This window comes from Culicoides brevitarsis, chromosome 2 (genome assembly GCF_036172545.1).
Source record: "Culicoides brevitarsis isolate CSIRO-B50_1 chromosome 2, AGI_CSIRO_Cbre_v1, whole genome shotgun sequence".
Classification (NCBI taxonomy): Eukaryota; Metazoa; Arthropoda; class Insecta; order Diptera; family Ceratopogonidae; genus Culicoides; species Culicoides brevitarsis.
The window spans coordinates 16,416,388-16,560,566 of record NC_087086.1 but is presented as its reverse complement, the minus strand read 5'-3'; the positions used below and the strand labels follow the sequence as shown (position 1 = coordinate 16,560,566).

Below are 144,179 nucleotides of genomic sequence, written 5' to 3'. Positions count from 1 at the left end.
AAAGAACGCAAGGACGATCGCAATATCCCGATCCGAACAATTGCATTCATGGCAAAACAACTTTGCAAATTCCTCGAATGGCCTCAGGAGAACTGCAAAAAACGCGAACACGCATTGACGCAGTTGTTGGTGTTCCTTCAGAGCAAGAAAACGGAGACCGAGTCGCCGACGAAGCAAGAAATCGAAGAAAATCTCAATGAATCTGCCAAATTCGATGATGGCTTGGAAGAGTGCGTGCAGAATTTGATTAAATTTTTGAATGAAAATGTCGATTTGGTCGATCCGACAATTTCTGAGAACTCGTTGAGTCAATTTGACGCATCGTTTGACTTTACATTTCCGCAAGCGGAGGGAATTGTAACGCAATTTAGTTCGCGCCAAGTGTTTTTCGTCACAGACGAAGCAGATGACAGCTTAACAGCCAATCATTGGTTGAATTTGCCCGTTTTGGAAGATGACCCATTGACGGAAAAGGTTCCCTGCGACATGATGGAAATTGTGAGCAACTGTTTGCCTGCTGACACGAACATCACAGCGGAATGTAAGCGATTATTGCATCTTTCGGCATCACCTCAATCGAATCGTGATCGTCAAACGGCAGCACATTGCTATCGCACACGTAGAGTTGACATCGATTTGGCAACAGGGCGTCCCGAAACATCCAGACGCATCTATGGAAAATGTAAGAAATTATTTTTTTAAACGAAATTTTAAATTTATTCAGAAATTTTACTTTCTAGTCACCTCAATTCGTGGTCGAGGATATCCCCGTGGCACTCAAAGTCGTTCAGATTTGTTCCGTTCACGTCCGCCAAACACTTCTCGGCCTCCATCGCTACATGTTGATGACTTTACGGCGTTGGAAAGTCATGGAGCACAACCCACAGGCCCCACGGGATACAATAAATTGCCAATTATTCAACGTGGAAGGGGACGTTCTCGGATTCTTACACGAGGACGTTTCATCAGGGGACGGTAAGTTATTAAATTTTAAAATTTTTGCAATTTTCTTTAAAATAATTTGTTTTTTTTTAGTGGAAAATACATTTCAAGCTCTTCATGGAACTCGTCACCATCATCTGGGGCACCGTCATCCCATACAACGTCAAGCAGGAGACCATCTCGGTCATACACATCGACTCGTTATAACACAAGTCGTTATATAACTGGATCTTCGACTCGTGGGCGATACACCCGTTATATTAGACCTTATCCACGTTAAAGGATGACATCAAAAATTTTCAATTTTTCTGCTATTTTTAATATTTTGATTCAATAAAACCTAATTTGAAGCTAAAAAATTATTTTTTAAATTATTCTTTGACATTTTAAAATCAAAAGTCGTTCAAACTTGAAGAAAATGGAAAATCTGAAATTTTTCCGTAATTCAAAAATATTTAAAAATTCAAAAATTTGACGAAAATATAATAATTTTGCGAAAAAAATTGATAATTTTTTTAAATTTTTCTTAAAAAATTTTTTTTTCTTACTTTCATTCGAAAATCTCCCGAAAACTCATTTATCGAGTTCCTTCACTTTTTCTTCTAAATATTCATCACGTGCTTTGTCCGTTAAAATTTCACTCAAAGTAGTCTGAAAATAATTTCATGTCAAATTTGCATCAAAATTCACTGTAAATCTAAATTTCCCTTCATTATGGGAATTGTTCATACCACAGAACTTGCTGAAAAATGTCTTTCTGAGTCAAATGACGAACCCGAATCCTCTACAACTGAAGAACAATTCAAAAAATTACAAATTTCCTACGAAATTCTCAAATGCGAGAACGAATTTTTACGAATTGATAACAAAAAAATGATGAAAAAATTGAGTGCCATCCAAGTTCAAGAGGAAAAAAGTTCTTCTTTCATCATGAATGACTTTATTGAAGCTGAAAACGGCTCTGAAGAAGATTTCGAAGCACTAAAAAGTCGTTGCAAATATCTCACAGAGTTCATAAAAAATTCCCAATCCGACATGAATTTATTCAAAAGTAAATTACATGAAGTGGTTCGCGTCAAATATGTCGAATGCGAACTTTTGCGACGCTCATTGCATGAAATCAAAATAAAAAACGAACTACTTTCGCGAGAAATGCTGAAAATTCGTCAAGTTGACAGTGGCGCGAAAAATAATAACACGCAACGACTCATTCCCGTGCTCAGCGATTGTAACTCCAGCAAGATCAGCACGTCGTCCAATGGATGTTTCTGTCTGGCACGTTCTCCGAGCAATACCACACTTAAAGAAATTGAAATAAAATGAGAAAAATCTACTTTGTTCCGAACATCCGAAGATCGACACTCTACGACGACGACGACGACAAAGTGGCGAGATGCACAAAACTGATAACGGCCCTATATAAGGGAGATACAAGGAAATGTCAGGCGCATTCATAAATTAAACACCTAGCAATATAGTTCAAGTAAATAAAAAAGAAAAAAAAAACTATTAGAAGTGTGTGTGATTTTTTCTCGACATCTAATTACAAAGAAATTGAAGTGATAACCGACTTTGATTTTTTTTATTATTCGAGATTTAAAAAAAAAATTACGTTGTAGAAATTTTGATATTTTTACAAAAATTTGAAAAAAAAATACAAGAACTTTAAAACTTTTTAAGATATTTTGTTAACCAATCGAGTCATCGTAAACTACCTCATTTACAACAATTAATTTTAAAAGGTGAGTCAAAAAAAAAATTTTTTTTTCTGGTTAAAAATGATTTGATAAATTTTTGTTTAACAAACATTGGAATTGCAACTGCATCATTCTTATCTCGTGCCGTAAGATTTTTGGAACAAAAAATTTCGTTTTTTTGACCTAAGGGTGATAAAGACAAAAAAAAATCCATAGACAAATGTTTGAAATAAGTAATAAAAACGCATTTAAATCTAAAACAAATAAAATCTGTTTGGACAGATAGACAAAGACAAGTGTGCTTGATAAATAAAAATTATTTCAATATTTTTTTAATTTAATTCAAACGGAGATTTCAGCCTACTGAACTTAACCTTTTCTTTAGAAAAAAATTTTTTTTTTGTGAACTACCGGTTAGATTTTTTTTAAATGCGCAATATAAATATTATTTTAATAATAAAAAAAATAAAAAGCGAATTTAATGTTATAAAACATTTATAAGGGTTTTGAATTAATTAATTTAATTTATTTTAATTAATTTAATTAATTTTAATTAATTTAATTAATTTTAAATAATTTTTATTAATTTTTAAATTTATAAAAAATAATTCAATGAAAAAATTATTAATTAAATTGTTTTAAAACATTTTACAACAAAAAAAGATAAAGCTTTCCCGCCAAATTTAAATTCAAAATAAATGTGATTTAAATATTTATTAAAATAATATTTAATTTATTTTCTTTAATTTTATTTTTATGAAAAATTTAGTATTAGAAAAACTTTTTAAAAAAATAATAAATTTTTAGTAAACTTGAAAACATTAATTTAATTGTTTTTAATGAATTTTCAATCAATATTATGCTTGAAAAATAAATTAAGAAATTAATTATTTAAAAATTAATATGTGAAAAATTTATTATTTTTTATCTGATCCTTATCAATTGACGAATTTAATATTAAAACTAAAAATTCTTTGAAAATTAAAAAAATAAAATAAAATTTCAAAAAAAAAAATACTTGGGTCACGCCATTGAACAAGTGCATTGAGTGCAAGAAAAAAGTAAAAGTGTCTATTTTTATTTTCAATAAAAGGGGAACTTTAAGCGAAATAGGATGATATTCCATAAATAAAATAAAATTAAATTAAATAATTATCGCGAATATGTCTAGCAATGCATGAGGAGAGTAGAACTTCTTATCATCATCAAACGAACGTCGCAAAAATACTATCACTTAAAGTCCAGATGAACAATTTTTATTAAAAATGATGTAATTGAGAGAAGATAATTCCAGTCTGATAGGTAAATCTAGTTTAAACTAATCATGTCAACACACTTTGCGCCCTTCCGAGGCGCTCGTTGCTCTGAAGTTGTTTCAGATCACACCACAAAAAAAATTTTTTTTTTGTGAATCATGGAATTTTTTTCAATAACAAGAAAACACCGAAACGCATAACGTCACAAAGGTGAAGGCTCGACAAGATCTATCAAGTCACGTATTATTATTTGTTTACTCCAAAAATTTTATTGATGACAAAAAATACATAATTTTTTGATAAGTTATCATTTGTTCTATTTTTGTTTACTTTTTAGAAACAAAAAAATATTCCACAATAAAAACAACATAAACACAATGTTTAAGCAAAAGGAAAAGGCTCATGACCCCACCGACACAAATTATGTAGGAAACAGCAGTATTAGCCAGGAATACATCATCAGTGATCACAATTACGGGAAAAATAACGTCAAAATATTGGAAGTAGTCAGAAATGGTCCGATTCACTCCATCAAAGAACTCACAGTTTGCACAAAATTATCCCTCAATAGTCAAAAAGATTACACACATGGTACGTTTTTTTTTGAAAAATATTTTTTTAATCAAAAAAATTTCTTTTTTTTTAGGTGACAACTCAGATATCATCGCTACCGACTCCCAAAAGAACACTGTCTACGTATTGGCAAAGGAGCATGGCATCAAAACGGCCGAAGAATTTGGATTATTGCTCGCAAAGCACTTTTTAACGACTTACGGTCACGTTAAACGAGCAAAAATTTGGATTGAAGAGTCGCCATGGGAGCGTCTCGGTTACGGGTCTGGTCCGTACGCTCAGCTGCATAATCATGCTTTTGTCTATACGCCCACATGCACCAAAAATTGCGAAATTACGTTGAGTCGCGATGCCGAACCCATCATAAAAAGCGGCATCACCGGCTTACGAGTCCTCAAAACGACCAAATCATCCTTTGTTAACTTTATAAACGACGAATTTCGCAGCTTGCCGGATCAGAGAGATCGCATTTTCAGCACTGTGGTGCGTGCCGAATGGCAATTTAATGTGACAGGAGGTGTGGATTTCGATAAAATCTCGAAAATTATTCAGCAAATTATTTTGACGTGCTTTGCGGGAGAACCGATTCATGGTGTTGACTCGCCAAGTGTGCAACATACGATTTTTTTGGCCAATAAGGAGGTGCTTGATAACATTCCTCAAGTGAGTTTTATAGAATTTTGTAAATTTTGATAGTTTTTTGAAATAATTTTTCTTTTGAAGATTCAATGGATCGAAATGGAGATGCCAAATAAGCATTATTTTAATGTTGACTTCTCAAAATTATCGAAAGCAGTTGAGAAATGCGAAAATGAGGAGATTTTCTTGCCAGCAACAGATCCGGCGGGAAACATCTATTGTCGCGTGGATCGAAAAGATACAAAGTCAAAGCTATAAATGTCTGACAGATAAGGTTTTTCAAAATAAAAATATGATATTCTGAGTTTTTTACAATGTATTCTATATGCATATATGAATTAATCAATGATAATCATAATAAATAAAAAATTAATAAGAATTTTAATTTTTTTATTAATTATTTTCGAGTTGATAAGAGGCTTGTGTAAAGGATTTTAAAAAAAAATATTTTAAATAAAAAAAATCGACAAAAATGAGGAGCTTTAAAGAAATTACTCAATTTTGTCCAGTTTTGACATTGAAACGACCAATTATGAGTCATCAAAATACCTTCAAGTCGATTCATATTGTACTTTTTTAGTATAAAATCTTAAAATATCTTGAAATATCAATTAGTTATATATCGTACTTTGTTGAGGTAAAACGAAACAAAACATAAAAATGGAAGAAAAATCGAAAGTTTGTAAAAATCTTCAATCGTTATGCAATGTTTGTGCATTATTTACACCAAAAGGAGCTTTTAGGGCTTTCACCATCACAGCTCAAGAGGAATATTTCAATTTATATCAAATACATCCAGTATTGGACAAAGATTATGCCCCCGACAAAATCTGTAGATCATGTTATCACATGTTAATTGATAACAAAGCAAAAAGACGTCGTACTTACAAAAGTCCCATGATTTGGAGAGAACCCGATGAAGCTCATGAAAATTGCTACGCTTGCCTTATGCCGTCATTGGTAGGATTTAGATTGGCGAATCGAATGAATATAGCGTATCCGTTACAAGAAGAAATTGTTTCTCAATTGCCAAAGATGCCAGATCTTAGGAGAGAAAAGTTGTCTAAAGTTGATAAAAATTTAAATAAAAATGAGTTATAATACTGAAATAAAAAAAAATAATTTTCTATTCTTTTTTAATCGATTTCAAAGCTAATACCTAGTTTTTCTTAATAAGGCTAAAAATTTTTTCATTTGTTCTAAAATCTATTTTTCTGAAAGAGCATAAAAAATGCAAGAAAAAAACATGTTTTCTTATAAAGGTCGAAAACCGTTCTATATTTTATGATTTTAGGCCGCTCCAAATGAAAATCAAAAATAGTGTCCAAAATTTATAAAATAAAAATAAAAGTTTTAATAATTTTTGAGCGTCAAATAATTTTTTCTATTTATTTTTTATATTTTTTACTTTGAGATTTGCTTATTATTATTTTTTTTTTGAAGAATAAAATTTAATAAAAAATAACTGTTAAATAATTTTGAAAAATAAATTCAGAAAATTTATGAAAAACATTTTTAGAGAAGAAAATTTAAGTTAAAATTTATTTTCAAAACAAAAAATAAAAAAATTGATTTTTTTTAATTTTTGAAAAATTATAAAAATTGTAATTTTTGAATAAATTTTTAACTTTTCATTTAAATAAATTGCCCTAATGGATTTTCTACTTTTAAATAAAATAGGGCATCGTAATTTATTTTTGACAGTTATTTTTTATGAAATTTTTTTTTTATTTTTAATATGAAATCTATTTTAAATAAGCAAAAAAAAAGATAATTAAAAATATTTAGCACTCAAAAATAGTTAAAAATTTGAATATGAAAAAAGTATTTCAAATTTTTTTTTTATTTTGCCCCAAAAATTTTGGACTTTATTTTTGATTTTCATTTGGAGCGGCCTAAATAACATTTAACATACAGAAATTAAGTTAATAAATAACACTTGTCTCTATCATCAATGCATCCGCGATCCAACATAAAAACAGCATACATAACTCCTACAAAAAAAAAATTAAATAAAATTCAATTATTTGATAAAAAAAAAATTATAAAACTCACCTGTGTTATGCCAATAATTAAAAGTAATTAGCACTAAAATATGCCACAAATTATGCGAATGTCCTAAAAAGTCCATTTTCCCTGCAAACCATCGTTCTGGAATACGTGCCATATAAATAACAAAAGCTAAACCAGAAATAATGTAAATTCCAATTATCCGAGGAATAAAAAGCTCAACCATCTTATTTTCAAATCCACCCATTTTGAGGTACCAATGAAACGCAGGAACAATCCCAAAAACTGCCCATGAAATTAAAGACAACATTTTAATATTATTATGAATGTCTAAGCGAGGAATTTGAACAATCATCGCAATCGTGAATAATATTGCAACAGTGCACATGTAAAAGTTGCGTGTTTCCTACAAAGAAAAAAAAATAAAATAAAATTAATTCAAAATAATTTCTTAATTTAAAAAGAAATTACGTTTTCAGTCCAAAATGCATAATAAATTCCACTCGTAAAAATAGCAAATAATGACAAAGCAATTCCGAAGAGATCGAATGTTAGTAAACATTCGTACACATTCGACGATCGACAGGAAAATGTGTGATAAATTGTCGATGAAATCAAGCAAATCTCAAAACAGAAAAGACATCCAATTATTATCAAATAATCCATTAAATCGGCATGAACGCTGAGAAATTTCATGTCTGCGTAACTGAGAACCGCAAAATAAATGCATCCAAAAAGGTGAGTCCAAATATTTATCTAAATTTGAAAAAAAAATCTTAAAAATTTGAATTTAATTTTTAAAAAAATATTTTTTTACCGTTTCATTTGTCCACCAAAAGATACTTTCCAAACATAATTTTATTGTGAGTTTTGAACGATACCCGTTCAGAATGTATGGATTGAATTTCAGATGGATCGGTGCATTTTCATACGAACAAAGGTGTGTTTTGTAAGTTATTTCCTTTTCTTCTTGAGGCTTCTTAATAAATTTTTCATATTAAAAAAAATTGAATTAAAATATTTTGATAAGTTTACCACAGGCTTTTTTAATAAAATAATTTTTTTCATGTTGAAGAAAATTTTTTAAATTAATTTTAAGATATTTTTGACTTCCGGATTTTAATTTTTTTTTATTTATTATTTAATTCAAAGACAAATTGTTACTTGAACTATCGCAAAATATATACTAAAACTTAATGTCTAACAAGTATTTCAAAGCAAAGTGATTCCGTTACTACCACAATAATATTTTATAAATAAAAAAAATTCTTGAATAGATTTTCATGACAATTACCTTTTATTATTTTGCCTATTACATACGCAATTTTGTCTTGTAATACAAGTTCAATCAAAATGTGAATGAAAATAGAAAGTATTTGTAAAAACATAGTACTTTGTGTTATATTTCTTACCTTTCAGTAATTTATTAATAATATAATAAAAAATAATATTTTAAACAATTTTATTAAAAATATTATTTTTTTATTAAAATATTAATTTTATTACATTAATTAATTAAATTTTAAATCTTACTTAAATTAATGATAAAAAAAATTGTAAAAATTCTAAAATAAATCTTTATTTTAATTAGGTAAGTTAGGCCGCTCCAAATTAAAAAGATTTTTTTTTTAAAATTTCAAAACTGAGAACCAATGGGGCAAAAAAAAAAAAAATTAAAATTTTTTAAAAAGCCGTTTTTTGGTCATATTTTTTTGTTTAAATTTTTTCAAAAAATAAAACGTAATGCAATTTAAAAATTTGAAAAGTACATTGAATTTTTAATTTTTGGAAAATTTTTTAAATACAAAAAAAAAAATCTTTTTAAAAATATTGTTACATGAATTATTTTCGTACATATTTTTATTGATTTATTAATGAAATTAACGTTCATTTTTATGACAATTATTATTTTTAAAAAATAAAATTGTTTAAAAATATATCTAAATTTGAAAATTTTATTTTATTCTAAAATGTTGAATTTATTTAGAGAAATCTTCTAAAAATTATGAAAATAAAAAAAAAATCGAATTATTTATTTAATTTAAAATTATTATTTGGAACTAAATTTTTTATTATCAATAATAAATAAGTGCATATTTAATTATTTTTAATGAAAATTTACAATTTTTTACCTTCCCCTTCCCCTCCTAAACTTCCAACGCCATTAATGAATGACGCCTAATATCTTTATCACTTTAATTCGCCTCAATTTTTTACAGAGTTGCCACTTTTTCAAGTTTTCAATTTCATTCGTCTCGTTCAAAACAAACAACAAACGACAACAATTCCCTTAATTTGCCAAAAAATCAGTGAAACCCCCTAAAAATGGGCTCGAAAAAGCACAAGAAACACAAATCCGAACGCAAAGAACGTGGCGAAGGTAAAATTTCCTCAAAAATTGTCATACTTTTCACAAATAACCCACTAAACTACTTTCAGGCTACGACTCACGTCCCCATGGACTAAAATTGATTCTAAAAGTTGCGGGAAGCAGCTCGACGCCGGAACACGGCAACGATTCGCCCATGTATCCGCAAGAATATTCCTCGGACTTTCACGAGAAGCACAAAAAGTCCAAAAAGAAGAAGAAGAAAAAGGATCGCGAGAAGAAACACAAGCATCACAAGGAGAAACGACGACACCGCGAAGACGAATCCAGCCAGGAGGACTTTAGTATTAACGATGAAAGCAGTCAGACGCCGTTTTACGCGAACCTTACGACGGCAAATAGCATCGCATCGCGTCCCTTGACGCAACCAATGATTCCGCTGAAGTCGCCGGATACCTCGTTGGAGAAACCAAAGTCCGAAATAATCGAAGACTCACGTTCGCCAATGACTTTCATGCAAAGTCCCACAGCAAGTACGTCTTCGTTGAGCAAATTGGAGGTTCCCAAGCCAGATTCGTCACGAGATTCGATGTCGCCGTCACGTCCATTATCCGAAAGTGGCAGAGAGCCGCGATCGTGCGTTTTAAAGATGAAACAACGCCCGCTCGCCAAATTATTGGAACATTTAATCAAAGCGCTGGAAAAGCGAGATCCTCATCAGTTCTTCGCGTGGCCCGTTACTGACGAAATTGCGCCAAATTACTCCTCGATAATTTCAAAACCGATGGATTTTTCGACAATCCGACAGAAAATCGACGAAAACGAGTACAAATCCATCGCCGAGTTCACGGAAGATTTCAAACTCATGTGTGACAATGCTCAAAAATACAATCATCCCGAGACGGTGTATCATAAGGCAGCGAAACGACTCCTGCATGTGGGAATGCGATTGTTACAACCTGAAAATCTGATAAGAACTTTGAGACCACTGATGGGTTACATGCGAGAACTTACCGCAAAAGAGCTTGGTTTCGAGTTACCGAGTGGCGATGGCTCGGAACACGAACCAATGATCATCGATTCAGCTGATGAAGCAGAAACGGCGTTGAAAGTAGCAGCAGCTGTCGACGAAGGCATCGCCGCGCAAGAAGAAGAAGACGAAAAACGACGACAAATCCGCTTGGAGAACAATCCAACGACGAAATTCGAGCCATTCGTTGACGATTTGACAGCTGACGAGATTTTGAAGCAAGTACAGTCGGCAGCAAAGAATGCCAAAAGTAAACTTTTGGACAAAAAGAAGGCCCGCAAAATGGGATTCATTCGACAACGTCGTGATGGCACAACATCCATGCAAATTCTGCTCGACGACGAGAACGAAGGCCCGGAAAAGGTCATTTCGCTGGGTTCGTTTACCGGAAAACTCAAACAAGGCACCGGGCAATTGTACACTTTTCGTGAGGATCGTCGAAATCAAGTGAAACCCGTCAAGCCGTTATATTACGGGGCATTTAGTTCGTTCGCTCCGCTTTTTGACTCACGTTTCGCGAATATCAGCAAGGAAGAAAGCGATTTGATTGCCAACACGTACGGCGATGAAACAGGCACAGATTACGCCAAAAGCATCATGGAATTCTCGCGGGACAGTTCCTATGCCAGCATTTTAGCGAACGGTTTATTGGATCTTCTCACAAACGGCGAGCATCGCAAGACGTTAGAAACTCTCGTCGAAGGGGCGCGGCAACGTGAGGACCAGAAGGAGATTGAAAAACAACTTCCCGATACGGAAGAAGAAATTAAACGAAAATACGGCGAAACGAAGGTCGATTTTGAGGGTTTGAAGAGTCTCGCAGAGCTCGGAATCGAAACAGATTTCCTGGATGAACTGGAGATGCAACAAAAGTTGTACGAGTTTCAGAAAAAGTTGCAAGGACAGCTGGAAAATAACTTTTCGCTCATCGAACAGCTGCATCAAGTGCAGAATCAGCGTTTGTCGCAACCGCCTCCTTTGCATTTAGCTCACATTCAGCATGCCTGTTCGGAGGAAGTAGAGTTGGCGAATCAAATTACGGCGAATATCGCAGATATTGCGAAACAGTTGCCGCCTGGTGCTATGACGACACCTCATGCGTTGCGAAAGGCAATGGGATTGACGAATGGTAAGAGATTTTTACAGAAAATATTTTTTAGGAGAAAAAAATCAAGGGCTATGAGTCAAAATTTATTAAAAATTGTTGAATTTTGGGCTTGAAGTCGAAAGTAAAAGCAAAATAGAGCTAATTTATTTTTTAAGTAATAGTTAAAAGTCAAAACCTTTTGACTTAAAGTTAAGCTTAAGTCATACCAATCAAGTCAAAGTTACTTAAGTTTAGTAAAGCTAAACTAAAGAACTTAATAATTTTAATTTACAAATTAAAAATACATTTTTTTTTCTCAAAATTATGTCGAAAAGCCAAAAATTATTGATTCAATTCTCGAACTTAAGCTTAAGTCAAAAGATTTTTTTTATTTTTACTCAAACTTAAGTTAAGTCTCTTAAGTTTATCATGTTTCAGTTTAAGTCAAATAATTTTTAGGCACTGTTAGTTAAGTCTTGAAGCTTTTTTTTATAAAAATCAGCTACAAAAATTTATTACTTAAAATTAATCTCTAACGACTTAAGCCTCAACTTAAGAAAAAATGTTGACATAAGCTTAATTTTAAGATTAAGTAAATTAATTTTTGGCTTTTTGATCAAATTTTATGAAAAGCTTCCTTATATTTTCTTTAGGCCATTAAATTTAATTATTTCACTTTATGTCAAAATATGACAAAAAAAATAAATTAAGTTCTTTAAGTTGACTTAAGTCAAATGAGGTGTGAAATGAATGAAATATTTTTGATTTAAAAAAAGCTTGCAGTCCTATTTTTCGCCAAAAATTGATCTTTAATCGAAAAACTAGTAGACTTGAGAATTTTTCTCATGTTTTTTACTTTACCTTAAGTCAACTTATTCAAGCTACTTAAGACTTAAGTTCCATTAAGTCAAAAAAGTTAAGTTGAACTCAAATTTTTTTCATCCTTATTTAATTAAATAATTTTAAATAAATTTCCTTTTACAGTTGGCTTGGAAAACTACAATCACTCGGAAGCGATCAACATTGTGCCTCCTTCTTGCATCATGAACAACACTCCAAAGCAAGAAGACACGGAAAATGACAAATTTCAAAATGACAGCAATGCCGGTAAATAATTTTTCTCCCATACCCTCGACACGAAAATAATTCACGAAAATTTACTTTCAGACATTGACACCACGGAAATGGACATGGAACTGGAAGATTCCATCGTTAACAATCCACAAGTGGATATCGATCACGAGCTGCGTGACATTTTAAATGACTTGTAACCCTAAGAACATAAAAAAACTTTATTTAAAGTACTAACAATAAAAACTATTTTGAACACTTGTCGGCTCGTTCACTGACGTTTTCCAACCAAATTCCTATCAGTAAATGAGAGAACGCGAGAGAGTCACTCATTTTCCGTCCGTACATGTGGAAATTCGCGGTAAAATATGCATTCACACACGTATTTCGTGCCGTAACGCACGTGGTGGCAACTCGCGGGAGACTTTTCACACATTGCGCATGTCCGCTCGAAGAAGATAGATATATTTTGACATTGCTTAATAATTTAGGTACGACAGTTTTAATCGAAACGCGGTGAGTTGATGTTGTACATCGTGCGGATCTCCAAGAAAATTTGTTCTTTTTAGGGAAAAAAGCCCAAATGAAAGACATTTATCGCTTCTAATCGACGAAAAAGCGCGCAAAAAGACATTTAAAACAACAAAAGTCGTCAATAATTCATAAAAATTTCGGGAAAATCCCGAAAAACTAGTTTTCCAAGTCAAAAGGCTTCAAAAGGTAAAAAAAAAATTGTGAGAAAAAAAATGATAGTGAGAATGAGATGGAAATGTTCACTACAAAGTAACTCTATTGCCATGTAATAAAGTTCGAAAATGTATTTAAATAAGCAATTTGAGAGTTATGTTATTGAATGTTGATATTTCAAATTAATACGATGATCATAAATCGTCATTTCTGCCAAGTGACGGGTACGAAGAAACGAGACGAATAATTTCCGCAGTGTTTTTCGTGTACGACCAACGTGTGGGAAACAAGAGACGATAATTTTTCAGTCAATTTCTCTCAATTGCGTGCTACACACCGTCTTGTTTTTATCACTTTTTCTATTTACTCGGCGAAAAGTGCTCGGTTGTTGTTGTTTTTTTTATGAAATTCCATCCAAAAGCAATTAATTGATTGAATTTTTTCCTTACCTCTACTCGTCAACAGTGAATTTCTGCAAAAAATCGTAAAAAAAAGTGAATTTTTTTCAAAAAACTTTAAAAAAAGACTCGAAAAAATTATTTTCTGGACAAATTGCTGCCAAAATTTCAATAATTGGGTAATGTTGTGATGAGTAATCTCGAAGAACTAGCAGCAAGAGGAAACGGCGGCGTCAACAACACCCAACAGCAGTACCTGAGTGTTGATTCCGCGTCACTCAATACATCGCCATCTGCTTCGACATTTCTCCCGGACCAGAATTCCTCGACATGCCTGCTGTTGCCGAATAGTCCGAGTCCCGATCCCGAATTGACGCATCCGTTGACGCCGGGTCTCGAGGATGCCAGTGAACCTGCGGGTAAGTTGCTTGATGTTGATGACTTTCCCGTTTGTTGCGTCATCACAGAGACATGCGTGGGTGTTAATTCCTGTCACTTTTTTTTTGCTTCCTTTCATTCACGAACGAACAACACAGACAATGGAGCTGACGATGCAAACTCGACAAACTCGTCATCAGGCAGCAGTGGTGGCATTAATATGGTCGTTATGATAGACACGGATCAAACAAACACAAATGACTTCAATATCAATAATCGCAAGGGCAATAATTATAATCACAATAATAAATCACCGGAGTTTTGTATGGATGTAAGTTTTTTTTCTGTCTTTTTGCGATATTTTCAAGCAAAATTTTTATTTCTTCAACGATTTAATGTGAATTTTTATGAATTTTTTAAAAGAAATTTGTATTTTAAGAAATATTTTTGGAATGAAGAGACATAAAATTTCTCAAAAAAAACTTGTTTTCGAACAATTTTAAAAGTTTTTGCTGATATTGAGTTAATGACCTTCAAACCAAAGTATTTCTAATGAAGAAAATTGTTGATTTTTTTAAGTTTTTTTTTTTTAATTTTTATACAAAAATTGAAGACCTCAAAAAAATAAATTTGCTACATTTAATTTAAATTGAATATTAAAATTTATAAAAAAAATAAATTTTAAAATTTATTGAAAATATTTTTAAAAAAATCTTAAATAAATAATTTTTATTTAATTTTTCAACTTTTCAAATTGAATTTTAAATATTTATTAAATTGAACTTTAATATTTTAAATATTATTTACATAAAAAAATGCTTAAACAAATACTTTTTTTTTGAAAATTAATTTAATTTAAATTAATATTTATTTAAATTAAAATTGAGTGAAATTATATATATGATTATGTTAAAAAAATAATTAATTTATTTTTTTTTTTATATTTTTAGAGAAATTTTTAATTTATTTTAAAAAAATTAAAACTTTTTCGAATGAACTAATGTTCTTTAAAAATTGTCATATTATTTTAAAATTTATTTTAAATTTAAATTAAAATTTAATTAATTAACAATTGAATTAATTTTAATCCAAATATATTTTTTTTTTATTTATTTTAAAATTATTTTAATCTTTTTTTTTATTATTTGAAAAACTTTTTTAAAGCTTTGAATTCAAAAAAAAAATGAATAAAAAATAATATCATTAAAAATTGAATGTTTTCATCAAAATTCACGAAAACAAAAAATATTTACCTATTTTCCGTCAAAAAACTAATTTATCAATAAACCATCAATTTTCACCCCTTAATGACTAATGCGCACTTTCTTCCAATATTTATTTACTTTCCTTTTTCTCTTTTTTATTTTTAGAACAAAAAAACTGTGACAAAAGTCGGAGATATTCTAATAACGTGCACTGATCAAATTCCGCCGTTCGTTGATTGGAATTGGCCATTAATACGCAAATGGTCGTTCTCACTGTTCCTCTGTATCAATATTGGTGTGATAGGATTCGTAATTGCCATGATGAGTACACTGCCAAAGACATGCAATCCACCGTAAGTTTTTTTTTTTATTATTTTACACTTTCTACGAGGCGTCGTCGCAACAATAGACTTTGTTTTGACAATTCGAAGAGAAAAAAAAATTTGTGTTCACACAAAAATAAAATTTTTGATCGTGAGTTGTAAAACCGGCGCGTTTTCGTGCATTAATAAATTTATTGAGACTCTCGTGACTTTTTTTTCGAACTATTAATAGAATTTTATCTGTTAACGTATTTTTTTTCTTTTGTTTTCGCAGTAAGAAATGGTATCAAGGAAGTGTTTTCTACGAGATTCAACCACGTAAGATTTTTACAGGAATTTTTTCTTGATTTTTTTTTTAAATTATTTTTTTTTCTTTTAGATGGTTTGAAAGATTTGTACGGTCGAGTGCAATATTTCAAGGATCTCGAAGTGTCTGCCGTCCGTTTGAACTCAATTTTCCCGAAAGATCCGCACAATCAGCAAGGCACCACGACATATTTCAGCATCGATCAGAATTTGGGTGATTTTGCGGATTTCGAATCGCTCGTGTACAATTTGCAGCACAACGGAATCAAGCTCATCTTGGATTTGCCGTTGTCGCCGCTCGTGAAAAAATTGCATGTGAGTGAGCATGTCAGCGAAATTCAAGGACAAGACACCAATGCGGCAGTTCAACATCATTTGAGTGCGCCCGGCAGTACAACTAACGATAATCTCATCCTGAAAGCCATCAAATTCTGGACCGAAAAGGGCGTCGACGGCTTTTACGTCAAAGACTTGGAACAATTTCACAACGATTCATTTTTACTGAGTAGCGTTAAGGAATGGAAGTTTCTGCTGGGCGACAATCGATGTCTAATTGTCAGTAGTGCACTCGTGGATGCCGTCAAACACAACAAAACGTTGCTGGAATTGCTTCTGCCGCACATTGACTTGGTCGATACGTTGCTCGATGTGAATGGCACGAGCGCAAAAGTGATAGGCGATCAAATTGCCGACGCAATTACGGGTCATGCGGGCTTAAGTAGCACAACGTGGCTGCATTGGACGATCAATCGACGCGATTTGCCGCTAATTTACTTCGAAATGCTCCTGCCGGGCACGATAAATTTGTATCTCGGCGAAAAATTACCGGAATTTGCGTCGACAGAACCGCATTTAGTCCCTCCTAATCCTCCTCCATGGTTGCCAAAAATACAAGAATTGATTGCGCTGCGTAACAACTCGCCATCCATCTATCTCATGCATTTCACGCGACAAAATCAAGAGTCGAAGCTAACCCCAACGACAAATATCAGACAAACCACAGACGATTTAATAGCAATAGAAAGACATTATCCGCGTCGGCTGAACTATGCCGTTGTCACAAATCGCTCGAACAAGACGGTTCACGCAGATCTGTCGGACAGCTTCTTTAGTGGCGACGTCATTGTCGGTCCCGCGACGCAAAACTCAAAGATATTTTTTAGGGAATTCGAAATAGCCAGTTTAGACACGATAATTGTTAAGTTAGACAAGTAAGGCGACAACAAAGTAAGAGAGATAAATATAAATAATTATTAAAATAATGATAATTAGAGACTAGAGGAACAAAGTAGTTGTGCGACAGCATTTTTTTATGTTTAATTTACTGTGGTCTAATATATTTTTTTACGTAATTTTAAAAGTTACGGTCTGAACATGCAAATATTTAAATAAAATCTTTAATTTTTTTTTCTAAAAAAATAATAAATTCTAAAAATAAAATATTAATTAATTTTTTAAAAATATTAAAATATTTTGGAATTTTTTATTTTTTAAAAATAAACATTTAAAATACATATGTATAAAAAAATATTAATTTAAAATATATATGATAAAAAATCCTGTATAAAAATATTAATAATTTTCAAAAAAACTCATGATCAAAAAAATTAAATCTAATTTTTTGACGTAAATTAAAAATTATATAAGAATTATAATAATAACAAATTTATAAATTATTAAAAGTTTGTTTTTATTATTTTTTTAATCAAATAATTTTTATCTCAATCCAAAATATTAAACTTTTTTTTAAATCATAAAAAAATTAAAAAATAAAATATTTGCATGTTCATACCGTAAAATCGAGGCAACACCTACTTAAACTTACCGTAATAAAACTCTTTAATTTTTAAAATAAAATACTCTTCGTTTTTTTTTAATATATAAATTTTTATTTTTTTATTGTTGATTGTCTTCTTTCACTTTAATAATTATTTTACTTTTAAACTTATACACTACATAATAATAACAAGATTCTGGACGTTTTATAAAATAAATTAAATGTTAAAAACTGTAATTTTTTGTTTTATTGATTTTTTTTGTGTCCTTTTTCATCATTAATTTTTATAAAGAAACCTTCGAACAACAAATAAATAGCAAAAAATGTACAAAAAATTTAAAGGAAATGAAAGAAATGATATTCAAGAAAAAAATAATAAATTATATTATTAATGTTGTTATCGAAAAAAATAATACAAAAAAACCAAACAAAAAATATCCTATAACCCTAAACAATAAAAATAATAATAAAAAAATCATAAAAGACGTTTATCCATGAAAGAAGAAGAAAATTATTATAATAAACAAATTTATGGCTATTTTTCTGATAACTGATGTTTGTTCAAAATTTGAACTTTTGTAGTATTTTTTCTTCGTGTTTATGTTACTTTTTTCTTTATTAAAGTACGGTGCCTTAAAATAAATTTACGTTTAAAAGTTGTTTCGCTAAATTTTATGATTATTATAAACACAAGCTTATACAAATTTTAATATAATTAAAATTAATTAAAAATTACAAATCTATCGTAGTTACGTTAAATTATAATATTAAGTAAGCATATTTGAGCAATTAATATCCATCCTTTTCATATAAATTAATTGATATTATCTTAAAATATATTTTTATAGAGTTTACAATTTTTTTTGTATTTTTTTTTAAATTGTCGGTTGTTTGTTTTTTTTTTATCTTAGCTGGTATGCAATAGTGCTTATTTTGGTGAAAATAAATTAAAGTGATGGATGTAATGATTTTAATCTTAAAAAAAAAATTTTTTTTTACTATGAGTAGCAATTTTAGTTTACTTGTACTTGTTGTTTTTTATATAAAACCAAAAAAAAAAAATAAAAAATTATGGATGGAATTATTTGAGAGTTAAAATATTAAAAAAAGAAAATTTAATAAAATTTATTAAAAAAATAAAAAAAAACTACTTTTAATCGTATTTTATATTATTAGCTTATGAGGTTGATTGTTGAATGGCACTGCTATAGCTTTTGTGCTTAGCAGCAGGTGTCGGATCCATGACGTAGTTGTTGCCCTCAGCTAGCTGAATGACTGATGGCAATGGTGGTAATTTATCGTTAGGATGTCTATGGCTAATCATCGAGTTTTTGCCTCTATTTTTGTGCTGCATTTGCGTCGTATTGAGCCCGCTGACGGGATATTTGCCCTTTGGCATCAAATTCATCTGATTCAAGCCCATTTTCGGGTGTTTCGGCATCACGAACGCCCGTGTTTGTTTCAGAAGCGACTGATCGTTGCACAGTGCGGAAATTAACGGCAAATCCAGATGTTTGCTCTTTTCGCGTAACGTATTGATGTCAATTTGTGACTTTGCGGGAGGACTTGTGCCGTTCGTTTGTGCGGGTTGCGTTGTTGTAACAGTCGTTGATGCGGCGGAAGTTGTTGTGGTTGTGATCGTATTTTCTGTCCTAAGCGGTGACTTGGCATGACTCGGCGAAGGCACGATAGGAACTTGTTTCGCTAGTTCTTCTTGTTGACGCTTGAGACGGGCAGGTTTAGCGGGAACTGTGAAAAAAATTAAATTTTAGATTAACTTTTTTTATGTAAAAATTTTTAAAAATAAAATAAAAATTGAAATACTTTTAAAAAAATTAAAAAAATTCCGAAAAATTTAGAACTTTTCTTAATATTTTGTTTTTTTTTAAATTCGTCAAACAAAAAAAGGAAGTTAAAATAAAATTAATATTTTTTTTTTAAATATGTAGTTTCATTTGAAGCTCTTAAAAAACTTGAAAAAAAATAAAAAAAAAAAATATTTTCTGATTTCAAATTAAATTAATTAAAAATTATTTAACTAAGTAATTTTAATAATTTAAAAAAACAGTTTTTGAAGAAAAAAATATTTTACATTTTTTTATGAAAAAAATACTTAAAAAAAATAATTTAATTATTAGATTTTTTAAGTTGATTAATTTTTAAGTTAACTTAATTTGTTTTTATTTTATTTTATTTATTTTTTTTAATACATAAGTCAAATTAATTTGATTTAATTTTAAAATTGATTTCATAAAAAAAATATTTTTAATAATTAATTAAGATTTTTAAAAAAATTTAAAAATAGCAAGAAAACTTTTAAATTTAAAAAAAAATTTAAAAGACAAAAATTTCGATAAAAATTTTAAGGTAGCAAAAGTACAATGTTTACCTGCTGGCGGTTTATCATCCTCAATCGGCGTTGGAAGAGCCGGCTTCTTGTACGTGCTCGACATTGTGCGCGACGAATATGGCGGCGGCGGAGGCGGCATTCTTCTTGGTTTCCTCAAAACATTCGGATTCACATCGCCATTGAGTAAATTCTCATCCGAACGACTTCTCGCAAAAATTGTTGCATTTGTGGCAATCGTGCTGGGTCTCAATGGCGGCGGCGGAATGTCATACGATGAACACAAACTCGTCACCGAGGGACTATAAATCGGCGAATAAGTCCCGGGCAGTTGCACATACGTGTCTGACAAATTTTGTGATGAAGCGTATCGCGACGGATTCGAGTAAGCCATCGAGAGATAAGGAGTACTGCGGTATAACGAGTGATTTTTGCAGGCATCCCAACTGCGATTGTGCGCTCGAACGGTATGATATGCCAAATATGGCGGAGCTTGTGGTGCTTGAGCTGCCATTGTCGCGAGAATTGATCCCTGTTTCGCATCCAAATACTCCTGTTGACTAATCGCCGGGTCCTGAAGCGGATAAATTACGTAGTCAACATCGCTGTAAAGTTGCTGCTGATACAACTCAATTTGGGAACGGGCAAGTTGACTTGCGTAAACTGTCGCAAGTTGATTCGAGGCACTTGGCGGAGGCGGCGGTTGACGTCGGCGTGGCTTAATAACAGGCAGGAGTACACAAGTTGGATTCGGCTCGATAAATCTCGGCGGTTGCGATAAGACAGACATGCTCCGATGAGGTGGTTGATTCACATAAGGCACAATGGGAATGCCAATTGTTGTTGCCGACGTCAAATTGGGACTCATGTTGTGACTTAACGTCGTCACAGATTGCGTCGGGGCGGCATAACTCGGTTTGTGAGGCTCCGTAACGACAGATGTGTGTGCCTTGAGGATGTTGATGTGCGGTTTTGTTGTGATGAAACGAGCATTTGCCTCTTCAACGGGCTTCGGGGGTGTTGGCAAGACGTGCGATACATGGTATTGCGGCGGTTTTTCCGTTTTTGCTTGAATATCAGGTCCTTTTAACCCTGTCGTGAAATGTTCTCCGTGATAGGGAGGCGGCGACATAGACTTGACAACACTCGAAAGCGACCTATTTGGATCACTGTCGATGCGTTTCGGGACTGTTGGCGGTACCAAAAGCATTTTTTGATTGTAATCTTCTTCCGTGGGTGCCGTATCTTCACTACCTTGCAAGTAACTTTCGCCCTCAAGCGATAACGGAAGTGTCACATAATCACTATCGGAGTCCATTGTATGACTTACGGTCTTGCAAAGGGGATATGTACCTCTTCCAACAATCAAATCTGTCAATTCTTCAGCCGAAAGCAAGGGATGTTTCGTATCCGCAGGATCACTTCCGTCACCTCTGAATGAACCAGAGCCACTGACATTCGAATCCGAACGATCTCTAAAGGCATTTTCTTCCAAAGGCCTAAAATCGCCATCAACCGAATCCAAATTGCATGAATCTACTTCACTTTTGCTCGGCATGAAACATCCGTAATGCGAGCTGGCTTCATGCGATTCTGTCTCCTCATCCGCTACTTCGCTCGATTGCCCGGTAATTTCGCTGCTGTTCATCGTATAAACGCCACTTGTTTCTGTTGGGGCGGGTGCCGATGTGTACATGGCATCTTGTTCATCTTCGTTTCCGTTGATGACTTCTTCCGCCGGAATTGCCTCACTAACTGCCGAATTTTGCGCCGTATGACTGAATCCAAGCTCCAAACTGCTCGATGTCGATGTCTGACGTCGCGAATGGCCATTTGTGAGACTTCCGTTGGAACATGTAACGGGCGGTAATGAAATTGCATCTGTTGCCACGACAATTGTACTGCACGTTGACGAGCACTGCGATCCAATATTATGTCCCGAATTCGGTAACGAATCCGATGAATCGTTCAAATCTTTGTTGCTGCCTTGATCGACACTCGTTTCAGGTAATTCCGCCGGAGCTGCCACGGGCCATGGTTGTTTCTTCTTTTTCTGCGTCGACGATTGAAATCCGGTTTCTTCAATTTCTTTGATGGAAACTTGTCCCACGGAAGACGTTTGACGACTCACACTCGGACAATCCAGCAAATGAGCAAGTGCCAAACTTTCGGTCGACGGAGCTCCAACAGTTCTTTCCTGTCCATTCAAAAGAATTTCCAGCTCGTCTTCGGAATGCACCCGATCACTCACGATACCCGACGTCGTGTTCGAACTCGTGCTCGAAATCACGGAAATCCGTTGGTCACTCTTGTTCTTGTACGGCAAATTTAACGCACGCGAATACAAATAACACGCATGCATGCAATTGCTTTCCTCCTCTTCGCGTTTAATGGCTTCCGTGAGTCGCGGTGCGATTTTCATCGAAAATTGATGCGTTTCCCGGCACAAAGCCAGCAACATTTTATTCTTGTCATCATTCGCGGAATACAGCAAAATTTTGTTCTCGCCCGAGCGGATTTCGAATTTTTTCCTGTCGAAACTGAGCTTTGTGATGCCAGGCCATAAAAATGTTGTCGTTGCGTGATTTTCCATGAAGATTTTTATGCCTTTTGCATAAATAACCAACTGCACTGACCCGTTTCCAGTTTCATTTTTGTTCGCTCGCATCCGGAAAATGTGCGTATTGATGGCTTCGTTCAAGGCACATGCCGCTCTTATAAAATGTGTTTCGGCGTCAGCACGTGACATGCGACGATTTTCGCGATAACAAGAAATCAAGGTGCTCTGCGCCCACGAAACCCGTAAATGGGGCGGCAAATATTCGTCGTGTTTGATGTCGCCGGATGATTCTTCGGAGAAATCTCCTAAATCGGCTTGTAGGGCGAGCCCGCCAAGCATTAGCAACGACTGGTCCGGACAATCCTTGATATCGCGAAGTGTGGCATTTGACTTTAGTTGTAGGTAGTAGTTATGGCGGGAGACTTCATCGCGTAGCATTAGTGGCGATTCCACGTAAAATTGCACGCGGAAGTGTAACTCGAGTAACGGCTTTCCGTTTGCATCCAAGCCCTGTGAAAATTAAAAAAAAAAAATAAAAATTGGGTAAAAAAATGAAACAAATAAAAAAAAATTCAACTTACATGCGTATGGGAGGATCTCCAACTTTTTGGACCGTATTTTGATAATTTGCTTTCTGGATCGGTGAAGAGATATTCGCCATCTGATAAAAAAAATGAAGAAAAAAAAAACGTATAAAAAATTATAACCCTCAGGTCTTTTGAGTAAGTACAACGAAAAAACAAAAAAAAATGTACGCTATAGGTACAAGAGATGCTCATTAAGTTAAATATTCTCGCCTCAAACGAACATTTTTTTCGATTTTACTTTACTTTGCTACTCCACACGTAACGCAGATACATCAAGTTATTGCTTTAACACACGAAACGAGACCCAATGATGCACACAAACACAGATGCAGCGCAAGAGAGATCATAATAAATGTATGTAATGTAAGTTAATGTTGTTTCTCGGCAACGACAACGACGACGACGACGGAGCAGCAAAGCAACATGAAGAAGAAGAAGAAGGATATAGTGGAAATAACAGAAAGAAGAAAATATTTCTATAAACGCACAAACAATGTCGAATGAATTTCATCTGAAAGACATGAGACAACGACGCGTGTTTAGTAATTCAGGTAGCTGTTTGATGTTGTTATTTTTTTTTTACTTTTTTTTTTCGTGTGTTGTTGCTCTTGCCTTGCTCTTGTTGTTGTTGTTGTTATATTAATATAAATTTTTTTGATTAATATTGAATGATATACGTAATGTAAAAGTAGCATTCCGATCTAATTAAAGTCATTCTACGCGTTGACGACGTGGATTCGAAAGAATTGGTGTGCGAGTGAGCGACGAACCTCGAAAAACAAATTAAATTCATAGAATAATTTTGACAGCTAGAATTATTTTTTATATTATAAAAATTTAATTTTTTTAAACTGCTTGAAAAATCAAAAGGGGTTTTAAATTATGTTTTTTTTTTAAAATTAATTCAATTTTATTTTATTTTGAATTTTCTCAGATTTTATTTTTTTAAATTAAAATTATTTTTTTTAACTATAATTTCTGGTTTTTATTTACCAAATAATTTTTAAATTCACAAAATAATAATTAAAAAAAAAAATAAAATTCTTTTTTTTTAATTAATAATTTTTAAAAATTATTTTTTTAATTTTTATTAATAACAATTTTTTTAAACTTCTACATTTTTTGTTTTTTAACTTTTTTAATAAAACTTTTTATTAAATTAATTAAAATTAATTTTAAATTTTTTTCCATGTTTTGTTTTGTATATTTGAGCATAATTTATTTGGAATTATTTTGAATAAAGTCTGATTTTAAAAAAGTTTCATTTTTTTAATTTTTTTTTGTGTCTAAAAGTGTAAGTTAAAATTTTGAAAAAAAAGTTGAATTCAAAAAAAATTAAGTTTAAATGTTATTTTCTGTCAAATCAAGTAAAAAATAGTATATAATTTTAATAAAATAAAATATATTCTAAAGAATTAAAAATTTTATATTTAAAACATTTTTTTATATTTAATATTTTTATTAATTCTTTTTTAAATAATATTTATTAAAATTTGAACAAATTTGACCATTAATTATTTTTATCTTATTTTGTGTTTAAAATATAATTTATTTTTAAATATGAATTTTGGGAAAAAATTTTTTTTATTTAAAATAATTTGGATGCTCAAAAATCTTTTACTGTCAAAATAATTTTATGAACTTTTCTTTCAACCTCATTAGCAAATATTAATCATCTCTCATACAAATTTCAGCAAAAAAAAAATCAAAAACTCACCTATTAGCACTGCCAATCCGAAGAGTTCGGTATCCAGCATACCCTGTTTGGAAAAGTGATGACATGTTTGCGCATATACTTCTCGCACGCGACTTTTTGCTTCGACTAGGAAATAGAGTGTGCGAGGTTGGGGCGTCCCGAGAAGACGTAGCGCGAGGAAGCGCGCGCCTGGTTGCAGCGGACGGTGCTGCGATGGTGGTGCGCAAACCTCTAATGGCGCACTGACGGTACATAAAGCTCGCATACTGCATCGTTACACCTTGACATAAGTCGTTGGAATCATGGTGCTCGATTAGATCTGCAAATTTGAGAAAGAAAAAAAATAATAATAATTAAACTTTGTTTATTGAATGAAAAGCAACTTTTTTTATGTGACCAGACAAACTTGTAGGTATGACCCAGACATTTTTTTGTGTGTGGTGTGTTGCAAAATAATAACATTTGTATAAAAATAATTTTTAATTTTATTTTTTTTTCATCGTACGTGATATTATTTTTCATTTTTTCATGCGTGTGAATTCGCGTCAATATTTTTGAAAAATATTTTTTTTTTGTATTATATAAATAAAACATTTAGTCCTTTTAAAACAAAAAATAATAAGTATCATGGCTGTTCTATTAAAAAAAAATCTTTTTTAATTCTTTTTTTTTTTTGTTCGAAAGAGACACGAAAAAGAAATCCATCTAAATTTTTTGATGCTGGCCTTTTTTTATTATTTTCATATTATTAAAAAAAATGTGGCGAAGCATTTTTGTGCCTTTGCGTGTTCATCATCACATCACATCACACACAACAGGTAACAACAACAACATTAGAGATGAGAAGAGGAGAAAAGAAAATTAAAAGAATGTTAATTTATTCAAAATTGTTGAATTCTTTCCTCCTAACGACGACGAAGACGACGAAAAAACATCCAATTTGTTGAAGAAAACGAAGAAGAAACGTTCCCCGAAGGAACAGGGACCGGAAATAACATTAATTAAACGTTGCAATGATTGATGTAAATTTGTTATTTTTCTCTCGTGTTTGGCTTTTTTTTTAATTTCATTCAAAAAAGCTGTGAATTCAGTAGTTAGAACGAAAAAAAAAATAACCAAAGGCACTAATTTATAAAAAAAAATTAAAAAATGTTCGATGTTCCTTTATTATTATTTTTTTTTGTGAATGTGATACACAATTTCTAAAGCAAATAATAATCAAAACACTGAGGAATGTTGTTTAATTCTTCAATTTGTATAACCATCCCATCGAACGTCGTACACGGAGCCGTGTGGATCTTTAAACAACATACAAATAATTTTTTTTTAATTTAAATTTTATTTTATCAAAACCTGTCAGTCAAGTTTTTTTTTGTATTTCATTTTGTTTTCTTCCATCTATTTCGTTCATTTTTCTCTCTCTCGGCATCTATGGATGGCTCGATGCTGATGATGATCGTGCACACAAGAGAGTAACATAAACATCGTTGTTTATGTTATAAGATGCTTCACCTTTTTACATAAGGTGTACGCGATACGATAATTTTAACTAAAAATTTTTATATTTGATATGATGTTGCTCGTGGACGCTGATGATGATGATGATGACGGAGATGATAAGATGATGAATTTTTTAACGTTTTATTATTGAAATATTTTTTTAGCTATTCCCTTGAGCACACTTTTGATAACTGTTTTATCGACAACGTGTATTTATTGGGGATTTTAGAACATAAATAACGACATTAGCAACGCACGAAAGAAAGTTTCTACTTAATTTAGACATATTTTTGCGGATTTCGATAGGAAATGAAAGATATTGCTGTAATTTGGAGAAATTGATGACATTTTAAAGGCAGAAAGGAATTTTTAGTATTTTAAAATATAAAATTTATACAATTATTTTAATAATTTTAATAAATTTTAGCATTAAAATAATAAATTTTTAATAAAATATAATTTTTATGAACTATTTTGTCTTAATTTAGTGAAATTATGAACTAAAAATTAAATTAAAGTTATTAAAAATATCTTTAAAAAATAATTTTGATAATAAAAACTCAAATTTTTATCTTTAATTCAACTACAAGACATATCAAAAAAGGCTAAAGGTCTTTCCCATCAATAAAAATCTTCAATAAATGACCTAAAAATACATTTTACCTTCGTTAAATCGTCTTTAACGAAGATTAAAAATCTGAAATAAGGTTGATGAAGGACTGTCGGATCATCAAAATTCTTTACTACAGAATTTGGGGCGTGAACTTGTCAGGAAATTATTAAAATAATCATAAATGTGGCTTTGCCAGATGTGATTCGTGTCTCGTAACTCAGGTAAGGGAACAATAACTTGAGGTTTTTGTATTTTTACTTTTATTTTTTTAAGGAATTTCGGAAAAAATCAAAATTTTACCAGCTAAATTTTGATTTATCTTTCTTTAAAAATTTAAACAAAAAGGTTTTTTTATGATATTTTTTAAAAAATTTTTTATTAAAATTGAAAGTTTATCATATATATATTTCTTTAAAGTTTAAATTAATTAGATTTTAATATATAAAAAAAAATAAAGAATCTAATAATATTTTTTTTTATAAATTTATCAATTTTTATTGAATTTTTTGAAAATTTAATAATTAAAAAATTAAAATAAATTAATTAAAATTTATTGGAAATGATTTAATTAAAAATTAAAAAAAAAAATAAAAAAATATATGAAGAAATTTAATAATTTTGTTTAAAAATATTTAAATATATCTTTCAAAATTTTAGTTTACAATTAAAACTATGAAAACTGTGGCAAAAAAAAATATTTTTTTTTAAGAAATTTTAATAAAATAAACATCATTTACTCAAGAATTTTACTCACTTTGTTTATTAAATTATAAATTCAAACGCATTACGTAAAGCTAAAATTCTAGTGATCATCCATTGAAGCGTCATTTAGAATTTCATTGGAAACACACCACTTACTAGACAACAATAAATATACAAATAATGAGTGACGTGGGCTTACAATAAAAAGAAATATAACTATAATTACACTGAAATATTTAATCGTTGACGAATGAACTATAAAATTCCAACGGCATGCACTTTTATACATTTATTTATTTATTATTATTATTATTGTTATTATTATTTTACATACAGGTAGTTGCAAGAATTCCAATGTCACATAATTTTGCTATTTACACACAAATACACAAACATTGACAATATGCAACTTATTTGAAACTATCATCAATAAATATTTAATCGCCTTTTTTTCCATATCGCATTTTCTTTTATTGATTAGATTACGACTAAACCAACAAATGTTTCACTACAAAAAGGGTTTGAAATATTTTTAAAGTATTTTTTGAGAACATCTGTGTTGCAATCATAACACAAAAAAAAATAATAATAAAAGAATGTGAAGAAAAAAGGAAACAAAGTATTAAAAAAAGATTCAGGTACAAAAATTCCTCAACTAAAAAAGGAGGAAAAAGATGCCAAACAACATTGCGCTCAAAAAACTACGTGTAAAAAGTTACAATGTTTAAATTTTTGTGTGTGGGTGTAAACGACAGAAAAAATATTTAATTAATGATTCATTTCCCTGGCATTTGCGAATTTCTCTGAAGTGTGATTTTATTAGGGGCACGGTTTATTAAAAAAAAATAAATATAATATGAATCAGAGCTGATGTAATATAAAAAAAAACTAAAGCATTTCCTCAAAAGAAAGATAACTTTAACCTCAATTATAATTTATTTACACAGAATTGATGACCAACATCTATAACAACAACTTACACTTATCTTTTTTTTTGTATTTTTAAACATATGCAACATGAACCAAAGTCTTCACATAATATTTTTTTTTTAAATCAACACTCCAAAAAACAACACGATTAATAAAAAGAAACGCGAACCAACTACGATAGACAGTGGCATGCGGCTTCACAACAACATACACACACACCAACATATATTTTTAATAATATAATCATATATAAAGTATACAGCCATGATGTTTTCAATAAACTTGGCCTTTTCTGTATCGGCTACATACATTAATGATGACGATGTATTACAGGGATCTTCAGATACAAAAATTTTTCCGCTGATTTTTCATGAATTTTTAAGTTATATATTAAAAAATTATTAAATTATATTAAAAAAATATATTTTTTGTATAAAAAAAATAATTAAAAATTAACAATTAATATAATATATATTAAAAAATATATTTTTTACTCAAAATTGAAAATCCCTGTGCAACACATTCCGCAAAGTAATCATTTTACAGCCCCCATTAACTTACTTGGGCATCACCCTGTAATGGAATGTCCCGTACAAAATAAAAACTTTTCTATATATGTTGTTGTTGTATACATATATATATGTATATAATTACGTGCATATAAAGGTGTGTATACAAATGCTTCGGAATGCTCTTGCTGGAACATTTTTTCTGCATACCTGTACAATAAGTGATTGTAAATATACAAAACTCCATAAAAGCCATACGTTTTGTATAATAATCCAAAGTTGTTTAAATATCTTTAAAATATTTTTTATATATATTTACAGCTTCAATAATAATATCACACGACAAAAAATAAAAAAAATCGCGTACCACCCCGCAAAACTATGGAATTTAATCTGTATCAAAAAAAAAAAAATAATCTAAACTTACTCTCAAAATGATGTTGATGATGATGATAAATATCCAATGTATATGTTGCGAGTTGCGTATCCAATGATATTGAATCAATATTAATATATTCCACTTATTATTTTGAGTTTCTGTTTAACTTTTTATAATATCATATATGAACGGATTAATAATAATAAAAACAAGATATACTTTTTTTATATGTGTATTTTAATAGAGTTTACAATATTTTCTAATTTCCATTCGATATATTTTACACTTTGCGTCGTCGTCGGTAGTCGCTGGCTATTTAATACGTGATTTTAAATGTTATGATGTTTCACAAATATAAAAAATATGAATATTAATGAATGTATGGCATATTATAATAATGGTGATATTATTTTTTTTTAAATTCAGTTCAATCCGTGTTGTTGTGTTTCGATAACAAACATATATAATATTAACATTAACATGTGATACACACACTTTTATTTCATTATTTCACTTTGTTTATTTTTAAATTATTTTAATTTTTTGTTTTGATTATTTTTGTATAATAATAACAATTATTTTATGAATATTTTTTTTATTTATTTTTTTTCTATACTAATATTATTTTTTTTTATATTATGTTACACACTCTGAGGCATTTTTGTAGTAAAATATATATAATGTTGATGCGACGAACGGCGAAGTCAACCGATCGGTTTCAGAGTTAAACTCAATCTAATTCGAATTTTTGAGTCCCAGCATGCAAAAAATATTTTACAGACGCGGTTCATGCGAGAAATGAACAAGAATGAACTGAAATGAACCGTTTTACATTAAAAGTATGCGATATATGTTGCGTATACTACTTTGTTTTTGTTGCATAAAAAATAGAATTTGGGATACCCTCTTAAGAAAACGTCGAAAAATTGTATAAATCAAAGGCGGAAAACGTTAAACGACATTAAATTTTCCAAAAATATTCGAATTTAGGCTTAACACTTTCCGACTTGAACAAAAAATCTTGCGCTTGAGGTTCAATATTAGAAAAATGGCGGGAAAATGTAATTTTTTGGCAACAAAGTATATTTTTTCATAGCCGTGAAATTTTGGAAATAAATTATTTTTTTAACGGCTTAAACTATTTTATTTCAAAAGAAAATTTGTAGAATATGAAAATTTTTGTCCTTAAACTGATAAAAAAATTCAATTAGGTACAGTTGAAGCTTATAAATTTTTTTTATAAGAAAATTGAAAAATTTAAGATTTTTGTCTCAAAATCGATACGACTCACGGAGCAAACGCCTGCCGGAAGTTTGAGAGAAAAAATTAGACAATTTAGAAAAAAAATATTTAATTTTTTTTAAACTTATTTCTCATGAATTAAAAATGCGCAAACGACTTAAGTAATAAAAATGTACTACAATTTGAACTTGCTTTGCTAATTCAAGCTACTTGAACCTTTAATCGTATATGTTTTTCTCACTCTACAAAAATATTTCGTGTTTTTCGTTGCTTTAATTTAAGAAAGAAAAAAAAAGAGAAAAAACTTGTTGTTTGGCTTTTTGTGGTCGTCGTCGTTGTCGTCGTCGTCGTACGTATGAACGAAAGATGCTGAGCTTCCTTACAACTCTTTGAAAAATATGTTCGTATGAAATTGCCACGTGATAATGTTGTATGTTGTATTTTTTTTGTTGTTTTTGTAGTAGGTGAAGCTGAATATGCCGCATAAATATTTCTCGGCGTATGCGAGTGTATTCGTTGTTGATAAAATGTACAAAAGTTTTGTGTAATGATGCTTTTCCCGCCATCGCCATAAATGCGCGGAAAACATCCTCCTGCCAGCTCAATGGAATTTTTTTTCTCGTTTCGTCGCGTATTCTTCGTTCGCGATCGCGTTGATCGCACGAGAAAGGTGGGTTCTTCTGGAATGCTTGCTTGCTTACTTTTGCGCGAGATAACTTTTTGATTATTATTTTCGTGCAACGTGAAAAATTTTATAGACGTTCACAAAAAAAAAAAAAAATCATGTTAAAGATATATATAATGATGATGAGGAGGTAGTTGTTGTAGGAATCATGCAGCTAAGAGATAAATCATGAAATATGATGTGAGCATTAAAAAAATTATTAATCTGAAACAACAACGGAGTAAACAAAGCAGGGCATAAGGCAAATGATCACGCATTTTAAAAATTTCTTAAAGAATGCATTCCATATATACATAAGCAGGTGGTGATCATCAAGCTAAAAAAATAAGGCCGTCTTAAATTTATTTCGAATTTTTGTTTTAATATTTTTTTTCTGATAAAATAAAAAATCAGTTTTGAAATACTTTTATATATGAAATGATAATTTTTTATCAATATTTTTATTTTGTTTATTTTTTCTTAATTTTTTGTTGTTTTAAAAATTAAATAAATAATAAAATTTAAATTATTTTTGAAAAAATATTTTTCAAAAAATTATTTAGGTTCTAAAATTGTTTCTAAAATTTTTTAAAACATTTTTTATGATTTATGTTTAATTTAATTTTTAATTTTAAATTTTCTAGAATTAATTTTAAAATAACAAACCTACAAATAAATTACTTTAAAAAAATGTTTGATAAACGCTATAATTTAGAATAAATATTTAAAATTAAGTTACAATTTCACATTTTAATTATTTTTTTAATTAAAAAAAAAAAATTGAAATAATTTAAAAAGAATAATGATCATTAAATTTTTAACTTCGAAAAATCTTCTCCGTCAAAAAGTTCTAAAAATTTAATTTAATTCATTAAATAATTTTATGAACAATATTGGAAGACAAGAAATATATTTTAAACTACAAATTTTATGTCAATATTCATAAAATTATTTTTTTGAAAATGTTTCTTGAAAATTTATAAAAAATTATAAAAAGCATAATTTTTTAGAAAAAAAAATTAAAATAATTTTTTTATATAAATTTTAAATTATAAAAAATCTTAAATTTTGAAATTTCAAATATCCCATGCGACAAAAGTTAAAATAAAAATTTTTATGGACCTAAGATGAAAAAGAAAAAAAAATCAGAAAGAGAATAATAAAAATGAAGACCAACCAAAAAAATAATAAAAATAACCCGCGAACATTCTTTTTGTCTTTGGTTCTTTTTTTCCTTTTCTTACACGCTTCTCTCTTCTTCTCTTTGCTGGCTTGCTGTAATGATGTTGAACGCGCGGAGATGTGGAAAATAACCTTGACAATAATGTTAGTCGACTGTTGCCAGAAACAACAAAAAGGAATAAAACTGATGGAGCATAATATCTTTGAATCAGCAGTTGATGTTGTGCTTTTTCGTAGCTCGCGAACGTCGTGTATAGGTACGCGAAGAAAAGAAATTACTAATAAATATATAATAAAATACCTCGTTGGAATTTCATTTTACCTCTCGGCCTATAATCGTTTATTTTTTTTTATCTGGTATTCTTCTTTCTACGCCGTTGAGCTGTTTGGTACACGTACCTATATATAAAAATGATTCGGTTATTATTTTATTCAAAATGCATTCCTCAAATTCCACTATAATCTTACGTTTAATGATCGCTCGTACCGTGCTTATACAAACCATGTGCTATATACAAAAAGGTTGACAGAGAAGATATTTTTCTTTTTTTTTTTTGATGATAATTTATTCGAGACTCATTTTTATTAAATTTCAGCTATTTTGTGAATTTTTAAGCATTTACTGGTATTTTTCAATTAGTAAAATGTTGCGGTTAATTTCTTCGCAATCCGGAGCGGCGGTTTTTGCTGCCACCAAATACGACTTGACTTTGTGATATTGTCCCGTGCGAGTTGCCAGCACCGCCAAATTGTTCAAAGCTGCTCCGTGTGACCCGTCGTAACTGACACAAAGTCTCAAACATCGTCTTGCCATGTTAATGTCGCCCGTAGTCAATGCCACGAAGCTCATATTGTACCAAACATCGGCTTTTTGCTCGTTTGTCGTTGCCAATCTGATGGAACGATGAAAGCAGTACAGCACGAGATCCAATTGTCCGCCATATAAGCAACACAGCGCGATGTTGCAATACAATTCGGCACTATGAGCTCCCATCGAAAGAATTCGCCGGTAATATAACAACGCTGTTTCCGGTTGATTGTTGTAGAAATAATGCACGGCAATGCATGCAAGTGCTTCGGTATGAATTGGATCGAGTCCGACAATGTCACGATACATTTTTACCGAACCGCCAATGTTTCCGATGTGCTCTTGGATGCGTGCTTGTTGCGTCATGAGACTAATTTCGTTGGGAAAGCGATCCGTGCTGGCTGCTTCTAACAATTTTAAGGCATCTTCGGGGCGTTTTAGCTTCGTGTATGTCTTTGAGAGCAGCAAAATTGTCTCGGGATGCGGCATTTGCGATAAACTTTGTTTGAAATATTCTTCCGCAAGTTTTCCTTTGTTTAGTGCAAGGAGGCAGCGTCCCTTTTGAGCATGCCACCACCAATCAACAGCAAGTTTCCTCAAATTTATGACGGCGTCACAGAGTTGCAGGGCTTTTTCGATGTCACCTTCGTGATAATACAAATATTCAAAAAGGGGCTTATTGAAGGTGTCTTTATGGGCAAATTGCGCCGCATGAAAACGCGACAAATGAAGCAAGGGACCGTTTGGATCGCCATATGCGTACATTGAAGCTGTTCCTAAACGGATATTTTGAGCGGAATTGAGACGTTGATGAGCTGCGGTAGCGGTGGCCAGTCTTGCGGTGCTGTTTCCCAAGCGAGATGTCAAGGGGCGGGCGTTCATTGTGCCGGGACGAGACTGAAAATTGAAGTTTTAATTAAAAATTTTATTAATTTGAGTATTTTTTTTTAGAAAAATGATTCACATTTCATGAAAATTATTATTTTTTCAATATGAAATTAGAAAAAAATTGAATTTTAAATATTTTTGGCAGAAAAAAATAGATAATTTGATTTAAAAAGATGATAATCTTTCATTAAAAATAAGAAAAATAGAAAAATATCAACTTTTAATTTAATTTAATTTAATTTAAAATTTAATAAAAAAAAACAAATATAAATAATAAAATTGCAACAATTTTTTTGAAAAATTCTTTAAAAAAATTTTTTATCAAATGATTAAAATTATTAAATCACCTATTAAGTTTCAGTTGGTTTTCAGTTATTTTTGAAGGAAAATACTTATAAAATGAAACATATTTAATATTAATAATAAAAATTCAAAGAAATAAAAAAAAATATTATTGAGAACTGATTTTTATAAAAAATATTTTTTAATTTTTTTTTAAATTAGGTAAAAATATAAAAAAAATCATTTTATTTTTAAAATTATTTTTAAATAATTTTTGTTTGTTTTTTTTTTGTTGAAAAATTCAACATAATTTTGAAAATTTAATAAAAATTTGAATATTTATTGATTTTAAAAAAATTAAATGAAAATTAACTAATAAAATTTTGAGTAGTGAAAAATCTCGTAATCGTATTTTTATCAAAAAATAAATAGAATAAAAAAAAATAAATAATTTAATTAAATTTTTAATTCAAAAAAAATTTTTTTTTAAAATTAAATTTAATTCATTTTAATAAAATTTGAAATTTTAATAAAAACTCACAACTCCGGTAATCAATCGCCCAGTAGCTGAAGTCCTCGGTCTTCCCGCTGTCCCGGCTGTTTTGCGACGCATTCCTGCTGCTGTTGCTGTCCCGCCAAACGACGTTCCTGGTTTCGCTGTCGCCGGTATCGTCTCCAAAGGATCGTCCACTGAAAAAAAAAGACAAGACATAAAGAGAGAGACGAAAAAAAAAAAATGATAATCATAATTATTATTATTTTATCGTTCCTTACCCACAATACCATCATCAGCTTCAATTTCATCGATGTAAACGCGTCGTGTCATAGCTCGCATCTTCAACTCCCATGCACGTCCTTGATGTTGCTGCTGCGGTTGTTGTTGTTGCAGCAACAAATTACATATTTCAATGCATTCATCATAATTTCTTCTGCGAAATAATGATATGGCTTGGAAAAATGGATCCATTCCGCCTGTCAGAGAGCAAAGAAAAAAAAAAGATAAAATTTAAAAGAGATACGTAATAAAAAATGGTCACATAGTCATCGTTGATTATGGTTCAATTTTTCAAAAACTGCTACTTTATTACTTCTTCCCTTTTTTTAATCTTTTTTATTTTATTTTTTTTTTCTCTCTCTCCATTATTATTATTATTATTATATTCATTTCATTGTGTCGTCGTCGACGTCGCTCGTTCGCTGCATCTCCGGCACACAAACATATTGAAATTCTTTATCTTTATTCTTTAACTTTGGTTATATTTTGGTGTAAATGTAGCGAGCTGCTGTGTTACTTTTTTCAAAAATTATAAATAAGAGCATTAGTTGTATGGTTAAGAAACTATAATCACGATGAATCTCACACAACGGGAACCAGTTTCTCCGAACGACGATAAATTCCCATTGAAATTCAACCGAAAAGTCGTCGCGACACGAGAGTTCCCTTTGAATCGCGAATAAAATGCTCTTCAGGCAATATTTTTCTTCCTTTACGAAAAGAAGAAGTCCACTTTGCACATCTGTGTATCTTTTATTTTTTTTTGTCTTTTTTTTATTTTATCGTCATCAGACAACCTAAAAAATATTTACGTACGATTTATTTTTAATTTATTTCAGAAAAACAAGTGGCATGTATACTTTTAACAAATTGGCTTCTGGCATTCGCATTCTTTGTTGCAACAATATATGATGCTGTTGTTGCAAAATATTTCAATATGTTGTTGTTGTTTGGAGGATGCGGGGAACATGCTGGTAGGAGAAGGATATTTTAACGAAAACTTACCTTATCTAGATTTTTTTCGATGAAAATATTTTGTTGTTAGCAAAGTGATTTTAAATATTTGATGAAAATTGTAAATATTTATCGTTTGTTTGTTTGGTTTTCCGTTGTCATGGTGATCGAATAAATACTGAGAATGCCGGGTAGTAATTTTTAAACGTTGTAATTTGAAGGTTTTTTTATAAAGATTTTTTTTATATTTTCTTTGGAAATTTTTTTATTATATGAATATTCTTTTGAATAATTAGCGATTAGGTTTTTAATCTAAAAAAAATTAAATTTGAAAATTTTTTATTCCTTAAAGTAATTTTTAATGAACGAAATGCATAAAAGTAAGAAAATTAAAAAAAAAATTAATCAAATTAAATTAAAAATTTCGTTTTTTTTTGTTAAAATTTATATATATTTTTTTTGACAATAATTAATTTTAAATTATTTAATTAATAAGTTAAAATAAATAATTTTAACGCAAATATCGATCAGAAAAAAATCTTTTTTACTCAAAAAAACGTTTTTGAACACAGAACAATGACAAAAGTAAAATATCGGGACCAACCATGACGTGACTTAAATAAATTAAATAATTATTTAATTTAATTAAATAAATTAATTAATCAAAATAATAAAATTTTAACGCAAATACATGACACACAAACGGAATTCGCATTGATAACAACAAAACAGACTCCGATTTTTTTCTGATCGATATTTGGCTTAAATTTATTTATTTTAACTTATTAATTAATTAATTTAAAATTAATTATTTAATTAGAATAAATTAAAATTAGGCTTTTCAACATCGTGTCATCGTGGCATTGGAACCGGAGGAGAGACAAGCCATCCATGCCTATGGTAGTTTGCCATCATGTCTTTTGATGAATAACGAATAATTAACGGATTTTAAATAACGAGGTGTACTGAAATGTAAAATTGAGGTTCATCTACCGACCACCAGATGGCTCCAAACAGGATGTGGATCTGTCATTAATGGCGTATCACTTTCATTCGTCTCATTGATGTATAACCGTTGGGGATCTAGCAGGGCTTTTGTGGCTATGTGTCGCCTTGGGAGCTCCAAAGGATGATTGATGGCCTGCTAGAAGCACCTTGGGATCAAAATTCAGTCTCTTAGGAGCTCTAAAAGTCAATTTTTAGTGTCTTGGATGCTCTAACAGACCATTGTTGGTCACTTGAAAATCCAAATTGACGAAAAAAAAGCTTCTTGGGATCCAATTTTACCAAAAGAAAGCTACTCGCGGAGTCCAATATTGCCTTTATGTGCCTGCAAGAAGACAAAAAGTACGTAATATGGACCTTCTGAAGCTCCAAATGAACCATTGTGAAGTAAACATTGTCAAAAAAGTCCTCAATTTAGACGAGAGACTGTGTCAAAGAAGCAGTTTTTGGAGACCAGCATGGAATCTTGGAACCTCGGAGTTAAGAATTTTACTCTAGAAGCTCCATCAGGCAAGAAACTACTTTGTTTTTGTCCCACGGAGGCTATGCTGGATGCGGAGAAGCTTCCATGAGGTCAAGTTGCAACTCAAGAAGTCGAAATAAGAGAGAATTCAGTCACATCGGAGCTTCCAGGCATCATATGGGATCCTAATGAGGCTAAAATTTCGCATCAAGGGTAAGATTTACACTATAAAATGGCTCATTTGGAGCTTCAGAAGGTCAAAATTACTTACCTTTTGTCTTACTGCAGGCTTTCAACGGTCTCTACCAGGCAAATTTAAAAATAAAAAATTTTGAAATACTTTTTTTCATTCGAAATGCCAAGTTTTTTAAAAAAAGTTTGGTTGTTTATCAATATTATTATTGTTTTGAGTTTTTTTACATTGATAGGTATTTGTGTATTGAAAATTGATTTAAAACATTTTAATTAAAATAAAAAAAAATAATATCAGAAAAATAACTGTCAAAATTTTTTTAGAAAAAAAATTCAACAATTTTCATGAAAATTATATTTTAAAGAAAATTTTATATCGAAACACGATTTTGAATACAAAAATGACCAAAAATTGAAAAATTTTCTTAATGGAGCATCGGACAAAACTATTGAGTTTCATTTGAAGCGGCCGAATTCAATTTAATTTATATATTAAAATATAATAATTTATAATTAAATATAAAAATTATTTTTTTGTTTATTAACTTAAATTTTATTTAAAATGGAAAATTAATATGAAATAAATGAGCAACAACTTGGATTAAGAGATAGTTACAAATTAAAATTTTTGCTCAAAAACTGGTTTTAATGATAAAATTCCAATCATTCTTTATGTTCATGAAAATTTTCCATTAATTAAAAAAAATAAATATTTAAAAAATTTCATTGCTTTGGCAATCCATTATAAAATTTGGAAAAAGAATGCATTGATAAAATAAAATTTATTGAATAATTTTTCAAACGAAGGAATTTAAAACATACAAAGAATTTATTTTTTCAAGTCTTGCACAAGTTCAATTAAGAGCAATTCATATTCATTCACTTCAATATTGACATAAAAATTTAAATTTTATTTGCTTGTTATTTAAATTTTTCTCTTTAAATGTCAAAATAAATCCTTCTTGAAAAAAAAGCAATGGAATTGCAATTTAAACAATCAACCAGGCGTTTCATTTCAATAATTTCGTTAAAGACATGAAAAAAAGTGTCAAGTGTGTCTGCAGTATCATTTACATTTATTTGTCACAAAATAAAGATATAATAATATGGCAACATTTAAATATTTGTTTTTTTGTTCGTTTTACATATTTTACAAAAACAAAAAAAAGTCTATATAATAAAAAAAAACACTCTACGACATCATTTAACAAAATTACAAAAATTACTCGGTTTCGCAAGGAACTGTATCTGAGTGCGCACAATTGAGGTCGTATTTGTTAAAGGTGGTGTATTGGGGACAGCGTTTCTCAAACAAAAATCCTTCTTTGTCGCATTCGTAGTAGCGCGTGCAGTCTTTGTCGTGTGGGAAAACGGCGTCTTCCTTTGAACGTCCTTGGCAACGTTGACTTCTGCCTAATCCGCGTGCACTGGCATACGCAACTAGCACGATCAGCAATAAAAGTAACGCTGAAAAAATTATTTTTTTAATTTTTTTCTTTTGAAAATTGTATAATACCAATCTTACTTTTGAATAACTGCATTTTTGTGTTATTATTTATTTATTTTTATTTTATTTTTAAGTGTATACGAGGCAAATCTCTCGACGAACAAACTAATAATGAATTGTAATTTCTGTTTGTTGTACGAGCATAGGCATGAGTCTCTCGCACTCAACATATTATGCAACAGAAAAATATCTTAATGGCCTTTATCAGTACGCAGCACGTCGCTACTACAACTATAATGGGTGCGTTTCGAGGCGGCGGATGATTAAAAAGTAACTTTCATCTCTTCTTCACACCGCGACCGTATACAACAACAAACGAAATGCGACGCCAAACCGGTATGTGGCTTTATATGCAAATGAGGTGAATACAAAATTAACCCGAATTATGCAATTTTTTTACAGATTATTATCCATGCATGGTTATCGCATCCCTCATGAATATGGATCACACTGAAAGTGACAAAGACAAGAAAAAAAAACATCGATGCGCTTGATCTACTTTTTTTACGTTTATTTATTTTTTTAATTTTTATCTTTTTACACTGAATTCAATGAAATATTTCTTTTTTTTTCGTAACGGTGGAACACATTAAATTATTTTATTTTTTAGTTAAGTCCTAAGAGAGTTGCCAAGAAGTTCTTTTGTTGGTCCTTGCATTCGGGAGCGAAGAAGCCACAAGTGAAGTTGACGCGATTGAAGACGAGATTTTTCGGGCAATCCAATTCATAGACAGTTCCTTCGGCGCCGCATTCGTAAAATTTGAAGCAATTTGTCTCGTGGGGCCAATACAAGGGTTTGAAGTCAGCATGTTGTTCTTTAACTTCTTTGACGTATTCACGGCATTCGGGGAAATAGTCGAATTTGCCAGCAATTACAACGGCAGCGAATACCACGACAGCCAATTGGATGGATAAAAGTACTGCGGAAAGAAAATATTTTTTATTAAAATTTTACTCTGATAATTTCTAAAGAAAATTATTATTTTTTTTTTATAATTTAAAATATTTAATAATTTTCATTAATATAATATATTAATATTTTTAATATTTTTTTAAATATTTTTTTTTAATTTTAAGTTTTATTCAATTTAATTTTTAAACTTTTATTTTTAATTAATTTTATTATTTTTATTTTTATAATAATTTTTTTTTAAATGTTATGCAATTTAATTTAATTTAATTTTAATTTATTTTTGAAAATTTTTTATTTAATTTATTTTAGATTAAACTTATTTTTTTTATTTAATTGAATTTTTTAAAATTTTTTTAATTTTATTTCTTTGGAATTTTATTTATTTTTTTTTTCTTAAATTTTTATTTAAAAACAATTTGTTTTTTTTTTTTAATTTGAACTTACATTTGTTCATTGTTGAAAATATATATATTTTTTTTTAAATTATGAAGACGGCGCTAAAATAATGTCTCTCGTTTAAGACGTCCGATTAAATAATGCGACTCTTGCTGAGATACACAGACATTTTGCCTACATTTCAGAGACTGAACATGCGATTGGTGTTGGTTTGTTGTCATTATTTCGTACGAAAATCTACTTTCTTTATGACAAACGCCGATGTACGACTCACGAAAACGTTACGAATGCACGAAGAAATTTTATTTTTTATTTTCGCTCAAATTTTTCAAAAATACAGAAAAAATCTAATGTTGCTAAGTAATAAAAAAATAAGAAAAAAATAATAAAAATCTAAAGTTACATTCGAAACATGATAAAATGAAAGAAGATGCCCTTGACTCAACTTACGCACAACTTTCGATGATACTCGATCAACGACAATGTTATAAAACCATCATCATGTTGCCTAAGATATTCGTGTTTCTCTCGTATCGATGCGTCCCGTCGCATACATGAGCAAACTAAAATAATGTTTTTGCTCGAATCGAGAGCAGTTCATGTCAGTTCAGTTTGTATTCTCAAGTAATATTGTCGATAAAATCATGAAAAGTGAATAAAAATTCATAAAATTGCACTTTCTAAAATGGAAAATTATTAATTTTCTTTAATTTCACAGTTTTTGCCGTTCTTCTTTTGACTTGCCTCGTTGTTGGTAGCATCGCTCAGAAGCACGGAGAGCGCACAGAAAAATGCAAGAGACCATTTCCGGATAATAAGGCGCCTCTTTTCCCCCATCCAACGGATTGTACAAAATATTTCGAGTGCCATTATGAGGGATATTACTACGAAAAGCAGTGCGTGGGACCTGAAACTTCTAAATTTGATCCGATTGCAAATTATTGTGTTCATAAGTTGACTGAAGATGAGTGTTAAAAAAATTAATAAATTAATAAAATTGCACAAAGATGGCGATTTTTAATGGTTTTAATAACTTGTTCCATAATTTTTTAAAATTTTTTTAGAAAGCTTTAATTAAGTTTGTACACTTGTGATAATACATTCAGGTTATTTTCCATGGCGGAGTGTTTGAAGCTTCTTTAAAGTTTTTTAATATATTCGTGTTTTTTTAGTCGTTTTTTACTTTTAAAGAAATTTTGGTATATTTTATGTGCTTGTTAATTTTTTTTTCATTACAAAGTTTTTTTTTTGTTAAAAAAATTAAAAAACTTCTTGACTTGATGATTACGTTATTTTATTAGATAAGCTTGCAACGAAAGGTTTCTTAATTTTAAAATTATTGAATATCTTAAAAGAAGATTTTTTTATTTTTTAACATTTTTTTATATGTTCAATAGGTATTTTATTCTTTTTTTTAAATTTTTTAAACTTTTAATTTTTAATAAATAAATTATTCAATAAATTTTATCTTAATTTAATTGATCTCTTTAGGTAATTTATTTTTTTTTTTTAATTTTTTAAATATTTTATTTTAACTGTTTTGTTATTTTTGAATTAAGGAGTCGAAAAATATTGGACCAAATCGTTTCGTTTTATAAAATTCTTGAGTTTATAAATCACCTAAAAAAATCTATTCTAATTCTGATACAGAATATTTTTACGTTGCTTAAAATAGTTCTATTGATAACCATCTCAGGACTTATTTTTTTCACGATGAAAAAATTTGTTTACGTAAAAATTTTAATATTATCATAATAAACTCGAAATCCTTGAACTAGCGGAACAAAAACAAATTCATCCCCAGAAAATTGTTAAATTAGCACTGAAAAAATCGACTTTAGTTCAGTTCTGCTTCGATTTTCAACTAGAACAAACATAAAATTTAAAATAATCATGAAAAGTAATTTTTAAATTTTTTTGTGAAATTTTTTCAGTGTCAAATAAAAAATATTTTGAATCCATTTTTTAGATTTTACAATTTTCTTCATTTTAATGGCAATTGTTGCGATTAGCTTTGCACAAAAACATGGCGATAAGAGTCCTCTTTGCAAAACTCCGTTCCCCAAAGGAAAAGCTCCCATCATACCTCATCCAAGAGATTGCACAAAATATCTAGAATGTCACACGGAAGGCTATTTGTACGAAAAACAGTGCCCAAATCCAGATTTTATGAAATATGATCCGACGACAACTTGGTGCATTGAGAAAGTGCATGAAAAAGAGTGTTAAAAAATAATAAAATTAAATAAATTTTAAAAAGTAAACAATTTATTTTATTAAAAAAGTGTGAAGGCTTTTAAATTTTTTTATTCAAATAAAAAAAAATATTTTTTTTTAAATTCTTAAAAAAACCATCTCAAGAATATTGTGTCACGGAGTACAAAATATTTGAATAAAAATCTGCGTATTATTATCATATAACAAACTAGACACCCTTGAACTACCGGAACAAAAACAAAACTCATCGACAGACACTTGATGATAAATTAATGCTAAAAAATTACCTCAGCCTTAGATCAAACTTTGACTTTGGCTCAGTATTGTTTTGAATTTCAACAAGAACAACCACAAAATATTTATTTTTATCATGAAAAGTAATTTAATTCATTAAATTTAAATTATTTTTGGAATTTTCTTCAATTTCAAAAAAATAATTTTTTTTAAATTAAAAATTAATTTATTTTGATTTGAAATCAAAATTGAATTTTTATTTGAATTTAGTTTCAAGTTTTAAATTAATTAAAATTTTAAATAATTATTTTTTCAGAATTCGCAGTTTTTATTATTTTATTTGCATTTATTGCTACAAATTTTGCACAACAACATGGAGATCACCTTCCATTGTGTCAAAGACCGTTCCCGAATGGAAAAGCTCCCATCTTGCCACATCCAACGGATTGTTCAAAATATTTAGAATGCCATTGGGAAGGATATTTGTATGAAAAACAATGCCCGAATCCAGAAATAATGAAATATGATCCGACGACAACTTGGTGTATTGAGAAAGCTTATGAAGGGGAATGTTAAAAAAATTAAAATTTAATTAAATTTAAATAAAATTAAAATAAATAATAAAAAAAATAATAATTATTTAATTAATATTAACATTTTTTTTTGCAAATCTTTAAAGAAAATTTGAAAATAAATCAAGAACGAAGAAAAAAAATTAAAACACGAATATCAAGTTTCTCACAAGCAGCTAAGTAGGTTCATGTTGTCACAAACTAACTATGACGAAACCTCCTGGCCTCTAAATCCGGTTTATCATCGTTACTTCTTATATCACCAGATATCAAAAGAGAACGGATCATCTTCATTAGTTTGAAATTATCATTAGAGACGTCTATTTGTTTTATTAAAAAACATGAATTGTAAGAAATTTCCGTTAAACTTCATTAATTTTCAAACTTTTCAACTAATTTTTATTTATTTTTCAGTAAAATCAATAATTTTCATGTGCCTTTTATGGGCTTTTGCTTCCGCTTACGATCTCGGAGAAAAAGTTCCTGAATGCAATGGACCATTTTTCAAAGCTCCCGTCTTTCCTGATCCCAGCGATTGTACAAAATACTTTGAATGTCACACGAGCGGATATTTAGTGCAAAAGGATTGCGGCGAAGGAACCAGATACGATGCGGAAAATCAAATTTGTGTTCATAAAGTGACAGATTTTTGTTAAAAAAAAATCAGATTTTTGTAATTTTTAAATTTTTATTCGAAAAATAGTCATTTTTACAGTCAGTAAACAGAATGAATTTTTGTTTTTTAAATTAAAGTCTTAAATTAAAAATTTCTAACAACTAACGAAATAACATATTGTGCTTAAAAACTATAAAAACGATAAAAAAAAATTTAAATATTGTCTGTCGATCCAAACTGATCGTGAATACTTCCGTTTGTGTTACTTAGCAACTCCATATATTGGAAAGGCACGTGAAATTGGAAGCCTTTGTGCTCGACAACCAAATGCCCGCGACGATGCGAGGCTCCGGTCACTTGAACTTTTTCTCCTTTGAGTAGTTGTTCGCCTCCTTGCTCGGGATTTTCGGGAAAATTCATTTTCATGGCACGTATTTGGGGATAGCCGAGCTTTGTGTTGCCAGCTACGGTGTACGAACGGGATTTGGGGACTGGAGGAGGGCGTTCCTGTGTTGAAAAATGAAATTTTATGAGTTTCGGGTTTTTGAAAGTAAAATTTGAAATCTTACCAAATCGAGTCCAAATAAGGTGCAAGTTTGTTGAATGACTTTTGCATCCATTTTCTCGTTCTCGATTGGAGGAGGTGTGCCCGTAATTGGTTGCGGACGGGGTCTTGTTGGAGGAGCTGTGTTGTTGTGGAACGGATATGATTGACGATTCACTGTAATTTAAAATTATTATTTTTTTTTGTCAAATTTCGAATTAAAGTAGCTCGGAATAAAATTCAGAAGCTTAAAATGTGGTAAAAAAAAATTAAAATTTATTAAAAAAAATTATAAATGTTTTTTTTAAATTAATATTTTTTTTAATTATGATTTTTTAATCATTTCGTTGAATCTTTTTTTTTAAATTTTGGTAAAATTAATCCAATTATTTTTTAATTTTTTAAAAAACTTAAAAATAATTATTTTCTCAAATTTTGTTACAAAAAATTTATTGAAACATAACAACAAAAATTTAAAAAAATATTTTGGAAAAAAATAAATCCAATAAATTAAAATTTCTTCAATTCTTCGAAAAAAAAATTAAAAATAAATTATTAAATTAAAAAATTAAATTAAAATAAATTATTAATTAAAAATAAATAAAAAAATAATTTAACATAAAAAATTTTCAAAGATTTAATAAAAATTAAAACTATTAAAAAAAAATTAATTTTATTAAATTTTTCTTGAATTTTTTGTCTCTTATTTTATTTTTATTTTCGAGAAATTTGATCAAAATTTATAATTCTAAAAAAAATAAATCTAAAAAAAAATAAAATAAAAATTACTCACCATTATTCCGCTTGGCAAGAGTATTTGACGACAAAAGCGTTGGTCGATTACGCCGCAAATTGAAGCGTTTTCGTAGCAAAAATCCACGACACGTCGCTTGAATGAGTGTGGCACTGCGAATTCTCGTGTCTGTCCTCAACTTTTCCAAATGCTGACGAATGGCTTCACTCAAGAAAATGTGACGCTTCCCGGGAGCCCAAGCAAGGACACAATCATGCGTCGGCTGAATCTCAATCGCGTAGTCAAGAATCAACTTGCAATCATCCAAAGCCTTCTCCTCGCACCGTTTCAACATGCGGAATGGCGCAAGCATCCGATAACGCGACACAAACTGCTTGAACCGCATCCGATGCGGGAATCCATTCGACATGAGATTCACCGTTTCCAACACTTGCAAGGCCCGCACTTGCTTGACAATCGTTCCACGGTCAAATTTATTCGCCGTTTCCTGCGAATTACATTTTATGCATCGCACGAAATGAGGACGAGCATGCACCAAAGTACGTAAGAGATTATCCAGACGTGTATGGAAGTCCTGGGTCAACGTGGAAATGGGTTCACTGCCATTTAGCAAGTCTGTATGCGATGTCGGGGCAATGCGGAAACTCAAACCACGCGGTACCAAGTCTTGCGTGTACAAAGCTTTTAGCTCCGTGCCGAATAAATGCGTGGCAAAGCCAAAATTGCACGTGTGTTTGTAGAAAACGGAGACCAAATCGTCGGAAATTATGTCGCGATTCGTGTCCAAAAAGTGTGTGGCATCGTATTCGATGCGCGCCGCAAAATGATGAATGACAAAAGTACGTGGATCGAAGGTATCGCTTGTGTGATGATGCTCCAAACGTTCGGCATTTTTGTGTTGCACCTTAATTTTAGCGACATACGTTTCGGCATTACCGCGCGTGACACATTCCGCATCGAGCATGCTGAGCAAACCCGTACGAAGAGACGAAATGAGGTCAATACATGGCACATTGTCGACATAATCGACTTCAGCGTCGCATAAAATGCCTTCGTCGCGACATGACTCGACGGAGCTCTTGAAAATGTGAGTGTTGTAAAAGTGCTGCATCGTTTCCGCTGTCAAATTAATGCACAAATGCTCGAGTTGTGCGGGACGGGGCTCTTCAAATCCAAACATATCGAGAATTCCTGAAGAAAAAATCAGTTAAAAAATAATTTTTATTGAATTTCAAGTGGAAATTTACCGATAAATCCGTCAGTTGTGGCATGTTTGACCAAATTATTCAACGCCGTCATCGATTTGGAGCCTGCTTTACCACTGAGGACACTTGCATGTTGACTTGCGATCTCCAGTTGATTGTGAACAGACTCATTTGATTTGTCAGAATCGGAGCTCAAGGTACCCAAAGTGGATCCCAAGCGGCTAAAATGGTAAATTTCGTTAAATTTCATAAAAATTTTAAAAAAATACTAAAAAATTACCTTTTTAAGCTATTTGCACGTCTCACAATCGTAGCAACAGTCCGACAATACAAAGCTTTTGCCAACGAATCTCTCGTCATGTTCGACATATTGGCATCGCAAATACTTTTGATCAATTGCCCGCGTGCATTGTGCGTTTTTGTCGTCAATCCATGGAAAAGTGCCGTTGCTGAAATGCCCAAAAGTGTCGCAACCGAATTCAATTCTGTTTCGCCGTCAACTTTCACTTCGCCTTCTTGCCCGTCGACAAAACGAACATTTCCTAAAATTAATATGGCAGCCAGGACACGTACGACATCCAAAAAGGGAATGCCCAAGATGCCCAAACACGTTTTCCATGCTTGAAATCGCGCGGCGTCTTCCTTGATGTCGCAATACGTGTCGCCATCGCGCAAATAATTGAAACTTTTGAAGGTGTAGCCCGTGAGATGGAGACGAATGCGCTCTTCGTGTGTCAATCCAGCCAACATTTGGTAGAAAATGTGGTAGTTTTTCTCGTTGGGCAGCGGGCGCGTGACACGCGTCTGATCCAAGAAGTAACAATGGATTTTTGTACGGTAGAGAGCCATGTCTGTTACTTGTACTTCGATGAATTGACCCTGTGGAGAGAAATTTTCATTAGATTTCAAGAAAAAAATAATCAGGTGAGTTATTTTTGATATATGGATTCAAAAAAATTTTTGGAATTTTTGAAAAATCTTCAATTTTAATGAACTTTGATGTTATTTTTTTTACTTTTTGAGCTTTTGGGCTTAAAATTTATCAGAATTATCATAAAAATATTCATATTTTAAAATTTTAAAGTTAATTTGTTAATATTTATCATGAAAAGTCATTTTTGAATCCAAAAACTAAGATTTTTTACAAAAGTTTTTACTTTAGATTACAGAAAATTTATCAAAAAGTTTCAAATCTTCAAAATTTCTCGAATTTTTTTTTTGTTTTTTTCATTTTAGCCTTAAAATTTTATATTTTTCACAAAAAATTAAAATTTTTAAATTTTTCTTTAGGGTGTTCCAAAATCGTTTTCTGTTTCGCGTTACATGCTTGAAAAAAAATCCATGGGGGATGGGGGATATAGAAATTTTATATAGATTTTCGTTTTTAGTACTATTTAGTATGGAAAAGTAATAAAATTGTTCAATTTTGAGTTATTTTCTATGATATTGTTATAAAATTAGCGTTTTGACTTAATTTTTCCTTTCCAAAAACTATTTTGAAAAATCTTTCTAAAAAAATAATCTAATCTAAAAAAGTTTTCAAAATGGCTTTGACACAGTTTTTGATTTAGTTTTTCTCTTGATTTAGTTTTCAAAACAAAACTATGTCAAAGAAAAAAATTTTTTTCAGTTTCAATTTTTTGGCAGTTTTGAGTTATAAAATGATTAAAAATGATAAATTAGAGCCCTCTGATAAATTTTTATCCATTTGGAGCAAGATTTGTCAAAAATGGCTTTGACACAGTTTTTGATCGTTATTTTTTGTAAAAACGTTAATTCTTGATTTCTTAATCGAAATAACCTCTTAAATAGTGCAAAATATCAAACTTATTGAAAAACAGTTAAAAAAGCTAAAAAACTTTAAAAAGTATTTCAAAATCTATACAAAATTTTTATATCCCCCATGGTGATTTTTGATAAAAATGATGGGGGAGGAAACGCGAAACAGAAAACAGTCTTGGAAAACCCTTAACGGCTTCATAAACAAAATTGTGAAAATTAAAATAAAAAATCTAAAAATTAAAAAAAAAAAATACTCACAATACGACTCGACTCTGAATTTTCTGTCGTTTTAGCGGATCCCAAGGATCGTAGTACGGTGAAAGCAGCAGCCAAATGTTTAAAAGCATCCGTTTCTTGACCCCCTCCTGCGATGGCGAACAATTGCCTCAACAGCAACATCGAACATTGCGTTTTTCCAGAACCGGATGATCCCGAGAGAATTATTGCTTGTGGATAGCCGGTTTCAGCTTGTTGTCTTACGGCATCTTGCACAACTTGTTCCAACTGGGGAGCGAGCGGGACATTTCGCGTCGACGACAGAGTTAGGGGATTACCAACATCTGTGTACGGATTGAGGGCAAGAAGAATTGGACCAATATTTGTCTACAAAAAAAAAGTTTTTTTTATTAAAAATTGTTTTTTTAAGGAAAATTACGGAAATTTCTTACAAAATATTTATTTTCCTTGAAACGCGTGTGCAAAACACGCACTACTGCATCCTCCGTCAAGGGCCCTGGTAAATGTATAAAGTCCTCAATGCCGTAGGCATCTTCATTCGTGAGGACAAATGGCATCGGGGGTGCCTGCAATTCCATATGCTCGTACGTGTCATTGTTGCTGCCGTTATTTACACCTGTAATGTATGGCGATTGCTTGTTTTGCTTGAATTGCGGCCCATTATTCGTATGATTAGTGCTATTATTATTACTATTTGGTACTACAGTCTCATCTGTGGTCCAGCGGCATCGACAAAAACGCGATATAATGTTGGAGAAAGAAAAAAAGAAACGTCGAAAGTGAGTAATTTATGCACATAATAATCGAAATTTAACGATAATATCTTTGTATCGCATTTTAGAAACAAATTTTTAATGACATCTCGTCGAAATTCGGGTGGGACAGTGTAACTTACCGTTTAAGTTGTTGGCATTAAGAGTGTTAATGTTCTCCGAATTAACAGATTTTGAACTTTTGGACAGTTTCGCGTTCAGTGTGGGACCCAATTTGTGCAGCGCATCAATAAATTCCAAGTGCGGATTGATGTACTCGTGATTGTTGCGCTTATTGTTATTATTATTGGCACTGTTGGTTTTATTGTTATTATGATTCAAATTGTTCGAATTCAGAGTATTGTTGTTGTTGTTGTTGTGATGTGGCGTTTGATTGTTGCTCATAGAAAGCACATTGGCGGGCGGCGGTTGTTGATCGAGACTTTTTCGCAGCGTGACAAGTTCGGAACTCAAACTTTTGAGACGTTGTTGCAGGTGAACGGCCTCCGGTGTCGATGATGCATCTGAAAAAGACACAAAAAAAAACATTTTCATACGTTCTGGAATGTATCTCGGTGTGCGCTCGCGATAGAAATGCACACGAATGTACGTGAAATATAAACATTTAAAACATTAAACAAAACACAACAACAACCATTTTGAATGATTATATTTTTATTTTTAACAAAATATACTCTAAGAGTATGTTAAATGCATTTTCATAACCAGTTTTTCGTGTGTGTTTGCTTCGCTGTCGTTGTTGTTGTCGTCGTCGTCGCGTTTATACGCGAACAAATATTTTATGCTTCTTATTTTCGTCGCTTTTTAAAATGGTTTCCCCGAAGATTATTTAGTGTGTCGAATTTCTTCCGCTTTTACAAATTTGAATTAATTGGGAAAATTTTTCTGAACGAAATTTCACAAATTTAAGGAAAATAAAATAAATTTAGTAAGATTTGATTATTTTTACTATTTTTAAAAAAGTTAAAAAATAAATATAAAATAAAATAATAATTAAATAAAAAAAATAACTTTGACGTAAAATTATTTAAAGACAAAATTATGATGAAAAAAAGTTTAAATTTTATATTGATCTTTAATTTATTTTTTTTTCAAATTTTTTCTTCTCTATTTTTTGGTTTTTTGCATGTAGAACTGAATTTTCCTGATTAAAAATTTATTTTAATAATTCCTAATAGAAAATAAAATTGAATTAAATTAAAATTTAAAAAAAAATAATTTTAGATAAAAGTAAAAAATAATTTAATATAAAATTATAATGAAAAAAAAATAATTTTTAATTTTTTAAAATAAAATTTTTTAAAATTAAAATTTTTATGATTTTTTAAAATAATTTAATTTTTGTAACATTTAAAACAATTTAGAAATTTTAAGAAAAAAAAAATATTAAATTTTAGAAAAATCTTCTTTAAAAAAAATGAATTTTGAGTTATAAAATAAAAAAAAACATTATTAAGATAAAATAAAAACATTTCCTGAATGAATGAATTAGAAAATTAACGAAAAATTTAAATCTAAAGTGACCAAAATTTTTTTCAATCAAAAAAAAGTTTTTGAGCCATTTTCTTTTTTTGCTCAACATTAAAAATGTGTTGGCTATTTAGAGTTAAGAACCACTTGAGTCAACCTAATCAACCTTTGAATAATAAAATACAATAAAGAAGTCGCTAGATTCCTTTTATTATTGTTCCTCATCTCTTAGTTTCCTCTTTCTTGGCACAAACACAAACAAACAAACAATGCAAAACCAAAGGAATCTCATTTTATTGGCATTGCCTTTGTTCAATGCTTTTGCTCTTTTTTATTATTGTTTTTTTTCCTTAGATGCGATGATTAAAGGAATTTTTAGCGACGCAGAATGGGAGAAACAATAAAAACAGGTAAACAGACCTTCAATGCAAAACCAATGAGAAACTAAATTAAGCTGCTGCTCCTTTTGCAAAACGTAGATAAATCTTCGGATGGCGCACCTCGCGAGATGAAAGAAAGAAATTTCACGGCATACACGCAGACAAGCACACAAAAATGAACAACGCACACATATTCACGAAATAAAAAGGTCCAAAATAATAAAGCAACAGGTAGATGATATTTTCAAGTTCACGTACCACACACTTTTACATCGCACTCGCACATATGAACAACAAGATGGAATTGAAGGAAAAAAAATAAATAAACACGAGGAGAGAGAGAAAGATTTTTTTTCTTATTTTTAAGAAGAAGAAGAAGAAGATAAAGAAGATGACGATGAAAACAACAACAAAGTAGATAGGTAAGTAAGCTGGACCAGGCTCGTAAAAAAAATTAAATGCTAATTTATTTGTAAATTTTTGTAGCTGATGTAAAAATCTCTCTCGCTCTCTTTCTATGTTTTGTTTCTTATTTTTTTCGATTTTTACATGAGATGTCAAGAACTTTCAAAAAACACGAAAGACTTCGACAAAAAATACAGACGACGAACCTAATTATTATATTTTAGTGGATTTCGGAGAAAAATGCGGTGTTACTGAACTAAGGATGTCGCAAAAATACCAGATTTATACAGAGTGATTTGTAAATTTTTCATCATATTTTAATGAACTGCTCTTTGAATTGCATTAAAATTTTTAAAAAATGTATAAAAATTTATTAGAAAAGTTTTCTAAAGATTTGAATTTTTTTTTAGATAAAAATAAGGCTAAATTACCATAAATTAAAATATAAAATCTTATATTTAATTATAAATGAAAAAAATTAAAAAATATGAAATGGTTTACAAATTTTAAGAAAATTTAATTAAATTAATTAAAAAAAATTACAAAATTTTAAAACTTCTAAAATACTAAGGTGAATTTTTACAAAATTATTTTTTTTTTAATTAACATGAATTTTCTTCTTTAAATTTTTTTTTTTAAATTATTTTTTAAAATTTTTTGACAGTTTTTTTTAAAAAATTCAGAAAAAATATTTAAATTTTAAATTATCAAATATCAATTAAAATCCGAAAAATATTGATATTTTGTATGAAAAAAAAATTTGGAGCGGCCTAATTTTTTCGAAAAAAATTGGTTAAAAAAATTATTTATAAATTTCTTTAAAATTATTTATAAATTTTTTTTCAATTTTTAAAAATTATTTTCAAATATTTTCAAAATTATTTTAAATTTAAATCTGAAAAAAGCAAAAACCTAATTGTAAATCATTAAAAATATCCAGTAAAAAAAAACATGTAAAATTTTAGTGGACTTTAAAATATAAAATAAAATTTTTTGAACACACTAAAATTATTTAAGCAAACAAAAAAAAATTTTTTTTTTGAAAATAAAAAATAAAAGTAAAACAACTCACCTTGCAACTTCTTCTCCGTCTCCCAAAATTTCTGCAGCTCCGTAAAATATTTATCCAAAATAAAGACTTTTGATAATCCCAGAGATGCCATATTTATCCATGAAATGTCTTCAAATCACTTTTTGTTCTTTTTTTTTATTACTTCTAAAGTTTTAATTGCTCATTATTCTGTTCTTGTGTCATTTTTTTATTCTCATATCATTATTCAAGCATTACAAAGTTGTGTTTCAGTTTGTTTTTTAATTCATTTCAGATGTGACCTGTTTTTGCAAGTTGATAATTTGTTGTCGTCTTACAGGTTGGTTATTTGCGGTGATGAGATGATGGCCTAAAATTAAAGAAAAAAGTGAAGAAATATAAGAAATTATTGCTAATAAAATATAAAAAAGGCGATAAAATGAGAAGTTTGTTACTTTTTTCGAATTTTTTATGTTTGAATGATGAAAAGGCAGAAAGTCTAGGATTTTGAAACTTGATTGAACTTGCAGTTAAAATGTGCAATTGCACAGCGACTATGCGATAAATGTAGGTAAAGTATATAAGAGACGTGGACAAGAAAAATGGTTAAGCCAATCAAAAATATTCGAGAACCGGCTCTCGAAGCAAGAGTGTGTTGTTGTTGTTGTTGTTTGTGCCACAACATAAAATAAAATTAATGTTGTTAATCATATTGCGAGTGTAGAGTGCAGGTACACGTTGTTGTTGTTGTTGCTGTGAATGGAACACACAAAATACGTATCAACATAAAATATCGCGCTTTTTAGTCTCTTTATTTTATTATTTTTCTCGTTGCGCGCCGTTTGCATACGCGAGACTCGCAAACTTTCGTACACATTTTCCTGCTTCTTCTTTGGCATTTAACGTGGTGTCGCAGCGTCGCTCGTACATTTTTTTTTTTTTTTTTGATTATTTTTCCTTCTTATTTTTTTCTTCGTCGTCGTCGTCGTTTTTAATAACAACATTGGATCGGAGCAAAATAACTAGAACACACACATATCGCGTTTGTTTTGGACGAAAACGTTTATATTCCTTCGTCTTCTTCTCATTATTTCATTTTAGCAGCAAAAAAAAAACGTTCGTTGCATTCGTTCGTCATTCGTTTTTTTTTTACCTGTTATTCTAATGAATGGATCGCGACTGCTAATGTTCAATACACGGATAAAATGGTACTTTTTTGCCCGTTCATGCCATTTTTGTCATTGGATGCATGCGAAGATAGATTAAGATAGACGACGCAGGGAACAAATTGTGCTTAGTTAGTTGCAGATTAGAACGGTAATCTTGTACATTAGAGCCTTGCAGGCGATCAGCGATGATGATGACAACCCGTTTGAGCAATTACTGGATAAGTAATCAGTTAATGTCATTTTAGTTGATGTGGGTTTGTTTTTTTTTAATTCGTTTGATTAAAAGATGAATGATCACTTGATCGAGACGAAGAACAAATTTCTATTAATTTGATTAAAATATTTTTTTTGATTATTTAAAAGTTTGAATTGAAAAAATATTTTAATAAAAAAGTCAATAAATAAAAAATTAAAATTAATTTTATTAATCGATTTAACAACTAAATTTTTGCAAAAAAAAGATTCATGGAGCAAAAATTGTTATTAAAAATGAGAAAAAATTATTTTTTTAAATCAGTATCACAGTGGGATATTTACAAGATTAATTAATAAATAAAAACTTGAGGGTTTTTTGCTCCTGTATCGAGTTGTTTAGGAATAATTTGACATTATTTCCTTTGAAAACATCAAACACTTCGTTAAATTAGGTTTTTAAACTCAAAATAAATAAATCAGGAAAAAAAGTTTTTTGGTACAATAATATTGAAGAATTATAATTTTATAAAAATATTGAAGAATTTAGATCCATAGCAATTTAATAGTTTAATTTTTAGTAAGTTTTTGCAACTACAAACTTATTTAATTAAATTTATTATTTTATTTTAATTTTTTAATTAAATTTATTTTTATTTATTTATCTAAATAAAAATAGATGAAAATCAAATTTTTCATTACAAAAATTGCTCAAAAATAACTAAAAATATAGATTTTAGCAAATATTTGCCTCTTATCATCAAGTTTTTTTAAAATGTTTAGATTTTAAAGTTTTAAAAGAATTTAAGAAGATTTTTCGTATCTGAATTTGATACCATTGAAAGGGAAAAAAATCATAAACAATGAAATTGTTTGTTTTGTTGAAATATTTGATATTACCTAATTTTTTTAAAAAAGCACTTTTTAAAAAATTTTCTTTGGAAAATTAAAAAAAAAAAAATCTGTCAAAAAATTTTTAATTTCGTAATTTTCACAAACTTTATAGAAATCGGGGTGCCGAATCAGAGTTCATTTCGTCAATTTTAGTATTAAATTTGGATGAGTTCACGCACGAAAATATTTGGTCTTCTTTATTTTTGACTTTTATTTGATAATTTATTTAAAATTTAATTAACTCCTTTTTTAATAGTAAATTCATTCGAATTTGAATTTTTAATTAATAAAAGCTAGTTGGAACCAGATGATTTCATAAAAAATGTATTTTGTTGATTTTTTTTTAAAAATAATTTTTATTCATAATTGATTAAATTTTGCCTTTTTCTAACACCATGCGGGTTTTTTTTTTGTTCCATTTTCATATATTTTTTTTTTCACTCCTTAAAAATTGTTTTTCAGTTAAGGACATTTCACTTATAAATTCATAATTTTGTCAAAAAAAGCTAAACTATTCGTCAAAAATTATTATCCGAGTTTTTTAAAAGCACAAAAATCTACGAACACAAGTCAATCCTCATCTCGAAACTTTCATGAACTCGCACACACAAAAAAGTAACGAAGGTATCATTAATATGTTATTCACTTCTTCTTCTTTTTTTTTTATTTTGCCTTTATTTTTTCTTTCTACATATTTATTTGTATATTTTAAGATGGCTTACATATGATGTGTTTCTACACAACGTTCTACGTTCTGTTATTAATTTTATATTATTAATGATACACTTTGCTCGTCTTTTAACGATTTTTCTTCTGTGAATGGAGTCTCAACACTTTTTTTTTTATTTCGTGAAATTCACCAGTGACTACTTGACGAGAAGGTCTCAAGAGGCTAGTTTTCTTTATGATGCACTTTTCACTTTGTTTTGCTGTCTATCGACGAGAGTTCATTTCTCTTTATTGCTCTCAGTTAGAGGTAACACACATTATATATTGTATATTGATTACACCTTACATTGGCACGTCCGTTTTCTTCTTACACTTTCTTACAACTGATTCGGTATAAGAAAGAGATATACATTAACAAGTATCAAAGATTCAACTTCTTAAAACAAGTTATGGTGAGACCGACGTGCAGTGCGATCGGCATGAATGAACGAAGCGGAGTTTTGTTCGGAGGTGAAACTAATCCGGTGTTATTTGATTCTATTCCTTTCTCGTACACAGGTAAGTAGATGGAGGTAAGTAGCTGTATATGCATGAATGTTATTAGTTCAAAGGAAGTCTACAAATGATCAAAAGGTGAATGAGAGAGGTAACCTAATAATAATTGTAGTGACTAGATATTTCACACACTATTTTCATTTCATTGCTAACTTTTCAGGAATTTTAAATTTTATGATTCTAATTTATTTTGAAAAATTATTAAAATCCTTAATTAAATATAATATCCTTGATTTTCATTAAATTTAATATTTGAATAATTTTTAAAATAATTGTTATTGATAAAAAAAAAATAAATTTTCAATTATTTCCCTTGTAAATGTACCTAATTAAATAATAAAATTAGACGAAATTAAGTTTTTTTATCAATAATAATTAATTAAAAATTTTTTTAATTTTGAATTGACATTCTATATTTAATTTAAAAAATCAAAAAAAAAAAAAAGAAATTATTACAATTTTTAATCAATAAATGTATACAAAATATTAAGTTTCAATTTTAATAAGACTGATAAATAAATTTCTTAAGAATTTTTGATTAATTTTTAATTTAAATTTAATTATCAATTTCTTACTTTGACTTTTAATGAAATTTAAAATTTTCATCTAATTTTTATTTTTTTTTTAAAGTATTAATATTTTACTAAGTAGTACTTTCGTGCGCCTCATAAAACGGTTTTTCAGTAAAAAATTCAAAATAGTGTCCCTCAATAGATGGCGTTCATTAACAAATTATGAGACGAACGCAAATGATAATCAAATTTGCTTCAACTAATTCAAACATTTAATTTTCACGTGAATTAGCGCAAAGGCAAATTAACTTATCACTTTCATTCGTCTCAGAGGTGTTAACTACTGTATTACGGCGAACAACAAACTCCGGCGTGGGTTGTGATCGCCAAATGCCAGGGGTATCCATTTGTGAGTTTGCTAATTCAATTTTCGTCCGGCGATCACAACCCACGCCGGAGTTTGTTGTTCGCCATAATCACAGTAGTCAACACATCTGAGACGAATGAATTTGATAAATACAAGTTTCAAGTTTCTTGTACAATTGTTGTACTTCTGATATTTCGATTTGATCAAATTGGTGAAGATGTGATTATTTTCTTGAGTTTTTTCGTGTAAATTCAGACAATTCTAGTGAAAACTAAGTTAATATTTGTGTATTAGTCTATAACGATGACGGTGCAATAAAAAATCAGGTATAAACCTCAAAAATATTCACGAAAACTCCGAAAAAAGTGCTCAGGCTGTCGTTTTGTTTATCAATTTCCAAAAGTTAAAGAATCTAATGTAAAAGTGGTTTTCTCGACTGAAATTCTGAATTAAATTCAAGCTCTGAGTCTCAGCAACAAAGTGCAACTACAAAAAATCGCTTTAAACGCGACAAAAACGGTGAAAATTGAGTCGCGATTGAGACATTTTAATTGAGTAAGAAAAATTATCGATTATTTTGTCTTCGCCATTCCTATGGAGTTGTACGCAATAGTGGCGAGTATAGTAAGGGAATCTTCAGGTATCTTCTGACTATGGGACTATAATTCCATCAAATTCATTTTTTTCTCGAAAAAATGTCTAGACACGAAAAAAATACGAAAAAATGCAAAAAAATTGCAAGTGACATGAAAAAGTGCATTTAATGTGTGATGAATCCTTGCACAAGGACTAAAGTACAATCACTCCATTTTACTACGAACTTGTACGTTGTGCCGCGTACATGTGCCTCGCACACTCTCGCTCCGTACGTCTAGACTTTTTTCTTTGATTATCTCATATCTGGAATTGTGTCATAAAAATTTTCTTTCAAACATCATTCTATTACTCAATAAAAATGTAGCAGAGAAAAGAACATTATTGAATGATTAAATCTTGTCGACATGCAGGGGCGAAATATCCAATAAGAACACGACGTTTTAGAACAAGATGTGAAATCAATATTTTTAACACACACAAAAAAAAATGTAGTTTAAAAGAAAAATGAAAATGAGTGTATTTTCAACTTAAAATGTACAATCAACTTTTGTTTCAAAAAGAGTTTAAATTTCTTTTAATTTATTTAATGGCTCGTAAAAAGTTTTTTTTTTATCGGATAAGATTGTTCCGCGTTTTTTGATTAATTAATTGAAATGTTTTAATAGACGTTCCCGCGATTTATCTAAAACTTTATTAATTATTTATTTGATGTAATTGAGACATTTTTGTGCAAAAGAGAATTATTAATAAATCATTAATAAGAAAGACATAAATCATAAATTTTGCCCGTAAGACGGGATTGCGAGCGAAGTTGAATTCCGGAAAACCGGTTGATCTTTTAATTTTTTTTACAAAAGACTTGCATTGAGCAAAGTACGTGTGGGTGTTGGACTTTTGTAAAACATAAAAAGAGGGTTTTGTGGAAAAAAATGTATTTAAATAAATTATGAAAGTTATTAATTAAATGCGCAAGCGGAAAATAAAAGCGAAAGTGAAAAATGAACAAGGATATCTTTTACAATTTTTGATGTCAAATTAAAGGAGTAAAAGATACTCGTGGTTGTTACTTAACTTCAGTGATTGGACGAGATATTTACTGATGTTAACAATTAACCTACTTTCGACGTTCAATTTTTTATCAACTTTAATAACTCCGAGTTTTTAAATTAGGAGGTTAAATCCAACAAAATTAAATTCAAAAAAATGGCTAAACTAGAAAATTCATCTGTTGTCGGAAAAATGATTGGAACAAATCCACAAAACACTAAATCAGAAACAATTTCTGCTGTTTGCTCTAAGAAATCTCGGCTGGCGAAATGATACTTTCACATTACCATCATATGAAAACAGATTAAAACTCCTTAATATGGATACACTTGAGAGAATAAGAACGATCATCGACTCCATGTTCACTTTCAACTTAATGAGGAAAAGAATCAACTGTAAACAACTGACTTGCAAGATCACAAAAAATCACGAAATATCATACAATTTAAGACAACGTCGATTTTTATATGTCCCATTTCACAGTCGCCAGTTTACTTCCTATGAGCCCTTTAACAGAATATTAAGAAAACTTTATCATAAGACATCAACTGACTTTTCTAAAATTTTTTACCTTTGTTTATCAAATTATCACTTGAGAAGTATTTTTTTAACTTTTGCAAAAAAATTGTCTTAAAAAATTTCTAAAAATAAAATTTTAATCTTCCAATTCAATCTCAATTCAAAGAAAAAAATTTTCTAAAAATCCAGTAAAATCTCTCAAACAAGAAAATTCATTCTTTTTTACCCTCATAGCAAGTAATTGACCTCTTAATCTGCTTATGTTGCGTCACCTTTCATGCCATTCAGTCGACCATTTAATTACATTTGTCACAAAAAGTTCATCGATTCCCGTGTGCGACACGAATCCCTACAATTGCTTTTCTTTCCCGCACATTTAAAAAGACTTTAAAAGAATTATTTTCACCTTTTATCCTCATCAATTCGTGGAATTTTTTAGTCGATGATTGCTTTATTTAACCTCCTTAGATACTTGCGCGATGATGATGATGATGATGACGTTAACGACGAGGATAGACTTTTTAAGCCACGCTGAATAGCGAGCATGCGAAGTGCTTGAAATATTTCATTTTACATTAAAATGGATTAAAGCTTCATCTTTTTTTTTCCTTTTTTCGGGTTTTTTTTTGTTGCTCCTAGCTTGTTGTTAGAGCAACGAAAATGAGTTCATTGAAAGACGGGGATAAATAAATAAATACAAAAAATGTTTATATGAAAAAATAATGAAAAATAACGGCAACAAACAGGTACATATATATGAAAGGAAAAAGAACGACTTATACCTGGTGCGAAATGAGATTATTGTAAATCCGACCGCGAAAGTGATTTCTGTATTTTTTTCTCCACAAACATACACAGGAGATACAAAAAAGTTAGCAAAAATTATTACATTTAACGAGGGAAAAATCAATTCGGACTCGATATAAACTCGTTTATCCTCCTGTTGTTCTCGCATCATAAATTGATCCACCGCCTTGCCATTTCGTGTGCTTGAAATCGGCTCGTGAGCAATAATATATATTAAAAAAATACAGGCGGCGAGAAAACTTAATCAAAAGGTGTTTATGATATTTTTTGTGTTTTATTCATTCGTTGATGGTAATGCATGCGATAAAGCTCTCTTTTTTGCTCGTCTTTCACAGTGGGAGCGCAAAAAGTGATACCCATCAACCAAATGAATAAAACGAGCAGACAAGTTAGCAAGAAAAAAAAACCGTAAAAGGAAAAATCTATCAAAGTAAGACACAAACAATTCATAACAAGATCCAATGGCGTGACACGACAGGACGCTTTCCATTCGATTGAAGTGTTTTTTCCACTCTTCAGGTTTTTTTTTTTTTGAAACAATGGAATAAAATGATGAGTGCATTAATATTAATCAAAGTTGTAATAAACTCGCACACGGGAGCGAGAACAAAAGAAAATATCGGTGTACAAAAGGAGAACAATTTCTTTCGTTTCACAATTTTTTTTCTCGTAGTTCCTTCGGTCGTCGTCGAAAATATAAATGAAAAATAAAAAATAAATGAAAACTAAGTATTTTTTTCATTTCATAATAAATGTTGTTATTTTATAACGGTAACAAAAAAAAAAGAACATAAAGAAGTATAACACGCAATTAATTTTGCTGCTACTGCCTCGTTTCACACAAAAAAAGGCAACGAAACAGATGGCAGCTTTGTGCACGAAGAAAAATTGTGAAAAGAAGAACCAGAAAAGACTTGACAAGAAGAGGAACATCTTTATCTTGGTCTTTATTGAACAATAACAACAAATTGAATTTCATAAGTCTCTATTTAGTTGAAACTTGAAGTGTTGTGCTTCTTCATTCACTTTTCTCAACATCATTTATAAATCATCAAATTTTTCACAATTTTTCGTTTTTTTTGAAGAGGTCGACGATTTTATGATTTTTTTTTGTGAAAAATAAAGAAAAATTGGAGATAATTTGTTTTACTTTTTGAATGGATTTTTTTGAGACAAAAATATAAAAATGGCACCTTTTTGCTAAAAAAAATAAATCAAAAAATAAATATTTAATTAAAAAAATTCTTTAAAATTATTATTTAATTTATATTTCAAAAAAATTTTTTAATAAATATTTTAAATAAAAAAAAAAATAAATAAAACAATGTTTTTCTTTAATAATGTCTTTAATATTTCGACTATAAAAAATAGCAAAAAAAAAATAATTTTACCTAAATAATTTTTTTTTTTTATCAAATAATTTTTTTAATTTAAAATATTTTTTTTATCAATAGAATAATTTAATCCTCTTTTTTATTTAAATTTTTTGACGCCGCCTCTTTAAAAATGAGAAAAAATAAAAAATCGAGATCTTTAACTTTTCGCACTCAATTTATTTTTTGTCAAACATCTCGAACGCACACCTGATTCAAGCCAATTCCGCCACTTGAAACAAACATAAATAATGCTAACCCTATAAAATTGGTTTCCAGACACAAAAAACGACCAAAAACCCTCGAACATCTGTGACACCGAAAAAATATCAAACGAAATATGACGACATAATCTGTGTAATTTATTTCTGAAGTCCTTGTTATCTAAATTAATGTCTTTTCCATCTGTATTTCTGCTGTTTGCTGCCCTACATTCTTCGGTCGAGAATGTTGACTTTAAAATTGTTCGCAGTCAAAAATGTCCTAATCTAAGTCATCCTGTGTCATTTTAACTGACTTTCCGTGTATTCGTGTACCACGCGGTAAATCATCGTAATCATCGTCTTTCATTGCCTCATATAACATTTCCCGGGCAAAAAGGATAAATCGCACAACTGACATTTTTGACAAAATTGAGTTAAGAATGAGAAAATATGCCTTAAGACGAGTATTTTAAGATACATTGAGAGATTTTCAAAAATTTTTGAAAAATACCAGTTTTATTTCAATAGAAAGAATAGACGAAAAGGATAAATCGCACAAATGCATACAAATTGGTAATAAGTCAAATATAAAAATTTCTCCAAATCGTTTTTTGTTCATGTTTTTGTGTTGTTTATGCTCTGTTATTACATAAAAAGTCAACTTGAACCAAAAAATTTGGAAAAATCTTAAAATTGGAAGACTTAAAAAATCTCATTTTTATATGAAATTTTGTGCAATTGTGCGATTTATCCTTTTTTTCAATAAAAAATCTCCCAAAACTACCCTTTAGAGATTAGATAAAAAATTTTTCTGTACAAAAATTGTTTTTAATGGCCAATTATTTACAGTTTTTAAAAAAATTTTTACAGCTCAAAAACCGTAAAAAACTTTAAATCGATTTTTCTCAGTTTGTTAAAAATGTTAGTTGTGCGATTTATCCTTTTCGCCCGGGATTTTATTGTGAACATTTACCTTCTTTTTCCTCTTCGCCACATTTTTTTTTGCAACGGAAAATTTATTCATGATCGGCAGCCGCAAAACAGACGACGACACTAAATGTTAATATAAAATTAAATTAAAAGGAGAAATGACTGTCAGAGTAAAAGAAGATGAAAAAAACCAGTCGTTCGCACATAAAATCACACACAATATTTTTTTTGTCCCCAACTGTTTATTTATTACTGCTACTTTTGTGTGTGATGCGCTGCTGCCATTTCGTGCTCAAATGAGACCCTAAATTGAGGAGAACTGAACCAATAAAAAGTTTAATGAAAGTCTTGCCATGCGATTTATGAATGTTCTCGTGTGCTTTTGTGTTGCGGAAACGTGGTTGTTGTCGTCCTCGTCGCGCATCTCACACGTAAATCTCTTTTTTTATACGTTTTTCCTTCTTTTGCGCCTTCGTGATGATGCCATGCCACATCATTTCTTATTTTTATAAACATGCATGGATGTGCCAGTCATAACTGAAGACGACACCAGCATGTGTGTGTGTGGATTTTTTTTCGTGCGAAGAGAGCAACAGTAAAATATAAAAACGAAACGATATAATTTCAATGATATACTGCTTGTAATATTTTTTTTTTACATTTACCGTGCAATAACAATTTTTTCATCGTCTTCGTCTTTCATTCCTTGTTTTATATCACATTTCAGGAATTTTTGGTAAAAAGAAGTTTTCTGAACAGAAGAAGTTGTCTGGAAATTAATTAATTTTGATATTTTTTAAATTTATAATATTTCACAAAATTAATTTGAACTTTTATAAAAATTTTATATAAAAGTTTTTAATATTTTTTGATAATAAATTTTCTTATGATTTTCGTAAAAAAAAATAAATAAAATAAAATAATAAAAACAAACAAGTAAAGAGTAAAAAAATCATACATTTTTATTTTTAACAATTCTTTGAAGTAAAATAAAAAAAATGAAAAAAAAATTATTTTAAAATTGAAGAAAATATTATTTTTTAAAAGCAATAAAAATTAAATGAAAATTAACTTAATTATTTAAATAAAAAATAAATAAATTAATATTAAAAATTTAAATAAAATAAATATATTCTTTTTAAATATTGACAATTCAAATTGGAAAGTAAAAATTTATGAAACACAAAAATAATTTTAAAATAAATAAATAATAAAAATAATCAAAATAATTTAATTCTTTAATTAAATCTTTAAAATAATTTTTGTTTAGTAACGATAAAAAAATATTTTAAAAATTTTAAAATTAAAAAAATAAAATGGGAAAAATTATGAAAATTTTCCAAAAAGCGATTTAAAAATTCATTTCCCGCGAACTTTCAACATTTTTTTCCTTTTCTCACATATTCTATATGTGTGCGAATTACGAGATTTTCCTCATCTTCATATTTTTATATGATACGAATGTCAAGAAGAAATGTCTTTGTTAGCATTTTTTTTTCATACAACACACAGAACGAAAGTTACACAGGGAAATAAGGATGTCCGATTAAAAAGAGTGAATTGAATTGAAGTCTTCTAGCACGTGACACTCTATTTGGCTCCATCTCTCATCTGATATGCAATCATGTTGTAAATTTTTGTGTGTTGTGTACGTTAACGCAAAATAAGATGGATTAGAAAATTTCGGCTACAAATATGAGTGAGCACGGCATGCAACGCGGAGACAAGATCAGACACATTTGATGTGTGTATCACGTAAATTTGATGTACATAACCCTGCGCTATCACAGACGTTTTGCAGTTTATTATAAATATAAACGCAATAACGGCAACAACAAAGGCAGTCATCGGCACAAGGAAGAAGAAAAAGAGGTTTTCACGTCTCATGTATCTTTGCCATGCGAATGTTTATTTGGGAAAAATTACATCATCTATGTGTCGTCGTGGTACAGCGCGAATATTTACACACGAAAAGTAGACATTTATTTTATTTCCTATGTACTCTTTGCTAGCTGGAGTTCATCTCTGCTTTTTTATACAGTACATGCTAACAAGGCAAGTAACGCTTTTCTGACTTGTTTTTTTTCTGCGTTGATGCAACATCGTTGTCGTCGTTCGCAGAACGAGGCTTAGAACGAAAAATGTAATAATCAAGTAAGGAAAAGGAACGGGGTATCAAACAACACAACATAATATGATGGAAAATGTTTACCGTGATGCTCGTGCACACACAAACCAAGGCAGCAGCAGCAGTATATTTTGTAAACATAGTATCTCATTAATTTTCGTTATATTTTTCATCGTACGAGGCTCCGTTTTCTGCAGACGCGCGCGCTATTATTATTGTTTGTTGTAACATATATTTATTAAAATAAAGTATCTAATACATGTATCATAATAATAATAACAATAAAAACAACGAAGAAATAGGCAACTTTGCATGGAACGCCGTGCAGTGGTTAAGGTGCAACAGAGCAGCAGCAGAAATAATGGCAAACGAGCAAAAAAAAAAATCATTTTGTAGCTTAAAAATCCAAGCCATGCCGAGAGAGAAGGAGCGAAGTTCATCAGACGAGAAACAATAATCCCATTTTTTTTCAGTACATCTTAATACGTGTGCAGGAAAAAAATCCAGACAACTACATAAATAGATCAACATCTACACTAATTTTCTCTCAGGCATTATTTTCTTATCTCGTTCACGCAAATGTACCGACTGCAAGTAGAAAACGCGAAAAAAAAAACTAAATTGAGAAATTTATTAAGACATACTTGTGATAAATGGTCTCTACTGAGATCTTAAATACCTTTTCGAACAACTAAGACGCGAAAAGTGGATGCATGCAATTGTAATCGTTTTTGCTGCTTTAACCTTTACTTTTTATTCAGTTGCAGAGGCGTGAAAAAATATTTTGAAAGTAATAATTGGATATTTTTAAAATTTCTAAAAGTAGCTTTTTTTCGATAAAATATGATCGCTGATTTTATGAAAATTTTTTAAAAAATTCTCTAAACAAAAAATTAAAAAAAGAATTATATTCTTTGAAACATTTATTCTTTTTTATTTTTAAAAATTTATTAATCTTTCTGACATTTTAATTATATAATTTCCTAAATTACACAATTTTTCAAAATAAAAAAATAAATTAAAATAAACTTTTAATGAAAAGCTTAGATGTTCAAAAAAGATCAAAAAATTAAGTTAAGAAAAATTAAATTAAAATTTAAAATAAAAAATTAAAAAAAAAAATTAAATTAAAAAAAAAAATAAATTAAAAATTAAATTTTTTAAATTAAGTCCGGCAAAATTAATTAAATTTACTTCCTTTAAAATAAATTATATAAATTAATTTCCTTTAAAATTTTTACTACATATTTTTTTTTATTTTTTGAAACAATTTTAACTTTGTAAGATTTTTTTAAATTTTCAAAATGAATTATAAATTAATAATAAATTAATAATTATTTTTGAAAATTAAAAAAAAATTAACTTACATAGCTAAAATTATTTCAGAAATGAAAAAAAAAATAAAATAAATATTTTTAATAGAAAATTTTTTAAGATTTTTTATAAAGAAAATTTCTCAATTGACTTTAATTTTTTTTTAATATTAAATTAATTAATTTATGATTTTATCTCTTCGTTGAGCTCAACATTTAAATTTTTAATGTAAAAATAATTTTTAATTTTTTTTTACAAATAACACTCCTTTCGAACGCCACTGCATCTGTAAGGTGTGTTCATATATCTTATTAGTCCATAAAAAATGGTAAAAGCTGCATACTTCATCAAATGACCCGTGTATGAATTATTGCATCGCCCAGAAAATTTCATCGTCAACTACCAGGCGTCTCCTTTTGCATATCGTGCCAAATCACGATTGACTCACATTTCGTAATCAAATTAAAAGAATATAAAGTTAAGAAGAAGATTAGTAGGTACGTCGCTCGCCTTGCAAATGACAAATACACAGAAAGAAAAACTTTATTCTGCAAACGACAATCTGTTTGCTCGAGTCTCTTGTGTTTGTTGTTGTTGTTCATTGTTGCTGTTGCCGACAAGTTAAAGTTGACATTTCGTTGTTGTTGTTGTTGTTGCCGAGACGATATGAATGATGTGTGTCCAAATATAATAAAAACGACAAGTTCTTGCACTTTATTTTTTTACATTTTTTAATTTAAAAGTTTTGCCTGCGCTTTTAAGTCGAGTTAATCTTTCACGATGAAAATTTCCATTTAATTTTTTTTTCTTCCTACGTTTTTAGATCGATCAATCAATCAGAGTTGTAAGATAGTGAGAGAGGGAAAAGAAAGTGAACAAAAAAAAATATTGAAAGACTTTCGTAGCTAATCGAAGATCTTCACAGAAAAAGATCCAAAAATAGAAAAAAAAATTGTGGTAAAAATTCAACAAAAAGGACAAAAAGGTAAGTTTTTTTATGATTTATTTTTGACAACTACTGACATGACACGCTGCTGCTGATGCAAAATTGTTTTGTGTGAATTTACGACTTTTTTCTGTGTTTTTTTCTACGTATTTGTGCGACAAGTGGAAGAAGAGGAAGAAAAAAAGCATGTTGCAAGTTTATTTTTGTGCGCCTTATGTAAAAATTTCATCGTCGTTGTCCTATAATCGGGCGAATTGTTGAATTTTTAATGCATTACGTGCCTCAACAATGCTCGAATTTCTCCGAGGAACATAAACACTCGAGTCTTTTATTTATTTGCATTGCATGTCATCACGGATGATGATGAGCAGGCGGCATGATGACGATAATAAATGAGATTTGGCTGATTTTTTTTTTGTATTGAGCCACAAAAGGGACAAAAATTTTTTTTTTTGTGATTTTGCAATTATTTTTGTGTCTTGTATCTCTGCTACATGCAAATATTTCGCATCTCTCTATTAATGCGTATTTTTTGTGCATTGTTTTTGTGATTTCCCTTTGCATAAATAGCAAACTATGGTACGCTAAATAAATTACGGATGATTTTGTTTATTTTGGTCAGGTATCTTTTTCTGCGAAATGCAAAAAAAAAATAATAAACAATTGTGGACAGGAATTTCAATTTATCGTCAGGATTTTTTAATGAAGAAATTTTTATTTAATTTTACATCAATTTTTATATTGAGTTTAACTTTCAAAATATTAAAAGAACCATAATACAAAAAATATCATTTTTATTTTTTTTAAATCATGAGTTCGAAATTAATCTTTTTTAATTAAATTAAATTTATTAATTAAATTTAATTTTTAATTTAAAAAAAAAATAATAATTAAAAAATTAAAATAATAAATTTTTTTTCTTTTCAATTTCAAATGTAATTTTTTTTACATTTTTTTGCATGTTTTTTTTGTATTATGTTCGATGATGACTTGTTTCATGCTTTTTAGTTACTTTTTTATTTTTTCAAGAAATATTTTTAAAATTTTTTTTAGAAGTAAAAAACTTCAAAAGTTGATTTTTTTTTTATATTTTTTTAAATATATTTTTTAATGGGATTTTTATGAAAAGCGAAGCAACAACTTTTTATTCCCCTACTTGACTTTTGAAGGTACCTAATTTAAATGAAAAATGTAAACAAAGAAAAAGTTCAGGAAAATGCAACAATGGTCCTTCGGTCTAAAGTTGTTTCAATGCCTCTCCTCAAAAATAAATTTCAAGTGTGCTCCGAGACGAAAGACTGAAAGGATACACAATTTTTGTACAAATTTTGTCTCGGATTAACAATGACTGATGCAACATAACAATGTTTTCTCGAATATTGACCAAATTTTAAGCTAATAATTGTGTGTGTGTGTGTCATTGTTTTACGGTTGCTGCAGCAAGTTACGTACGACAACCAAAAAGAGAGAAAATTTTATTCGAATGTTGTTGTATTTGTTGTTATGATATCGCATGAGAGGCATTTGTTTGCTGTTTCATTCAAAGATATTAAATTATTATGAACATCAGCAGGTAGAAAGGATCAGAATTTATACTCTTTTTTTTTTGGAAAGGACTAGATTGCCGGGAGCGTGAATTGAACATCATCTAATCAGTGAATGAAACAGAGCTCAAGAGTTCTCTTTTTTTTCGAATAACTTGGAAAAAATCATTCTGATCACCTACTAAATAAATTTTTTTCGGTCATACACGTGAACACATGTAGAGAAATTTTTTTTTCAGAAAAACAATACAAATATATCGCACGTAATCACTTGATTACTGCACGTTTGGTTCTGGCCCGTGGCACAACTAGTTTCTCGCTCTACATATTTGGCGTTGTTGTTATTTATCGCCAGTTGTATGATTTTTTGCGGTATTCTGTTCTAACACCAAGCGGCAGGCGGCGGTATAAATGGCTAATAATATTTAGGGTTTGACACAGAAATACGCGCGCGAGAGACAGATACATGTTGTTGTGAAAAATTAATTTTTCGCAGTGTTCGAAAGTCGCGAAAATTACCATTTGAAAGTTTTCGATCTTTAATAAAATAATTAAATAAAAAATTTAAACAATTAAAAAATATATTTTCTGTTATGTTAACAAAAACTTTATTTGAGCACTATCAAAAATATTTTTTTTTAATTAATTTTTTTTTAAATTTATTATTTAGGCCGCTCCAAACGAAAATCAAAAATAAATTCCGATGCCCCATTTTAAAAGTCAATAATCCAATGGGGCAAAATAAAAAAAATATATCGTTTTTTATTTTAAGTTTTTCAAAATTTCAAAAAAAATTTTTTTCAAATTTTAATTTATTTTAATTATATTTAAAAAAAAATAAAAACATAATTTTTTGACATTAAAAAAATATTTAAAATGATCTTAAATCAATTTTTAATTTGAAAGTTTCAAAAAAATTATTAAAAAACAACAAAAAATTTTTTTCATTTTGATGAAAATAAGTATAATTGTAATTTTATCAAAAATTTTGGACTAAAAAAAAATTATCATTTAAAAAAATAATTTTTTTACTAAAAAAATATGTTGATCTCTTTTTTTTCAAAAAAATAATTTTTTTCAGAGTTAATAAATAATTGTAGAAAAAACTAAAAAAAAATAAATAAAAAATTAAAAAAAAAAAAATTATTCCGCCAAAAAAAGACCAAAATAAAAATTTTAAAGTTTTTAAGATTTTTTTGAATGGACAAATTGTGTTTGATTAATAATAATAAAAATTAAAAAAAAAACTTGAAAAATTATATTTTTGGATCAAACTGCGAAGTTTTAATTTTTCACAACGCAAAAAAAAAACGAGAAATGCCGCCACCACATTTTAACAACACATGTTAGTTTGTCTGTTCTGCTGATAGGCAACCGTCGACGTCAATAATAAAGGGTACAGCAAAAGAAATGAATACCAAAACAAATAACAAAAGAAAATTATCGCTTGCAGCACACTTGCATATCATGTCTAATGATAACCAATGTATCATCTCAATTTCTTTCTGTGTTTTTTCCCAAAAAAAAAAAAAAAAAAAAAATTTTTTTTCCTCGTTATCCTTTTAACATACGTACACACCGACATAATTCGATTTGAAATTGTTTCATCGAGAAATTTCAAAAATATCTTCCTACACACACAGTCAATCAAATAAATATTGGTCTATCAGTCACGTATGAAATATTTGTTTTATTACGGGTTATGGCTCTTTTTTTTCATTTTTTTTTTGTTGATGAAGTTGCTGCTGTTGATGCTTCTTTTTTTCTGTCTTTTTTTTTGCGATGAACGACGAACATTTTTTGTTCTAAAATTTTATTGCCTTTTTTATGTCTTGGCATACCAAAAAAAAAAACGAATATAAATTTTTAAAAGATAAACAGACAAATAAATTATAGAGAATTGTCTAGTAAAATGATCTGGTAATTGAAATTTTTCACAGAAGCCGCAAATATTTTAAAGAAAATATTTTCGTGCAGCAATTTTTCAACGCAGCACAAAATAACGGCAGGAAATGAAAATATTCATAAATACGACGTGAACTTTAGCAGTAATAAAAAAACAGCAGCAACAACAACAAATTCCATAAATTAATGAAAACAATTAAATAAAAGTTATATAAAGGATTTTACACACTTACCATAATTTTTTTAATTTGATATTTTTTAACACCCCCAAATGCTTGTTTAGCTCTATGACAGTTCGTGCAACGATTATGACATGGATACGTTTTCATGTTGTACAATTACTCAGAAACAATTAATACAATTTCCTGTTAAAAAAATTAATTTTTGTTCCACTTCCTCTTATATAAATATTTTTTTTTTTGAGATTCTCACCCCTTTTATTTTTTTATTATTTTTTTTTTTTAATTTTTTGTATTAATTTATTATAATAAAAAATTCATTATAAACGCTGTTTAACATTAGCACTGTAATTTTTTTAACAAATTATGTAAATTCCGCTCTTTAAACAATATAACATAATAATAATAATAAATCACACGCGAGAAACCCCTTTCTCATAATTCACAAACAAATCTTTTTTTTTTCATTTTTATTTTTTTTTCTAAACGACCGTCGACGACGAGACGACAGAAACACGTGTAAATGCATTACTTTTATTGCTTTTGCAAAGGAAACACGACAAACACACGCGGATTATTATTCGGATTCGTTGGCGCGCGCGAACAAAACACGAAAAAAATGAAAATTATGGCAGTAACTGCTTGCTCCGTTCGTTCCCGTAACAGAACAGAATTCAACTGACTTGTGTAATATTATTATGATCCTGTTTTGGTGGTATTTTTTAAGTGAATTGCAATATTGTTTGTGGCGTATACGAGTGTGTGTGTGTGTGTTGCTCTCAGGATGTCAAATTCTCGGTGAATATATTTCGGTGAGTGTCATAATAAGTAAAAGTTGATCCGCATAGATCGGCATGTATTTTATGACACGAAAAATTCTTGCTTTGAGAGTTGCTCTTTTGACTGTGTCTGAGTGGAAACGGACATACAATGTGATAATTATTTTTTTTTGTGTGTTTGTCGGTGTGTGAGGGAAATTGCGTGTGTGCACGGAAAACCGGAGAGAGGAAATTTCATATAAACGATGAGCTTTGAAAAGGTGAAACGTACACAAAGTAGGGTGAATCAATTTTTTTTTCTTAATTTTTGTGAGAATTTGTTTTTTTTTATTTAAATATATATTTTTTTAAATTAAAATTTAAAAAATTAAAATTATGTAATTTAAGGAAAATTTAAACAAGATTAAAATGAAACTAAATATTTTAAATAATTTCAATAAATAAAAATTTAATTAAATAAATAAATTTAATTTAAATATAAATAAATGAAAAAAAGAAATAAAATATTTTGTTTTAAAATATTAAAAAAAAACTGTTTCGTTTAATTAATATAAGATAAGAACAACGAATAAAAATTTTAGAAAAAAAATTTTTGAAACCTTTTTAAATAAATAAATATTAAAAATAAAAAAAGCGAATTTTTGTATTGATAAAATAGAAAATAAGAAGTGAATTTTTTATTTAATTAATTTGAAATTATAATTTTTTTAAAATAATTAAATAATATAATATAAAATTATAAATTTATTTTATTTTTTATTATTCTAGCGCAAATTTATTAATTTTAGAATAAATTAAATTTTCAATTAAATAAAATAAAATTTTAAATTGTTTCAATTAATCAACTAATTTTTTTTTATTTGAAAATATAAAAAATTTAAAAAAAAATATATAACTGAAAAAAATCAAAAATAAATTAGCTGATAATTTAAAAAAAAATTAATTTTATAAAAAAACATAAAAATTTCAATACAAAAATTGAAATACAAAAATAAATTGAAATATTCACCGTTGAACTTTTGACATACAATTTCCACCCTAATATTTTAATTGAGCACTTTCTCTCCTGCGCAGTCACTCTTTTCCTCCTGTACGTACACACACACCTGTTTTCCTTACTCTTGCTTCCCTGGCACACGAACGGCACTCTCCTCGCAATAGTAACAACAACAACAACAACTCGCCGTCTTACACGAGCCACACACCAGTTAGTTATATTCGGAATCTCACACGGTAGAGATGTTATGTGAGTTTTGCTAGAATTTCAGATCGGAACAATTTTTTTTTCGTTCACTCGCTTGCACATACGGAAAAAACGTGAATATACAAAACAAAAATCGTCGTTGCTGCTGTTTCGGATTTATTGATGGATCAATCAACAATGACACATCACAAAGATTCATGACTTCTACGCGCGCTATACCGAAAGTGATTTTTCTGTGCGAACAATATGAGATTTACTGTGAAATTTGTGAATAATTGTAATTTTTTTAAAATAATTTTTTTGCTATTTTATTTCTAAAATGATGATGAGTGATAACGAAGGATAATGAAAAGCAAAAAAAAAAAAAATAAAATGGAAATTTAAAAAATATTTATTTGCAGGATTCCTGTGAAAATTTCCGATGAATAATGAATGGGGAAATTTCATGTGTCTCGGAAATAACTGAAAAATGTTAATTTTGTGTGCACTCTTGAATTAATTATGTATCCACTTGAAAAGCAAAAGTGTTACGTGTCTGTATCTCGAGTCAACTCGAATGTGTGATGCAGTCGCTTATTTTATGTGGATTCGAACGACATACAAAAGCATCCATAATAAATAATTCACTACAGATTTAATGAATGAAATGTATTACTAGTACTCACACTCTGTCTCTTAAAAACTTTGTAATGTAAATATTTGTGTGCGGTTTTTGCTTCTTTCTACATCATTAGCGGGGCAAAAAGTATTATTCGTTCTACGCAAATTAACAAATTATCGTTTAAATTTTAAACAAAAAAGCAAGAATACTGAAGAAATGAAAGCGAACAAACAGACAATGACAATCATAATAATTGTCATAATATAATCAAGTACTTAAGAATTCAAAATCTAAACAATAAATTTTCTATTTGCATGGCAGATGCCAAGCTAATGCTCCAGCTAACTCGCACAAAAGAGACTTTTACGTAAATATAACATTTTTCGGAGGAAGAAGAAGGCAAGGAGGTCTCGTGGGGTATTAAATTTTCTTCTTCTCTACTTTTGAGTGAGTTGTGCCCGGAAAATTGTTTCTTCATTCTTTTTATTACCGCATTTCGGGGGAAAAAATGCGGTTTTACACTTGAAAAAATTTGTCTGTTTCTGTATTAAAAAAAAAAAAATAAATAAAAAAACTTACGAATTATCGAAAAAAAAAAATTTTTAAACCAAAAAGTGCAAAAATTCATTAGAAATTATTTAAAAAAAAAATTAATTAAATAATAAATATTTTATAATTACTTTAAAAATTACTTTAAAATTGAAACAAATTGAAAAAATTCAAATTCAAAAAAATTAAAATTAAAAAACTTCAAGAATTAGAAAAAAGCTATAGTATAAGGTTAATAAAATTTTAAAAATTATTTAAAAAAAAAAACCTTAAAGACTATTAATTTTTTTATAATTTTCAATCCAACTTAAGTATTAACAAATTTTAAACAATGAAATTCAAAAATTAGAAAAAAATTTGAAATTAAAAAAATTTGGTTTAGAAAAATCGTAAAATTTATCAAATATCGAAAATGATTTAAAAGGATCTTAAAATATGATCTCATATTTAACAGAAAAAAAAATAAAAATTCTGAAAATATTGAATTAAATTTAGTCTTAAAATTTCAATTTAAAAAAAAAATCTTAATAAAACATGAAAAATACCTCCTAAATTCATTTAAAATTAAATTAAATTTTTCCAAACTTTTAAATCCCTCGAAAAATGCGCTTCAATTGTTCACTTTGCTCAAAACGAGAAAAATTCAAATCTCATTTCCCCGAGATGAATATTTGCGTTGCATGTCTTTCCAAAAAGTCATCATATTTTCCCGAAAAAAAGAAAAATACAGCTGAAAATTATTTGAGCTTATTGCAGCAACAAGAAAATTGAATTGAATATCCTGCTGTAGAATACTTGTCAACTTTTAGCACAAAAATACGACGAAGATGCCGAAAAGTCAAACGCAGAGTTAAACTGAATGAAAATATGAATCGATGAATTTTCATTAAAATTCATGTGTTTGTCTTTTTAACCAACTTTACTGGACAACTCAACAGGGATCTCGAAAAAGAAAGACAAAGACGGTAGAAAAATAAGAAAAACAAGAGAAAGGATGAACAACTGCAAAAAAAAAAATAACCACATTAAATATTTTTCCTATGAACAAACTTTTGAACACACAAAACTTTTATTCGGCTTTATAACTTGACTTCCTAATACTCCACGATGAACTTATAGACAGATAAGAATCTCGCTGCAAAGAAACAATCGGATTTTTGTACAAAAATGATGTTTAACACGCTGCCACTTTAATGGTATCCGTATCGCATTCCAACATCGTCAAAAAAAAAAAAAAATTTTTTTTTTCGGGCAGCAGTGTCGTAAATTGGGTTTTTCAAGTTGTGTACTTTTCGCCATAACAGTTAAAAGTTTTAAGGGCTCAGCCACACACACACACATCTTTCAATCTGCTCGCAATAGAGTCGTGCACGCTACGACGGAGAGTAAATTAAACTTGTTATTTTGTCTTAATTTATAAGGCTCCACACCGCGCGCACTGCAAGAGGAAATACGGAGGAAGAAACTAACAAACTTGCATGAAAATACAATATTGTGTTAGGGATATTAGCACATACAACTCCATTTTACGGTGAATCTGAAAAGTTTCTGTACATTATTTAGCTTGCATGTCATGCCTTGCTACACTTTGCGAAACTCTGGCAGGCAAAAGAGTTGGCGAGAGAGAGCAAACCGAACAAAAAATAATAGTTTTTAATGAAATTAATTAATGAAAACTAACTTTTTGTCTGATGTACACTATGCATGTTCATTCGATTTGCTGCTTGTGAAGAAAGGAACATGATGCAAAATATTCCAAATTACCGTGATTTTGATATTTTTGTGTTACGCGCTGCCGTTTAGATGTCTATCACTTTTTTTTCGTGATGCGAAAATATTGGCTATCCTCCAATTATTAATAAACCAACAAAACAGCAGCGGAGGAAATCTAACCGTTGATCATTTTTTGACAACCATGCAAAAAAAAAAAAATACTAATATGAGTAAAAGGAAATTCACATCACACATCAAACACACAAACTATATAATAAAGCAATCAAAATTCAATAACCGAAATATATTCAATATATATTCCATAATAATATCGGTTTGTGATACGAAAATAAAAAAAAAATACACGTAAAATGTGTGGAGGCAAAAACTGACAGAGACGGATGTGACTAGTGGCCAATATAGAGAGATTTTATTAATAATATTATTATTTTGTGTTGCCGCGTTTTATATTGACAGTTGAAATGTCTGGCTTCTATGTACCTATCACACCTGCGATAAAGAGCTCATAATTCGGATCAAGAGGCTCGATTATGAAACAAAAAAAAAATAACATTTGAACTAAATTTACACGGAGATGATTTTTTAGACGAATTTTTCGTGCTTTAAAGGGAAATTTATAAAACCTTTTTTTATTTTTTTTAGGCCGCTCCAATTTTTTTTTGAACTTTTTTTCCCATGCCCCATTTCAAAAGTCGAAAATCCAATAGGGCAAAATAAAAAAAAAAAGTTAAAAATTTCATCAAAATTGACCGTTTTTCGGTCTTTTTTCATATTTTTTCAAGAAATTTTCCAAAATTTTTAAGAATTTTTATATTAAAAATCGTATTTTGACATGAATTTTCTTCTTTAAAATTTTTCAAAAAAAAAAAAAATTATTTTCAAAATTTTTTGACAGTTATTTTTACGAAATTTTTTTGTTTAAATTTTTAACTTGAAATACTCTGATATAAATTTTTAATTATCAAATCTCAATGTAGATACCATAAAATCAACAAAAATATTGATTAATGACAAAAACTGTTAAAATTTTTTCATTTTGTATGAAAAAGTATTTCAACATTTTTTTTTTGAAAAAAAGTTTTTGGGACAAAAAGTTCGAAATAAATTTGGAGCGGCCTTATTTAAAAAATAAAAAAAAATTCCCAAGGAAATAAGTCATTTTTTTTATTTATGAAAGTTTGGCATTTAAAATAGACAATATTATAACTCAATTTATTTTTTTCAATTTTCTCAATTTTAACTTTGCCATAAATTTTTGACATCTGTAATTTAAGAAATAAAGTCTTTAAAAATTAAAGCTAATTATTTCTTGATTTTTTTTTTAATTTAAATATTTGTTAATAAATTATTTTCTAACTTTTAATTTTACACAGAAATCATTTGACGGTTTGCTTTTTAATTTTTTTAGTATTTCATAAGATTTTTTTTTTACCTTTTTACTTGACTAATAAGTTGACAAGCATTCTGTAGAATGAAAATTATCAAAAATTAAATAAAAAAATATTTAATTTTTAATTATAAATAAATTTTTTCTATAAATTTTAAATAAATAATTATTAAATAATATAATTATTAATTATTAAAATAATTTTTTTTAAAAAAGAAAAAATTCAAGAATAAAATTTTTTCTTGAAAACATGTCACAAAATACAATTTCCATAAATTTTCCACATTAAAAACTGTTCTTTGTATGAAAATAACTTTTACTTTATTTCAATAAATCACTCAGCATGCTCCAAATTTGATCGACATGCATATATTTCAACTTCCTCGTTCTATTTTTTTTTTCTTCAGGCCAATGCACTGAAATATAAAAATTTCTTTCTTTTTGACAAAAAAAGTAATAATTACTTTAGTGGTTTTGTTAATTAAATTCTGGGTAAAACAATTTTTATTAAAAATTGGTTTTTTTAATAAAAATCCTTTATTCCGCGAAAACTTGATAAAAATTCATTAAATAAAAACTTACAGGAAATTCCTGTGCGTCACCTCACGCATCAGTCTCTCATCAACGTTATTATTATTCATATTTTACTAAAAAAAAAATATTTACTCAATATATCAGAGCGAATAGTTTCGACCCTACGGAGTTATCGCATGATGTTGTTATTCAAACCAAATGACAGCACTCCATTTTTTAATTAAAGTAATGCAAAAATCTCGTAATATATGAAATTTTGATATCGTTCACTCACTTTGTTCAGAGTGCGAGACAGTCTTCGTCGTTGTTGTTGTTGTTGTAATAATGATATAGTAATATCAATATAACTTTGTTGTCCCTCTTCTGTAAATATTTGAAGCTGAGTGACAACAGTCTCTCTCTCGGTACGCGCGTCATGCACAAACTTCACATAATTACATCACTTTGTCAAACAGTTATAGGCAAATAAAGGATGTTTTTCGGTATCGAGGCACAGAGATTTCAATTTAGCAGGAAAGTAACATGACCGAGTCTATTGTGGTACATCGAACGTCTCGCTGGGGCATCATTTTGAGTGATGATGTTGTTCTTGTGTTGCTGTAATAATAATAAAAAAGCATGCAGAAAAAAAATTTTGTAATAAAACAGACAAAGTCGTGCGTCGGGTACTCCTACACGACAGTAAATAACAGAAGGATCGAAGGAAATTTGGGGTTTATGGAAGTTGTAATGTTACGACTCTCCTTTAAGATGAGTGCGGTATGAGGACAAAAGAGGGCGGCTATAAATGTCGGTTATTTGCTGTCCATTTAAAAAGATGGGATTTTTCGTAAATGGCTTGGACAGTAATTAACGTTAATCTTGAAATGTAATAAAAAGAAAACTCCAAAGGCTTACAGATAATTCTTGATTTGATCGCATTTTTGTGATATTTTTTAAAAAATAAAATTCCTCTGATTTTTTTTTCATAATTTTTTAAAATTAAAAAAAAATAGAAATCTAGTTTTTAAAAAAAATTATTAAATAAAAAAATTTAATAAAAAATTATCAATAATTTTGAAAAATAATAAAAATTGAATTATAAATAAAATTAAATTTTTTATAAATTATAAAAATAATTAAATTATTATTTATTAATTGATTTTTATTTTATTTTTTTTTAAATTAATTATTTAAAAAGTAAATTAATTTAATTTTAATTTAAAATATTTAATTTTAAATTTTTAATTAAAATAATAATTTAATTTTTTACAAATTTTAATAAACTGCGTAAATTCTAGGAAAAAAATCTTTTTTTTCAAATACTCGCGGATAGACATCATTAAAAATTTTTTGTAAAATTTTCAAATAAAAAACGAAAGATATAAACCCCGAAAATCATCAAGAGGAGGCTACTTTTTAACCTCGAAAGCACTTGCAAAACTAAGTTCATTGTTGCTGATGCTTTTGAATAATTTATCTAAAACTGTGTCACACTCACTTTTTTTTGTCCTCCTCCATGTTGATGTATTACTGTGCCTGCTGTCTTCGTTAAGCACATAAAAACGAAACCAGACGCCTCCTCCGTAAAATTAATATAATGACTTTTTGTTGCTCATGTTGACGACCAAAACAAAGCAAAAAAATGTTCCGTTATCAGAATGTCACACATCACTGAAATTGTGTCATTTTCATTGTTTTTGCTTATACAAACGGCCGTCGTCGTCGTTGTTGTTGTTGTTGCATCCCAAAAAATGCAGCAAGCAAGCGACGCCGACAAAACAGGTGAAACATTGACACAACATCACACACAATATTGTTAAAAGCAACTCAAAATGCAATTCAATTATTATTACTTTGTTATGTTTGTCTATGTGCTCAAAGTCGCACATCACAGGACCTGCATGTTACCTTTTGTGCCCAGTTTGAACAACAACAACAACGACATCGTCGAAAAAAATGTCAATGTTTGCGTAGAGGCTGATAAGGTGAACCAGCACATGCATGGAAGCCATATTTTGTTTGTCCATGGACCTGATGACGCATAAACTGTTGAAACTTGTTAAATAGAATGTCACTGATAACGTTGAGATGCAATTATAACTTCACTCTTGTTTATTCATTTTTTTTTCCTGTAACGTTGTCCATCGAATGGCAATTACCGCAATTTTCCTCAAACTTCAACCGGCAACGGAAAATTAAACAAAATCAAAATATATTGACTTTTTGTGCAACTTATCGATTTAATGATGCATGAGAAGTTTTTTTTTGTGTCGGAACGTTGCTGTTGCATATGATGCGGTTTTAAATTTAATTGCGAAAATATTATTATAAACAATTCCGGATCCTCGTTTATCTATGGAGAGCCGTTGCTGATACCGGTTATTATTATTTTTGGCTTATCAATAAATTTTGCAGTTCATATTTTATATTTTAATATGATCGGGAAAACCGGAGATAGGAAAATCTTTTTGCCCCGGTAATGTTGTTTAGGGAGGCAGCAAAAACCATAAGCATGCAAAATCAATTATTGTTCGATGATAATGATATTTGATACGTTTTGTAGAGTTAAGACTTCATTAAGTTTAGAAATTAGATAGGAAAATAACTGAAATTAAAAACTTTACTTGTTTAAAAGTTTTTCTTTTGTAAGGACTTTGAATTGAAGGAAGTTTTATTAAATTTGAAATAAAATAAAAGATTTTTTTTTAAAGTTAATTTTATTTTTTTAAGTGATTTTTTTTATTTTTAAAATATTTAATAAATAATTTTAATTTATAAATCAAAAAATATTAATTAAATTTCAAATATTAAATAAATAATTTATTTTTTTTTATTTAAAAAAATAATTTAAGCATAAGTTGATTTATTTTTTTTTTAATTTTCCTTATGAATAATTTAATTTTTTTTTACTTTTTAATTTCAAAATTTAACGTAAAACTTAAAAGGTTTATGTGATTTTTAAGAAAAACAATAAATAAAATAAATATTTGTTTTTAAGCTTCAGTTTTAGAAAAACTTAAAAGTCTTAACTTTTAAAATCAAATTTTGTGAAAAATATCAAATTTTTTTAATTAATTTCTAATTATTATTATATATTAATTTAAGCTTTTATTTATTTTAAGTTAAAATAATAATTTAAAAAAAAATTTAAAAAAAAATAAAAAAAAATAATAATTTTACTTAATATAAAATTAAAAAAAAAATCAATTAATACAATTTTATTCTTTTGATAAAAATTTAAAAAAAATAATTTTTGACTTGCATTTTTTTTTGCATTTTAATAGAAACTTCTAGAAAATTAAAACAAAATTTAAAAAAAAAATGTAAGAAAATATCTTTAAATTTGTTTAAATGCATAATAATAGTTTCACATATCAGAACCACTTAAAAAAAAGAAGAAAATATGTTATTTAACTCATTAACTTCAGTTAAGTTTCCTCCGTAAAATTCATGTCTCAATTACTGTTTACACATGAATAGCAACGCAATTGTTGCATTCGTTCTTCATTAATTAGACATCAAATTGTATATAGTAGATTGACTGACCCGCACAATGATGTGATCCACAAATAGCGAGCATTTTAATCACATGATTAAATAATAGACGATCATAATTATTTATACCTGGCTAGGCAAGTCAAGTGTTCTTGAAGTGTGCCGTATGAGGTGCATGTAATGGAAAACGAGCGATAAGAGGGCGATTAAATTGAATAGATTGCAAAGTGTTCATTGTAGTATAAGTATGGAGATAGAGTTATTAATACTTCATCAGTAATGATATGAAGAGAAGCTTGTTTGTCCAATCATAGTGCTTCACTGAGCCGAAAGTAATTCTCATGTGTGTTTGAAGCAATTTTGCATCAGCTTGCAGAACAAAACAGACCGCTACTTTTCTTTGGATTAAGAAAATTCCAAAATTCTGACCTATCTTTTGCATTGCAGTTACATTAACCAGTCATCGACAAAACAATACGAGTATTGAAACGTTAATCAACAGAAAATGGCCAAGCTGCTAACGCCTGGTCATCCGAAACGAGTGTCTCGGAAGGCGGCAGCAACAGCCGAGACAAAAACACCAACAACAACATCAATTCCATTTTGTACATTCCTCCTTATTTTTATCATTTTAACTGTTCAACAGCAATTTGTTGCTGCAGAAAGTAAGTATTCCCTCCTATATTTATGTATATTTCGCTAAGACATTAAATTTTCACATCGATGTTTACAACAAGTGATTTTGTGTGTGTGTGTGCAATGATAGAGAAAAAAAGTAATATAAAAGGACCTGTTGTTATTGATGTCATGCCATCAAATCGTATCGTATGTAAGATTTTTTTTCTACGCTGAAAAATCCTTTAATTATTTATCGAGACACCAATTTGCCAAGCAAGAAGCAACTAGGCAACGACGACAACAAGGCACGTATCGCACATATAAAAAAAAATCTCGTCGTGTGTCGTCGTGCGTTAACAAGCTTTTTTATTGCTTTTTTGTTTCACATTTTTAAGAAAAAAAAATTCTAAAGTGCCTTTATAGCTTCGTAACCCACACAAAATGAAGAAAAAGTTACGCACCGCACGAGAAAAAAAAGACAAAAAATGATTGCCATGGGCGATTAGGTGTTAAAATGAAGGTTATTAACTTGTTGTACTCATACTAGACTCGTACCAAACTCATACCGAGATGAGAACGTAATAATTCTGAGAGATAGAAAAAAAAATCTTTTTTTTACCTTTTTTCTTTATGCGAACCATGTCGTCTTTTTATGTGTGTGTGAAAAATAAAAGAAAATGTCAAGGGATTTCTTGAGGGATTTTGATCGTTTATATAAAAAAATAATAATAATATTTCAATTTTTGGAACGTTTTTGATTTGATGACATTTTTTTTCATTGTGATTTCCCGAAAAATAAAAAAAAATTCGTTCAATCCAACAAATTTATTTAAAATCAATTACTTGTAATTTACGCCAAATTTTCCCTTAAATTGACATGTAGGACTTTATAAATAACCGTATTTTCAATTTTCCACGCATTCCAAATATTGGTTTTGATGGTTCGTTTTATTTTTTAAAAGTTGCATTGCGTGATTTGAACTTTAGCGCTTTTTAAGTAAATTTCAGTCGAGTCAAAGTCTTTATTTGATCGAAAATTTTAAAATTTATGATTAAAAAATTTTTTAAGACTTAACCTTAAATTGAAAAAAATTTTAACTTTAGGCTAATTTTAAGAATTATTAAGACACAACTTAATACAAAAACTTCTGAATAAAAATTAAGTTTAAATGAACACAAATAAATTAATTAAAATAATATTTTGACTTAAACTTAATTTAAATCATAAAAATTTTAATGAAATTTTAAGAAAATTTTAAATATAAAAGTTATTGAATTACGTGACGTTTTAACTTAAACTGTTATTTAAAAAAAAATTAAAAAAAATATATTTAGATTTAAATAAAATAAAATTTAAATTAAATTTATTAAAAAAAAATATTAAATTAAAACAAAATAATTTACAATTTTTTTAAACAAATATAAATTAAAAGCCAAAAAATATTAAATCTTGACTTAATCATAAACTTAAGCCGGTTTAAAAAAAAAATAAATAAATAAAATAAAAAAAAAATTTTCAATCCTAAATTTTTACGTAAAATTCTTTTAGATCTGTCACCAAAATTAAAAATTCTTCTGAAAATCATTTCACCCCAATTTTACCTTTAATCTTGTCGGGCAGTCAAACTGTGATAAAATTGATTTCCTTTGAAAAATTTCGAAAATCAAAAGCTATTGCATATTGCTTCGCCATATCCGAATCGAATCTCCGAGCAAACGACCAAACTACTAACGATGGAACGCACAAAAGTCCAAAATGTGCATTTACACTCACAATGATGTTAAATTAAATATAAAAATAACATCCAGAAATGCAAACAGGCAATTTTTAGTGAAATAACAATATAAACCATACAAGTTTGGGCCATGGCAATCAACACACAGTCGCACACACCGAACGAACGAACGAGAGAGAAGTTAAGAGGACAATGGCTTAGTTCGATTGCAAACATGATTGGAAAAACGATTCCATTGTCAATAATATGTCGGTGCCTCTGTGTAATTTCTCCCTTTCAAACATCATGGAGTGTGTGCACTGTTTGCATGTTGTTTGGACAGAAGCGACTCAAAATGTATTTTTTAGCAATTGCGTGTTTGAACGGAAGTCTGCTCCAATCCAGCTTGTCTGTCATTTTACTCGAAATCCCAGAAAATCCGCTTTTATGGCCACTTCTCTTCGCTTTTTTTGATGTTGTCTAAAAAAAAATAAAAAAAAAAGTTTACATCGTGTGTTGAAAAAAAAATTGATACAATAAAATGTAATAATTGTTTCCCTTTCTCAATTGTGACACAACGACACACAAACACAGTCTGGAAATAAAATTAAAGTGCACTTGTCCGAGTAAAAAGCACTTCGAATGTTATTTGTCCATTGCCATATGAAAAAAATGGGATTTCACTCTAAGTTCCGGTAACAATGGCTTTGCCTTGCCAACCGTTTGTCATTCACTCCAGACTTACAAGATATCAATATCTCTCTTTTGCATTTATTTTTATATACATATTTATTGAAAATGCATGCAGGAAGCCAATTAAAACAATAAATATTTCCATATATTGATTCTTTTTCATTGGAAAGTTTGTTCGGAAAAACTTTGATGAACTAAATTTATGTTTGTACATTTTTTTCCTGCTCTCTTTACGTTCAGCAAAAATTGCAACTAAAAATTAAGGTTTGAGGTTGAACGCAACAACAGAGAAAAATTTTAGTTGCGAACCACCGACATTGATCACTTGCAGATTTTAGGCAAATAACGCTACTTGCTTGCCTGGTGAATAAATATCGACGTTAGCTGTGTGTTAGTTGTGACAAAGAGCAATCTGGTGCAATTATATTTACTGTTGTGCGGTTCCATTTACTAAATATTGGTTCAAATTAATCCTGTCTCATCGATGGATTTGTTACGGCACAAAGTTTGTCGTTTCTCGGTTTGATTAGAAGACGGAGGAAAAAGTTTGCGATCTTTTGTTTTATTTTTAGAAAATAAAATCGATCGAGAAATTATAGCTTGAGATGGAATGGTTTTACACGGTATTGAAACTTTTAGCTTAAAATATTTAGTTTTACAAAATATTTTGTAATTAATTTTAAACTGTGTATTTTTTTTAAATTTATTCAATTAAAATTTTTTACTTATAAATTTTATTAAAAAATATTTAAAAAAAAATTATTTCAAAAAAAAAAAAAATAAATAAATAATATTTTAATTATACATATTCATTAAAAGATATTTAATAGAAAAATATAAAAAAAATTAACAAAAAATCATTTAATAATCAAAAAATATTTATATTTCATTTAACAAAAAAAAAAAAAAAAAAAAAAACAAATAAAATAAAATAATACAAAATAGAAAAAAATAAAAAATAATCTGTGAAAATATAATTTTTTGACAAACTAAGTATTTTTAAGTATTTTTTGAATTTTCTGATTCGAAAAAAAATTTTTTAAATTTTTATTAGATAAACAAAAGTCAAAATTTAGGAATTTCCTTTTAATTTTTGTAAAGTTATTCAAACAATTTTAATTTAAAATTAGTTTTTCCTCATTTGAAAAGTAAAATTTATGATTTTTTAACCAACAAGATCTCTTAACTGATTAAAATTTATATAAATACCTACTTTTATTTGCTCTCTTTAAAAATGGCTCGATTTTTTCTGGCACATAAAAAATACTTTTGGGCAAATAAAAAATTCTTTTTGGCAAATGAAATTAATTTAAAATCTATAATCTAAAATTTACCTTTTTGGTGGATAAATGTAGCAAATAATTGTTTGATGTGGCATTGCTCGTGATTCCTGATTAAAGGTGCATGTGTCTCACTTATTTGCACTCGAACCCGTAACCCGTTTGAATTCAATTTCGACTAGATGCGGTGAAATGTTATGTACATAACGGAACCATTCCCACGAGATAAATTTGGTACATGCGACATTCATACGTATGTTAATTAAATTTTGGGAAAATATTTGTAAAATGACGATAACAACAACGACAACAACGATATGATGATGATAAATGTTTATCAGAGAGACATGGGTAATGTTCTAATGAAGATAACTTCTCTTTCTTCGTCTCAACTTTCATTGTTGTTATATTGTCATTAAAAGTTTCAAATATTTCCTTAGTGATGAATTTTGACATCCAGGAAATTTCTCGGTTGGATGATTTCTTTGCAATTGAAAAAAAATGAAAATTTTATAAAAAATAATTTTTCCATGGAAATTTGCACAGATCAAAGTTGACAATCTTTTTAATTCCGCCTGATTTAATTTTTCGTCTTGCAAATATCAAATGGCGCCACTTGATGATTCAACTTAATAACAATTTTCCCCCAAAAATGGTATTTTGTCTTAAATCTCGTCTCGAATTTCCTCCGTAGGTCGCACATGCAAAATGTATCGTGTTTCGTTCCCCAAGTTTTCACCTGTCATCATGTTTCGCACTAAACATACACGAGAAAACTCATAATAACAATAATATATGGCACGGGTTCATAAAAATATGAGAACCTTTTGGTTATCGCATGTGAACGTTTGTTGCTGTAAAAAAAAATAAAAAGGAACACCAATAAATTTTAATATGCTTTGTTCCAAAAAAATAAAAATAAAATAAAAATACGACAAGGATGGGAAATAACTGAGAAATGAGCAAAGCAGCAAAAGGAGGACGACGTCTTCAAATAAATTATCTTAATTTACACAAGTGCCATACTAAGCATTTTTCCTTGCCACATGTCTTTTGCTTTGCGTGTGTGTCTGAGATTTTTGTTGGGATTATCATGAGTCATGTCTTATTTTCTGAGCAATTTTCCTGCCATGCTCCTTTGCTGCGTTACCTGTCTTCGCCCGTACCTGATTTTCAATGAATAATAATAATATTTCATAAAAACATGTGTTTCGACGTCATCATTTGCATGAACGGCTAGGGACCGCTCTTGCAATTCTTTCTACTTACCTTTGCTAATAAAACCAAACGTTCCTTTTTTATTTATTTTATTTTTTGGTAATTTATAGAAATGCAAAAATTCGTATTTTATAGTGGGAGGTCCTGCAATATTTTCTCTGCTCTCTTCTAACAATGCACAGGAAGGAATCTTCTTTGTTCTTTATTTGTTCCAAACAAAAAAAAATTCTCCCATTTCATGCCAGGTTGCTTTCAGACAATTTTGTTTAGGATTCTTTTTCATTGTCTTGTAATAAATATTTTTCAATTTATGTAATTTTATTACCTGGATTACATAGAAATTGCAATAAAAGGTGATTTTAATAGGAAAAATTCTCCTTATTGAATGGAAAAAATTCTATCGGATTGCAAGTGATATTTAAAACATATTTTCTTGTTTTCACATTTAATACGGAGCTCAACGCATTAGTATTTTTTTTTTTAAATAACATTTTGTTTAATTTTCATTTTTGCATTTTGATTTTTTTAAGCAATTAAAGTGTTTTGATGAAATTTTTTTGTTTAAATTTTTAACACGAAATACTCTGAAATCAATTTTAAATCATCAAATCTCAATGTAAATACCACAAAAACTACTAAAATATTCATTAAGGGCCCAAATTGGTTAACATTTTGTCATTTTGTATGAAAAAGTATTTCAAAACTTTTTTTTGTTTTTGAAAAAAAATGTTTTGGGACATAAACATCGGAAAAAATTTGGAACGGCCTAACTAACTGAAAAAAACTAGTTTCCATTGATTTAATTAATTTTTTCCAAAATTTATTAAATAAAATAAAATAAATATAAAAAATAATTTAAAAAAATATTATATTATTTTTTCTTTAATTTTATGAAATATCTTAATTCTTTTTTTTTAATTTTGAACGTTTTTTTTTATTAAAATAAAAATAAATTAATTAAAAATTTATTTATTTTTTATTAAAAATAATTTATTTTTTTTTAATTTAATAATTTAAAAAATATTTTTAAAATTTAGAAAAAATAAAATTTTAATTTAATTTTTGAAATAATTTAATTAAAATTTATTTATTTTTTTAATAAAATATAATTTAAGAACATATCACTAATTATTATATTTTAGACCATGAAATTAATTCTAATCTAAGAAATTTTGTTATTTCGTGGAATTCATTGTCCCAAGCGTTTGTTATTTCCTTGTTGCAACAACAAAAAATATTGTTGTAATAAATTCGCTCTAATAAATAACGAAATAAATTCAGGTGGTCGACTAAGAAAAATAATGTAAAAAAGTGCACTACATTAAACAAAAATATAAAATAATAATAAATTAAATAATAACAAAAACCTAAAAAAAAACTAAAAAAGTTGCAAAAAAAAATTTACAAATTTAATGAGTCTCACTTGAACAAAAAAATATTTTTTTTTGTTAAAGGTCAATTATTTAAAAATTCTATTCATTCGTTGTCTCCATCATCCCTTCATCGATTATTTTGCGATTGTCAAATAAATTCACGGAAAAGAGAGAAACGAGTCAGATACATTATTTATTAGATCATTATTATCATCGGTTATATTCGGAACGTTTTCATATGGCGTCGGCACGGGTACGTTACAAAGCATGTCAAGTGAGAAGAAGACGAAAGAATTTGACCCCGAATTAAAATTGATAAGGGGCTGGCATGAAATACGAGCAGAAAATAACTTTTTTCGGCTTTTTTTGGCAACAAACAACAAACACGAAAAACTACTAATAATCATAATCAAATGTGTGTAACAAGAAACAGTATTTCATGATAATAATGATCATAATTGTCCCTGTGGAACTGCCTGGTAACTCTCATGTCCAACCTACATTATCTTTTTACGTGGTTGTAATATTTATTTGTAAAGTCCATTAAATATTTATGCGAATATTTTCTGGAAGAGAGCAGAAAAAGAGAAACTCTTATCAAATATTCAGGAAATCTATCGCAGCAAATATGAAGTAGGTCGAATCGATCATGGCTGCAGAGGAAGAAACGATTAAACGCACATTCTGCTACACGAGTAAAAAAAAACACACGGAAACTTCTCATATTTCATAAAGGAATCAATCAATTCCCATCAGAACATTCCTTCAATCAAATGTTTTTCCAATATTTATCGCAATGTTAATAATATCTGTCTTACATTCGTTTTCCCGGTACGCACATTTTTCCATTCCGAGATAGATATTTTGTTGTTTGCTCCAATCACAAACCCATGATTTGCTGTCCGTCATGCTTAAACATCCACTTTGTACCTCTTTTGTTTCGATTATTTGCCGCACGAAAAATAATTGCTACGCTAAATACCGCGTTTGGCATTCGAGCTCATGCAAAATCATCTTATAACTAAATATTAACTCAATTACTGTCGGAATATCAAATGAGCTGGTCGAGAGTCAAGCAGAGAGGGGGCGAAACAGTCGACAATCGAAATAAGCATACAGGAAACGTACAAACAAAAAGTGAAAAATCATGCGACTCGCTCATTCATTTGATTTGTCACACACACTTCTTTTCTTGCCGTTTTTCCTTTTTTGTACACAAATCGTCTGTCATGCTTTATTTACGTAAACTAACGGCAGTAGTAGCAACAACAACAACAAGTCCGTGCAATAATAATAGCGACAATAATAATGAAGTAATATAATTAAGGTAAAGCTGGGACTCTGTCTGCTTGGCGTGTAATTTTTTTCTCTCTCTCGCTTTCTACGTTTACAATTTTTCATGCTTTTGTTTATCGTGTTGTGACGGATTTCGAAAAAAATGGGGATTTATTTTGTTTTACTGTCTGTCCTTCAGTTTTATGTAAAATTTCTAAAAAAAAAAGTTTTTTTGTAAAAAAAATTACTGATTTCTAATTAATTTTTTTTTTAAATTAAAAAATCAAATTAATTTTTAAAATTGTTTTATTTTTTTATTTATTTTTATGATTAATTTTATAAATTTAAAAAATCCAAAGAAGCTTTGACAATATATTAATTCAAAATTACCAAATATTTTTAAAATTTTATTAAATTTCAATTATATTTTTAATTCAAAATTTTAATCATTTTTAAAAAAAAAAATTTATTAAAATATTTCATACTTTCCAATATTATTTTTCTAAGACTCAAAAAAAAATATTTTTAATTTATGTGCTTTATGAATTATTTAAAAAAAATTGTTTATAAAAAAAATAATAATAAATTTTTAATAAATTAAAATAAAGAAAATAATAAAAATTTTAAAGGCTTGGTAAATTTGGACATTTTTCTATCCAAAATGTATTTTAACCAAAAAATATTAAATTTTTATTCCTAGTTTGTCCAAATGGAGTTTTTGAAAATATGTTTCCATACTTTTGAACAAAAAAAAATAATTAGGTCTCGCACATATTTTTATTTATTTTATCAATTTTCAAAATTATTTTTTAAACTCAATCAAAAAAATATTTTTAATTTATTTGCTTTATGAATGTTTTATTAATTAAAAAAAATTTTGTTTATACTTAAAAACTTCGAAAATTATTAAATTTTTAATAAATTAAAATAAAGAAAATAATAAAAATAAAATTAATTTTATTTATTAATTAAAAAAAAAAATTTTAATTAAAATAAAAAATTGTAAAAAAACTTAAATATTTTTCTTTACTTAAATTTAATTAAAAATAAAATTTCAAAAAACAATTGAAAAATTTAAATTTAATAAAAATAAATATTTTTGAGCTTTGAAATTAATTAAAAAAAAAAAATTTAATTAAAAAAATATTTTGCAAATTTAATTAAAAATAAAATTTCAAAATACAATTGAAAGATTTAAATTTAATTAAAATAATTATATTTGAGCTTTGAAATTAATTCCTTAATTTAATTACATAAATGAAAAATATTTTGCAAAAAAAAAGAAAAACGAAAGAAAAAAATATGTGAAAAAATATTAATATAATTAAAGAAACCCTACAAAAATCGAATTTGCGAAAAAATGCGATTAATTCCATTATCAAACGACATCCTTTAAACTCAAACTTGTATTTAATTAATACAGAACTCAAGTGAACGTGTAAGTGTTGTTAGCCATCCCATGAATGGACAACTAGCAGCTCAAGTCGAACAAAAAGCAATAATGATATTATATGTCGTAATCCGACTGTTTCCGTTTTTCTCTCCAATTTGAGGTGAAAAAAGCGCATGAAAGGAAATGAATTAGCCATTGGCACCCCTCAACGCAATAGAAAAGCATCATCCTTGCTCGAACGAACACACAAAAGCAAAAAATATGAAATTGAGGAAAAATCGTGTTATAAGTAAACTTCTTGTGTTTATTCACTTCTCTTTTATATCCAGATAAATATGATTTAATTAACTTTTTTTTTCCTCTACGAGCTTTCATTATTTTCCCTGCTTGTTGTTGTAATGTATATCTTCACAAATAGTCCTCGTAGCAACATCGTGACTAGGGAGACCTGTTCGAATAATGGGTCAAGTGCTAGTCAAATTTAATTCGCATGCATTGAGAGAGTCTTTTACTGTCAAACTAATGTGCGCCTTAAATCTGGGTCATCCTAAATGCCAGCCGTAAATGAATCGCACTGAATATGAAAAAAAAGGAAAGAAGAAAAAAACAAGTCAAGCTTTTACACGCAAAGCGTGCATGAAAATTCATTAATTCGATACCTTGTTCTATTCAGAGACGCACGGCACACCGTTACGCAAACAACTCTCTTTTGTTCTTTGCCCTTAGCAAACAATACAGCCGTCTATGATTTAGACTTTGTGCACCCAGCGTTCGCTTTGTGATAAAATATGAGACATTTTGCGCGCGCCGTATCAAAGACGAACCAGCATTTAATTTTTTTTCTGTTGTTTCCTCTACGACTTTGACAAACAAAAAATCTCAAATTAATATTAATTTCAAAGCAAAAAAAAATAAAATAATATCATCATAAATGCAAAGCGTAAAATGTCAACGAATGACGAAAAAAATATTAAACCGCGCGCACAAAAGTTTCTTCGATTTGCTTTGCCGCAAAATTAATGTGACATTTTAAGGACGTTCAACAAAACATTCAACTTTATGAACTTTTGTTACAAAGAAAAAAATGGGGTTGATTTTTAGGCAAAAAAAAAAAACAAAAAGAAAAAAAAAACAAAAGGATTCCAAAAGAAACATTTGAAAGCGCTTTCGACCTTGACGGCGACGTCGACAAATTTTCTGTCAAATTAAGCATTCCGTGATACGAAAAATCTAGCCGCGACACTGCCGCGAGCCTAACGAATTGCACAAAAGAAAAAATCGAAAGTAAAACGCACGCAGCGCGAAAAAAAAAGTGTAATCAATCACCTTTTACCAGGTAGGTGTCAAAGGTAACTGAATCCATTAGTGACGGATTGAAGAGCAAAAGAAAAATTTGTCGCGACGTTAAAGTAAACAGTGCACTTCGGGTCGACGTGTAAAATTTTTTCTTGTTTGTTTGCCAAAGCAGATAAAAAGCTTGTTAAATCGATGTTCTTTAACGCGATCATCAAGTGGGGAAAAAACATGTCCTTTGCCTGTCATTGCGAGTCTACATGAGAAATTTTTTTTTGCTCCTGTTAAGACAAACAAACATGTGATGTAAATTTTTTTCCTTCTTTTTCCCTCGTGAATGTCAGAAAAAAGACAGGAAGTGAACAAATACTCCTTTTTTTCCCAACAATTACACAAATACTTTGAAATTTGATCCTTTTTCAATGGCATGCCCGTCTTCGATTGAAGCATTTTTCACGGAAAATGTGGTCCATCAATCGTTTCACAGTCGATTGCGTCCTTTTTTGTTTGCATAAAAACCCGATTTTGTCTCCTCTGTTGTGTTCGATGAGACGAGCTTCGCATAAAATTACTGAAAAAACAAGAAAACATCATATCGTAACATGAATTTTACGGTCTCGATACCTTGTTATAAATATTTTAATAGGAAATTTTCTCAAAAAACAGACACTTGTAACCAGAATCTTTTTGCTCATTTACATTGAAAATATGCAAAACATTTTTTTTTTCTCGTGTTTAATTAATTTCCGATAGGTTCTGTCCTCTATAGTTAACGGAACACGAGGGAAAGAGAGAGAGAGCAAATATCCGATTTAATTACTCGGAAGGTATCTATTGCCTTTTCTCGTATTTCAGAGTGTGGCAATTATTTGACTTTTAAAATAATAAAAATGTTTTGGAGGAAAAAGGGAAGGAAAATGGAGATTATTATTTCATGCACATTCCTTTCCATTTCTCTCTCTTGTTTTCTTTTTTCGCACAAGATTATGTGTTTTTTTTTTAGTGTGCTGCGGACTCAGGTGCCGTTAACTTTGCAGCTTTTAAAAATATCACATACCTTTTTGTTATTAGCATCGTCGTTGGCCCCTACTTTAGTTTAAAATCCGCTTTAGTTTAGTCTTAAGACGGGATGTTGGCACCAGCTGTTGCGACGAAATGAACAACAAATTCTTGGTTAGTAGGTAACATGCCATCAAGAAATATCTTTCGTCGTTTGTGACAGAAGAAGTTTAAAAGTTGATGTGAAAAGGAATAATTTGATCGCATTTTTTTATTTTTTTTTTGTCGAATTTCTGGAATTGTTTTAAAATTAATTAAAATGTTTTATAATATTTTTAAAATAATTTAGTTTAGAAATCTTTAAATATTAAATATTATTTTTTTTAATAATAAAAACGAAAAAAAAAAAAATAAAAATATATTTTTTTTAAATATTTCAAAGTTTTATAAATTTAATTTTTTTTATATAAAACGTACGTTTAAAAAAAACAAAATACTTGATTTGATTTAAATAAATATATTTTTTGAGTATCTTGAGAGTTTTATAATAAAATTTTATAAATTAAATTAAAAAAAAATAAAAAATTTAATTGAATTAAGCCTAATAAAATTTAAATTAATTTTTAAATAAAATTAAAAGTTTTTTAAAATCAAAATTTTGTTTTAAAAAATTTGTGATATTTTTTAAGAATTATTTTTATAATTTTATTTACAAATTATTTTTTTCATTTTTTTTAAAATAAATATAATTATTTATAAAAATTTATTAATTTATTATAAAAAATGTATTATTTTCAAAATTTATTTTTTTACCTTTTTTTATTTGATAAAAATATTTTTCTGATTTTCTTTAATTTTTTTTTAAAGTCAATACGGACAAAAACTCCAATCAAACAAACCTTTTTTAATCAATTTTTTTCAAAATGCCTTCTAAAAAATAAACTATTATCTGCGAAGTTTATTACGTGTCTTGATACTTAAGTTCTTCTCGTAAACAAGTGACAAATGGAGATGCCTGGCTGTTAAATATAATCCACTTTTTTTGCAACTGATATCATTGAGACTATACTTTACAGCAAAAGTGAACGACGTCTCATTTATTTTCTCCGCTTTCTCCAAAGTTCCATTGAATATCTGGAACAATACAATTATTATGAAAAGCAAAAAAAAACTTGTTATCCTTACAATCTAGTGGTACATGTCATATACTTTATTATTTATGTTTTTAAAAAAGTGTAAAAAGGTAACAGTGAAAAAAAAATCTTACACGACGATGCGTTTTTTTATGCGAAATTTGAATAAATGCACGAAGTAAAAAAAAGTTTTTGAATTCAGGGTGAACGAAAGACACGTGTGTGCATCGGAAAGCTATTAAGTTGATTGCGAGAGTGCCGTGTGAGAATGAAATTGTCTGGATTGATGCTTTTAAGAGTATTAGACCGAAAAAAAAAATTTTTTTTAACAATGTCGAAACAAATACAAAACAAGTCATGATTCTCGGTTACAGATGTAAATTTTACGGATTTATCTTTCATTCAGTACTTGACACGTAAGTTAAACCAACAAACATGCAACAAAATGGGATTTGACTCAAATTTAGTCATGAATAGATTTTAATTTTATCCTTTTTTTTCTCTCTCTTGTTTCGCAGAGCCGCCAGAGATTATCGCACGTCCATTCAACCAGTTTGCTCGCGTGAATAATGTCGCGACATTTTACTGCGAAGCCAAAGGTGACCCGCAACCCACAATCACCTGGCGCAAAAACGGAAAACGCATCAGTCCAACGCAATCACGTTACACCATCACGGATCTAAATGGCGCCTCGATGCTCCGCATTGAGCCCCTTCGCTCGGGACGGGATGAGGCCCCGTACGAATGCGCCGCTGAAAATAACGTCGGATCGGACAAGGCGGAGGCACTGCTTGCCGTGTACGAAGGTAGGTTTTGTGTCGTCATCAAATCAAATTGTCATCATTGCAGACAAGTAGCTTAAAATTAATCCATTAGGGAAATCTACAGTTTTTTTTTGTTGTAGTTTTTTGTGTTAATTCTCTTCTCGTCGCTCGTACGTAAATCAAACAAAAGTGTGTACATGGCGATTAAACATTTATATTTGCACACAAACACACATTATAAACATTAACGGCTGACAAAAAAAAAAAAAAGAAATGAGAAAATTTTCATATATAAACACATTGTCACCTACCTTTATCCGTAATATGATAATAATGATGAGCTTCACAAAACACACAAGAGAATCCCTGTCTGCTTTATTCATATTATAATATGCATTGAATTTCTCCTCCCTTTTCACGCGCATTCATCAACAACGACATGGACATGAAAAGTTTCCATATATGACGAAAAATGACGAAAATGTTATTTAACAGCCAACAGCAAGCGAGGCAAATTATTTTTTTTTTAATCCCTCATTCACTTTTTTTTTCTCTCGTCTTCATTATAATGAATTAGTTTTTTTTTGTCGTTGCTTTATTCCATATAAGCTCACCTCGCATGCACATTTGCTTGATTGTATTGACATTTTTTTACGAGGTGTACATTAAAAAAATTACGATCCATCAAAAAGTGGCTTCTTGATTAAAAATTTTTTTTGATTTTTCTGGAGGTCCCTTAATGCATTCTCGAAAAAATAGGAAACAAACGTTAATTCACACACGCACACGAATATATCGAAAAACAAACATAGAAAACATTTTTTTTTAAATTACCCTTATAACATATTTTCCTATTTTTTTTCGAGCGACATTTCTTCAAAGACTTCAAAGAAAATTATTTGTGAAAAAAAATGTTTTTTTTTAAAACAAAGAAGCTTTTCAACGAGAAACGTTTTGCTCAAATGCTTTGACTCATTAACAGTTTCACGAATTAGGTGCCAGAGACAAAAAAAAAGTAATGTGTGACTTAATATTATTTAAAAAAAAAATAATTTAACAAATTTGATCAGGATTCACGACACGTTTTTTTTCGTCGCAGGTCTGTTTTTTTTTATAATTTAATCAAAAATATGAAAAGCATTCTCATGAAATTAATAACTTTTAAAATTTTTTTTTTGTGAAATCAAAGTAACTTAGTCGCATTTTATTTTTTTTATCAATAATTTTTTTAAATATTAATTAAACCTAAATTTTTGCACAAAATCTAGTTATTTTGTGAATAAAAAAAAATATTTATTTGAGGCAAGATTTTGAAATGTGAATCAGGATAATATTAATGGGAAATTTTTAAAAAAATTATTTTTTAAATTTTAGCTTTAATTTTTTTTTTGTTTATTTTTTTTTATTTTCTGATATTTTATTCTTGTACTGTTTCTTTGATTTTTTTTTTTAATTTTTCATTAAATTTATAAAATATTATTTTTTTATTTATTATTTATTTATTCATTTTTTTTATTTTTAATTTTTCATTAGATTTTTTTTATAAATTACGGAAAGACGCACATCAAAGCAAATTTAATTTGAAATTCCTTAAAAACGTACAGAGGAACTTTTCACAAGGTTCATATTTCATCATCATCAACGTATTTTACACCTCATTGATAAGACATAAAAAAATAATAAAAGTTGTAAATTTTTTCTCTCGAGCGATTTTTTAGTGTGTGCACTCCTCCGACTTGTTTTAGTTATTACTCATTCATTTCTTTACTGTTTTTTCTGCTTCGCTCGATGTCTAACAAGACATTCATTAATGAAATTGTAAGTTTATGACTTCTTATCACAGTTCGGGTAACATGTTTCGCTATTGTTGACGAGCGGTGTGAGTTCAAGCAAAACGGAGCCAGTGACTTGGTAATGGCTTGATTAGAAATTGATCATTTTTTTTTCCTTTCTTCAACGCCAAACAGTCAATTGTTTTCACACGCCATGCTTGGTCGCCAGCACGTCCTTTGTTGTGTGAAAAATACTGAAAAGGAGAAAGCACGAAAAAACACATTTTGAACTTTGTAATAATGTTTCCCATTTATTATTTATCAGTTTAATGTTCTTAGCATCTGGCACATGAATAGACATTATTTTCTCCTGTCTATGCACAACGCACAGAGACACTCTTGCATGTTTTTTATGCGAAAAGAAAACTTTCTTGTGTCTACCGCTCGCAGAGAAGAATACGTTTAAAACAGAAAGAAAAGACGAGAAAAGGAGGCAAACACAAACATAATGTTTATTAGAGACGACTTTTTAGAAATATTATAGATGAACATGAAATTGCTTGTTAGGAAGTTTGCAAGTCAAGGCGAAGCGATGTTGATGTAGTTCTTGCATGTTGATTAGAAGTTTTATGCCAAAAACAAAAAAGTGCATGTGTGTGAGTCTCAAGATCAAACATATTTATTTTAATGAGTATTTTTTTGAAATCAAGGTCTTCTTCTTAGTTAGTCAATAAATAATTAAATATTGATGCTTTAAGTCAAATTCAATAAAATTTTTATTTTTTTAAAAATAATTCTCTAAAAATTACTAAAAAATAATTATTTTTTGAATAAATAATTTCCAATTTTATTATTTTATTTGAATTCAGGTCGAAAAAATTAAAATATTTTTATTTCTTCCAACGTTTTCTTTTCAACATCCATCTTAATGGATATTGTTTTTCAAAATAAATTTTAAAATCACTTCAAAAAAGTTTCACTTGAAATTTTTACAAAAAATATTTTAAAAAAAATATTTCAACATAAATTCACATTTTCAAAAGAAATTTCTCAATACTAAAAAATTATATCTGTAAATTATCTAAAAAAATAATACTGAAAATTATGGCTTTAATAATTATAATTAGGTAATAATAATAAGTTATTAAAAATTCTTTAATAATAAATTATGTAAATAAAATACCAAAAGAATGGAAGAAGTAATTTTTATTTCATTTATCCGACTTGAATCAAAAAATAAAATAATATAATTCAACATAAATTCTAAATTTACAAAATCATGAAATTACTTCATTTTAATATTAAAACATTTTAAGTTAAAAAATTATTATGTTTTAATAAATAATTAATGAAAGGTAAATAATAATAAAAAAAAATAGTTTAATAGCAAAAGCTATTTATTTTAATAAAAAAAATAAGTTTTAAGATTTTTAGTGAAAAAATTTAAAATAATTTTATTTTTTTTAATTTTAAAATAAAATTTAAAATATTTGTTGAGCTAGAATACTCTGAAATTCACTTCATGTTGTAAATTAATCATTATCATGGATAAAGTTTATTTTGTGATGTACTTAATGTTTCAAAATTAAAAATAATTAAATTAGGTTAGGTTAAGTTTGAGGATGCATCATCACGGCCCGAAGACCTGAAAAATTCAATTAATCAACGTTACAATTGTGCACTAAAAATTTCAAATCCTCATTTGATTGATGCATTAAAAAAAATATTCAATCGGAAAATATTTCACAAAATTCAACAAACATTTTATTTTGCCTCTCAGCTACCTCTAGCACTTTAAAAACTTTAAACTAAAATGTTTCCATATTTTTTTCCATGATTATTAACTTATGTGAAGAGGTATTTGCAGCAGCGTGAGAGTAAACAATGGCATGCTACAATAGATTTAAAGTAAACTTCAAACTGTTTTTTCGAAATTGTTCCACAGAAGAACTCGAAGGCGACAGCAACACAAAATAAAATTTTTGAAAATATTGCACCAAAAAGCATTGAGGCACAAATTTTCCCTCTCACTCTTTTGAACGTAAAACATCGGCAGTACACATTTATCAGCAAAAAGTAAAAAAACATGAACATCACAATTCAAGTGTACTGTCTATATTTATTATCTTGTTATGTGTTGTTGAATGTTGAGCATCATGATGTTTTTACATTTTCGTCTAGAACAATTTTATAATGATGCTTTGTGTGTTACTTGCTTGCCAGTCAAACGTATACGATTCCTGGGAAACTTCATTTCATTTTTTTTTGTCTCTCAACAACACGGAAATGTTACAATTTTCTGTCTGTGGATATCATCTTCAACTGCAAGTGAAGTCTTCGAGCAGAGCAAGAAAAAAAATACGAAAAGAAGTAAAAGAGATCATTTTGATCGAAAAAATATCCTTGTGTGTCACGAAACGAAACATTTTTGACAAATATTGTCTGGCAAAAATACACAATTTCCATCCGAGAGTACTCTGCAGATATTTACATAAATTTTCAAGAAACAAAAAAAAAATGACGAAGCTGAAATACAATTTCCTATAAATAAATACATTTGCCATGCCTACTTGATGGATGTCATGCCATGCCACTTTAAGCTGGAAATTTCAAGTGTTTTATTTTTTCCATCGCACTCGCTTTGGGAACACAAAAGACAACAATTTTCCAGCAAATTATGCCGATCTTCGGCACGCATGCATCTCACTGCCGGAATCAATCATGAGAGAGTCGTCGTTGTTGATTTAACCGAAAAATTTCGAAAGAAAAATATATTACTCCCACAAAATTATTGTCACAAAATTCAATTCATCATTGAGAGTTTTGTTCTGTGCGACGGCGACAAAACGGAAATAAATTTCCATATCTCTCACTCAATGAAATTTTATTAATATAGAATTTCATATCGACATTTTTTTTGATGTTTTTGTCTGATTTTATTTTTCGTCGCAACGACAACGGAATGCAATTCATGTTTTTGATAAGTCATTTTATGATTGACAAGCGAATTCATTTTGAATTTTTGCGGATTTTCAGTGCATTTTTGATTTGAGTATAATTTCACTTTGAATTTCAGGCAGTTTTTTGAAGTTTAATTTTTTTTTTTTTGATAATTAAAAAAAAAATAATTTAGTACCTAAAATAAAATATATTTATTTTACAAAGCTGCAATTAAAAAAAAATAAATAAATTTATTTTTAGGAATAATTGGATTAAATTAAATTTAATCAAAATAAATTACTTTCTATTTTTTTATATTTTAAAAAATTAATTTGATTTTTAAAATAAAAAAAAAATTTAAATAATAATAAATTAATGGATGAATGTTTTAATTTTTATTTAAATTAATATATTTTAGGTAAATAAATAAATATATCAATTTTTCATCACCCCTTTCCGATTTTGACATTTTTTGAAAAATTGTTGAAAGATTACACAAAAAATTACAAAAAATAATAAAATTTCACTTAAAAAAAATCCTCATCTAAGAAATACTAAGAGGTTGCAAAAAATTTAAAAAAATGTGTATCTAAATATTTTACAGTTTTTAAAATAATATTTTTTATAACACGTTTAGTGTTCTTTAATTCCGCTAAATAACCCGCACTCTCTCGAAACACTTGTCGCGTAAAAATCGTTTATAAAACGTTTTAAAGTGCGCCTTAAAGGATCACGAAGGATCGGAACACAAGTGCTCGTCACACTTCCATGTCAAGCATACCGTTCTAGCGTGAAGAAAAAAACATAATTAATCTAATAAATATACGGCAAAGTCACAATTTTATAAGAGTGCGGTTTCATTAGGGATCTTGGGAATGGTTTTTTGTGTCTTACCGACTCTCAAACACACTTAAAAAGTACGGCAAATGTAAAATCTCTCTCTCGTCGTTTTCGTCGTTTGTTGGGAATAAATTTTATCTTTTTGAAAAATAAAGTGTTGTGTTGCCTTGTTGCCACTTCGTCTTCGTCGTTTTCTGCTGTTGTTGACGACTAGAAGAGCATCATTAAAATTTTTCGACTGTTTTTGTAGATAAACTCGCATGCCAGAAATATTTTGCACATTAATTCAGACACTTTTTAAGGCACATCATAAAAGTATCACTTTCAATTTAATTAGCTGCTCCAGCTAAGCCATTCATTCATCAGCCGAGCTAACCAACCAAGTTGCTGCTTTTATTAAATTAAAGTATGAATTACATAATTTTCGGTAGGTACGCGTCGCTGTTGTTGCACCGTACCAAGGTAGTTGTAATTTTTGGATGGATGAAGGATGAAGGGATTACAGATGGGGGTAAACATTGTTAATGGCTTTTGTATGTGTGTTGAACGATAAAAGTGAAAATTGTGTGGTTTTGTTTTATAAATTATAAAATTAGGATCAAATTTTAGCACTTTCTGTTGTTCTGCGGAAACTTTTTGTCTACAAAGTTGGACAAGATTTTCTTTCTTGCCGAAAAAGTAACCAAAAGAGCCGACAAAAGGAACAAACCGATGTGAAATTAATTATTTTATTAAAGGGAACCATTGTCACTTTGATTTTGTATCCCCTTGGCAGCTTATTAAGTTTTCCTTTTACCCTTTTTGCTTATTGTTATTTTGTGAAATAAATCACCTTTCGACTTCCATTGTTTGTTGTCTGCAAAGATGACATTTTTCTGGCTTTATTAAAATCACAAACTGATCCATCATCTCATTTTTCTTCTTTTCAGCTGATAAAACTCCTCCGGGTTTCCCGAATATTGTGCAAGGGCCCCAAACACGAGTCATCGAAATCGGACATACGGCTGTGCTGCAATGTAAAGCTACGGGTAATCCGATTCCCAAAATTCATTGGTACAGAGATCAAAAGCGACTGGACATGAATGATCCCCGGTATACATTACAAGATGGTAAGTGAACGTAATTTATATTTATTTAGCATTAATGAAATTTTCGGATTTTAAAATGACGAGGGTGACTCTGTTTTGAAATGGTTTCGAGGTCAGTTTTAATTTAAATAAAAAAAAAATAATTTAAATAAAAATAAATTTTTAAGTTTTAAATTAAAAAAAATAATAAAAAATAATATTTTAAGAAAAAAAAATAAATTTAAATTAATTATTTTTTTTTTATTTTTTTCTTTAATTTTATAATTTTTATTTTTTTTTTTTTTTTTTAAATTTGCAATGTTTTCTGATAATATTATTTTTTTTGTGATTTATTTTACAGTTTTTAGTTTTTTTTTATTTTTAAATATTCATTTTCTTTATAAATAATTTTTATAATTGCAATTTTCGCAAATTATTTGATTTTTTACTTTTTTTAATAATTTTACTTTATTTAAAATGTTTCGAAATTTATTATATTATTAATTTAATTATTTTTTAAATTTTAACAATTTTTGATTTTAATTAAAATTTGAACAAAAATTTTAAATTAATTTTAAAGTTTTTAATGATTTTTTTCAAAGTTTATGCTTTATTTTTTTTCAATTTTTATTTTCTTTAAGACAAGATTTTTTTTCAAAAATTAAATTTAAATAGTGTGAAAAAACACAAAAAAAAAACTTAGAATTTAAATCAAAAGATTTATTTAAAAATAAAAATGTCTTTAAATTCACAAAAATAATCAAGATGTCGTAAAATTTTCTGTCATAAAATAAAAATAACAAGTCTCGTATAATTAAAAATGTCATTTTAATGTTGATCCACCCTATAAATTTCATGACTTGAAATCATTAGCACATACTCACGTCTCTGTGCCATACTGACGAAAGCCAGAGCAGCACAGGCAACTAACGAACGTGCATTTATTGTTATTATGATACCGAGAATTGAGCTATGCAATGCAGACATTTAATTCAATAATGAAAACATTTTAGGTTTTTGCATTTCATTTGCTTTCTTGCTTTTTTCGATGCATATTGCCTTAACTAGCAACCGAGCAAAGGGGGTTTAGCACACAGAAAATCGAACATATTATATTCGAGAAACGGAGAAAATGGAATGGAAAAACAAAAAGAAAGTGCATTATTATGCAAATCAGTTTTTAAAGTTCCTACTGCCTTTAATATGTTCTCGTGGGAGACACACTCTCGTACAAGAATTTTGAGAATTTTTTTACTTGAAATTGGAAATTTACCCTTTTCCAGTTAGAGACTTGTCATAACGCACACATGAATATTATTCTTCGGAGGGCCTTCTGTGGCGGCTTAGAATTAGAAAGTTTTCTTATGTCGACATGTTTTGTGTTCTTTCTCTCTCGCTCTCGTTTGCAAAAGAGTGTATTAAGGACATGCACAGAAAATTATATAAATTTGAAAGTCGTTAATCATATTCCTTGGGAATTGTTTTTGTGTGTGTGTTTGCCGTTATTGTTAATATATTGCTCCGTATAAATTTCACAGCAAAAGAAGGTCTTAGAAGAAAAGGAAATTTTTTCATGTCGTGCACAAGTTATGTCCGGAATGTGCTGCCAATTTACATAAATAAATGAATTCGAGGTCAAATGGTCACCGTAATCAATATTCTTATCAATCTTCTTGAGGCAAAATTTTTAACGCATTTTAATTTTTTTTTTAAATCAATATTTTGAGTCTGTCTGTCAAAAATTTTATGAATTTGACATGAAAAAATATTAAATATCTTTAAAAATTAAAATTAAACGACAGTTAAAAAAATTCTAAAAATAACAAAAAAAAATTAAAAATACAAATAATTTTTTATTTTTTTTAATTCAATCTCAATAACAATTTAAAAAATCTTAAAAGGTTAAAAAAATAAATAAATTTTTCAGTTAAAAATTTGAAAATCGCAATTTTGCTAATTCAAATAACAAAAAAAAATTAAAAATATAAATAATTTTTTATTTTTTTTAATTCAATCTCAATAACAATTTAAAAAATCTTTAAAAGTTAAAAAAATAAATGAATTTTAAGTTAAAATTCTTATTGAAGAGAAATTTCCAAAATCTAAAAAAACTCGTAAATCTCAATTCAAAAAATTACCGTTAAAAATTTGAAAATTGCAATTTTGCTAATTCAAATAAAAAATAAATCGTAAAAAGCACTCAAATTTAAATTTGCCTTCTGCGATAACTTTTATATCCCGCTTTTTTGTTCCAGACAGGAATTCTAATATTTCGTCATAAATTGCATTGATTCTTTTTTCTAACCAATCCTATTTCCTTTTTTATTTTTATATTTTTTTCCGTCGAAATACTGAAGATATATTCGCAAAAATTCATGGAGCGATATCAGTCAAGTCATGAATTCATTACAACGTTGCCCCGTTTTAATTTTATTATATTACCAACCGACCGCAATTCATTTTGTTTTATTCCCTAAATAAAAATATGGCAATGCAAGCACTTTAAACTAACGCAAGAACGAAGGAATAATAATAAAAAAAAAGTCCGAATATCAACTTATGGAAAATAATTTCAGGAAGTCATAACTTAAACCAAAATGGGCAAGTAAAAGAATGTTAGTGCAACGCGAGTCCTATATTATTATTATTTTTGTGTGGAAGGCACGGCAAGGCGAGGAACGGGGACGCTGTGCTGTAAGAGGCACAATCAGACATGCACTTTAAAATATTTGAATTATTACTTCCGTTTGTTTTAGTACAACTCAGCTGATCTCGAAACCATGTTGTTATTTTTTTTCTATTTTATTTTTAGCAAAACGAGAAAAAATTGCGAAACAAGATTTATAATGAAGAAACGTCGTCGTGTCGTTCTTGACGATAATAATAAAAAAATATTTCAAAATGAAAAAACTAACAACGATTCAATTAAAAAATTCTTTTTGCAGGCAATCTACAAATCTCCAACAGTCAAGAAGACGACAAAGGCAAGTATGAATGCGTTGCGGAGAACGCCGTTGGCACGGAACACTCGAAAGCCATCGATTTGTATGTGAAGAAGCGTCGAGTCCCGCCACAATTTTCGCGTCCTCCAGAGCCGATCAACGAAGTGATGCTTGGGGCGAATTTGACGTTGACTTGCGTGGCGGTCGGCTCCCCGATGCCGTACGTGAAATGGCGCAAGGGAGTTGACGAGGACTTGACGCGCGAAGATGAGCTGCCCGTTGGTCGAAATGTCCTGGAATTGACGAATATTCAAGCAAGTGCGAATTATACGTGTGTGGCGGCATCGACGTTGGGAGTGATTGAGGCGAATGCACTCGTTAAAGTGCAATGTAAGTATACGTTTGACATGTTATTTGATCTTTAATTGATAGGAAAATATGATCAGCAAAGACAAAAAATATTTAATTATTTTTTTAAATATCGAATTAAGTTATGTTAAATACAAGGAAGTTCGTTTTATATATTTTTGAGTCTTTTTTAATAAAAAAATAAAATATTTGACCTTTCATATAGATTTTTAATGATTTAAAATTTAAAAAAAAATTGTTCATAATTATTTTAAAATTATTTAAAAAAATAAAAAATTAACATTTTCAGCAAGTTTTGCTCTTCTTTTATTATTTTTTTTATTTTTCTAAATTTTTGTAAAAATTAATAAAGCAATTTTTGAAAAAAAAAAAAATCAAGATACAGAAAAAACTTACATTTACACAATTTTTTTTCGATCTTAAATTGTTTTTTTAATTTTTATAAAAAATAGTATATTTGAATAAAAATAATTTTTTTTTATAAAATTTCTCAAAAATTGAATGAAAATAAAATTTCTCCATTACAAACCAAAAATTTTAAATAATTTTGAGAAATTTTTATTCACTTTCTTGACTTTAAAAATTAAAAAAATTTTTTTTCAAAATTCTAATTTAATGAAAATTTTACTTTTCAGCTCTCCCAGCTGCCCCCACAGACCTCACAATATCCGAGGTCTCCGCCACATCCGTACGCCTCGAATGGAGCTACAAAGGTCCCGAAGACTTGCAATACTACGTCATCCAGTACAAGCCGAAGAACGCGAATCAGGCATTCAGCGAAATCAGTGGCATCATCACGATGTTTTACGTTGTGCGGTCTCTCAGTCCCTACACGGAATACGAATTCTACGTGATTGCTGTCAACAACATTGGACGTGGACCACCGTCATCGGCAGCATCGACAACAACCGGTGAAACGGGTAAGTTTCGCTTTTTAATTTGCGAAAAAGTGCGCTTTGATTTTGAAACAGATCAAAAATTTTTTGTGTTACTAAATCACACTCACTTTTTTTTTTAAATGTAACTTTAACTCACTGAATTAAACGCAAAAATATTTTCTCCTTGTCACTATCTCCGCTACTAACATGACAAATAACTGACATGGATACCCGAAAATCTTGTAAGTTTGAGTCTCGTTTTTCCGCGAACGAATGACTAAAATGAATTTTCCCCGTTTTTTCTCTCTCTCTCATCTCTCTCATGCCGCACGACATCCATCCAGGCATTAACGTTTTTTTGAATAAATGAAATGTTAATGACTTTTAAAATAAAATAATCGATAGGGTCGAGTAAGTTTCCGTTTTTCTCCTAGTTGTTTCCCTGTATTTTTCATTAAAATTTAATTGTTATCATTAATGCATATTATTTTTGTTGCATCTTTATTTTTGGAAGCATGGTCCCCGTATATGATTTTTCCAAAAATATAAAAAAAAATAATTTTTTTATTAATGAAATAGAGAAAAAAAAAAATGTAGTAGTCGTTATTCCGTAGATAAGTAGAATTTTTAAATATTTATCTTTTGATCGAATGCGAATGGTGTGTTTTAATTGAATCATTTGATCCTTAAAATGTGCCTTGCGTGACATTTGAGACAAAAATTTGTAATAATTTTAATTTTTTTTATCTAGCGATGGAAAGTGCACCGCGAAACATTCAAGTAAGGCCATTGAGCTCGTCTACGATGGTTGTCACGTGGGAACCTCCAGAGACTCCAAATGGACAAATAACGGTAAGAATGATTTTTATCATGTCAAAACAATTTTTTTATACATTTTCATATTTTTTTAGGGTTACAAAGTCTTTTACACGACAGATCCGGCCCAACCTGAAGCTTCTTGGGAGTCGCAGATGGTAGATAATAGTGAGCTAACAACTATTTCTGAGCTAAGTGAGTTTTTCAAAGCATTTTTCAATAATTTTTTTAATTGTTTCGTAAAATTTTCTTTTAGCCCCTCATAAAATCTACACGATAAAAATCCAGGCAATCTCCTCCCAAGGCACAGGACCTCTAAGTAGTCCGATTCAGGTGAAGACGCAACAAGGTGTTCCCTCACAACCGCAAAATTTGCGAGCGATAGACGTAGGCGAGACATCTGTCACGCTGCAATGGCTCAAACCCACTCATTCCGGCGAGAATATCGTTCACTACGAGTTATATTGGAATGATACGTACGCAAATGAGCAACATCATCAGTGAGTTTGCGATTTTTTTTCCTTTTTTATGAAACCAAAAATAAAAATTTAAAAAAAAATTATTTTAGACGCATTCCAAACAGTGAACAACACACGTTGAGTGGCTTGTATCCCGATACATTGTATTATATTTGGTTGGCAGCACGTTCTCAAAACACACGTTGAGTGGCTTGTATCCCGATACATTGTATTATATTTGGTTGGCAGCACGTTCTCAAAGAGGTAAAATCAATAAAAAATTTTTTAAAATTATTTTCTCACAAAAAAAAATCATTTTTTTAGGAGAAGGTGCTACAACGCCCCCAATTCCAGTCCGAACAAAACAATACGGTAAGATCATAGTCTCCTGTCTTTCCCCTTTAAAATTTTATCAGAGCTACGAATCGCAAGATTCCACTCTGATAAAATTAAAAAGGACAAGGTAACTTGTGTAACGAATTACAAAAATAAGAAAAATGATCAAAACTACAAACAAAATACAAAAAAATCATAGAAATAGCCATAAAAATCAAACCTACAGAAAAAAGTCGTTATGAGTGTTCAAATGAATGATAAAATCTTCAAATTGATGTCTTGTTATTGTGCTCTTTTCCGTATATTATAAAATTAATCGTCTTCAAAAATTAAAAAAAATTGAGTATGAGAATTTTAAAAATTTTTATTAAATATTTTGAATGTCTTTGAATGAATGAATGTGATTTTAATACAAAAATTTATTTGTAATTTGCATGCTTCTTCACTTTTTTGATCAAAATATGTTTCACAATTAAAGGATAATTTTGTCCTAATTTATATTTTTTTTTTAAATTTTGATTTTTTATATTAGTAAGTGTAGCGCACCTGTAAAGAAAATACATGGCCAAGGCACTTGTTTGGATTGAAATTTATTTTTTTTTATTTTAAATTTTATTTTTTGAAAATTTTCTTTGAGATATTTTTTTTTTGCAAAAAAAAATAATATTTTTTTTATTGATTTTGAAAATTCTGAATGGAATTCTAATTTTTGTAAGAGCACAATTATATTGCATCTATAAAACTCACATAGTTTGTACCTAAAAAAAATAAAACGTCAGTTGCACCAGTTGATGTCATTTCTTACAGCTAAAAAAATTATTGCTATTTTTTTTAAATTTTATTTTTATATTTTTTGAACGCTCTTTAAATTTTTTAAAAATTTTTATTTTTCTTTAAAAAAAATATTTTAGTACAATTTATGGTTTATTTATGATTTTTATAATTTTTATTGTTGAATATTTGTCAACAAAGTCATTTTCCTTATTAGTTTCCTTTAGTTACCTTTTTGTCTTTAAATTTTTATTTTGTAATAAAAAAAAACAAATCGCGTCATTGGTATATTTATTACTACTTAGTACCTGGAGCCCCTCCAAGAAATATTAGCGCAGAAAGTACGAGTCCGACGACAATTTTGGTGTCGTGGCTTCCCCCAGAAGCAGAAAGATCAAACGGGCGAATTGTCTACTACAAGGTAAGTGTAGTTAAAATTGTTAGATTTTTGTTTTTTGAATCGTTTTAGGTGAAAAATTATGTTTATTCAGTGTCAAAAAAAAAAAAAATAATTAAATAAATAAAAATAAAAAATTAATTAAATTAAATAAATTTATTAATTAAATTAAATTAATTTAATAATTAAAAAGTTAAATTTAAATTTAATTTAATTTTTTTTTATTAAATTTAAAATAAAATTAATAAATTAAAAAAAATTATTAAAAATTCAAAAATAGAAAATTTCTTCAAAATATTAAAAAATCACCTAAAACGATTTATTTACAAAAATTTTTTAACCTTTCAATATTTAGCTACTGCTACCGTAAATCCTTTTTCAATAATAAAGAAAATAATAATATTTATCATTTTCCAATTGTGTCCAAAGGTGTTCATTGTTGAAGTGGGTCGTTCTGACAGTGAAGCCACTGTTACGACAGTGAATACCACCCAATTGGTATTGGACGAGCTTAAACGATGGACTGAGTATAAAATTTGGGTGTTAGCTGGCACATCGGTAGGTGACGGTCCAAAATCATTTCCCGTCAAAATTAGAACGTTGGAAGATGGTATGTATTTGTGAACCTCTCACTTTATTCCTCACACCAAATTTTTTATTTTTAAATTTAATTTTTTTGTTCAAATTTTTAAAAATTTACACACTTTTTAAATATTCCATAAATTTTTATTTTTATTCATTCTTTTGTTTTGTCCTTCAAAAAAAAAATTATTATTTAATTTTTGTACAACTAACGATCAAAATTTTTGAATAACAAGATTTTTTAACCGGTAGTAGTGGAAAGGTAAACTTTTATTAGTCAACTTTTTTAATAATAATAATTGTGATAATTGTTTTTTGCACAATTTATTTTTGAAAATTTAACAACTTTTTGCACCTTTTTAACTAATTAAATAACACCTATATATATTAACACTTTTTTAACGCACCATTTTTTGGAGTTGAGTTACTTTTTTGTATAAAAAAAATGAAAAGATTTTTTGTATATCACGTGTTTTTTTATTAATCTCTCACGCACCTTAAAAAAAATGAAAATTTGTGCACAAATTTTTAATAATAATCACGCACTTCTATCACTTCTATATATTTTTGTGTCATTTATTTTTGGAAATATACTCTATATGTTATTTTTGAATATCTCTCTTTTTGAAATATATAATGTCTGTTTGTTGAGATAACAGCACAAAAAAAAATAACAAATAAAAAATTATTTACAGGTGGATGCAGATTTTGTTTTTTGGATAACTAAATTTTTTTATATACTTACTGTGTGTTTTGTCCTTTTTGAATTTTGATATTAATATTATATATAAATATTTTTGATGCAATACTAATCATATATAATAACTAATAATAATAACAACACTCTTTTTTCTCTTCTTCTACTTTTTTCTCACAAAAAAAAACAATGAATTTTTGATGTTTTTTCACGAATTTTTGTACATTTTTATCATCATGACACGAAACAACTAAACTTTTTTGTAGAAATTTTTTTGTTTTTTGATAAATACTCAAAGATGTTCCCGCACGAACGTAGTAGAAACATTGTAGAAACACATCCTTTGATATATTTTTGCACACTTTTTATTATTTTATTTTTTATTAGTTCCTTTTAAAAGCACAATTTTTACACAATCCAAATTTTTCGTTGAAAAGAACACAATTGCATGACTTTTTTATATACACAAAAAAATAAAAGCTTTGGAAAAAACTTGATTGTTGCACCAATTTTTTTTTTCGGGGCACGAAGTTTTTTTTTCCAAAGTTAAAAAAAAAAAATATTTTAAGATTATATATATATTGCACAACCGCACCAAAAATTCACGCAAATTTTTTGATATGAAATCTCTGCACAAAAATTTAATGAACGTAGGCACAGTAGAAAAAAAAACTTTGAAACAGGCACTGTCCACTTTTCTTTGTTTGAACTCACTATTTTATTAACAAAAAGAATTAAATTTCGCTTAATTGTAATTAATTTCTGAGAATCTTGAAAAAAATCACGAACGAATATATTGCACCAAGTAACGTTGTTGTTTGAACAATGCACACATTTTTTAAAACTTTTTAATCTGAGTGTGTCTGAGAACGAGTGCGAATGAATGAATGTATTGAGAAAAAAATTAAATAAATTGAAAATGCGAAAAATTGCCTTCAAAGAAAATTAAACAAAAATCTGCTTCCATTTGAAACTTACAACAAATACAAAAAAAATTAATAAGGTGTAAAAAACAGGAAATTTTCCGGGAAAAAAATCAATTTTATTTATTAATTTTATTTTAAAGATTTTTAATTTTTAAAAACTCATTTTAAAAAAAAGTCCTTTTTTTTGATAAAATTTTTTTAAAATAAATAACACGGAATTTTTTCTCTAAACTTTTTTTGATGAAAAAAACTTCAAATGTTGATAAAACATATTTTTGGAATCAACAATTTTTTTGAAAACGAAAAAAATACTTTTTGGTTAAAAATAAATCAAATGGATTTTCGACAACGTAGAAATTAAGAGTGAGTACTAAAATCCTGTTTTAATTTTGCTTTTTGATGTTCAGAATCCTCTTAGTCTGATAAATAATTTTTTTATTAAAAAAATAAATTTTCCTGTAATTTTTTAATAATTAAAAAAAATATATTTTATAAAAAAAATTAAATAGAAATCGTAAGAATTTTTATAGAGGAAGAAGTAGGTTTGAAAAAAATGCTTTAAAAAAATATTTTTTAGTTTTGGCTTTAATTTATTTTCTCGCAAATGAATATTTTATTGACAATAAAAAAAAGGTAATTTTCGCATTTACAATTGGTTGAACTGCCAAACATATGAAGGAAAGTTTTTCATTTGCTGTTCCAAATTTTTCTTATATAAATATCTTTTCTTTGTCATAATAATAAACGTCTATTAAGTTAATGGCTATTTAGTTCTATCTCTCTTTTTTGTCGTTAACTTTGTTATGAAACTAACAAAATATTCGCTAGAGATTCGTCAATTTTAGTAACTAACAAAAAAAAAGTAAATAAATAATTAATAACCGAAGGTTTGATAAAAATGGCTGAATTTATCGACAAATGTGCCTCGTAAAATAATACTTTGAGAAAAAATAAGAAAACAAAAGAACATGAATAGAATTAGAAGATATTTAATTAAGTTTTGCGTCGTCATGTCAATATAATTAATCCCAATGATCAAATTTCAATACATTTTTTTGAGAGATTTTTGATCTTTGTGGATAAAGCTTACGAAGGGCATGAAGAATTTTCCCTAATATTTTTCGTTTTTCATCAAAAATGTTTAGTGCCTGGGCAATGCCAAGATGTAAAGGCAGCTGCGATAAATTCCACGGCAGCTCATGTCTCGTGGAAGCCCCCATTGGAGAAGGAACGCAATGGCATGATTCGCGGTTATCACATTCACGTGCAGGAAGTTAGAGATGATGTAAGTATTTTAATTTTAGGTCGATTAAATTTTTTTTTTCAAACTTTTTGTCCTCCGTATTTTTATATGTCAAAAAAATTTATCAAAAATTACCTTTAAAATAAAATTAAAAAAATATTTAAAAAAAATATTTTCGAAATTTTTGTACCGAAATTTTTATTTTTAAATGAGTTCTCTTCTTCAAAAATTGGCAGAATTAAAAAAAAAAATTTGATAATTTTTTTAATGATTATTCTAAAATATAAAATCTACTTAAAATCATAAAAAAAAATATGTTTTCTTAATTTAAAAATTATTTAATTTATTATTGATTTACCTAATTTAAAAATTTTATTTCAAACTTTTTTTTTCTAAATTTTTTAAAATAATTTAATTTCATTTTTTTTTTTATTTAGTTTTATTCATTTTAATTTATTATTTAGGCCGCTCCAAATGAAACTGGTAGTTTTTTTTTGTTAAAAATTTCATCAAAAATTACCGATTTTTGGTGTATTTCCATAATTTTTCATAAAACTTTCAAGAAAATTTTTCAATGTTTTAGTAATTTTTGTCTTAAAAATGGTATTTCAACATAAATTTTTCTTTTAAAAATAATTTTTATAAAAATTATTGAATTTTTGTTTTCAAAAAAAATTTTGACAGTTTTTTTTTAAAATTCATTTTTTTTTTCAATTTTAATTAAAAAAATTTTAAATCATTTTTTTCTACACAAATATCAGTGTAAAAAAGTCAAAACAACAAAAATATTCAATTAATAAAAATTAAAAAATTAATAAAAAATTGGCATTTCGTATGAAAAAAAGTATTTCAAAATTTTTTATTTTTTTTGCCCCCTCCCCCATTTTTATTTCAAAAATATTGGACAAAACTATTGAGTTTCATTTGGAGCGGCCTTATTTAATTTTTATTGATTTAATTTAAAAAAATAACAGAAATATAAATTAAATTATAAAAAAAAAATAAATAAAATTTTAAAAAAATTAGGACAAAAGGTTTGAAATAAAATTTAAACGACTTAATTTTTAATTTCAATTAAAATAATCAACTTTTCTTAAATTTTTCCCAAGCAGAGTCGCGCTCCATTGTCTGACGCCATGAAATTCGACGTTGTCGACGGTCTCGAATTCAATGTCACCACTCTTCAACCCGACACGAAATACTCCATCCAAGTAGCTGCCTTGACACGCAAAGGCGACGGCGATCGTACAGATCCCGTAATCATCAAAACTCCGGGTGGCGTGCCAATCCGTCCCGTCGTAAATTTAAAAATGAACCAACAAGAGCCCCGCGTTGTCGTTGAACTCGAATGGGAAAAACCAAGCAAAACCTACGGCGAATTACGTGGCTACCGCTTACGTTACGGACCCCGTGAAAACGCCTTGGTCGAAGAAATGTTGCCAGGTCACACTACTTCGCGCCAATTTAATGACTTGGAACGCGGTGTGCAATACGAATTCCGCATTGCGGGTGTTAATCAAGTCGGCATCGGACAAGAAAGTGTCAAATATTTCACGACACCCGAAGGTGTTCCCAGTGGCCCGCCATTTAACATCAGTATTCGCTTCCAAACGCCCGATGTGTTGTGCATCACGTGGGAACCGCCACCGCGCGAACAACGAAACGGACAAATTATCCGGTACGACGTGCAATTTCACAAGAAAATCGATCACGGGCTCGGCACGGAACGCAATACAACCGCTACGAAGGCTGTTTTTACGAATTTAGAAGAAGCTACGGAATATGTCGTGCGAATTCGAGCGTACACGAAACAAGGCTCTGGTCCGTTTACAGAGAAAAAAATAATTACGACGGAAAAGGATATGGGAAGAGCTCCAATGAGTGTGCAAGCTCTTGCTACGTCGGAACAAACGGTTGAGGTTTGGTGGGAACCTGTGCCCTCGAGAAACAACAAATTAATTGGCTACAAAATTTTCTACACGATGACAGCTATTGAGGATTTGGATGAATGGCAGACGAAAATTGTTGGTCTCACTGAATCTGTGGATTTAATAAATTTAGAAAAATTCGCTGAATACGCGGTTGCCATTGCAGCACGTTTCCGCGACGGTTTAGGACGTTTGAGTGAAAAAATTACTGTTCGCGTGAAGCCTGAAGATGTCCCGCTGAGTTTGAGAGCTTATGATGTCAGTACTCATTCCATGACTCTCACATGGTCTCCGCCAATCCGCTTGAATCCCATCAATTATCGCATTAGTTTCGACGCTGTGAAAGAATTTGTCGATTCGCAAGGCATCACACAAACCCAAATCATCCCGAAACGCGAAATTATCTTGAAACATCACATCAGATCGCACACAATCAACGAATTGTCTCCGTTTACGACGTATTTTGTCAATGTGAGTGCCGTGCCGAACGATTATTCGTACCGCCCACCGACGAAAATTACCGTTACAACGCAAATGGCGGCGCCGCAACCGATGGTAAAGCCCGATTTTTACGGCGTCGTTAACGGCGAAGAGATTCAAGTCATCTTACCTCAAGCTTCGGAGGAATATGGACCCATTTCGCATTATTATTTGATCGTAGTACCCGAAGATAAGTCAAATTCGCACAAACAACCCGATCAATTTTTAACGGAGGAAATGTTGCCGGGACATTTGGGATATCGCGTCGAACGAGTAAATGCCCCATATATCGCCGATATTTTCTTGCAACGAAATATCCCGTATACCTATCATTTGGGCTCGGGCGAGACGCATCACAATTTTACCAACAAAAAACTCGAACGCGGCAAACGTTATCGGATTTTCGTACGAGCTGTAGTTGATACGCCACAAAAACATTTGTACACGTCAAGCCCGTTTTCGGAATTTTTGGCTTTAGACATGCGTGAAGCTCCTCCCGGTGAGCCGCCAAATCGCCCAGATCCAAGTAATAATGGATATGACCCGGATGTGACTTTTATCGATCGCAAAGACCCGCCGGAGATGATTTGGATTTTTGGTCCTTTAGTGGCGGCGGCAATTTTGTGTATTTTCCTCGTTGCGATTTATATTCTGCGAAAAAAACGTCAACCTTGCAAGAGTTCCGACCCAGGAGTAACGAGACCTTTGATGTCAGCTGATATCGCTGCAAGTACCGCCCCAACAGATCCCGTCGATATGCGTCGTTTGAATTTCCAGACACCCGGCATGATAAGTCATCCCCCGATTCCGATCTCTGAACTGGCAAATCACATCGAACGCTTGAAAGCCAACGATAATCTCAAGTTTTCGCAAGAATACGAAAGTATCGAGCCTGGGCAGCAGTTTACGTGGGATCATTCAGACATGGAAGTGAATAAACCGAAAAATCGGTATGCCAATGTGACAGCTTACGATCATTCGCGAGTCATTTTGCAGATTGAGAATGGGGTACAGGGCTCGGATTACATCAATGCCAATTACTGCGATGGGTATCGGAAGCATAATGCGTATATTGCGACGCAAGGACCGCTTCAGGAGACATGTGCCGACTTTTGGCGCATGTGTTGGGAACAAAAAACCGCCACAATTGTCATGATGACGCGTTTGGAGGAACGTGCTCGTATCAAATGTGATCAATATTGGCCAACACGCGGCACCGAAGTTTACGGCAACATGACAGTTACCATCACAGAAACGCAGGAACTTGCAACTTACGCCATCAGGACTTTCCAACTGTGTCGCAACAATTCGGCAGAACGTCGTGAAATCAAGCAACTTCAATTCACGGCATGGCCTGATCACGGAGTTCCCGAATTTCCGGCTCCTTTCTTGCAATTCTTGAAACGCACAAAGAGTCTAAATCCCATGGATGCTGGTCCAATTATCGTTCATTGCTCTGCCGGGGTTGGGCGTACGGGATGCTACATCGTCATTGATTCCATGCTGGAACGCATGAAACACGAAAAAATGGTCGATATCTATGGGCATGTCACCTGCCTACGAGCACAACGAAACTACATGGTACAAACGGAAGATCAGTACATTTTCATTCATGATGCGCTCTTGGAGGCCGTCATTTGCGGCAATACAGAAGTGCCGGCACGCAACTTGCACAATCACATCCAGAAACTCATGCAGATCGAGATGGGCGAAAATATCACGGGCATGGAGACGGAATTCAAAAAGTTGTCAAACATCAAGGCAGACTCGACGCGTTTCGTTACCGCCAATTTACCATGCAACAAACACAAAAATCGTCTCGTGCACATTTTGCCGTACGAATCGAGTCGTGTTTGTTTGACGCCGATCCGTGGCATCGAGGGCAGCGATTACATCAATGCCAGTTTCGTGGATGGGTATCGTTACAGATTTGCTTATATTGCGGCGCAGGCTCCGTTGCAAGACACCGCGGAAGATTTCTGGCGCATGTTGTGGGAACACAACTCGACGATTGTCGTGATGTTGACGAAACTCAAGGAAATGGGACGCGAAAAATGCTTCCAGTATTGGCCGTCGGAGAGATCGGTGCGTTATCAGTATTACGTTGTGGATCCGATCGCGGAATATAACATGCCGCAATACAAGTTGCGCGAATTTAAGGTAACCGATGCACGTGATGGATCGTCACGAACAGTGCGGCAATTCCAGTTTGTTGATTGGCCTGAACAGGGAGTCCCGAAATCTGGCGAAGGATTTATCGATTTCATTGGGCAAGTGCACAAAACGAAGGAACAATTCGGACAAGATGGGCCTATTACAGTAAGTTTTCACTTTTTCAACGTTTTTTTTTTAAAGAACGTAAGATCTTAAGTCAAACAAATTTCGTTAGATATTTTTGTTAAAATTTTTATTTTTATTTTTATCAAATCAAAGTTTCAGCTTTTTTTTTAAGTTTTTTAAGGTAATATCTTAAGTTATGACTTAAGATTCTTACGTTCTTGTAATGAAGCTAGACTGCAAAAACTTATCACTTAAACTTAAACATAAAAAAAAGTTGTGAAATTTAATTTTAAACATTTTATTCAAATTTTTTGACTAATATTAAAAACAACTAAAAAAATTAAAATTTCATCTATTTTTTTGTTTTTTCAAAGTTTTTGGAAAAGTATAAGTTTTTTTTTTGTAAAATAATGAAAATTTGTCAAAAAATTTGAAAAAATTCTTATTTGGTTCAAAAATTCAAACAAATTTTTTTTTTTTTTTTTGATTAAATTTTCAAGTTTTTGAAAATTTTTTTCAAAATTTGAAAATATTTTGACGTTTTGGCTTAAAATTCGTAAATGTCAATTCAAAAAATGACCGTTAAAAATTTTAAACTTAATTTTTTTTAATTTTGAAAATTTTTTATAGCTTTCAAGCCTCAAAACTTAATTTTTGTTAAATTTTTAACAATTCAAGCACTTTTGAAATTCAATAACTCCCAAAAATTAACTTACTTTGTTATTTACTTTTATGTACTGAAAAAAAAAAATAATAAAAATCACTTGAATTTGACGGCTAAATATTTTTTTATTAAAAAATCACTTCAGTTTGACTAAAATTTAATTAATTGACTTAATTTATATAATATTTTTTTTACAAAATTAAAAAAAAAATAATTTTTACGAAATTCGGTAAAAAAAAAAGCGAAAAACTTATTGATTTTGACTTAAAGGTAATCTTAAGTCATTTTTTTTTTTAATTTTTACTGAATTCTAAATGATATAAATCTTTTTATAAAAGTTTAAGTCATAAGTTTTTAAAATAAAATTTATTTATGACTTGACTTAAGTATTTTTTGACCCTTAAGTCATACGTATAACATTTTTATATGAACTTAAGATCTTAAGTCAAATGAATTTCAAGAATCATTAAATATTCAAATTAAAAATTTTTCATTCCTTAACAAATTTTCTAGTTTTTTAAAGAACTTATGTAAAAACTACTGATGATTCTTAAAATTTACGTCTTAAGTTATGACTTAAGATCCTTAAGTTCATAAAAATCAATCACACATTTGCTCTTTCAATTAAAAATCGAAACTTTACTAATCAAAAAATCATCTTTTAGGTCCATTGCAGTGCCGGAGTCGGCAGAACTGGCGTCTTCATTACGCTCAGCATCGTACTCGAACGCATGCAGTACGAGGGTGTCCTGGATGTCTTCCAAACGGTGCGCATTTTGCGCGCACAACGTCCCGCAATGGTCCAAACAGAGGACCAATATCAATTCTGTTATCGTGCAGCTCTCGAGTATCTGGGTTCATTTGATCACTACGCCAATTAAAACTCATGCATATCGCTAAGTCCCCTCTAAGCACATGTAAATAATGGATGTGACACACGAAAAGCTTAAAATATAATGTTAAAAATGACCACCCAGCTTGAAAAAAAAAATCACCTGTATTTGTATGAAGTACATGACAAAAAGCTTTATCGAATTTTTTAACTCACAAACAAATAATAATCGTGTGGTTGTGACAACACCAAGTAATTAAAAAAAAAATAATTAATTATCATCCTCAGAGAAATAATTTTGAACTTAAAAGAAAATTAAGTACATCGAATCCCATCCAATAATTTTTAAATTATTTTTTTGATTAAATTGCAACTTGATTACTTATAAAAAACGACAAGGGCTTGCTGGACAAGACTTTACCTGATAAAAATATAAAAATTAAAAGGAAATGTATACTAGAAAGAAACAAAAATCACCAAAACGGAGACTTAATTTAAAATACTTTCTTTGCCCAGCTTTCGCTCTTGACAAAATTTGATGTTCCTCGCGCTAAATTTAGTTGCCACACACCTTTTAGACAAAGACAAAATTTAAACAAACCAGAAATGTTCGTAAAATGTGTCTATGTTAACACACTGCTGATACCTAAAAAAAAATAAAATAAAAAGTATATGTCATGAAATTGCTATAAAATGCTGATAGAACCCACGAGACAAAAGAAAACTAGAAATATTTAAAAAAAAATGACTTGAAAAAACTAAATAATGTGAAACAATCATTGAACGATGCATTATTTTCTAGCTAATATTAAAATATATAGATTAAAAATAAATAAATAAATAATAAAAATAGAAAGAAATTTATAGGGTTAAAAAAAATTAACAAATATTCAAGTTTTGACAGTTAAAAAAATTAATAATAATGAAAAATTAAAAAAAAGACACCATTTCCCAATTTTTGACTTGGAACAAAAAAAATCCAAATAGAAAAAATGCATTTAATATCAAAAAAATCATCACCATCATCACGAATTTTTAGTTGAATTCCATCCATTAACATCACAATCATCATAGCAAACTAAAAATCTTCGAATCTCATGACTTGACTTCGAAACATATGCAGGATGTGCTTTTTATTGAGCACAAAACAACCTTTTTCAATTACTCTTTCCCCTAAAAAGAAGAAAAAGAAAAGTAATATCAAAAGTGTATCAGAACAAAAAAATATTTAAAAAAAAAATGTATCAATTACTTAGAACTTTAGCGAATTAGTTTGTGTAGTGATTTAATTTTAGGACATAAATAAAAAAAAACTGTAGCTTTTTTTATTCAAACAAAAAAAAATAATATCAAGAATTAAATTGTAAGAAAAAAAAAGGTTTAGAGTATGGCAATTATTAATTATAATTAATTAACTAACATGAATATCTCGAAATAACGTAAAAAATACTCTAATTCTCTGGCTTATTCTTCGTTCTCGTTAGCTAATTACAAAAAAAAAAAAAAATAATATAAACAATAGAAAGTCCGTTAAATTCTCGCGTGAAGTAATTCATTGGAGAACTGGACAAAGAACAACAAAAATCCACCATATCATAGAAAATAAAATGCTTGCCTTTTTGTATTAAAAAAAAAAAAAGCTTCGTTCATTCCCCAACTGTTTAATTTTAAGCTTAGCGAGAAAGAAGTAAATTTAAGACTGTGGATGTTAATTAAGTTTTAATGCTTGCCTCACCTTACAATATATAATTACGCCCCGAGTCCTTGCCTTTTTATTATTATTAAATAATTAATTTTAATTCCTTTGTTACAATTTTAACGTTAATTCATAAATAAATAGTTCAGAAGCACAAATCCTAAAATAAAAAAAAAATAATTTTAAACTAACAAAGTTACTTTTACGCACAACTCTGTTTTTAGTTAGTAACGGTGATATTTTATTAATGAAACTGCTTTGCCATACAAAATAAAAAAAAAGTATTTTACTCGCATTCCGCTGAAACTAAAGCATCACCAGAAAAAAATGCAGCTTTTTGCTCTTTACTGCCATTTCGATCTCTAATTAACTATTTTTCCATTTTTTAATGTTCTTTTACTATAGATTTTTTAATTAATTTTATTAACAACTGAATTAAATGTTTTTTAACTAAATATTTGACTAAGTAAAGTAAACTAAGGCTGATTAAGTTTACATTCGTTTATAGTTTTTAGCATGCACTTTACGTTAAAAAAGGGTTAAAGAAAAAAAAATTAAATTAGTTTGTAGAATTTAGCTTGTTTCAAAATATAAAAAACAACGCGAAAAATGAATTATATTTAAGTAAGGGAAGTGGTCAAAAAAGTTCGTAAAAAAGAATGACTTAATATGAAAAAAGAGAAAAATTGTAAAAAAAAACTCCACACAATTGCAACTAAATTAATTATACATTAATATTATTGATCGTAGAGAGTTGAAGGATAAATAAATAAATGATAAGTTGTAAGGAAATACGTATAAACTATGAGAATAAGGTGAATATAAAAAAAATATTGTAATAAAAATTATTGATATTGAAAAAAAAGTGAAAAAAGAAAATAATCATGAAAAATAAAAATTAAATATGAATGAAAATTTTGGATTTTTTATTTTAAAATGTGGTTTTTGTAAGTTTTTTCATTAAAAAATAATTAAGTTAAATATTTTAATTAAATTATTTTTTCTTTTGAAAAAAAATATTAATAATAATTAATTTTAAAAGAATAATTTATTTAATTTAATATATTAGGTAATATAATTTAAATTAAATAAATAATTAATTATTTTTTTTAATGAATTATTATTAATATTTTTTTCAAAAGAAAAAAAAATATTTTAATTAAAATCTTTAAATTAATAAAATAAATTTAATTAATTATTTTTTTGTCAATTCCTATTCGAAAAATTCAAAAAGCTTCAAAATTAGTATTTATTAATTTTTAGTAGGTACAAATTATATTTCAGAAATTTTTGAAAAAAAAAATTAATAATAAATTCTTAAGAACTATTTTTCTCAAAATTTAAAGAATGGCTCAATTTAATTTTTTTCTCTTAAATATTTATTTGTTCATAAAAAATCGAATACCATTGAAACATTTAAAGGCCACTGAAATTACCTAAAAGCACAAAAAAATATTAAAAATAATTTTAATCAAATTCAAAAATCTCACAGTAGAAAAAGCCATCATTGTCAAGGGAGCATATCCATGAACGTCGAAATTAAATGACTGCTGACTTCGCATCATAACTAAAAGCAACGCCTTTTTCGTTGAAATTTCTTCAATATCGTACCACGTTGAATTATAAATCCGCAAAGCCACTTCTGCGCCTTTTGCTGAAACAAGTTCCCCGAAAAAGCAGTACAGAAAGGCTTGCGTGATTGAAGCAATGGACAAAATAATTAGCTGATTAAATGGATTGATGATCATCATGATCATTTCGAAACCCAAGATAATGATGAGCGAAGAAAGTTCGAGAGCGACAACTGGTTCGAATATTTTTTTGCACAAACGATGCAAAGCGATGGTTTTTTGGTGTAATTCTGCGCATTTTTTCAAATAATTTTTAGAAGAAATTTTTTCGATGTACGATTTTCCTAATTGACCGAAATATTCTCCGCATAATTCGAAACGAGATGCCATATATAATGAAAGTATGAAGAAATATCCATCAAAACCTGAAAATATTTTAATAAAAAATTTAAAAAAAAAATAAGAAAATTGTTACCTAGGTAAGTAATTGGACAATAGGCAACCAAAATTGATGTGTAAATATAATTAATTAAATATCCAGGATTGCTGTTGCTCCTAAAAAAAATAAAAATTGAAAGAAAAAATATTTTTCAATTAAAAACTTACGGAATTCCAGGTACAAGAGTGTAAATCGGATAAGTCCACGGTTTTCCAAACAGCAAAGGAAATAAAATAACAACAATTGCAGCTTGAAAATAAATAACGGTAAGAAACTGCAAGAGAAACTTCGAGTAATTTTCATATTTTTCCACAACTGAGCCATGAATTAAATTTAAATCGTCTTTTCCTTCTTGAATTTGCTGCTTTATAAGATCTTTAATCCATCGATATTCCTCTCGAAAATATATTAAGCTGGAAACTTTGATTAAAATCTGAAAAAAATTATTAATTCAATCTTTAAAATAAATTTAAAAAAAAAAAATTACATGAATTCCAAACAAAAAAGCAATCATCGCAGAACAAAAGTCTTCCAGATTTTCAATTGAATTTTTCACACAAAGAAAAGCAAAAGTAATTCCAATTGTAAAGTCAGTTAAAAAGAGAAAACACAAAATTTTCGTTGTCAAACTTGAATTTCGAAACCATTTTCGGTCAAAAATATTTATGCCAGAGAGGTTGAGCCAAAATTCCAAAAAGCTCAAATATCCTAATAGATTCGAATTTTGATACAATTTTTTTAGTCTTGTGAATTGCATCGTTCCTGAAGTTAAACTAAACTTCAGAATAATAGAAAAGTTGTTCAGTATTTTCGTCAGACGTAATTTTAAGAAACGCCCGTTGAGTTTCCTGCCCATTTGAAAAAAAAAACCCTCAATTTCCGGAAATTGCTTGGTCGTCAATTTTTTGAAAATTGGGAAAGCTTATTTTTACCCTTTACACAAAATTAACACGAATTGTAATTTTGTGCTGAAAAATTTTTTTTCTCGAAAACAAATAATTTTTTTCGGTTGTTGAACTTTTCTTCTTTTAATATTGAAGAATTTTATAACTGAAACATAAGTTAAAAGTAAAAAAAAAATAAATTTAATTTTTATCGCTTATATTTTATTGAGCTACTTCACACTTTAACTTAATAAATCAGTTTAATTTTAGCAAGCCACAATTTCTTCTGATTTTTTTTTATTTTTTCATAAAAAATCGAAGAAATTGAAAGAATTTATAAGCCACAGAAAATACCTGAAAATAAAATTATTTTTTTTTTTAATTTTTTTTTCAAATCAATTTTAAGTTCTCACATTTGCCAAACTCTCCATATTCAAAGGACAAAAATTATGAACATCGAAATACAACGACTTTTGACTATGCATGATTGTCAAAACAATAGCCTTCTTTGTCGCAACATCATCAATATCGTACCATTTTGAGTTATAGATGCTCGTGGCAACATTCGATGTCTTCTCGGCAACGAGTTCGCCGCACATGCAAAACAACGATGATTCCGTCAGCGAACAGACAGCCAAGATGTAAAATTGATTGTAAGGATCCATCAAAAATATAGCAGATTGAAATCCCAAAGAGACCATAAGTGAGAAAATTTCGAGAGCAACAATTGGTAAAAATACGTCTTGGCAAATGGCATGCAATTTTAGTGTTTTTTTGTGAAGTTTGACGCATTCAATTAAATATTCCATCGATGAAAACTCGCGTGATGTACCTAGTTTTTCAAAGTAGGCGCCACATAACTCAAAACGGGATGCCAAATATAGAGAAATTAGATAAAAGTAATTGTCAAATGCTGAAAAAGATGAAATTTTTAAAAAGTAAGGTAAGTACAATTTTTAAAATTTTCGAATTTTATCCTTTATCAAATTTTAAGTTTAAAAATTATTTAATATTCTAAGAATTAAATTTAATTCTAAAATTAATGTTAAAATAAAATTCTTCAAGTTTTTAAATATTTTTTATGATTTTCACATTTCTAGCATTTATTTTTTAATTTCAAAATATTTTTTAAAAATATAAAACGTGTAATTTTTTTCAATTTTTTTTAAACTAAAAATTTTTTTTTAAAAAAATTTTATTTTTATTTTTAAAATGAACTTAAATTTAATGAAAAAATATTAATTTTTTTCAAACAATTTTCAGAGTTATAAATATTTTAAAAATATCCCAAAAATAATTAAAATTTTTTTAAAATTTTTTTAAATTTTTCATTTTCCCTTTTATTATTTAAAAAAATGACTAAATTGGAAGAATAATCGACAAAAATCTTACCATTATAGCAAACTCCACAATAAAAAGTGTATAAGAGCACGTGAGAATAATTAATCGCATATCCATGATAACTGTGGGCACTAAAGAAATTAAAATTTTAATTTGAAAAAATTTAAAAATTAAAAAAAAAATTTAGTAAAAATCTTTTGCAAATTTTAATTTTCTCACTTAAGTCCCGGAAAAAGAATGTTCACCGGATACATAAACGGTTTGTTGGTAAATGCGAAAGGTAGTCCCACAACAGTGCACCAAGCAACAAAATAAACCACACTTGTTGTCACAATTGCAAATCTCGAATAATTTTGATATTTGTTCAGAATTGGAACATAAAGACGATCAATCCTCTCCTTTTGAGTTTTTTCCTCCATATCACTTTTTATTTTTCGATATTTATTTCGAAAGCAAATGAGAGTCATCATTTTGATCCAAATCTAAAAGAAAAATTTTTTATGTAGAAAAAATATTCAAAAAATCTTACCTGACCCCAAAAAATAACTCCAATCATCGAGGAACACATATTTCCCATTTCTCCGTTTAACGGATGAACAGTTCCAATTACTGAGAAAACCACTGCTTGACTCATTTCATACACGAAAAAAATGAACAAGAATTTTTTTTTGAACGTTGTGTCGCGAAACCATTTCGGGTCGAAAATATTGGTCCCTGAAAAATCGAGGAAATATTCCAAATAAGCCGTATGCTTTGCAAAACAATCAAAATCCTTGTAATTTTGCTTTATGCGTTTAATTGGTCGTAAAAAACGGGTTTTAAGGCTTTTGAGATGCATTGTTGTTCAAAAAGACTCCAACAATCGAATGATCGAGAATTTCTTGCATGAAAAAGTGAACAGATAATTTTTTTAATAATTTTTCCCATGATTATTAAAAATAATTGAAAACAAATTTCCGCAATTATCTGATCGGAACGACAAAGTTTTCTCAACGGTCAAGGCAAAGTCGATTTTCCCATTTGAACAGGTGTTTTTTCTGTTCTAATTTAGCGAGACCCACTTTTCCAGGAAAAACTGTAAAAAAAAAAAAAAAAAAATAAATAAAATTTTCGCAGATCATAAATGACTCAGTTGTGCCTCTTAGACATGTTGTCGCTTTAAATTTTCATTTTCCACGAAAAAAAAAATTATCTTGTTTGTAAATTAATTTACGACCTTATAAAAAAAAATCAAGATTAAAAAAGTTTATTTTTAAAATTTGAATTGACGTCCGTTTTAATCACTTTTACTTTTTCACACGATTGAAAACGATCGAATTTTTTTCTTCATTAGTGCCGGCGGCGACATATCACGTAACTTCGAGACAGCAAAAAAAAATAATAAACACATTATGGAAAAATTGAACTATTTGCGTCACAATCTCAGTCGCGCGCACACAAAATGTGTAAAAAGTAAGACATTTTCCGCGGAAAAATGATGTATTATTATGAAAAATATTAAAAGGGAAATGTCACGGTGTGTTTTAAATGTTGACATCTAATTTTTTATGACTTGACGCGCGTATCGCGCACATAACTCATAAAATTTTCAAATAATCGCGGTGTGTTTGTACGCGAAAAATCAAACTGTCTGTCTATTTTAAATGAAAAATAACGAATGGATCTTTTGCTATTTACCTACATCATTGATGCAAATGCATTTATACGTGTGCGAATATTGCAAAAGTGAGAAATAAAGAGAGAAAATTTGTATTTTTTGAAAAAAAGTGAAATGAATGAATAATTTTTTTTCGTTTCAGAGCTATTGCACGTGCAAAGAGAAAAACACAATCAAAGCGATCGTAAAAAAGTGTGATCTGTATTAAATTTAAGAAAACAAAAAAAAAAATAAATAAATTTGGGAGAATATCAACAAGATTATAGCGACGCTGCGATGATGTTTTATAATGATGAACATATGTGTGGAAAAAAGTAAATCTCATTTTTCGTGAAATATTATGGGATATTCGGAGATGTACACCTATACGTGTGTCAAATTAGGGTGAACTAAATAGACTGCTTTTGAGATTTTTTATTTTATTTTTTTAAAAACCTTAATTTTTAATGAAATTTTCAAAAATAATGGTCTAAAAAAATATTCATAAAAAAATTTTAAGTAGAAAATTTTTAATTTTTAAATGGAAAAGTTTTTTCAATGAAAAAAATATTTTTTATGCTTTTAGTAATTTTTGAAGCTTTTAATAAAATAATATTATTAATATTAAAAAAAATAATTAATTAAATTAATGAATTTAAATTTAATAATGAATAAAATTAAATATGTTAATTAAAAAAATTAATTATTAAAATTAATCATTAAAAATAAAATTATGGAAAAAATTGTGAAGTGCTTAAAATCTTCTTTATCAATAAAAAATTAATTTAAAATTAAAAATTTTTTTATTAAAATTTTATATTTTTAATTAAAAATCATATTAAATTAAAATTAAAAAAAAAATAATTTTTTTTATTCTTATTTTTTTATTTTTTTTTAATTGTCAATTAAAATTTTGAAAATTTATTTTAATTAAATTCACCGAAATTCCGTGTTATTTTTTTTTTTTATTAAAAAAAAGAAAATTCATGTTTTTATTAAAAAAATTAAAAAAAAATTTTTTTAAAAAATTTTGTAAAATTCCTTGAAAAAATATGAAAAAAGACCAAAAAACCGACAAAAAACGGTCAATTTTGATGAATTTTTTAACTTTTTTTTTATTATGCCCCATTGGATTTTCGACTTTTGAAATGGGGCGTGGGACAAAAAGTTCAAAAAAAATTTATTTTTTATTAAATTACAAGTAAAACTCACTTTTTGCGTTTTTATTAGTTTTAAAGTTATTATTTAAATTAAAATTATTTAAAAAATTTAAAATTCTTCTGTTCACCCTAATCCGCATCTACATTTCTCTATCTGTGTATTAACGATGACCCACCACAAGAATATCAACAGTTCTCTTGTAAAGATTTCAATATAATAAATTCAGTTTAAATCAAGCGTTGAAACTGTTCGTTACAAAAATTTTGGTGGGAAATGCACGTCGTTGTCATCTTCGCCGATTTTCGCGAATTGTGAAAAATTATTTTTTTCGTGCTTTGTTTGATTGACCTGTTGTTGTCATCGTCTCCAAAGAGAAAGAAAAGAAAAATAACGAAAAAAATTAAAACGTAAAAAAAACTGACCTGATTTGAACTTGAAAAAAAAAATAAAAATGAAGTAAAAAAACCTTGAAAATTTTGATTGATTTGTGCGCTGGAAAGAAAAACAAAGAAAAAATAGTTAAAAAGGTGAAAATCTGTCATTAAAATAAGTGGGTGTCAAATTTTGTTTGTTTACTGTTGAAAAATCACAGCGGTAGCCCTTTTTTCCGTTTGTTTAAAAATAATTGTTTCCGAATGGGAGTCATCATTCGAAACAATTGATATTTATTTTGTGCGACTTTAAAAGTTGATATTAATAATATTTTTATTAGTGCCTAAAATATAAATGAGAAATGCATGCGAAAAATATATTGAACGTTGCAATAAAAATAGATCCCGTATTGACTTTAAAATTTAAATGCATTTCTAGTCACATACTCGCAAAAAACATCAATTTTTTGGATATAGACAACTTTTCTTGGCATTTCACCCTAAAATTTGTACATGCAACCAGGCGTCGTCGTCGTTGTCGATGCTAATAAAAAATGCAATAATTGTAAATTAATTTTTCAAACACAAGAAAAAATTTGAAAAATAATAATAAACGTTGACGAAATTGAATCAGATTGTGCCAATACATCAAAAACATGGTTGCAATAATTAAAACGATGTAACGTGAATCATTTTCTGGAGGATTTTCAACACGTTTCAAATAAAAACATGAAAGATGTTTTAAATTATCATCAAGATCCGGTCAATATTTATTTTTTTTTTAATTTTATTAAAATCTGGCTCAACATATTTTTTTTTTGTTATTTATTAGAAAAATCTTTCCTCCCTTTTATTGTTCTTTAAAAAAAAAGTTAAATTAAAATTTTCAACTGAAAAAACAACAATTGGCCCGCAATTCGGCACGTCAATAATAATTTTTGACCGCCCGCATGTTTCGGTCCCCCTGCGCCATATGAAAGTAGTAAAAGTTGAATTATTATCGCATTAAAGTTGTTATTCTTGTCTTAAAATGTTGGGTGAAAAACAAATAAACAGTCAAAGACAGCCAGATGAGAGCGAGTTCGAGGTCGAAACAACATGAAAGAAAATTTTCGCACGTGTCGTGGTCGTCGTCGATTGCCGTCACCGTTAGTCATGAGTCAAAACTAAGCAATGCATGCTTATTAAACAATAATTTATTGTTTCACGAATTGTTCAATTCAAAATTAGAATTTTTCTTTTATATAAAAAGAAAGACGGCAACAAGTGCTCATCGCAGTGTCTCTTGTTTCGCAAAAGTGATATCGTAAATAATTTCCAACTAAGTCTCAAAATTCGCAGAAATTCATTTATTTAAAAAAAAAATTAGTGGACACCAACACAGTGAAAAAAAAAAATAAAAATCTGAATTAAAATAAGATAAATTAAGAGAAACGAAATTATTTTCATGTGCAAGTGTCGAACGTTTATTGCATCTATTGCGAAAAGTAATAATATTTAATAATTCAATAATAATATTTTCGAAAATTTAAATATATTCTCTTGTAATATCTTGGCAAGCGCGCCTCGCATAAATTTACAAACACACGAAAAAAAAAGTTATTCCGTCGGTGCGAGCAATTTATTTTATTCAATACGGTAGTTCATTATTATTATTATTATCAAAAACGAGAAAAATTCAAAGCTGAGGTGCATTAACATCGTTTAGATGACGACAAATGACCGATTCAAACGATAAAATGTCGCATCATTAAAATTGTTGACTCACGCAGGCATCTCAACTTGTTCCAGATCCAGAGATGGACTTTTTTCATTTTCAAAAATATTTATAAAATTTTTCTCAAGTCCATCCCTGATTTGTGTGCAATTTTGTTTTTGATGCAAAATGACTCAGATCGTGCGTAAAATTTATTTTAAAAAACAAAACGAGAAAAAAAACGCGTATTGTCGTACATACCGCCAAATAGTAAACAAAGTGATGTGCGTAAGCAAACTAATTTTTACGTGTGATTTTTATGTGGGTTTACGAAATAAAGTGGGATTTTGCAAACGAGCGAGACGACGTGAGACGGTTTATCGGCTGAGATTTCGAGTCCAGATTTATTTCTAATTTTTTTATGAGGAAAATAAAGATTTTGTGATTTTTTTAAGAATATAATTTTTAACAGTTTTAATGTCTGGCTGCTATTAATTCTTGTTTCAAGAAATTAAAATTTACTTTAGAAAATTAAATAAAATTAAATGAATGTCTTTTAAAAAAAAATAATAATAAAATAAATAAATTAAAAATAATAATAAATAAATAAAAAATTATTAATTAATAAAAAAAATATTTTTTTTATGTTTATTACTTGTTATTTAATTTATTATTTTTTACAGTTTTTTTTTTTAATTTAAATAATAAAAAATACAATTGTCGTTAATTTGATGAATTAATGAAACAAAAAATTATTTGAAAAATTTCAAGTTTTAATTTGTTGTTTTAATATATTAATAAAATTATAATAAATTTTAATTTTTATTTAATTATTTTTTGATTAGAGATTAAAATTAATGATTATTATTTAATTAAAAATATTATTAAATTGTGATATTTTATAATTAAATTTTAATTATTTTTTTTAATTCTTAAATTTCGAATACTGAAAAATTCATTGTTTTATTCAAAAATATTAAATCTAAAGATAACATTAAAAAAAATTATTATTGCTTGATTTTATTAATAATTTTATTTTAATTTATTTTAAGTCAATTCCAATATTTTCTCTAATTAAAGAATTTCGCCTTCTAACTAATTTGTCGATTAAAAAAAATATTTAATAAAAAATTTGGAGCCTTAATGTCTCTTCAGAATAATATTAAAAAAAAATCACTCAAAACAACAACTTTCACCAACGCCAATCGACTATTGTAACGAAAAGACGGTCAATGATAAAGACTCTTTCACACACACAAACCGATTTCCATAGCGACGCAAAAGATGATTTTTTTAAAAATTATTTTTTTTTACACAATACTGTTTAAATTTAGCGCACAAACAATCTGAAAATAGATTGGAAAATTTATATTTAGTATAACGCACGCAAAAACGAGACATGTACCTTCGTACATCGTTGATCGAACGTTGACAGCTAGTCTTGAATGAAAATTGAAGTTAATTAATAAACATCGCTTTTATGACACAAATTCACCACATTTTCTCTTTAAAAATAACTTTTTTCTCTTTGCAGAACCACTTCCACGGTGCATCCAACGATGAGTCATGTGCATCGTTGCCATCACAAACAATTACCAGTAACGTACTAAATTAAAGTTGAAAACTTTTTGCATCAGAAAAAAAAATCCGAAAGGAGAACGATTGAAAAAACACTTGTGGAATTGCGTTTATAGCATGACATTCCTTTACAAGACACTGAATAAGAAAATTGTTGCGGCGAATTGTGTGTACCAGCGTGTGCCAGATGTCGAAATACCGCATGTGCTGAATCTCGAGGACGATTATTTCGTGGAAAAGTGTTTGGCGGAAGGATTTTACGCGAAAATTTATTTGGCGCGACACAAGGATACCAAGACGCAAGTGGTGCTCAAGGCGTGTCACAGCGAAGTGGTGAATTTGAGGGAATTTGCGCGAGAATTTCACTATAGTTATCAGTTGAGTCATCATCCAAACATTTTGAATTGCTACAATGTGGCCTTCCAAACGGACGATTATTACATTTTTGCACAAGAATATACGCCATATTCGGATCTGGCGATTTTTGTGGGACCGTTTGGGTTGCCAGAGTCATGTAAGTTGATCTGAAATCATGTAGCGAAGAATATTTAACGAGATTTTTTGAATAATTTCAGGTTGTAAAAAAATCGCCGAGCAACTTAGCAATGCCTTGGCTTTTATGCACTCCAAGAAATTGGTTCATAGGTGAGTTTTTGAGAAAATTTTGATTTTTATTTTATATTTTTGACTTAACGGAACTTAATCTTGAACTTAAGCAAAATAAGTTGACTTAAAATATTGTTAAGTCAAAACAGAAAGCTTAAGATTTTAACTTAAGTGTAAGAAAAAGTTAATTAAATTTTGACTTAAAAATCAATTTTTGACGATTTAAAGATTTTTACTGAAAAAAATTTTTTTTGAAAAATCAAGCTTATGTTATGACTTAATTGACTTAAAAACATTGACTTAAGAATAAGTAAATTAATTTACTTTACTTTTAAGTCAAAAGTTTAAGTTTAAAAATTCAAATACTTTAAGCCAAAAGTAAACCTAACGTTTTTGCTTTTAAGAAAAGGTCAAAATAAAGATGATTTATTTTTTAAGTCAAAGTCTTAAGTCAATTAAGTCGAAGTTCAAATCTTAATTTTTAGAAAAATATTAATTTTGTCATAAAAAACTTAAATAAATTTTCATTTTTACATTCTTTCAATAGAAAAAGAAAAGATTTTTCATAAAAAAAATATTTTTTTTTAAAATTGAGTTTTAATTTGAATTAATTGACTTAAAATCTTTTACCTTTTTAGCTTTAATTAGCTTTTTCTGCTTTTAGTTTTTGATTTTAAGCCAAAAGTTCTATTTTTGAGTTAATTTCAAGCAAAACCATTAAGTCAACTTAAGCAACTAAGTCAGCTTAAGTCATTAAGTTAACTTAAGTTATTGATAAAATAACAAATTTATTTTTTTTTCACAGGGATATCAAATTAGAGAACGTTCTGGTCTTTGCTCTGGACTTTTCGCGTGTCAAATTGTGTGATTTTGGAGCAACAACCCGCGATGGGCTCCTTGTTCGTAAAACAAACAACACTTGGACGTCTTTTCTATCGCCCGAAGTAATTTTTTATCTCATTTTTCAATTTCAATTTTATTAATTTCTTTTATTTTCAGGTTCTGGAAGTCATCAAGAACGAGCGATTTCATTGCCGCACGTCACAAGATGTCTGGTCCTTTGGCGTCCTAATCTTTCTCATTTTGACGGGCACAACGCCATGGGAACGCGCCGATTGGGTCCGCGACGCCAAATATTGCAACTTTATGAAGTACCAAAAACGCGAAACGCAAAAAATCCCAGAAAACTTTCGACGATTCACACCGCGGATTTTGCGTGCGTTTCGTCGCATGTTCGATCACGATGAACGTGACAGAGCAAAAGCTTCGGACATCATGAAATACATGAAGGACAAGTGGCTCGACTCGAAAAGCTCGAATGCGAAATTTTCGTTTTCGAGTCAAATCCCGTCTTCGGACAAGGATTCGATTGTGATGAATTTGTCGACGACAAATAAATTGACGAAGACAGCAACGATGTTGTCGCATAATCCGGAGGAAAGGGTTCAGCGGACGAGACGGATTATGAGTTGCGGCGTGTTGCCGTTGCACGATATTAGTGAGCCAGTGGTTGATCCGAATGTCAGAATAACGGCATGGTTGAAGGAATGTGCGGCAGATCCGGATCCGTTGGAGGAACAGGCAGAGCTGGAGATGCCGTCGATCATTGTGACGACAACAGATGTGCAGAGACCGTTAACGTGGGAGCAGTGGTGCATCATGAACAACATTTCGATGGATAACAAAGATAACAAATCCATGACAGGCGTGAATATTAGCAGGAAATCGTCTATCAAATAAGTCGTTTTTGCTATTTTGTAAATAATTCTCTATATTTATTATATTACGTGATTTACTTAACACAAAATGTCACTTTTATTCCGAATACTCACGCCACAGAACTTCTTTTGTAGGTCCATTCTGACGTTCTCGCGGCGAGACATAAGGTTTCACTTCTTCATTTTTGTACTCGGGAATCGTTGGAAGGCTCAACAAAGCTTTTGGATACCGATTTAGGACATAAACAAAAGCTTCCTTTGTACTTTGAGTCCCATTGAGACACCCAACGTTCGTTTCAAAAGTCATCAGCTCTCGATCATACAAATTTCCAACGTCTTCCAATCGATCCAAAGCTTGCAACATTCGTTCATCTACTTGAAAAATCTCTCCCGTCACAAAATCCCCCGTGCCTGGCTTGTTCAACATGAAAGGAATGTTATATTGCGTTGCAACAACCAACGGAAACTTCTCTCGCGTTACTGCTTTTTCGATGAATTTTGCAACGCCATTCCCTTTTTGTAGCAGAAGATAATGATTTTGCTCCGCTGTTTTCAGAGTTCCGTAGAGAAAGACGAATCTCAGTACAGGTAACATCTTTTTGTTTCGCTCCTGCTTTGGCGAAGTGTTTGAATGCCGATGACACACAGAAGACAGCAACATTTCAAACGCTCGACCGACAAAATAATATTCCGAGATAAGAGTCTAACACTGATAGAGAAATAAATCGTTGTTTTACGACAAAATGTTATAATCTCGTGCGCTCTTGAATGGTGAATGTGAAGAAACATCAGTCACTCACTGTTGGATGCATGAATAATAAATAATTTTTTGATTGCGAAAACAAATAAAAATATGACGTAAAGCGTGTGGTGATAAATATATGAGTGTTAAAGTTTCTTAGAAAGGCCGTTACGAGTGATGAAGTTGTTCCTTTTTGTGCTTAATATTGAGTTGTTGAAAAAATTTTCAAGGTCAAGTTTTTAAATAAGAAAATAATCAAAAAAATAAGTCAAAGGTAATTTTTTCTCAAAAAGCAAAATTGAAAGCCTCGTAAGTTCGTAAGTAATTAATTTATTCTTAAGTTAAAGCAGGGTTAGAAAACTTTATTGAGATTAAATTTAAAAATTGATTTGCTTAAGAATTAGTTAAAAGTAGATAATTTTTGGCTTGAAATTTAAAGTAAATGCCTTAAAATTAAATTTACTTATGCTTGAATAAAAGTTTTAGTTCATTTGAAGTCAATTTCAAAAGCTTAATTTTTCGAAAAAAGACTTTGAAGTCAAAAAAGTTTCTTTTTTCCAACCCTGAATTAAAATTTTGCCTCAAAACTAAAAACTATTTTTTTTTTAAATATCAATTTTTTAAAAAGTTTAATTTCTTCTGAAAAATAATCAATAAGGCGCCATCCATTTACGGCGTCGGATAAAAATGGACATTTTTTGACCCCCACCCTCCCACTTGTACATGTAAATTGTACATGTTTACTCAGTAAGTTAAAAAACAGATCAAAAAATTTTGAAGCACTTAAATATTACTGACAAATTTAAACAAAAAATCTTAATTATAAAGAATTTATACGACGTCGTATTTTCCTTTATACCCCCTCCCCCTACGTCGAAATCCATCGGAAATTCATGGACCCCCACTCCCCCTCAAACTTCCGACGCCGTAAATGGATGTCGCCATAAGTCAAAATTTAAACTGATTTTTTGATGCTGTTCAGCTAAATTTATAAGGAATTACTTGACTTAATAAAATAAAAAAAAACTCTTTCAAATGCGATTATTTTTTTAAAAATTCTGAAATGAATTTAATTAATCTCCGAAAAAATTTTCTAATTTAAAATAGGTTTAAAAATTTTGCAAATCTATTTAACAAAATCAAAACAAAATACATGAAAAAATATTACAAAAAGTGTAAAAGAAACAAAAAAATAGAATACGAAATTTATTAGCAATAGCAAAATAAACAAAAAAGACACCTTTTTCATAAAAAACATTTGAAGAAGGATTTTATAGGGTAATATTGGATAAAAACTTTTTTTTTGGATGAAAAATAAAAAAAATCTTCAATGCGATTGATAAATATTAAAAACTTGCACCAACCTCAACTTCATTATCATCTCTCTCCTAATGAATAAACCAACTAAACATCTTTCCTATTTTATGTTTAGCTAAAATTTCAAAACTTGCATTCGTTTCGGTATTTAAAATCAAAATGTTTTAATCTTTAAATACATATATGGATTTGTTTCAAAGAAAGCTGATACAGCAAATTTAATCTAAAATTCAATAGAAACATAAAACACCTAAAACCCCTTTTTGTGACAAATCAATCGATGAATAATCAATTTAAAAGGCTTAATCCGAGATCAATCATCGAAGGAACAAGAGCTCAGCATCATAGCATCACTTTAATACCATTTCTCCTCCGATGGCAGCAGGTATTTCCGTTCGTATCCACATCGAATGTAAATCAATGGAATGCGGGTGTGTTGTAAAGCATGACTTTCAAATAAAATTTTGTTATGTCTTTCCATTCTCTCTACGTATGCGCACACGTACATCTTCACATTTACAACGCAGGTAAAAAAAAATTCAAGTTTCTGTCCCGTACTAGTTCTAAATCACTTTTATCACACTTACTAACTTTCTTGAGGCATTTTAGGTAGTTTTTTTTTATTTTTTGGGGTTTTAAACAATCTCTTTTGAATTCTGTTAGTTTGGTATTTTGTTTACACTTGTTGAGAGATTAACAAAAGAAATCCATTAAAAAGTTAATCGATTATGGTAATTTGTGGCACTTAAGCTCTGCCACCTACATAGATGGTTTTCACTTCACTTGTTCGAATCTAACAAGTGCTCGGGAGAAAATATTCTTTTATTTTGGTAACCTGGTTCATAAGTCACGCTAAACTTGGAGTGATTCTCACGATGCTTGGATACGCCGTTTGTGCCTGCAGGCGATTATCGCCTTGAGCAACACACATAATAGGCACTAAGGATATTTTTATACGATCCCGGATTCTCCTGCAGTTACCTGATTCAATGTTTGTGTGTTAAATAAACGAAATAAAGAGAAATTTCTTATTAAAGAACGACGGCGATGAAGATGGAGACGAAGAAGAACAAGAGAATCCGGAAAAAATAACACGATAATAATAATGAATGATGAAACACAAAACACACACAGGTTTCTATGGCGAACTGTGTTGATTGAAGTGTTTTGTTAGAAATTGGTGTTGTTGTACATACGCATTGTATTAGATTCCTGCAACTTCTTTTATATGGGGATCAGGTAGATTTATTTTTTTTTATTTACTTTTTTATTTTTGGGTAATTGAGGATGGATTACCCGAAAAGAATCTCTTTCGTTTTCTGATCGTTTGGTAAAATGTTTACACTTCAGCTCATTATAACAATAGAGTGATAATTAATTTTCATGATTTGTATCTTTCTTTTGTTACTCTAACACTCTATCTATTGTGTTTGCTTCTGTATTGTAATGCATCTCATTCTTTCTTCTTTCATCTTTTCAAACACGCACTTGTTAGCATTTATGGTAGGGGCGTGATTTGAACGCATATTACCGACATAAAAAAAGAACAACGACATAATGTTGCGTTAAAATGTAGCAGAACGAATGCTAATGAAAGGGTTAAGGAAGGGTTACAAAAGTACAATAGACTAATCAAAATTCATTATCTCGTTTTGAACAGGATACCAAAGATGTGAGAAGGAGGATTTCTGGATGGATCCAAAAAATATTAAAATTTTAGTTTTTTTTTGTGTCTGTTGCACATAAAAAATTCTACGCAGGTAGAGAACTTTAAAGTTTTTTTTTAATGAAGTTTAAACGCATTTTATGGGTATATATGAAGTGGTGTATAGATAGGAAGTATTGTACAATGAAAGAATGATGATATTAAAATTTTGTGAAGTTTTTGTTAAGTACTTGGAATAGAGCTTAATCATTCTCTGAAGTGAATTTAATGCTTTTTGTAAAGAATTGATGTTCGAAACGTACAAATGCAAAAAAAAAATTTAAATAATTTCAACATGATTTTCAGTTTAGGGCCCGAAATTGCTTTCTTTTACCTAATCTAAGTAAGTGGTTTCGTCAAACGGATTGTTTTTAGGTACTTAAGAGTTACTCAATATGGATGTTACACAAATCGTTACACGAAGTTACAAATATTTTGCGAACTTTGATATCTAGAACAATGATTGACTTTTGGAAGTACAAATGGAAGAATTGATTTCATTTAATTCTTCTAAAGGATATCTGATCTGATCTGTTTCAATGAACTAACTTAAACTGTTTTAAATTATAATTTAACGCGTAAACAGGGATGTGTATTAAGTAACGAGTATGCGATGGCGAGTTTACCAACCTCATGAACGCTTTCCATCACGATAATGAGAGAATCTCACTTTTTCAGTACCGCAACGATAGGAATGTCTCTAGATTTTCAAATTAATCGTAGGTTTTCCAAGGAAAATGAAAGCACTTGGCAATAGGGAAATACATTTAATTTTTTCGGAACGTTTTATTTGTCGTCATATAACTGAACGTCGGTAAGAAAATAGAAGAGTTGTCTTGCGACCTCAAAGGAGATTTTCATTATATTAACTAGTAGATCAGAAAAAGCGTATCTTTATGGAGATCCCTTCCCGAGACGGTATTAAAAGAAATTCCGATGGCTATTGAAACAGAAGTTTTTTGATCGATGATGGCAGCAACAAATGTTGCCTTGCGGCGTGAAAAAATATCATCGGCTACCAAGAGTTGTTCAAGATTTTTAAGAAAACTTCTTTCAAAAATACTTTGTTGAATTTAAAAAACATAAAATTTCTTTAAAAACTGTTAACAGAGCGATAATCTGCTTCACACGATGAAATTGCTGTTATTTAATTCAAGATTGCCTCGAGGCATTTTATCGATCCTCCGGATGTATCTAAAAGGAATTCAGAAGTTGATTTTCTTCCATAGAGATTTCTTATTAAGTTGGGTGACTTCATTTCGAACAGATTTCCTTGCGAATTACCTACAATACACATTCCAAATTTTGAACATGAAAAGAGAGTAAAAACCCTTAAAGCTTGTAAACTAAAAAAAAAAAATTTAGAAAAGTTTCAGAAAAGTCATACAAATGAAAAATTTGTACCTAAAGAAAACTCGCATAATTTTGAAATAAATATTTAAGTTTTGCGAGACACCAATTTTTTACATTCCACAAAGAATCTTGAATAGAATCTCATTTAAATTAAATATGATTTAATAATCTTTAAGTTGTCGACTTTCATGCACCTGTCCAACAATACTTCAAACTAAATCCAAAAAATTATGAATCATCAAAAAATTTTGTCTTAGATTTATATCTTACCATACAACGTTCGTTCTTTATAACATGTTTCTCCTATTCCTCTTTCATCTCTCACTCACTCTATGCTGCACGAAACGATGCACTAAAAATGCCATAAAAAATTTAATGACCTGGCAGCAGGTAGATAGATGCCCAAAAAATTCATCTCCCTCGCATCGCATCTTCGGAAACATGTTCTCCTCGTATCTTATTTACACTAAATCTTGAAATAACAATAGAAACTTTTGTCATTGTGGTTAATTTGTGGTTTTGCTTTCATCAAAAAAGATAAAATCTCAATTTAAGTGCATCTTAACACGAAACTCGCAGTGGGAGATCACAATAAGCATCGTAAATCATGTTTTTTTTTGTGTGCGTATCATATTTCACTGACAAAAGAATGTCATTAGTAATCCCATTGTGAAGCATTATAAAAAGAATCGATAATTGCTTTTGGAATAGGATAACAAAATGTTTAGGAATGCGTCTCGATTTCGACTTAAAATGCATTCCCCGTCTTCTTCTATTCTCTTTTCGTCTTCTATCCATCTAACGGACTTCCAAAAATATTTTCGTGGCAGGTAGATTTTTTTTTCTAATTTAATTCTAAGTAAGTCACTTTTTTTCTTAAGTCGCTTAGAAACGCATCTTCGCGTTTATGTTTTCTTGGACGAATGTTTATGGTTAATTTTCTAATCTTTTGTTAATCGATGATTTTTGTGGTTTAGATTATGATTTATTGCCGTATTAGGAACGTGTGTGGTCCTTGCATGTTTCTTCGTTTCTCCATCAGAATAAAAAGCACAAAGAAAGAGAAGAAAAAAATTTGAATAGAAACTTGATTGGAATATCTAATGAGCAAGTAATCAAAATTCATTATCTCTTTTTTAACAGGACCTCAAAATTGTTCAAGGACTTTCTCTTACCTGCTTGTCCTCCTCCTAAAAAAATAGAAAGAAATCGATCTTATTGGAATTTCTAGCAGAATGCATCTTTCCGAAGCTGCATCCTTCATACTTTGTTTTTAGAAGATTTAAAAATAACAAAAGAATCCTTTGTTGAAGCAATTAACTTTTGTGGTTTTCTAACAAAAAAAAGTCAATTTTAAAGTGTCCTTTCAATTTAAATGGAAAATTTTTTAGGGAGAAACTTTTTAAATCTCCTCTTACGTACTTCTGTATGTCTACGCTTTAAAAATTTAAAATGCTAAACGAACGGGTATCCTTGCATCGATTCGTCGTCGTCGTCGTCATCTCCTTTTCTCCCTCTCCTCTCCCTTCTCTAAAAAATTTCTGTGTATGAGGATAATTTCAAGTTGTGCGCATCTACGTTATTTTGTTATCCTGCTACTTATATCAATCGGAATTTTAAATAGTTCTCACGATGTCTCTCATCGTGTGATGAGAAAAAAAAAACGGGATGAACAGAGATGCATCGTGGTGAGAAAAATAACAAAGGAGAGCAGGTAGAATTTCGTTTTTTTATGAATTTAGTTTAAAAAACTAGACATTTAAATCTCTTTTTTTTAAAGGTTTGACATTTTGATAAAGGAAAGGAATTTCAAGAAGTTTTTTTTATGTAAAAACCGGTCCAATTAAGGACAATAAACAACATCTCGTATCTTCATGGAACTGGGGCAAGCATTCTTTCGCCTGCGATTCCCGCCAAAATGTTATGAGCAGCTAAAGTTGACATTTGGGAGCGAGTTTCAAGTGTTGCGGAACCCAAATGTGGCACAATAATCGCATTTGGAAGACTCATGAGCGGATGATCAGCTGGCAGAGGTTCGGGATCCATGACATCTAAGCCGGCAGCAAATATTTCGTTGGTTTTGAGAGCTTCTACCAAGTCGTTGGTGTTCACGATTTCACCGCGAGCGATGTTAACTGTGGATTTTTTAATGAAATTTATGATTTTTTTTTTTAGATTTTTGTTGAAAAAAAGGATCTTACCAAGTACGCTGTTTGGTCGCATTTTCTTGAAGACCTCGGAGTTGAACATTCCTCGAGTTTCGTTGGTTAGAGGGACGGCAATGATGACAAAATCGCTCTTTTTGATCAAATTTTCGAAGGTTACGAACTTTGCCTTGTACTTTTTCTTGGCTTCGGGCTTCTCGCTGCGAGCTGTATACAGCAATTGACCAATTTCGAAGCCTTGTAAACGTTGGGCGATCTTCGAACCGATGTTGCCGAAACCAACGATGCCCACAACTGACTCGGTAATGTCTTGTCCCAGCATCCATTGAGGTCCGCCGGTCCATTGTGAGCTGAAATTCATTAAAAAATTTTTTTTTTATCAAAATATTTTAATTTTTATTAAAAAATTTGATTTTTTTTTTCATTTCTATCCAAAATTTTTATTTTTTTTTTTGTTAAAAAATCCACCAATAAAACTCACTTTTCTATTTTTAGGCGTCCCTCATGATAACGTCGTGCCGCAGCAATCATCAAACCGACTGCCATATCAGCAACTGCATTATCCAACACTTGCGGCGTATATCCGAGCGGAATATTACGACGTTTCACTTCGGCAACATCGACGTAATCAATGCCGGCAGACATTGTCGATAAGGCTTTCAGTTGAGGACCTGCAGCATCAAGCGCCTCCGCGTTAAGAGGCGAATGTGTCGCCCATAAAATGCCATCAACACCTTTACTTTTGCTCAAAATCTCTTCACGCGACGTATTTTCACAGAAAATCACTTCGCATTTATTTTGCAAAATCTCAATGCCCGACTCGGGGATCCGTTTGTCCGTAATTAAGACTTTTGGTCTCCAATTTTCCGTTGATTGACTTGCCATTCTGAAAAAAGTGAAGTTAATGCTTTGAAATGTCGAATAATACTGAGTCTTGTTATCATTTGTTGTTTTGTTCAAGATAAGAACCGCAAAAAAGGGAGATAAGATAAAACCTTGCAATTAATACATTTCCGTAGATGTTCTTGAAAATGTCAGATAAGTCATTGTTTATGTGATTGAGTATGAAATTTTAGCAAAAACACTTACGACAGGCAGGAAAATGTAAAAATTAATAAGCAAACACTGCAAAATGAAGTGAATTTTGTCATTTTTCTCGCGAGACTGTCAAACGGTTGTGTCAATTTCTGTGCTATTTACTAAGATTGAAGTCAAGAAACGGGTTAATTACGTAATTTTAATGTGTTTATTCTAACAATTTGTGATTCTATGGGTAGGGTTACCATTTTTTCTTCAGGATTTTTTTTAAATTTATAATATTTTTTAATTTATTAAAATTTTTAATTTTAAGTTTTGAATCCATGGTTATTTTTTTTTTCTCAAAAAAATTATTGAAAAAACCTGGAAAAACGTATTTTAATTATTAAAAAAAAATTTAAATGTTTTAAAAAATTCAAATAAAAAAATAATAATAATTTCATTTTAAAATTAATCGAAAATTAAAATAAATAATTAATTAAAAAGTACAAATTAAATTAAAATAAATAAAAATAATTTGAAAATTAATTTTTTTTTAAATTTATTAAATTTAAACTCCGATTTTGCCGAAAAAAAGGGGGAAAAAAAAAAATTTAAAATTAAATAATTTAAAAAATATCTTATTTTGAAAAAAAAATTTTTATTTTTAAATAAAACTATTTTTTTAATAAATTACTTTTTAACAATAAAAATTAACGAAACGTTCATAAAATATTTTGAAAAAAAAAAATAAATTATTTAAAATTAAAAATAATTAAATTAAAAATTTAAAAAAAAATTAATAATTAAATAAAACATAGATAATTAAAATTAATTGTTTATTAAATTTAATAAAATTTTAACAGGTAAAAAAATAAATTTAATTTTTTTGTTAATTTTTTTTTAGATTTCCTTCGCTTATCATTTATGGCAATCCTATTTTAAGCAAACATAAACATTCAACTGAAGCTCATTCAATTCTTATCAGCTGTTTTGTGTTATTTCATTTGTAAAATAAATACTACTCAAAGAGGAATTCTTTATCAACAATTAAATTTTACGATTATTCGAATGTAGAAACCGTTACATTGCATTTGGCATCGTTAAAATTGCAAGCCGGTCTCTAATTTCATTCACACTGCGAGAGCTCTTCTTCTCTTTATCTCTCCCATGTGATGTGCACCAAGCAACATCTCGCCGGCAAATGAAATGACAAAGTTCTGAATTATTTTTTCGAAGATACCTGCTTGCATGTGAGAACATCTCAGCAACAACAACGCAACTCGGCTCACACACTCTCGATATCTCGACTACGTGTGAATATGTGGCATGCCATCAGTTGAAAAGGGACAATGATGAGCAACATACAACACATGTAGGTACAGCTACGAAAAGAAGAGTTTTGAATCGAGAAGAAATACGAAAAAAAATAAAAAAAAATTATATGAAATTTGTGTATTCGAATTTTATGTTCTCCTGTGAAGAATAGAGCGTTTTGATTAATATTTTCTCACGTTTTGTAAAGTTCCCACGGTTCCCATCAATGCCATGTACGAACATATTATAACTTTTATACGATGAAACAAGTACATAATCGGTGGTTTTATATACCTCTTCGTCCGCTCGCTACACTTTACGCTACCTACCATCGTCGTCGGCAGTAGAAGGTACGTGTGTGAATACATGTGAATTTTTCTCATGCATGCATGAATATTTGTCTCGGCCGTTGTTGTTGTTGTTGTTGTCATCGTCTTATATTCGTCGTCAGACACCACACACATATGTAATCAAGATGACGAACTTGTAAAAAAAGAAAGAAACTTGATTTTAATGTACATTTTTTCAGTTAATTTTTTTTTCTTTTTTTTCATTATCATCAATAATGTTGTGCGTTTATTTATTGGAAAGAAATTTTTGCGAACAATGTCTGTCTGTTTAAAAATTTTAAATAGCCTCAAATTTAAGTTTTGACTCTTTTTTAATTGAAAAAAAATTAATAAAACGAAAATATTTAAAAATTTTATCAAATATTCCGAAATAATTTTTGAAATTCTTCGATTTTGAAAAAAATTTAAGTAATAAAATTTTATTACTTTATAATTAATTTATTTAAATAAAAATTTTATTTTTTAAATATTTTTTTATTTAAAAAACACATTGAATAATTTAATTTAAAGAAAAATAAATTAAATTTAATTATTTTTTAACATAAATAAATTATCATGTTAAAAAATCTTTAAAAATACATGTTAGAAAATAAATATAAAAATTTAATTTAAAAAAAAATTAGTTAAATTTAATAAATTAAACTATTTTTTTATTATAAAAATGTGCTATAAAAATAAATAATTAATTTTAAGTTCAAAAAATGAATAACTTAAAAAAAATTAAAATATTAAGTCTCTAAATTAATTAAAAATTATTTTTTGGCAAGATTAAATTATTGTAAAAATAATAAAATTAATTAAAAAAAATTAAATAAATTCATTAAATTAATAAAAACTGTTTAAATAAAAATAAAAATTTAGAAAATAATAAAAATTTTAAAGTTAAAATTTAAAAAAATACGCTCAATGCTTTGAAAGGAAAAATTCCCACGATAAAATTTCTTTTCCTTCGTTTATTGTTAAGTATTATTATTATATATCGATCTTCAGACAGCATCATATAATCTCAGATAAAAATTATTATTTATTGAAAAATTTCTGGTTTCGCTTCCTGTCTGTCTACAACGCATTCGGCTTTCTCTACATAATATATAACCAGCCACATAACAAGAGGATGCCTCAAAAAAGTCAAATACCTCAAGCTAAAATTGATGAAAAGGAAGTTCTTCCGGTGCAATAATTGTTCAAGAATTTAAACGCAACAACATTGCTCTTCAGAACATTTTTCGTACTACCAAGAGACAGCATTGCTTTTTCTAGCACTTTTTTCGCAGCAGCAGCAATTTTGCATACCTGCCTCTTCATTTCATCGTCTACTTCAGTCGCGATATCAACAACGTTTCATTCATGCATTCGACTTGGTATCATCACGCTACAACATTCTACTCCACTCTTCATGTTGTTGTTG

The 144,179-nt window shown here is 29.0% G+C and overlaps 13 protein-coding genes across 14 annotated transcripts in view; 6 read left to right on the top strand and 7 right to left on the bottom strand.

The window, feature by feature from the left end:
- The window catches only part of LOC134830737 (protein virilizer), a 6,268-nt gene extending 4,981 nt beyond the window's left edge, over positions 1-1,287 (top strand). Inside the window, exons 3-5 of the mRNA XM_063844305.1 lie at positions 1-682; positions 741-975; positions 1,036-1,287. The exon at positions 1-682 is cut by the window's left edge and continues 570 nt beyond it. Coding sequence (XP_063700375.1) covers positions 1-682; positions 741-975; positions 1,036-1,222 — 1,104 coding nt within the window. The 3' untranslated portion in view covers positions 1,223-1,287. The remainder of the gene's footprint in view (positions 683-740; positions 976-1,035) is intronic.
- A 1,126-nt stretch (positions 1,288-2,413) lies between these two features.
- LOC134829555 (uricase) lies at positions 2,414-5,486 on the top strand. The gene is made up of 4 exons (XM_063842658.1): positions 2,414-2,684; positions 4,233-4,486; positions 4,542-5,131; positions 5,192-5,486. The coding sequence occupies exons 2-4, from the start codon at positions 4,273-4,275 to the stop codon at positions 5,363-5,365; spliced, it is 978 nt and encodes a 325-aa protein (XP_063698728.1). The 5' UTR covers positions 2,414-2,684; positions 4,233-4,272; the 3' UTR covers positions 5,366-5,486.
- A 1,541-nt stretch (positions 5,487-7,027) lies between these two features.
- Positions 7,028-8,227, bottom strand: LOC134828599 (progestin and adipoQ receptor family member 3-like). Its single transcript, XM_063841579.1, has 5 exons — positions 8,153-8,227; positions 7,935-8,096; positions 7,589-7,873; positions 7,163-7,523; positions 7,028-7,101 (listed from the first exon to the last, which is right to left on the bottom strand). The coding sequence occupies exons 1-5, from the start codon at positions 8,183-8,185 to the stop codon at positions 7,028-7,030; spliced, it is 915 nt and encodes a 304-aa protein (XP_063697649.1). The 5' UTR covers positions 8,186-8,227.
- A 1,152-nt stretch (positions 8,228-9,379) lies between these two features.
- On the top strand, positions 9,380-12,886 carry LOC134832664 (bromodomain-containing protein 7). The gene is made up of 4 exons (XM_063846770.1): positions 9,380-9,497; positions 9,557-11,605; positions 12,548-12,670; positions 12,731-12,886. The coding sequence occupies exons 1-4, from the start codon at positions 9,443-9,445 to the stop codon at positions 12,832-12,834; spliced, it is 2,331 nt and encodes a 776-aa protein (XP_063702840.1). The 5' UTR covers positions 9,380-9,442; the 3' UTR covers positions 12,835-12,886.
- Positions 12,887-13,861: 975 nt separating this feature from the next.
- LOC134831843 (amino acid transporter heavy chain SLC3A2-like) lies at positions 13,862-17,251 on the top strand. The gene is made up of 5 exons (XM_063845666.1): positions 13,862-14,138; positions 14,256-14,428; positions 15,468-15,655; positions 15,900-15,943; positions 16,005-17,251. The coding sequence occupies exons 1-5, from the start codon at positions 13,910-13,912 to the stop codon at positions 17,144-17,146; spliced, it is 1,776 nt and encodes a 591-aa protein (XP_063701736.1). The 5' UTR covers positions 13,862-13,909; the 3' UTR covers positions 17,147-17,251.
- Positions 17,252-17,924: 673 nt separating this feature from the next.
- On the bottom strand, positions 17,925-29,671 carry LOC134830552 (protein expanded). Its single transcript, XM_063844069.1, has 6 exons — positions 29,580-29,671; positions 24,920-25,217; positions 23,197-23,276; positions 20,098-23,125; positions 18,860-19,457; positions 17,925-18,340 (listed from the first exon to the last, which is right to left on the bottom strand). The coding sequence occupies exons 2-5, from the start codon at positions 25,161-25,163 to the stop codon at positions 18,886-18,888; spliced, it is 3,924 nt and encodes a 1,307-aa protein (XP_063700139.1). The 5' UTR covers positions 25,164-25,217; positions 29,580-29,671; the 3' UTR covers positions 17,925-18,340; positions 18,860-18,885.
- Positions 29,672-33,238: 3,567 nt separating this feature from the next.
- LOC134828598 (tetratricopeptide repeat protein 8) lies at positions 33,239-36,409 on the bottom strand. The gene is made up of 4 exons (XM_063841578.1): positions 36,378-36,409; positions 35,372-35,569; positions 35,139-35,287; positions 33,239-34,324 (listed from the first exon to the last, which is right to left on the bottom strand). The coding sequence occupies exons 2-4, from the start codon at positions 35,562-35,564 to the stop codon at positions 33,239-33,241; spliced, it is 1,428 nt and encodes a 475-aa protein (XP_063697648.1). The 5' UTR covers positions 35,565-35,569; positions 36,378-36,409.
- A 3,690-nt stretch (positions 36,410-40,099) lies between these two features.
- Positions 40,100-40,972, bottom strand: LOC134828597 (uncharacterized). The gene is made up of 2 exons (XM_063841577.1): positions 40,851-40,972; positions 40,100-40,413 (listed from the first exon to the last, which is right to left on the bottom strand). The coding sequence occupies exons 1-2, from the start codon at positions 40,858-40,860 to the stop codon at positions 40,100-40,102; spliced, it is 324 nt and encodes a 107-aa protein (XP_063697647.1). The 5' UTR covers positions 40,861-40,972.
- Positions 40,973-44,654: 3,682 nt separating this feature from the next.
- On the bottom strand, positions 44,655-53,154 carry LOC134828596 (myosin-G heavy chain). Its single transcript, XM_063841576.1, has 9 exons — positions 53,064-53,154; positions 49,859-50,239; positions 49,395-49,675; positions 48,985-49,329; positions 47,225-47,823; positions 46,987-47,165; positions 45,779-46,930; positions 45,011-45,162; positions 44,655-44,948 (listed from the first exon to the last, which is right to left on the bottom strand). Exons 1-9 carry the CDS (start codon positions 53,152-53,154, stop codon positions 44,655-44,657), a joined length of 3,474 nt encoding a protein of 1,157 aa, XP_063697646.1.
- A 4,416-nt stretch (positions 53,155-57,570) lies between these two features.
- LOC134832576 (tyrosine-protein phosphatase Lar) lies at positions 57,571-120,231 on the top strand. 2 transcript variants are annotated; one of them, XM_063846641.1, is made up of 17 exons: positions 57,571-57,705; positions 67,121-67,282; positions 81,584-81,801; positions 94,645-94,932; positions 101,372-101,551; positions 104,455-104,841; positions 105,456-105,740; positions 106,450-106,550; positions 106,610-106,709; positions 106,771-107,014; positions 107,083-107,174; positions 107,300-107,344; positions 108,385-108,500; positions 108,906-109,086; positions 111,827-111,966; positions 113,037-116,651; positions 117,942-120,231. In XM_063846641.1, exons 3-17 carry the CDS (start codon positions 81,642-81,644, stop codon positions 118,155-118,157), a joined length of 6,150 nt encoding a protein of 2,049 aa, XP_063702711.1. In that variant the 5' UTR covers positions 57,571-57,705; positions 67,121-67,282; positions 81,584-81,641; the 3' UTR covers positions 118,158-120,231. The 2 variants fall into 2 exon arrangements, with proteins under 2 accessions (XP_063702711.1, XP_063702710.1); XM_063846640.1 differs by having other exon boundaries at positions 113,034-116,651.
- Positions 120,232-130,598: 10,367 nt separating this feature from the next.
- LOC134828595 (serine/threonine-protein kinase meng-po-like) lies at positions 130,599-132,882 on the top strand. Its single transcript, XM_063841575.1, has 4 exons — positions 130,599-130,995; positions 131,057-131,126; positions 131,893-132,031; positions 132,087-132,882. Exons 1-4 carry the CDS (start codon positions 130,599-130,601, stop codon positions 132,825-132,827), a joined length of 1,347 nt encoding a protein of 448 aa, XP_063697645.1. The 3' UTR covers positions 132,828-132,882.
- Positions 132,883-132,902: 20 nt separating this feature from the next.
- LOC134828594 (troponin C-akin-1 protein-like) lies at positions 132,903-133,400 on the bottom strand. Its single transcript, XM_063841574.1, has one exon. The coding sequence runs from the start codon at positions 133,398-133,400 to the stop codon at positions 132,903-132,905; it is 498 nt and encodes a 165-aa protein (XP_063697644.1).
- A 6,218-nt stretch (positions 133,401-139,618) lies between these two features.
- Positions 139,619-141,310, bottom strand: LOC134829784 (glyoxylate reductase/hydroxypyruvate reductase-like). The gene is made up of 4 exons (XM_063843036.1): positions 141,177-141,310; positions 140,569-140,973; positions 140,124-140,437; positions 139,619-140,057 (listed from the first exon to the last, which is right to left on the bottom strand). Exons 1-4 carry the CDS (start codon positions 141,236-141,238, stop codon positions 139,795-139,797), a joined length of 1,044 nt encoding a protein of 347 aa, XP_063699106.1. The 5' UTR covers positions 141,239-141,310; the 3' UTR covers positions 139,619-139,794.
- Positions 141,311-144,179: the final 2,869 nt, after the last annotated feature.

Bases quoted from the DNA above. Each gene is read 5' to 3' on its own strand.
- LOC134829555 (XM_063842658.1), top strand. From the start codon at position 4,273: ATGTTTAAGCAAAAGGAAAAGGCTCATGACCCCACCGACACAAATTAT. The intron at 4,487-4,541 runs GTACGTTTTTTT...CTTTTTTTTTAG, and splicing joins TCAAAAAGATTACACACATG to GTGACAACTCAGATATCATC. The intron at 5,132-5,191 runs GTGAGTTTTATA...TTTCTTTTGAAG, and splicing joins TGCTTGATAACATTCCTCAA to ATTCAATGGATCGAAATGGA.
- LOC134828599 (XM_063841579.1), bottom strand. From the start codon at position 8,185: ATGAAAAAAATTATTTTATTAAAAAAGCCTGTG. The intron at 8,097-8,152 runs GTAAACTTATCA...AAATTTATTAAG, and splicing joins TTTTATTAAAAAAGCCTGTG to AAGCCTCAAGAAGAAAAGGA. The intron at 7,102-7,162 runs GTGAGTTTTATA...TTTTTTTTGTAG, and splicing joins TAATTATTGGCATAACACAG to GAGTTATGTATGCTGTTTTT.
- LOC134832664 (XM_063846770.1), top strand. From the start codon at position 9,443: ATGGGCTCGAAAAAGCACAAGAAACACAAATCCGAACGCAAAGAACGT. The intron at 9,498-9,556 runs GTAAAATTTCCT...AACTACTTTCAG, and splicing joins ACGCAAAGAACGTGGCGAAG to GCTACGACTCACGTCCCCAT. The intron at 12,671-12,730 runs GTAAATAATTTT...ATTTACTTTCAG, and splicing joins TCAAAATGACAGCAATGCCG to ACATTGACACCACGGAAATG.
- LOC134831843 (XM_063845666.1), top strand. From the start codon at position 13,910: ATGAGTAATCTCGAAGAACTAGCAGCAAGAGGAAACGGCGGCGTCAAC. The intron at 14,139-14,255 runs GTAAGTTGCTTG...CGAACAACACAG, and splicing joins GGATGCCAGTGAACCTGCGG to ACAATGGAGCTGACGATGCA. The intron at 15,944-16,004 runs GTAAGATTTTTA...TTTTTCTTTTAG, and splicing joins TTTCTACGAGATTCAACCAC to ATGGTTTGAAAGATTTGTAC.
- LOC134830552 (XM_063844069.1), bottom strand. From the start codon at position 25,163: ATGCGAGCTTTATGTACCGTCAGTGCGCCATTAGAGGTTTGCGCACCA. The intron at 23,277-24,919 runs GTGAGTTTTTGA...TTTTTTTATCAG, and splicing joins CGGATTGGCAGTGCTAATAG to ATGGCGAATATCTCTTCACC. The intron at 23,126-23,196 runs GTAAGTTGAATT...TAATTTTCACAG, and splicing joins GGAGATCCTCCCATACGCAT to GGCTTGGATGCAAACGGAAA.
- LOC134828598 (XM_063841578.1), bottom strand. From the start codon at position 35,564: ATGGATCCATTTTTCCAAGCCATATCATTATTTCGCAGAAGAAATTAT. The intron at 35,288-35,371 runs GTAAGGAACGAT...TTTTTTTTTCAG, and splicing joins AGCTGATGATGGTATTGTGG to TGGACGATCCTTTGGAGACG. The intron at 34,325-35,138 runs GTGAGTTTTTAT...TTCAATTTTCAG, and splicing joins GGCGATTGATTACCGGAGTT to TCTCGTCCCGGCACAATGAA.
- LOC134828596 (XM_063841576.1), bottom strand. From the start codon at position 53,154: ATGGCATCTCTGGGATTATCAAAAGTCTTTATTTTGGATAAATATTTT. The intron at 50,240-53,063 runs GTGAGTTGTTTT...TGTCTTTTTCAG, and splicing joins GACGGAGAAGAAGTTGCAAG to ATGCATCATCGACACCGGAG. The intron at 44,949-45,010 runs GTAAGATTTCAA...TTTTCAACACAG, and splicing joins CCTTATTTGGACTCGATTTG to GAACGCCCTCCTCCAGTCCC.
- LOC134832576 (XM_063846640.1), top strand. From the start codon at position 81,642: ATGGCCAAGCTGCTAACGCCTGGTCATCCGAAACGAGTGTCTCGGAAG. The intron at 106,551-106,609 runs GTAAGAATGATT...ATATTTTTTTAG, and splicing joins CTCCAAATGGACAAATAACG to GGTTACAAAGTCTTTTACAC. The intron at 107,175-107,299 runs GTTGAGTGGCTT...TTTTTTTAGGAG, and splicing joins AGCACGTTCTCAAAACACAC to AAGGTGCTACAACGCCCCCA.
- LOC134828595 (XM_063841575.1), top strand. From the start codon at position 130,599: ATGACATTCCTTTACAAGACACTGAATAAGAAAATTGTTGCGGCGAAT. The intron at 130,996-131,056 runs GTAAGTTGATCT...GAATAATTTCAG, and splicing joins GTTTGGGTTGCCAGAGTCAT to GTTGTAAAAAAATCGCCGAG. The intron at 131,127-131,892 runs GTGAGTTTTTGA...TTTTTTTCACAG, and splicing joins TCCAAGAAATTGGTTCATAG to GGATATCAAATTAGAGAACG.
- LOC134828594 (XM_063841574.1), bottom strand. From the start codon at position 133,400: ATGTTACCTGTACTGAGATTCGTCTTTCTCTACGGAACTCTGAAAACA.
- LOC134829784 (XM_063843036.1), bottom strand. From the start codon at position 141,238: ATGACAAAATTCACTTCATTTTGCAGTGTTTGCTTATTAATTTTTACA. The intron at 140,438-140,568 runs GTGAGTTTTATT...AATGAATTTCAG, and splicing joins GGACGCCTAAAAATAGAAAA to CTCACAATGGACCGGCGGAC. The intron at 140,058-140,123 runs GTAAGATCCTTT...AAAAATCCACAG, and splicing joins GCGACCAAACAGCGTACTTG to TTAACATCGCTCGCGGTGAA.